This window comes from Ursus arctos, chromosome X (assembly GCF_023065955.2).
Source record: "Ursus arctos isolate Adak ecotype North America chromosome X, UrsArc2.0, whole genome shotgun sequence".
In the NCBI taxonomy this organism is placed as follows: Eukaryota; Metazoa; Chordata; class Mammalia; order Carnivora; family Ursidae; genus Ursus; species Ursus arctos.
Window position 1 is genome coordinate 52398628 of NC_079873.1, and position 144179 is coordinate 52542806.

The window sequence follows — 144179 nt, forward strand, 5'->3', positions numbered from 1 at the left end:
GGCAAAGAAGAAGTCAAAATGTCTCTCTTTGCAGATGACATGATACTCTATATGGAAAACCCAAAAGAAGCCACTCCCAAACTATTAGAAGTTATACAGCAATTCAGTAACGTGGCGGGATACAAAATAAATGCTCAGAAATCAGTTGCATTTCTATACACGAATAACGAGACCGAAGAAAGAGAAATTAGGGAATCCATCCCATTTACAATAGCACCAAAAACCATACGTTACCTTGGAATTAACTTAACCAGAGACGTAAAGGACCTATATTCTAGAAACTATAAATCACTCTTAAAAGACATTGAGGAAGACATAAAAAGATGGAAAGATATTCCATGCTCATGGATCGGAAGAATTAACATAGTTAAAATGTCCATGCTACCCAGAGCAATCTACACTTTCAATGCTATCCCGATCAAAATACCAAGGACATTTTTCAAAGAACTGGAACAAACAGTCCTTAAATTTGTATGGAAACAGAAAAGGCCCCGAATCTCCAAGGAACTATTGAAAAGGAAAAACAAAGCTGGGGGCATCACAATGCCGGATTTCGAGCTGTACTACAAAGCTGTGATCACAAAGACAGCATGGTACTGGCACAAAAACAGACACATAGACCAATGGAACAGAATAGAGAGCCCAGAAATGGACCCTTGGCTCTTTGGGCAACTAATATTTGATAAAGCAGGAAAAAACATCCGGTGGGAAAAAGACAGTCTCTTCAATAAATGGTGCTGGGAAAATTGGACAGCTACATGCAAGAGAATGAAACTTGACCACTATCTCACACCATACACAAAAATAAACTCCAAATGGATGAAAGACCTCGATGTGAGACAGGAATCCATCAAAATTCTAGAGGAGAACATAGGCAACAACCTCTACGGCATCGGCCAAAGCAACCTTTTTCATGACACATCCCCAAAGGCAAGAGAAACAAAAGATAAAATGAATTTATGGGACTTCATCAAGATTAAAAGTTTCTGCACAGCCAAGGAAACAGTCAGAAAAACTAAGAGGCAGCCCACGGAATGGGAGAATATATTTGCAAATGACACTACAGATAAAGGACTGGTATCCAAGATCTACAAAGAACTTCTCAAACTCAATACACGAGAAACAAATAAACAAATCAAAAAATGGGCAGAAGATATGAACAGACACTTTTCCAATGAAGACATACAAATGGCTAACAGACACATGAAAAAATGTTCAAAATCATTAGCCATCAAGGAAATTCAAATCAAAACCACACTGAGATACCACCTTACGCCAGTTAGAATGGCAAAAATAGACAAGGCAAGAAACAACAATTGTTGGAGAGGATGTGGAGAAACGGGATCCCTCCTACATTGTTGGTGGGAATGCAAGTTGGTACAGCCACTCTGGAAAACAGTGTGGAGGTCCCTTAAAAAGTTAAAAATTGAGCTACCCTATGATCCAGCCATTGCACTACTGGGTATTTACCCCAAAGATACAGACGTAGTGAAGAGAAGGGCCATATGCACCCCAATGTTCATAGCAGCAATGTCCACAATAGCTAAATCGTGGAAGGAGCCGAGATGCCCTTCAACAGATGACTGGATTAAGAAGTTGTGGTCCATATATACAATGGAATATTACTCAGCTATCAGAAAGAACGAGTTCTCAACATTTGCTACAACATGGACAGCACTGGAGGAGATAATGCTAAGTGAAATAAGTCAAGCAGAGAAAGACAACTATCATATGATTTCTCTCATCTATGGAACATAAGAACTAGGATGATCGGTAGGGGAAGAAAGGGATAAAGAAAGGGGGGGTAATCAGAAGGGGGAATGAAACATGAGAGACTATGGACTATGAGAAACAAACTGAGGACTTCAGAGGGGAGGAGGGTGGGGGAATGGGATAGACCGGTGATGGGTAGTAAGGAGGGCACGTATTGCATGGTGCACTGGGTGTTATACACAACTAATGAATCATCGAGCCTTACATCGGAAACCGGGGATGTACTGTATGGTGACTAACATAATATAATAAAAATCATTTAGAAATCAAAAAAAAAAATGTCTCTCTTCGCAGATGACATGATACTCTATATGGAAAACCCAAAAGAAGCCACTCCCAAACTATTAGAAGTTATAGAGCAATTCAGTAACGTGGCGGGATACAAAATCAATGCTCAGAAATCAGGTGCATTTCTGTACACGAATAACGAGAACAAAGAAAGAGAAATTAGGGAATCCATCCCATTTACAATAGCACCAAAAACCATATGTTACCTTGGAATTAACTTAACCAGAGATGTAAAGGACCTATATTCTAGAAACTATAAATCACTCTTGAAACACATTGAGGAAGACACAAGAAGATGGAAAGATATTCCATGCTCATGGATTGGAAGAATTAACATAGTTAAAATGTCCATGCTACCCAGAGAAATCTACACTTTCAATGCTATCCCTATCAAAATACCAATGACATTTTTCAAAGAACTGGAACAAATAGTCCTTAAATTTGTATGGAACCAGAAAAGGCCCCGAATCTCCAAGGAACTGTTGAAAAGGGAAAACAAAGCTGGGGGCATCACAATGCCGGATTTCGAGCTGTACTACAAAGCTGTGATCACAAAGACAGCGTGGTACTGGCACAAAAACAGACACATAGACCAATGGAACAGAATAGAGAGCCCAGAAATGGACCCTCAGCTCTTTGGGCAACTAATATTTGATAAAGCAGGAAAAAACATCCGGTGGGAAAAAGACAGTCTCTTCAATAAATGGTGCTGGGAAAATTGGACAGCTACATGCAAAAGAATGAAACTTGACCACTATCTCACACCATACACAAAAATAAACTCCAAATGGATGAAAGACCTCGATGTGAGACAGGAATCCATCAAAATTCTAGAGGAGAACATAGGCAGCAACCTCTACGGCATCGGCCAAAGCAACCTTTTTCATGATACATCCCCAAAGGCAAGAGAAACAAAAGATAAAATGAATTTATGGGACTTCATCAAAATTAAAAGTTTCTGCACAGCCAAGGAAACAGTCAGAAAAACTAAGAGGCAGCCCACGGAATGGGAGAATATATTTGCAAATGACACTACAGATAAAGGACTGGTATCCAAGATCTACAAAGAACTTCTCAAACTCAATACACGAGAAACAAATAAACAAATCAAAAAATGGGCAGAAGATTTGAACAGACACTTCTCCAATGAAGACATACAAATGGCTAACAGTCACATGAAAAAATGTTCAAAATCATTAGCCATCAAGGAAATTCAAATCAAAACCACACTGAGATACCACCTTATGCCAGTTAGAATGGCAAAAATAGACAAGGAAAGAAGCAACAATTGTTGGAGAGGATGTGGAGAAAGGGGATCCCTCCTACATTGTTGGTGGGAATGCAAGTTGGTACAGCCACTCTGGAAAACTGTGGAGGTCCCTTAAAAAGTTAAAAATTGAGCTACCCTATGATCCAGCCATTGCACTACTGGGTGTTTACCCCAAAGATACAGACGTAGTAAAGAGAAGGGCCATATGCACACCAATGTTCATAGCAGCAATGTCCACAATAGCTAAATCGTGGAAGGAGCCGAGATGCCCTTCAACAGATGACTGGATTAAGACGTTGTGGTCCATATATACAATGGAATATTACTCAGCTATCAGAAAGAACGAGTTCTCAACATTTGCTACAACATGGACGGCACTGGAGGAGATAATGCTAAGTGAAATAAGTCAAGCAGAGAAAGACAACTATCATATGATTTCTCTCATCTATGGAACATAAGAACTAGAATGATCAGTAGGGGAAGAAAGGGATAAAGAAGGGGGGGTAATCAGAAGGGGGAATGAAACATGAGAGACTATGGACTATGAGAAAAAACTGAGGGCTACAGAGGGGAGGGGGTGGGGGAATGGGATAGGCCGGTGATGGGTAGTAAGGAGGGCACGTATTGCATGGTGCACTGGGTGTTATACACAACTAATGAATCATCGAGCCTTACATAGGAAACCGGGGATGTACTGTATGGTGACTAACATAATATAATAAAAAATCATTATAAAAAAAAGAAAGAATGAATGAGTGTCTACATGGTTGCTTAACCCAGAATATAAAACAGGTAAATGCAGCTCTTTAAAGAGCACTGTGAGGCAACTTAATTTAGAAGCAAACACCCTCCATCTCTTCTGAGGCCTCTTTTTGATAACTATTCTAACCCAAGATACCCTGGGAGAATGGGGTCAGATACTTAGAAGAACAAAGTTGGAACAGTTACAGTGGATAAATTAGAATAGCAGAGGGACTGGCAGTGACATGCAACAGGTATCTTGGGAACAGACTTGTTGATTAAACAATGAAACATCAGGTATGTCTAGGTCAACCTCAAAGCTGGAAAAGCCCCAACTGGGTCATCTTCCTAAACATGAGGCTTACAAATGCACCTATTTTCTAGAAGAGTTTTGCTGACTATGAAGCCCAGCTCAAAGGTTATCTTATTTTTTTTTATTCATCATACATTCATTCCTCTAGCATATTGAGCAGCAGTCTGTATCAAGTGCTGTACTAGGCTCTGAGGCTACAGTGGGATGCATGAAAAAAGTCCCTGACCTTGCAGAGCTTCCAATATAAGCTTTAAAGACAGGCAGTTAAAGAAGAAATTTGAATAAACTGTGGTTAAATATACAGGGTGCATTATGTGTATGTGACAGGAGCATCTAACAGAGAAACACAGGAAGTCAAGGAACACCTTTTGGAAGAAGGAAATTCTAAACTGAGACCCAAAAGATAAGTGGGGGAGTTAATAAGGCAAAGTACGATTGAGCCAAATAAAACAACACATAGGATCTGGAAGTAAGAGAAAGAACATAATACCCTGGAAAAATGGGAAACTGACAGAACTTTGGCATGGGTGAAACAGCATATGAGGTGAGGAACGCCAAAATGGTGATCTAGAAAGATTAGGAAGGGATGGATCACAAAGGGCCATATAAACCATGCAAAGAATTTGACCTTAATCCTAATGAAAATGAAGTCATTAGTTTTCTTAATATACAGTTATGTTTCTTTCTCATGCATAGAAATACAAAGAAAGAAAGAAAAGTGAGTTTATTTTCACTTTCCAAAAAACTTTTTTTTAAAGATTTTATTTATTTATTTGACAGAGAGAGACAGCCCGTGAGAGAGGGAACACAAGCAGGGGGAGTGGGAGAGGAAGAAGCAGGCTCCCAGCCGAAGGCAGACACTTAATGACTGCACCACCCAGGCGCCCCTCCAGAAAACTTTTTAAAAATTAATATATGAAGTTTTAAAATTTAAGCAGTTCAACATGAAAAATGCAAATCACCCTCCTCCCCAACCAGGTCACTCTCCCTAGAGGACACCACCATTTTAAAAATGTATATTTTTGTGATGACTTCCAGAAGAAAAATTTGTTGTCTTACTATATGAGTACGTACATGTACATAGATGTGTGTGGATGCATGTGTGTGCATGTGTGTATCTATAAAGCTAACTCAAGGGGCACCGGGGGGCTCAACTGGTTAAGTGTCTGACTCTTGACTTTGGCTCAGGTCATGATCTCAGGGTTGTGAAATAGTGGGTGTGGAGCCTGCTTAAGATTGTCTCTCCCTCTCCCTCCCCCCCCACCAAGATGTTCCTCTTTTGTACCTTACGTTGCACTCAATGGTATATCTTGGAGATATTTCCATATGTGCATTCACATATACATATACACACACATTTTACTAGTTTGAATGTCATCCTTCCCTAGGGGCCCTGCTAAACTCTGTATTACTCCAATTTCAGTCAATACAGCACACACTGCTGGAGGGTGTTAAGTAAGGAGGAAATATAATCACCTTTGTGGTTTGGGAAAAGTAGTGTTGGCTTTTATTTGAAGAGCAGAATGTGCAGGATAAGAATTAAGGCAGAAAGAACAATGAGGAGGTTATTATGAGGAGGCTATTACAGTGACCAATTAAGAGATGAGCATGGCTCAAACCAAGGTTATGGAAGTGGAGAAGCAGAGAAGGAGGTAGATTCAAAATATATTTAAGTGGCGCCTGGGTGGCTCAGTCAGTTAAGTGTCCAACTCTTGATTTTGGCTCAGGTCATGATCTCAGGGGCATGAGATAGAGCCCTGTGTCAGGTTCCATGCTGGGCGTGGAGCCTGCTTAAGATTCTATCTCTCTGGGGCGCCTGGGTGGCTCAGTTGTTAAGCGTCTGCCTTCAGCTCAGGTCATGATCCCCGAGTCCTGGGATTGAGCCCCGCATTGGGCTACCTGCTCAGCGGGAAGCCTGCTTCTCCCTCTCCCACTCCCCTTGCTTGTGTTCCTTCTCTCGCTGTGTCTCTGTCAAATAAATAAAATCTTTTTAAAAATTTTTTTAAAAAGATTCTATCTCTCCTTCTCCGTCTACCTCTTATCCCCTGTGCTCTCTCTGTCTCTCCTCTCTTTAATTAAAAAAAGATATTTAGGGGTGCCTGGGGGGCTCAGTCAGTTAAGCATCTGCTTTTGGCTCAGGTCATGATCCCGAAGTCCTGGAATTGAGCCCTACATTGGGCTCCCTGCTCAGCAGGGAGTCTGCTTCTCCCTCTGCCCCTCACTCCACTCATGGGCTCTCTCTCCCTCTCTGTCTCTCTCTCAAATACATAAATAAAATATTTTAAAAAGATATTTAGAATATAAATATGGCAGGATTTGTCAATGGAATGGGTGTGGGAGCGGGAGAGAAACCAGGAATCTTGGATGACATTCAGGTTTCTACCTGGAGAAATGGAAGTGGGAGGGAAGATGCTATCACCTTCCTGAAGCTTATCCTGATTCCCACCCTTGAAAATGACCTCTCCCTTCTCTTAAATGATATATCACTTTCTATGGGCCTCCCTTCTCTTACTTACCATGTTCTTCCATATTAGTGAAAGACTTTATTCCTGCATTGTTCAATCCTTATTTACTACCAGCTTCTCAGTAGTGGGGGATAGAAAGGCAGATGTAAGGAAAGTAGAGGGAGTAAAGAAAAAGAGACTAGTATTAACTGATCACTTACTTTGTGATAGGTGCTGTAATAGGCCCTTTTATAGACATCCTTCCATTTTATTTTCACAACCTGATTTTACAGATGACAAATTGAGGCTCAGAGAATTCAAGTGACTTTCCCAAAATCACACACTTCAGGAAGAAGCAGAGCCTAGATTCAAACCAGAATAGTCCACGGCCAAAACCCACAATCAGGAAGCCATATGATAATGTAAAGAAAAGTAAAGTAGGAGCTGATGCCATTCATATAGCTGTTCAAGGAAGGAAGCCAGAAAATAAGACATGTTAACTGAGCATGAAGGGGAAAGAGAGGTTCACCAAGGCAGGCAGGAAGGGTCTGGGGCAAAGGGAATGGGCAGAAAGTGTTGAGAGGATGCTCAGGGAGACTTTACAGAGTAAGGTATGAGGAAGCTGAAGGAAATATACCTTTGGTCTGGGGATATAGATGGATACCTGAAGACCAGGAGTGTCAAGAGCCCAAGGATCAGTGTGCATATTCAAGTTGGGTGAGGGGGTGAGTTTCAAAGCAAGAGTCCCTTAGATTTGAGCAGTGGTTCTCAAAGTGTGGTCCTCAGTCCAGCAGCATCAGCACCACCTGGCAACTTGTGGAAAATGTGGATTATCAGGCCTCACCCCAGATTTACTGAAATAAACACTCAGAGCCTTAACAAACCCTCCAAAGGAAGTATGGTATATACTCAAGTGTGAGACCCATTGCTTTGGAGGACTGAAAAAAGCAGCACATAGAATTCAAGAACCAGAGTTCAAGAACCAGACAGTGGGAAAAAAAAAGAACCAGATAGTGCTCCCTGAGAGAGCCCAGGACAGTTACAAATTGCAGCAGTGTAGATGAATCCTTTCAAAGCATGATGGAGCGTGCTGGTCAGAAGAGGCGGTAGGGATATAAAGGAATGACAGTTATTTCAGAGGTGTGGTCTCTAGGGGACAAGCCCTTTCTCCTTGCACCTCTCTACTTTTTCCCCATAGGTTTTTTTTTATTATTATGTTAGTCACCATACAGTACATCCCTGGTTTCCAATGTAAAGTTCGATGATTCATTAGCTGCGTATAACACCCAGTGCACCATGTAATACGTGCCGTCCTTACTACCCATCACCAGTCTATCCCATTCCCCCACCCCCCCCGAAGCCCTCAGTTTGTTTCTCATAGTCCATAGTCTCTCATGCTTCATTCCCCCCTCTGATTACCCCCCCTTTCTTTATCCCTTTCTTCCCCTACCGATCTTCCTAGTTCTTATGTTCCATAGATGAGAGAAATCATATGATAATTGTCTTTCTCTGCTTGACTTATTTCACTTAGCATTATCTCCTCCAGTGCCGTCCATGTCCCCATAGGTTTTTTTTGTTTTGTTTTGTTTTTGTTTCGTTTTGTTTTTTTAAGAACTGTTAAGAGCAAGCTCATCAAATGACCCTGAGATAAAGCAGGGAAACTGGCTATGCCAGGACACTGCCCATGGCTTTTTATTTTCACTAATACCTTATGTTACACTAAATTTCACTGTAGGAAAGATGGGAAAGAAAAATAAAACATTTGTTGAAGGTCCCTAAGGTATTGAGCACTGTGCTCAAGGTTCATGCAAATGCAAGCTTATTTAATCCTCACAGTGTTTCAACCATGGAAGTTTTATTGTTCCTATTTTATAGATGAGAAACCAGTGTCTCAGAAAGGTTAAGTAAATAGTTCATAAGAAGCCAGACAGGATACAAACTCTAGTCTTTCTGACTTCAAACTTTATGGCTCCCACACTAGATAGTGAGGGACCCTGTGAGCCTCTCATCTAGCCATCCCAAGGCCATGCCCTTGTGATCGTCCATAGAGAAATTATTGATTAGGTGAATAAATAAAGGTATGAGTTAGTGACAGAATTTGAAACTAGAAGGACTCTTTATTTTTTTCTTTTTTTGTTTTTGAAGTGTAATTAACATACACTGTTATATTAGTTTCAGGTATGTACTGTAATGATTCAACAATTCTATACATTGCTCAGTGCTCCTCAAGATAAGTGTACTCTTGATCCCCTTTATTTATTTCACCCCTCCCCTCACCCACCTCCCCTCTGGAAGCCACCAGTTTGTTTTCTGTATTTAAGAGTCTATTTTTTATCTTTTTGTTTTGTTTTATTTCTTAAATTCCACATATGAAAGAAATGTGGTATTTATCTTTCTCTGACTGACTTACTCCCCTTAGCATTATAGTCTTTAGGTCCATCCTTGTCACTGTGAATGGCAAGATTTCATTCTCTGTTATGGCTGAGTAATATTCTATTGTATATACATACCACATCTTTCTAATCTGTTCATCTATCGATGGATACTTAGGTTGCTTTCATATCTTGGCTATTGTAAATAATGCTGCAATAAACATAGGGGTGAATATATCTTTTCAAATTAGTGTTTTTATTTTCTTTGGGTAAATACCCAGTAGTGAAATTGCTGGATTATATAGCAATTTTATTCTTATTTTTTTGAGGAACTTCCATACTGTTTTCCACAGTGGCTGCACCAATTTTCATTCCCACCAACAGTACATGAGGCTTCTTTTTTCTACACATCCTCTCAAACACTTGTTATTTCTTCTGTTATTTTAGCTATTTTGACAGGTGTGAGGTGATATCTCATTGTGGTTTTGATTTACACTTCCCTGATCATTAGTGATGTTGAGCATATTTCCATGTGTCTTTGGCCATCTGTATGTCCTTGGAAAGATGTCTATTCAGGCGCTCTGACCATTTTTAAATTAGATTATTTGATTTTGGGCTTTGGTTTTGAGTTGTATATGTTTTTAAAAGATTCACCTATTTATTTTACAGAGAGAGAGAGAAAAAGAGAAAGAGGGAGAGAGAGCACAAGCAGGGGGAGGGGCAGAGGGAGAGGGAGAAGGAGAGAATCTCCAGTAGACTCCCTCCTGAGCACAGAGCCCAACACAGGGGTTGATCTCAGAACCCTGAGATCATGACCTGAGCCGAAATCAAGAGTTGGACACTTAACTGAGCCACCCAGGTGCCCTGTGAGTTGTATAAATTCTTATCTATTTTGGATATTAACCCCTTATTGTATATATCATTTGTAAATATCTTCTCCCACTCAACAGGTTGCCTTTTTGTTTTGATACTTAAAGAACTTTTAAGTACATTCTGGTCTTGTGTTTCTCAAATATATTTTTAGAGCCATCAAGATTCCTTGTGGGTGCTCCACGGTTAACAACATTGCTTGAGTGGGCAGCCATACAAATGGGCATGTCCCTGGATCCCCTTATGCCTGCCCATTTTCTTTCTCTCTCCTAGCCCCACCAGGAAAGTTCCACTTTCATCTTCCATAAATAGTGAGGATTTACTATAAGATTCTGTTTGGGGAAATAGTTTTGCTGCCAAAAATAATTTTGAAAAATGATAAACCTAGATCATTTTACAGGTGAAGTAATTGAGTCCCATAAGGGTAAAATGACTTGTCCAAGATTATCTATGTTTTCTTTAGTAATATAACTAGAACTTAAAGCCAAGATTCTTGAAACATTCTTTTTTTTTTTTTACCATGAATTAGTACAACTTGTTTTCTAAGAATGAGGAAGGAGAATTTAGATTAATTTCTTTATTGAAAAATTTGAAATGATAACTTACTTTCTGGAATTTATTTTTTTCCGAACACTGTGCTACATAGTTCATATATATAATTTTCAGTTTCCATAAAAACCCTATTAACAGGTACTATAATCATTCTCAATTTTACAGAAGTAAAACTGAGGTTCAGAAGGATTTAATAACTTTTGCAAGGTCACAATTTCAGGAAGTTGTAGAGTTGGGATTTATATCCAGGCTGTCTGATTCTAGTTTCTGTGCTCTTAATAAGTTGCCATGTTGCAAGTGTTTATATTGCAAAATAGTCTATAGCAGGGGCATTCAAACTATAGCTTGTGGGGCAAATCTATCCTGCTTCTTGTTTTTTAAATTAACTTTTATTGGTTCATAAATATATCTAATGTGCTGCAATGGCTTATTTTAGTAGTTATGACAGAGAGGTTATATGTTCTCCAAATAAAATATTTACTAGCTGGCCCTTTACTGAAGTAGTTTACCAACTGTTGTTCTATAGGTATTGACTTAAAACTTTTCTGGGTGACCCCTGAGGATAGGTGCCAGAAATGTGCCCAGGATTTGTAGAAGAGGTAGGCATTGTGTGCCCTCTCAGTGAATTGCTGAATGAATAATACAGGCTAAGAAACCTAGTCTGCCTGGCCTCCTGCAGCCTTCACTGTGTTGACTTAAGTGTGTCTATATAACCTGTTTCTTGTTGTCTTTTATGAGTCAGAACAGAGGCCTTATCCCCTCCACTCCCTGTCATAAATGCCTTAGAGCCTGGACTTGGATCTCAGCTTAATGGGTTTGATCCCCACCTTTCCCCTGTAAATTCAAGGTCTACATCTGTGCCAAGTAGGGGAAGAAGCAGATAACCCCATAGGCTGCTATGGCCTGATCCAGCTTCCTTTGATCACTAAGCATTTCTGAGGGAACTGTAGCTTGTGACTCCTCCCTTCTCCCTGCTGGTTGCTTCTACTTGGGTAAGCCTGGCTGCAGTCTGTGAGGGCAGCTCCTAAGTGTCTAGGCACCCTTAAGTACCTCCACTAGTTTACGACCCAGACTTTGCCCCACCAGTCAGTCTTCGAAAGTTCTCCTCCCTGGACCCTGTTCCAGACACTTTAAATCCAAGAGAGAAAAATGTGTCGAGCCTGCCTAGAGAACGACATTTGCTTCTAGCCAAGATCTCATCACAAAGTAAGGATATTAGGCGGTGGAACTGCCATCATACTTGTCTCCTTCCTATACCTGGGTCTGGTGGGTAGCTGCAGTCCTTTCTAAAGAGGTATGGAGTTCTCTACCTTTTCTCCATAAATTACTCTGTACCCATTCTTTCCATATACTTTGCTTTTTCAAAACCTCTTTCTCTTCTACTCTTAGTATAAAGAATATGTTGTCTTCATGGAATCCCAGATATGTAAATTTACAGAGCTGGGAGGGTCCATATGTAGTTCAAGGTCCTCATTGTACAAATGGAGAAACTGAGGCCAGGAGAAAAGAAGAGTCTGGGCCAAGGCCACATGGTTGATTACTGCCAGAAAAAAAACAGTGCTGGAACCTAGGTCATTTGACTCGGGCTAGTCATTTTTCACTACCCTCTCTTTCTGGCAGTAACAAGGATGACTTTTGGTTTAAAAAAAAATCCAGACTCCAGTTTTACTCAAGAATTTTAGGGCCAATTTGCTTTTTTTTTTAAGTTTATTTTTTTATTTTTTATTTTTTTATTTTAATGTTTTTTTATTATATTATGTTAGTCACCATACAGTACATCCCTGGTTTCTGATGTAAAGTTCGGTGATTCATTAGTTGCCTATAACACCCAGTGCACCATGCAATACGTGCCCTCCTTACTGCCCATCACCAGTCTATTCTATTCCCCCACGCCCTCCCCTCTGAAGCCCTCAGTTTGCTTCTCAGAGTCCATAGTCTCTCATGCTTCATTCCCCCTTCTGATTACCTCCCTTTCTTTATCCCTTTCTTCCCCTACCGATCTTCCTAGTTCTTATGTTCCATATATGAGAGAAGTCATATGATAATTGTCTTTCTCTGCTTGACTTATTTCACTTAGCATTATTTCCAATTCTTCTGGGTCTTCTTAAGTTTTAGGATATTGACCTATGTTAATCCAGACTATCATTTAGCTACATTTTGTCTCCTTGATGGAAAATGTTGGTAACAGAGTCCTGGGTTTTCACTCTAAGGTTGTTAGAAATGGCAGAGTTAGAGTTAATGTACATTAAAAAAAATCTAGCTGTGACTGGTGCACAGCAGGCACATAATTTTGAAATAACTTTCCTCATCTCAAAAAGGTTCTCTATTCCTCCCCTTAACAGCACAGTATGGTAATGTGGTGGCTAAAAGTCTAAAAGGACACAATAAAATTCCCCCTCCCCTTTTACTTCCTAATGGTGTGAAAGTTATCTTTTCTCTCAGAGCCTGGTTTTCTTCAGTTGTAAAATAAGAAGAATTAGAGTAACTATTTTACAAGATGATTATGAGACTTAAATTAAAGAATGGATGTAAAGTGGTTAGCATAGGGCCTGGCATGTAAAAAGCTCTTCATTTTATTACCAGTTTCATTTTTCTCTATTACCAAGCAACCATGGCCTTAGAAAAACAGGCAGGGCTGATAACTGTGCTTCACAACAAGAACGAAAAAGTTGGTGGGGGTGGAGGCCCTTCCCACATCTAATAACTCTTGTAAAGGGCCCCATTCCTTTTTTTTTTTTTATGTTTTTTTATATTATGTTAGTCACCATACAGTACATCCCCAGTTTCCGATGTAAAGTTCGATGATTCATTAGTTGTGTATAACACCCAGTGCACCATGCAATACGTGCCCTCCTTACTACGCATCACCAGTCTATCCCATTCCCCCACCCCCTCCCCTCTGAGGCCCCCAGTTTGTAGGGCTGCTGGAATCTGTCTGTGAGCTTTGACTGGCCACACTGACAGTGCATTCTCCTCCCCCTTTCAGCAAAGACAAAGTATTAAGCTTCAATAAAGAATGCAGTCCACCCCCTTGTAATCCTCCTGAGATCCTAACCGGGATTTGAAAAACACTGGGATATGGTCAAAGAATCATCCCAGGTTTTGTACCAAACTGGGCCAAACAAGACATTCCGAAAGTTTGGTTTTGGGAAAACAGGCATCCAGCATTGCCCTCTCTTCTATTCACTCCACTCCAGTAACACCAGCCAAATTGGAACCTTGGGCTTATTTATGAGAAAGGCCCTGTAACTCAGGATACTGACTGAGCAGGGCTAGTCAACTCACGCTGGGGTCTGCAGTCCAGCATCACTGGGCCACTGACATAAATATGGAAGGGTTTACTCTAGCAAAGGTAAGCTTTGTTTCCTGTCTTTCCAAACCCTACCTCACCTTCCTTTCTTTGCAAAAAGTTTATTTGGCTGTGTTTAGGGGAGTCCTAGGCCACTGGGAATGTCAGTGTCAGAGAGGTTGGAGGAAGCTTGGCTCGGTGGGCAGGGAAGTTAAAGTGAACATTAGGCTCCTTTCATTCTTCTCACCAAAATGACCAGGACCACACTGTCTTGAGTGCTTCAGGGATAGTCATGGAGTTGTAGAGAGTAGCTAATTTTCTTATTGAAATAATGTGCTCATTTTCTGCCTCATGAATTGAGGAGTTTATTGAGGTGATGGATCTGAGAACTACATAAGTGAGAACCTCCAATACTTAAAAGCAACCACTTGGTTTCATGTTTTGAGATCCAAATTGGCATAGAATAAGCCATAAATGATAGCTAAACCAAACTATCAGCTTAAAATCTAAATTATTTCTCATGCTTCGTGTCTAAATAGCAGAAATACTTTAGAAAAATTGGGTTCATATTCTGGCTTTGCCAGTAACTGGCTGTTTGACTTTGAGAAAATCCCTTTACCTCTCTGGCCTCAGTTTTCTATATGTCATATCAAGGGGTTGAAAAAAGTTGGTTTCTAAAAGTCCTTATGGATGTATGACTCTATAACACATTTGATCTTTTTACTAAGCATCTATTGTATTCCAAGCTCTTTGCTAGGGGCTCAAATCCATCATTTTGTTTGAACTTCAAAACAATCCTGTGAGATAAATATTCCCATTTTTGGATGAGAAAACTGAGGCTCAGGTAAATAAAAGTGATTTGTAAAAAGGTCACATAGCTATTACAGGCAAGAAGAGGGATTTGAATCCAGTTCGTCTAATTTAAAATCAGTTTTCTTTCTATGATACCACAACTGGGGTATAAGGAAATAAAGCAGTCTTATTACTACAAATGCCAATATGTAGTGGAATCTTATTGTCCCAGGAATGGTACGGTGGTGATATACTGGACATTATTGTCAGGCTATTAAATCAGGAATCTTAGGGTCTAATACTGGCTCTTAGGACTTCAGATGAGTCCCTTCCTCTCTGGGCCTCAATTTTCCCACCTCTGACATGCTAGGATACAGTAATAATTATTAAATAATGATATAAATTGTACTTGTACTATCTGGAACCCTTTGGGGCTTTTACCACTCTCTCCATTTTCCCTCCCAGAAGAGAAAGGCCTATACCTACGAAGGTGAAAAACTCCATATATGGAATCTATTTTTTTAAGTTTTTATTCAAATCCAGTTAGTTAACATACAGTGTAATATTAGTTTCAGGTGTACAATATAGTGATTCAACACCTCCATACAACACCCAGTGCTCATCACAAGTGCACTCCTTAATCCCCATCACCTATTTAACCCATCCCCCACCCACCTCCCCTTTGGTAACCATTAGTTTGTTCTCTATAGTTAAGAGTCTATTTCTTGGTTTGCTCCCCCCACATTTCCCCTTTGCTTGTTTGTTTTGTTTTGAGTCACAGAGTGAAGAAAGAGCATTAAAGCATTAAGAAAACAGAGAACCAAAAAGTCAATCTTGATGGGGGTTCTATTAGAAAGGCTTCCGGGATTACAGACAGGCACCCAAGATTAGCTCAGCATCCCTGTGTTCAGTTGAGTGACCTTTTGTCTAGAATAAGCTTATCCAGCCCAGTGTAGCCCAACACAGAAAGAGAGATGGAGGGAGAGAAGGGAGCATTTTCGCATTGAAGGAACAACTTGCAAATTCTAGGGAAAACAGTAATGCAAATTGTTATGAGTAATGGAGACCAGGCCCATGTGGCATTTTGATGACAGGACAATGAGGTAAAGGAAGGAAAGGCTTGACTTGCTGCTGAATTTCTCGCTAAGGTTATTTTCAAGTGTATATTAAACTATGTCTAATTCCAAGCAGCCCAGACATTCATTCACCCTTTCTCTCTCCCCCTCTCTCTCTCCCTCTCTCTCTCTTTCTCCATCTCCATCTTTCTCTCTCTCTGTTTCCCCCTCTCCTCCTTGGAGCACCTCTTCATTCAGCCTTTCTTTTCTTTTCTTTTTTCTTTTCTTTTTTCTTTTCTTTTCTTTTCTTTTCTTTTCTCTTTTCTTTTTCTTTTCCTTTTCTTTTTCTTTTCTTTTCCTTTTTTCTTTTCTTTTCTTTCTTTCTCTTTCTTTTCTTTCTTTTCTTTCTTTCTTTCTTTCTTTCTTTCTTTCTTTCTTTCTTTCTTTCTTTCTTTCTTTTCTTTCTTTCTTTCTTTCTCCTTCCTTTTTCTTTTGACTTTCTTAGGACTCTTGCTTACCTTACCTACTTCATTTCTTTTTTTTACCTGTCCCTTGTATTTTTCCTCCTCAGTCTGGCCTTTCTTAAGACTTCCTGCTATGAACTCAGCTGAGAGAAAATAGCCCTGCCCAAGTGAAAAGTTTTTATAAAGATTTACATCCTTTATCTCATCAAATTTTCATAGAAAACTACTGAGGAACCCAAAGCAGAGATTATCTTCATTTAAGAGATCATCACCATGTATGGCTCAGGATATTAGGTGACTTGCTCAGTGTCATACAACTAACATACGATGATTCCAGAACTAGAACCTATTTTTTTCCTAGGGTCTGAAGATTTTTAGTTTTACCCATTAAATACCCAGGTGATCCTTAAGGAATTTTTATGGGTTTTTCCCTTTCTTCTGTTTTTATAGTGTATTGTAAAACCAAATTAAAAAATGACAATAACAACAATAATAGCAACAACAAATGCAGCTTTGGGAAGAAAAAAGAGGAAGTCAGTAATTAGAGACAAAGAAAACTACTATTTTTCAGGTGACTATTAAATCCTCAATGCTATCTCATTCAAATACAACTGAAAACAGTATTCAAACCTAAGTTTATCTGATTCAAAAGTTCTGATATTTTCTATTCTATCATGTTGCTTCCAAAGAGACAAATCTCAGCCAAATACTTGTACCCGTATGCTTAGCATGTGTTACTGTATATAGGAACTTATGAGTGTGTACATGTTGTGGCTCTCTATAAAATGTTAAAGCTTTATGATCTTGGCAAGTTTAATTTCTAAACCTATTTCCCATCTGTAATAATAGCCACTAATACTTTTTGATCACTTACTTGAGCACTTGATTACTTATTTGTGTCCTGTGCGCTTATAGATTTATATTCATTTAATCCTCAAAACTACTCTGAAATATAACTAATAGTATTAATTCAATTTCAAAGATGAAAACACTATGTCTAGAGAAATGAAGTGGTTTATTGAGTCATACAGGAAAAGTGGAGCCAGGATTAGTTTAAGTAGTCTGATTTCAAACATTGTGCCCTGGATGCAAAACAGAGAAGACAATCCCTATCTCACCAAAGTTTGAGAATTAAAAGGATGGCAGATATAAAAATCATACTATGTAGTGGGAAGTGTTAAGCAAATGCTAGGTAGTATTTGCTCCCAGGTTTTATTGTCTGGCTCTTTTGGTCATTAGTCACCACTTTGAATGCTTGTTCATTGTATGCTTAAGGTCTGTACTAGTTTATTTATAGTGTATTTTCACATCTATTATGTGCTTCTCTAATTGTAAAACACTTACCTGGGGCAGTTTTCTCTCTAGTTAAGTTAATTTAAGGCACAACAGCTTTGCTGGCATCTTCCTGAAAAGGAAGTTTAAATGAGGCCCATGTAATATCCAGACTTTTATCAAACCAAAGACACCCCCTTTCAGTCAAGTGTTCCAAGGCATTTATGTTACCTTATGTGGAACTATATTTGGACACATGTAAATGCACCTGTGTTTTATCAGTGAATGTATTGGCAGAGTGTAAGAGTTTAAAAGGATTCATTGAAAGCTTTTTATGTAAAATACTTTTTGTGGTTCTGCATTTTTGCATTTCATTATATTCTCAAAAATTCATGACCCCAAAAAGGTAAGAACTATATACGGCAGCTCCATTATATTATAGGTAGGGAAACTCTGCCTCACTAAGGTGAATTGCCGAAAGTCACTCTTTGAAATCAGTGGCAAACTTGAACCAGAGTCAACTGGTGGGAAAATGTATGTTTTTTTTTAATAATAGTATTTTTTATTATATTATGTTAGCCACCATACAGTACATCCCTAGTTTTTGATGTAAAGTTCCATGATTCATTAGTTGCATATAACACCCAGTGCACCATGCCATATGTGCCCTCCTTAATACCCATCACCAGCCTATCCCATTCCCCCACCCCCTCCCCTCTGAAGCCCTGTTTGTTTCCCAGAGTCCATAGTCTCACATGGTTCATTCCCCCTTCTGTTTACCCCGCTTCTTCTTCCCTTTCTTCTCCTACCGATCTTCCTACCTCTTATGTTCCATAAATGAGTGAAACCATATGACAATTGTCTTTCTCTGCTTGACTTATTTTGCTTAGCATTATCTCCTCCAGTGCCGCCCATGTTGCAGCAAATGTTGAGAATTCCTTCTTTTCGATGGCTGAGTAATATTCCATTGTATATATGGACCACATATTCTTAATCCAGTCATCTGTTGAAGGGCATCTCGGCTCCTTCCACGATTTAGCTATTGTGGAAAATGCTGCTATGAACATTGGGATGCATATGGCCCTTCTCTTCACTACGTCTGTATCTTTGGGGTAAATACCCAGTAGTGCAATTGCTGGATCATAGGGTAGCTCAATTTTCAACTTTTGAAGGGACCTCCACACTGTTTTCCAGAGTGGCTCTACCAACTTGCATTCCCACCAACAATGTAGGAGGGATCCCCTTTCTCCACATCCTCTCCAACATTTTTTGTTTTCTGCCTTGTCCATTTTTGCCATTCTGACTGGTGTAAGGTGGTATCTCAATGTGGTTTTGATTTGAATTTCCCTGATGGCCAATGATTTTGAACATTTTTTCATGTGTCTGTTAGCCATTTGTATGTCATCATTGGAAAAGTGTCTGCTCATATCTTCTGCCCATTTTTTTAAATGATTTTTTTATTATATTATGTTAGTCACCATACAGTACATCCCCGGTTTCCAATGTAAAGTTTGATGATTCATTAGTTGCGTATAACACCCAGTGCACCATGCAATATGTGCCCTCCTTACTACCCATCACCAGTCTATCCCATTCCCCCCCCAAGGCCCTCAGTTTGTTTCTCATAGTCCATAGTCTCTCATGTTTCATTCCTCCTTCTGATTACCCCCCCCCTTTCTTTATCCCTTTCTTCTCCTACCGATCATCCTAGTTCCTATGTTCCATAGATGACAGAAATCATATGATAATTGTCTTTCTCTGCTTGACTTATTTCACTTAGCATTATCTCCTCCAGTGCCATTCATGTTGCAGCAAATGTTGAGAATTCGTTCTTTCTGATAGCTGAGTAATATTCCATTGTATATATGGACCACAACTTCTTAATCCAGTCTTCTGTTGAAGGGCATCTCGGCTCCTTCCACGATTTGGCTATTGTTCTTCTGCCCATTTTTTGATTTATTTGTTTCTTGTGTATTGAGTTTGAGAAGTTCTTTGTAGATCTTGGATAGCACTCTTTTATCTGTAGTGTCATTTGCAAATATATTCTCCCATTCCGTGGGCTGCCTCTTAGTTTTTTTTGGCTGTTTCCTTGGCTGTGCAGAAGCTTTTGATCTTGATGAAGTCCCACAAGTTCATTTTTTCTTTTGTTTCTCTTGCCTTTGGAGATGTGTCATGAAAAAAGTTGCTGTGTCAAAGAGGTTGCTGCCTATGTTGTCCTCTAGGATTTTGATGGATTCCTGTCTCACATTGAGGTCTTTCATCCATTTGGAGTTTATCATTGTGTATGGTGTGAGAGAGTGGTCAAGTTTCATTCTTTTGCATGTAGCTGTCCAATTTTTGAAGAGACTGGTTTTTTTCCACTGGATGTTTTTTCCTGCTTTGTCAAAGATTAGTTGCCCAAAGAGCCGAGGGTCCATTTCTGGGTTCTCTATTCTGCTCCATTGGTCTATGTGTCTGTTTTTGTGCCAGTTTCTTGTTGTCTTTGTGATCACAGCTTCGTAGTACAGCTTGAAATCTGGCAATGTGATGTCCCCAGCTTTGTTTTTCTTTTTCAACAATCCCTTGGCGATTCGGGGCCTTTTCTGGTTCCACACAAATTTAAGGGCTGCTTGTTCCAGTTCTTTGAAAAATGTCATTGGTATTTTGATTGGGAAAATGTATGTTTGTGTCTCTTTGTGGCACTCTAGCTGTAGCTGTTTATGGTATACCTACAGAGCCCCCGTCATCACTTTTGGCAGTAGACACACAAAGATATGACATCCACCTTCAAAGAGTTTATAGTCCAATCTGGGAAATAAAGACAGTTCATAAGCCAGCTCACAGAAAGGTAACAAAAATACAAAGCCTAACTTAATGCAATTGTGTATTATAGAGAGTAAGTAGTCTTTCAGAGGACACTGGTATGGAGAGCCTACAAGAGGCCTTCTGGGGCAATTAGGATTTAAGTTAACCCTTAGAGTAAAAATATAGAACATATGGTGTGTCAGAAGACATTAAAGATAAATAAACAAGCTGTATCCAGGTGGGAGAAGGGGAAGGAAACCAGCAGTTACTTTCTGTTATGTTCTAAACACTAATAGTACAGGGGCCCTTTCACGTAAGTTTTCTAATTTACTTCTCCAAGGTTGACATTATTATACATATTTTATGGGTAAGAAAACAAGTTTAGAGTGGTTAAGTATTACCCAGGTCTACACAACTGGTGAGTGGGAGACCCAGGTTTTGGAAAGAAAAACCAAGGAACAGGTCTTCCTCTATATCAAGGGCTTTCTGCCAAATGTCATATGGAGACTGGGAATTAACACTTGGGCCACTGCTGTGGTCGAAGGACCTGAGATTTTGTAGGGAAGTCTATTGTTCTGTTTATTAACCAAGGTCAATATCTAGTCCTAGCCAGGGTAAATATCTGGGAATTTCCTATCCATATGTGAGTCTGTGCATATATTTGATTTTCTATTTTTGATTCATAGTCCCTATTTCATGTGTTTAGGACTAAAATTTAGTGAAATAGTTTATAAAAACCACTGAACATGGTGTTTAGCATATAGTAATTTCTCAGTGAATGGTAGCTTCCATAATTATTATCCTCATCATGAATGATATCAATTAGGTGTATCTTTTTCTATATGAATATGTATGTCTGTTTTTAGAAGTGATTATAACTACATGTGATTGCGTGTATGGAGCTTTCCCAGATATAGGTATGGCTATATGCATGTTTTCTGTGTATATATGTATGTGAGTGTGCAAGTATATTTTGTGGAAGATGGTAACGTATAGTGATCAAGAACATAGGCATTGAAGTCATATATTCTGGGCTCACAACCCAATTCCACTGATTGTTAATGAGATGACCTTGGGCAAATTACTTTACACTTCTGTTCTGCAGTTTCTTCTTCTGTTATATATGGATAATAATGGCATATGCTTCATAGTGTTGTTGTGAGAATTAAATTATTTAATCTACATAAAACACATAGAATAGTGTCTGGCTTGCCATATACATACAATAATATTGATTTATTATTATTATTATTATTATTATTAAAGTAATAAGTCTCTGTGTGACAGTGTGGTTTTAGTTGTGGATGCAAGTGTGTGTATTCCTAGTTTTAAATAAGACAACATGCACTTATGTCTGCTTTTAGGTAAGATTGCATACACTTATGTATATGTGTATTTATATTATTGTCTGTGTTTCTGGGTTTGACTGTAGCTATATGTGTATTTATATTATTGTCTGTGTTTCTGGGTTTGGCTGTGGCTGTGTATTATTTGACTGAATGGTTCATCCCACCCCCAAGAAGTCTAGCCTTTTGGTTGATGTACTGGAATGAGTGGCTGGAGACAGTTCTGATTCTGATTCAGGGTTGGTCTAATAAAATGGGTTGTGCGTAGCAGAGGACATTTCTTCTGAGAAGTGAATATTTCCCTCACATATTTTCACTTGTTTTGTTTCATTATTCACTTTTTTGAAGTATAACACACATGCAGAAAAGCGCACAAATGCTAAATTCATAGTTCAATATATTTTCACAAACTGAATACACATGTAGATCAAGAAAGATAACATTACCTAGAAGCCTTTATCCTCTTCTTTTCTCAGTCACTTATCCCTTCCTAAAGAGCAAACACTATCCTGGCTTCTAACAGCATAGATTAGTTTTGCCTGATTTTATTCTTTACATAAATGAAATTATACAGTATGTATTCTTTTGTCTGGTTTCTGGTGCCTTGTTTTTTTCTGCAACATTACATTTGTGAGAGACATCTATATTTTTATTTGTAGTTGAAGTTTGTTCATCATCATTGCTATATAGAATTCCATTGTATGAATAAAATACAATTTAGTCATTCATCCTACCGTTCATGGACATTTTGTCTACTTCCATTTTTAGTCTATGAACATTCTAGTAAATGTTTTTTGGTGAATTCTTATTTGTTTTTAAACAATTCACAGAGGATGGAAAGTGGTAACAAAGGAAAAAGAAGCATAGGGAGAAATTGGGGACTTGATTTAGGTACCAAGTGAGTCAGTGACCCAATCAGGTTACTGATGCCTATTTCCTGATTTTTGGGCCAGAGTACATTCTTCCTTTTACACTGCTGAAGGAAGTGTATCCAGACTTCTAATCTGAAAGAAGCGATGCGTAATTATCACTGTAAGTGTCTTTTCAACTTTGCTCTCCAAAGTCCAATGTACACAGATCATAGAATGTTTCTTGAACTGAAAGGGATCAGGTAAGGGAGAGATTCTGGGCTAATTGGTTTTTGCTTTTTCAGGCACTTGGTTTGGCTCTTGCCTCTTTAGTTTTCCAGAAACATGCAAAGCCTTTTTTTCTTTCTTTCATACCAGCAGCTATTCATTTGCCAGTTTCCCAGACTAATGTGGGCCATGGAACCAGGCCATCTCATCTGGGCTCTGTTGTTGACACAAACTTCGTGGCCCTCTCTGACTGATGGGGCCACTCGGGTCTACTACTTGGGCATCCAGGACGTGCAGTGGAACTATGCTCCCAAGGGAAGGAACGTCATCATGAACCAGACTCTGGACAATGACACGTATGTTTACTCATTTGTGTAATTATACCCAGAGTCAGGGTGGGGGACACACTTGAGGTCAGGAGGCCTTTTGAAGATCTTTCTCAGGGTGTGCCAGCAGCCAGCTCCTGATCTCCATGGCCATATACCCAGTGTAATGTTTGCTGGTAAGAGGGCTGGTTGACTCAGGAGACAGCGACCTACATGGAGTCTGCTTTTCCACACTGAGATGCCTCAGCATTTTTAGGGTCCTAAAGGTAATTCCATATTCTCTTGATCTGAAAATATTTTCAAAAAGAAAGAAACATGAAATATATACAGTATTTATAAGATGTGTGTGATGAAACTATGCTCCCATAGTTGAGTGGAACTACCTTGATTTTGGATATGTTAAAATGTGAAAAAATATAGTAAGCCTCAGAATCGAGGAAATAATAGTAATACTTATCACTTATTTAACAATCTCTCTGCAACAGCCTCCATACTAGAAATTTACATACTTTCTCTCACCTTATTCTCACAAAAGCTCTAGGAGGTGAGTATGAATATCCTCATCTTACACTGGAATTTAAGCCTAGGTAATGTGGACACAAAGCTAATACTCTTCTCACCATTCTGCCTTCCACAGATTCCATAAGATTAACCTTTCTTAATCTTAGAACCTTGCTGATGTTCCACAAATATCTGTTGAAAAAAAAAGAGTGAATCGTGGAACATTACATCAAAAACTAAGGATATACTGTATGGTGACTAACATAACATAATAAAAATTATTATAAAAAAAAGAAAAGAAAAAGTGTATTAAAGAATCTTTTGTGATCTTGAATCACTTTGCCTCCCTAAGCCCTCAGAATTTTCCAAAGTTGACTGTAATATCTCAGAACTTTCTAGTAAGTATTAGAGTAAGAAAAGCAGCTATGTTTTTTGGACAAACTGCCTTCCTATCCATCTAGTTTTGGAGTAACAGAGTCTTTTTATTAGAGGTGTCCTTGAAGGATAACTTCATTATCTTCCACCCCCAATACTTTGAAATAATAGTTAGCATTTATTAATCTTTCACTGTTTTCCAGGCATTGTCCTAAGCTCTTTATGTATTTTAATTTTTGTAGTCACTGGTATCATCTGTCTGAACTTGGTACCATGATTATGTCCATTTTACAGATGGGGAAATTGTGCATAAACAAGTTAACTAACTTGCTCAAAATCCCACAGATTTGGAAGTGGCTGCATGGGCATTTAGTCAAGTCATCCTGGTTCCAGAACTTACGATCTCAACCACTATGCTATAAGATCTCTCATATATAGCTAGATGATGCAAGGTCAGGCCATTTGGACTGGGAGTTGATCACTTAAAAAGAGTCAGTCCATAGTTGATTGTCTCCCCATTACTATATATTAGGTTGAACCGTGTGAAATCGCCTTTTTTGGAGGTGAAAAGTGGTCAAACATCAGCAATTTTATATGCTTTATTTTTTTAAAGATTTCGTTGTTGTTGTTTGTGTGAGAGAGAGAGAGCGCAACCACAAGTGGGGGGAGGGGCAGAGGGAGAGGGAGAAGCAGACTCTCCCCTGAGCAAGGAGTCCCAATGCGGGGCTCAATCCCAGGACCCTGGGATCACGACCTAAGCTGAAGGCAGGCAGGTGCTTAACCGACTGAGCCACCTAGCACCCCAATTTTATATGCTTTAATTTAATGCTTCCTATCGTCTAACAGACTCTAACCTTCTGTCTTTTGATCAGTACAATCTCATTTTCCCTTGTTTTGCCCTAAACAAAAATAAACATTTTTTTTGGTCAGCTTCTTCTGGAAAAGAGCTTTCCGGAGGTTTGAAGACTATGGCAAAATTCTGAGTTTTTCTCTTCTTCCTTCCCAGAGTAGCTTCCAGCTTCTTAAAATCTGACAAGAACCGGATAGGGAGCAGCTACAAGAAAACCATTTACAAGGAATACAGAGATGGTTCATACATGGATGAAATGGTCCAGCCTGCTTGGCTGGGCTTCTTGGGGCCAGTGTTGCAGGCTGAGGTGGGAGATGTCATCCTTATCCACCTGAAGAATTTTGCCACTCGTCCCTACACCATCCACCCCCATGGTGTTTTCTATGAAAAGGACTCAGAAGGTAAATCAGACCACCCTTTCTTTCTCCTGTCCACAACAAATATTCCATTTATTTTACTAACATTTGAGAGAGAGGAGCTAGGGATGAGAATAGACTTTTTTCTCCTTATTAATCTGAGGTAGCAGGGGTACTACCAGAAGAAGTGATAACTAATGTTATCACTTCTGCTATTCATATGCTGTGACTTTGGGCAAGCCACTTCCCCTCTCTGTGCCTCATATTCTTCATTAGGCATATGGAGATTCAATCTGGTTTGTATCATGAAGAATTACTTGAATGACATTTCCATAAAATATTTGGCTGTGCTTTGGAAGGAGAAGAGTGTGCTGTGAATGTAAGGGAATGCTATTCTCGTGTCATGGTGTCCTGAAAGGTCCATTTTTTTTCCTCAAGAGGAAGTTCAGTTTACTAATCTGCATTCCCCATCCAATGGCCTATAATAATGACACAACAGGGGGTGAGGGGAGTAGAAATGGAATCCAGGTTTTGGCTAGGACGTTAATTCCTGTATGTCCTCGGACAAGTTATTTTTCTTCAGTTGTCTCCTCCATAGAAAAGGTAAGTGGGCCAACTGATCATTAAGTTGGCTGCATTTTTAAAAATTTAATTCTAATATAGTTAGCATACAGTGTTATATTAGTTTCAGATGTACAATATAGTGATTCAACAATTCCATACCTCAACCAGTGCTCATCGCAAGTGCCCTCCTTAATCTTCATCACCTATTTCACCCACCTCCCCACCCACCTCCCTCTGGTAGCCATCAATTTGTTCTCTATAGCTAACAGTCTGTTTCTTGGTTTGCCTCTCTCTCTCTCTCTCTCCCTTTTTCCCCTATGCTTGTTTGTTTTATTTCTTAAATTCCACATATGAGTGAAATCATATGGTATTTGTATTTCTCTGACTGACTTATCTTCCTTAGCATAATACTCTCTAGCTCACACATGTCATTGCAAATGGCAATATTTCATTCTTTTTTATGGCTGAATAACATTCCATTGTATATATATACACGTCTTCTTTAACCACTCATTAATGGATGGACACTTGGGTTGCTTCCATAATTTGGCTATTGTTAATAATGTTGCTATAAACATAGGGCTGTATGTACCCCTTTGAATTAGTATGTTTGTATTCTTTGGGGTAGATACCCAGTGGTGTGATTACTGGATCATAGAGTAGTTCTGTTTTTAATGTTCAGAGGAACTTAAGTTGGCTTTAGATTGAAATTCCATAATTGTCTGCTTTCTGTTTTCTAAAGTGAGTGCTTGGAGGGGGGAATTCTGTCTTCTTTCTTACTTTTAGGTCACTGGCTTTGTACTAGGATACTCTTAGATCAGGCTGTGAAGCACTTTCCATGGCCACAGCTCCCTCTCCAATGGCTGTCACTTCTCCACCCATTGTTGATGTGAGGTCTGGGAATCTTTGGCTGGATATTACCTGAATATGTGCCCTCCTCAGGTCATGAGGAGCACTTTCCCATATGTCAGCCCTCTCTTGGCTTCTATAACTGCCAGGCTCCCTCTCACTCACCTTGAGACTGGGCATGTGCAATTTCATTTTCTAGGCTCCTTATACCCAGATGGTTCCTCTGGTCAGCTAAAAGCTGATGACTCTGTTCCCCCGGGAGGCAGCCACATTTACAACTGGACCATTCCAGAAGGCCATGCACCCACTGATGCTGACCCAGCATGCCTCACCTGGATCTACCATTCTCATGTAGATGCTCCACGAGACATTGCAACTGGCCTCATTGGACCCCTTATCACGTGTAAAAGAGGTACAGGCCCCAAGGGTGAGCTATTAAGATGCAGTGTTAGATATCTACAGGAAGAACTGATGTAGCTGAATCACCTACATATTAAACAGCAACCTAAAAGGGAAATTCAGTGCCCTTGTTTATTAGCAGGAATAAATCCTGCTAAACTTTTTTCCCCACTATTTTCCCTATTTTATTACTTTTTAAAAACCTTAATATTTTCTTATTTAATTGTAAAACCTTGAATTAGTAATGATGGGAGTCAAATCACATAAAAAAAGGTGTGTGACAACAGTTTAAATGTGGTTAGGATCAAAAGTGTAGCTATCAGGGTTTGGGGAGAATTGGGGACTTCATTGGAAATATGGTATATTTATGTATTTTCAGACCTGGAAGACTTGGGTATTGCAGGAGTATGGTCAGATTAAGGCCCTGGGTTGAAGATACAAGCAGGAATGGTGGGAGGGAATTATTCTCAATCTTATATGTCCAACCTTCAAGTCCTAGGCTCAACTGAATTGAGTTTAACTGGGAAAATAGAAATTTGGAAACAGAAATTAGGAGCAGAGGTCTTATCTGCTTTTCTGTTGCCAAAAGACTCTTACTATTTATTTTTATTAGTACCCCTTGCAGGTTACCGTTGCTAAAGAGAGAAGGTTCTCAAGGGCACATTTCTTACTTACTCTAGGAACCCTGGATGCGAATTCCCCTCCTCAGCGGAAGGATGTGGATAATGATTTCTTCCTGCTCTTCAGTGTGGTAGATGAGAACCTTAGCTGGCATATCGATGAGAACATTGTCACTTACTGCTCAGATCCTACCTCAGTAGACAAAGAAGATGAAGCCTTTCAGGAAAGCAATAGGATGCATGGTAAGCTGGGAGAGGGTGGCCACACCATGACACTAAAGACTGATAGGTCTCCACTGGGCCTAGCATTTGGTGGATACTTCCATATATTTCACAAGAATGAAAAGTAGTAGTTATCTTTTCCCTGTTTTTACTCCTCAAAAGAAGTAAGAGTAGTAGGTACCTTTTCCCTGTTTTACCTATGAGGAAATTGGGGCTTCAGGATTACACAACAGATAAACTGCACAGCTAAAATTCCAACACTGATCTGTCTGACTGCACAGGCTGTGTTCTTGCCATTAGGTACCTTGCCTCCTAATGTGTAATAGCTTAGGTTATTTATCCAAAGTCATGTACTTTATTCTCAGTGTCTCAGGGTGAGGGTTGCCCACTGATATAATTAAACAACATTTCTTTGTCCCAAAAAGTTTGGGAAAATTACTCACTATGTGGGGAAAAATAAAAATTATTTTTAAAAAATGGTCGGCTATAAAGAAGTTGATCACCTTAATTAAATTCAAAACAAACTAAAGACACAAAAGCCCTGAGGCATGGGTAGATAGCTGATTTTAGTAATAAAAACAAGTTGATTTTATTTTTGTTTAATTAAGAAAGAGATTTATGTCCCTTTTGTGCCAGAGATGGTCTCAAAGCCAGACAGTTCCAAGGGAAGGAGAAAACTCAGAGGGAAAATGTAAGGGATGGCTTGGACAGCTCAAATTTCTCTTCAGTTTTATACAAATTACTTTTGATAACCATGGTAATTAGCTAACTTGAAAATTCTCCTGTGGAAATTTCAGAAGGAAATTGGCCTGGAAGGAAAAAATAGTTTGTAAAATAAACCCCATTTATTAGAAAGTTTCCTCAGATTGCTGGGTTGGAATCTTGGTTCTACTGCTTAATTGTGGCCTTGGGAGAGAAGTAACTTCATTTCTCTGAACCTTGGTTATCTCATTGTTTGTTTGAGATCAATGATATCTCCTTATTTTCCCAGGCTGTTTATGAGATTTTAAATTAACGTATATGGTCTCATCAGGCTGTACTTTCCTAACTCTGATATTTTCTTTGGATTTTCCTTTGCAGCAATCAATGGCTTTGTCTTTGGGAACTTACCAGATCTAAGCATGTGTACACAGAAGCGTGTGGCCTGGCACTTATTTGGCATGGGTAATGAAGTAGATGTCCACACAGCTTACTTCCATGGACAGATACTGACCATCCGGGGCCACCGCACTGATGTGGCTCATATCTTTCCAGCCACCTTTGTGACTGCTGAGATGGTGCCTCAGGAACCTGGCACCTGGTTGATTAGCTGTCAAGTGAATAGTCACTTGCGAGGTGAGATCCAACATCTTTCACCCTTGAGGTATAGAAGGAAGATGACATTAATGGTCATCAGGAGCCAGGAGCCATAAGATAGTCTTTCAGATGAGACAGCTAGGTATAAAGGATGAAATACTAGATTGGAATTTTGGGACTTAGCCAGGTTTTTCCGTGAATCAGCCATTAACTTGCAGGGTGACCTCAGGGACATCTCTCTGGGTTTTATCTTCCCCACCTCTAACATAAGATGGTATAGAGATGGATAAACAAACTTTTAAGCTGTTCTTCTTTGCTCAGAATTCTAAGGAGTTAAGACCTGGAGGTATTTGCAGTTTATTGAACAGACAGTGAAGGAGAGATTAAAGAAGATGAAGGCTTCTCTGAGAGAGCTTAGAGTATTGTGGACAAGTAGTGACACTCTAGTTGGGATGCAACAGTAATAGGGGTAGAAGGTTTAGTTTTTAGAGTGAAATTTGTTGAAGAAATGGCATAGTGCATCAAGGAGCATCAGAGGAGAGGAGGGATATATGAGACAATGAAAAGAGCACTAGACAAGGGATTAGAAGGTTTGAGTTATTGTCTCAGCTCTGTGAAAAACTCACTGTATGACTTTGGAAAAGTCCCTTCCCATGTATAGGCCTCATTTGCCACATCTATAAAATGAGGGATTTGGTCTAAATAGTCTCTAAGATCCTTGCCAGCTCTTACTTTCTAGAATTATTTGATATATGATAAATTAGGTAGGCTTCAGGAAAGTAATATGAGTATGTGAAAGTAGATTTGAGTAGGCGAGGAGTTATAGACTGGTAGGATAATGAGTCTGTGGTGGTAGGTTTGACCAACAGAGGTCATTTACCCATGCTCCATCATCAAGGGCCTGCTTTTGGTCCCAAAGGTACCTGGGTAAGAGAGTATGAATGAATATGGATGGAGGTTAGGGATGCAGCACAATAGTGAAACAAGTATGGGCCTTAGGGCCAGCTAGATAAGCCTGAATTCAAATCTTTGTTCTACAAATTGTTTAATTAACTTTGGTAATTCATATAACTTCTCTGAAAGAAAAAAATGAACATAAAAATTTGCAGTTAAAAGATAGGAGATTAAGTCTCAGCTTCACCATGACTAGCTGTTTAATCTTGGGCAAGTTAATTAACCTTTCTGATCCTTGGTTTCCTTCATCTGCAAAATGGGACATTAGAAGCCTGTTTCACATGATGGTTATGAGGATTGAAGGAATGTACATAGGAAAGCACCTGCCACAATGCTTGGCATGTAATACATATTCAACAAAAATTAATATTATATTTCCCTCCTTTTTCTTACCTCAAATTTCTAATTTATGAATTTCAGATTTCCTTGGGATGATGTGAGTTTCAAATGTGATAGTATACTTGAATGACCGCTAAAAGTTGCCAAGCAAATATAAGGCAGTATCATCCATTATCACTATGCCTCAATGTAAATTTTTCCACATTTGGAGATACTATTTGGAATTCAAATTTTCCTGACATTCTCAAGTCTGCAGCTTCTTCTCCATGTAGAGAAGATGTTCCATTCTTTGGGGAACTTCTCACTTTACATGTAATTTACTCCTCTCTCTTTTTTTTTTTCCTTACTCGCTCTTTTTAGAACGCAATGCTTCCACCAGCCCAGTGTGATAGACATCCCTATTCCCTTCATTTACAAAACATGGGTTAAAGTTCAACTCTAGAAAGTGAGTGGCAGAAAGTCCTACAGAGAGTGGTAAGAATTAGACTGGAACTCAAGTATTCTGACTTCAAACTCTGTGATGTTGCTACAGTGTAAGCCTTTTGCAGAAGCAGAAATGAGGATCTGGTAAATGAGTCAATTGTGGTTAGCAGGTGAAGGTATTTGAATTCCCACATAGGCTCCTTTTCTTCCAGCCAGGTTCTTGAGGAATGAGAGAAAGTGGCCTAGTGAAAGGTGGGAGGGAAAAACATTGGAAGGAGGAAAGTGGGTCATCTGGCTATAAGACCTGTTGGGTGGAATGGAGCTAGCCATGATGTTCTTCCTCCAGATGGCATGCAAGCAGTCTACAAGGTCAACTCTTGCTCCATGACCCCTCCTATGAACCAACTCACAGGCAAAGTTCGGCAGTACTTCATTGAAGCCCATGAGATTCTATGGGACTACGGCCCGATGGGGCATGATGGGAGTACTGGGAAGAATTTGAGGGAACCAGGCAGGTAAGAGGCGGTGAGCCTCCTCCCCCAGCTTCTCCTCCCTTAGCTTCTTCTCCCCCAGATTGTGGGCCCAGCTCAACACCTATTACTCCCTCTCAGAAATCTCTCACTTCTCTTGGAGGTTACAATCATTGGCTGGAATTACATGACACAACTGTTAGCCAAATTCTTATGGTCCCCTGGAGAGCTTGCTCTTGGGAATCTACAAAGCTTTTTGTAGGGTTTTGTCACATTCTCAGCAAAGGATTCAAGCAGAGTTTGAGATTGTTTCTGCTATGATCCCAGGCTGCATTAAGAAAATAAGACCCAAAAGAAACCAGAACAGTTGAAATGACAGTTATCCAACTCTTCTTTATTTTACTCATTGTTTACCTCATTGTCCCTTTCTTTCTTTTCTATAATCTGAGGCATTTGAGCAGGAGTGTAAAAGCACTCTGAGAAATATAGAAAAGCAGGAGCAACCTGCCTTATAGCCATTCTATTCTCATCCTTTTGGAGGAATTTCTCCAAATTCTCCTGCCTCATCCATTACTCAGATGTAGGCAAAACAGGGCAGAAGGTTAGTTCCCTGTTCAGATGCTAGGCTTTAAGTTATACTGACTCACTGGGCTATCAGTGATTCCAGGTCTTTTACAGAAGAGATACTTAGTGAATGACTAGGGGAGTTTTGGGAGAAATATTCTAGGGCACACATCATGTTTATCCTTCCAGTAAGAAATAATGGAATGAATCTGCAGAAACCATAAGAAAATGGGAACTTGGGTCTCAGCATAGCTTCTAGAATCTCCAACTGTGCTTGCTAAGTTAGTGGGCCTTCATTTTGAAATGAAGAATATTTTTTAAAGATTTTATTTATTTGAGAGAGATAGAGAGCACAAGCAGGAGGAGGGACAGAGGGAGAGGGAGAAGCAGACTCCCTGCTGAGTGCGGAGCCCAACATGGGGCTCAGTCCCAGGACCCTGAGATCATGACCTGAGCCAAAGTCAGTCACTTAATTGACTGAGCCACCCAGGTGACCCAAAATGCAGAATATTTTTTATTAAGGTAGGAAAGGATCTTGAGTATCTGAGGATGATTAGGACAGATGTAAGGCTATTTAACTTCAGAGGGCAGAACTGGTCCCATTATCTGAAACTTACAAGAGAAGAGTTTAGCCTACTATAAAAAAAGAACTTCAACCATTAAAACTATCCAACAGTAAGAGGGATTGCTTTCTCTGAAACTAAGTCCCCTGACTTTTGAAAGACTCAAGTGGGCAGAAGTAGTGTATTACTTATTAGTGGTGTTATCAAAGGAGACACCTTCACTGGGTGGAATTGAACTGGGATGATCTCTGAGGTTCTTCCTAAATATAAGTATTCATAACTTGATGAGACCAAGGGTGAGATGGGGATATATTTGATACATAATTAAGTCATGTGACATTTGTCTTTTCGATATGTCAGTGGCTCAGATAAATTCTTCCAGAAGAGTTCCAGTAGGATTGGGGGCACTTACTGGAAAGTCCGATTTGAAGCCTTCCAAGATGAGACATTCCAGGAAAAGGTGCAGCTGGAAGAAAATAAGCATCTTGGAATCCTGGGTGAGGAATCCTTAACTTATGAAATGCATTGACTGGAACCTGAGAACTGGGGAAGACTTAGAAACTAGAGCCTGGAGGTACCTCAGAGGTACACTTGAAACAAGCATCTCTCAAACTGAGTTCCAAGGGATAAGTGTTTGGTGAAAAAAGCTATGAGTCTGAACGTGTTTGCTAAACACTAGGTTAAATGTGGTCAAATAGTATTCTTTGCTGCAGGGCTTCTCAGTGCTTTGTATTTATTTTTGTCCATCAAAAATATCCAAGATGGGACTAGAGTATGTAGAATTTATCATACTTAATTACTGAGCCTTTTATTAATGAACATCTTTTGGTAGCACTGTTATATAGGTCACACTTTTAGAAGTGCTTCTGTAAGTGTATTTCTGAAGAGCTATTTAAAGCAGTAAAACTGTCCAGGTTCTTGGCAATATGAGGCCAGGAACAAATTGACATTACATGCAGGCATGCTTGCTATGTTGAGGGATGCAGTACAAGGTTTAAAGCCTGGTCTTGGATAAGGTATTCAGCTGCACAGATTTGGGTAAAGCACAGTGTTGAAATGATATAGCAAATTTCGGTGTGGTTTAGCCACTTGGTAGAGCTAGGAAGTAAAATAGATTAGATGGAAGAAAACTTTGGTAATGAAAGCAATGTAATTGACCATGTTCTGGGGATAAGTGTGTGACAGTTGATTCTAGGAGATCTGAACGTGGACAATAAGACTTACATTTGCTGGACATGAATATATGAAGAGCAGAAAACCACTTTGGGAAAGAGGGTGGGCAGTGATTAAGAAGCTATCGTTAGCTGGTGTCCAGGATTAGTCTCAGTCTTTTATTCTTCAATAATTTTATTGGGGTAAAATACACATAACATAAAATTTACCATCTCAACCATTTTAAGTGTACATTCTAGTGGTATTAAATACATTTGTAATGTTGTGTAACTATCACCAACATCCATCTTCACAATGGATTCCATCTTCACAACTCTTTCCATCTTATAAAACTGAAACTCTATACCCATTAAACAATAACTTTTCATTCTTCCCTCCCCCTAACTCCTGGCAATAACCATTCAACTTTCTGTCTCTATGATTTTGACTACTCTATGTATCTCATATAAGAGGAATCATACAATATTTTTCTTTCTGTGACCAGCTGATTTCACTTAGCATAATGTCTTCAAGATTCATCTATACTGCGGCATGTACATAGTTTCCTTCTTTCTTTACTTGACATCTATCATTCCCATGCCTTTATTTTTTATTAAGCTTTTAAATTTTAATTCCGATAACATACAGTGTTATATTCCAATAACATACAGCATTATATTAGTCTCAGGTGTACAATAGTGATTAAACAATTCTATACTTCACCTGGTGCTTATCAAGACAAGTGCCCTCCTTAATCCCCATCACTTATGTACTCCAACCACCCATCCACTCCCCTCTGGTAACCATCAGTTTGTTCTCTGTAGTTAAGAGTCTATTTCTTGGTTTGTCTCTCTCTCTCTTTCTTTTGCTCCTTTGTTTTGTTTCTTACATTCCACATATGAGGGAAATCATATGGTATTTGTCTTTGTCTGATAGACTTATTTCATTTTGCATTATACTCTTCAGCTCCATCCATGTTAGTGCAAATCACAAGATTTCAGTCTTGTTCATGGCTAAATAATATTCCATTGCATGTATATAATATTTTGCTTATCCACTCATCCATCAGTGGACACTTGGGTTGCTTCCACATTTTAGCTTTGGGGAATAATGCTGCTATGAATATGGGTGTATAATATGTCTTTGACACATGCTTTGGATACTTTTCAGTATATGCACAGAAGTGGAAATTCTGGGTCATATGGTAATTCTATTTTAATTTTCTAAGGAACCACCATACTGTTTTTCATGGTGCAGGCACCATTTTATATTTTCACCAACAGTGCAGAAGAGTGACAATTTCTCCACATCTTTGCCAATGCTTGTTTTCTGTTTTGTTTTGTATTGTTTTGTTTTTGTTTGATAATAGCCATCCTAATAGGTGTGAAGAGGTATCTCATTGTACTTTTGATTTGCATTTCTGTAATAATTACTGATGTTGAACATTCTTCGAAGTACCAATTGGTCATCTGTGTATTCTTTGGAGAAATGTCTATTTAAGTCATTTGCCCATCTTTAATTGAGTTGTATAATTTTTGTTGCTGAGTTTTAGGAGTTCCCTATATATTCAGGATATTGATCCCCTATCAGAGTTATGAATTACAAATATTTTCTCTCATTTTGTGGGTGGCCTTTTAACTTTCTTTATAGTGTATTTTGATGCACAATTTAAAAATAATGAAGTCCATTATGTCTACATTTTTCTCTTATTACCTGTGTGTCTGCTGTCATATCCAAGAAATCACTGCCAAAGCAAATGTTGGGAAGATTTTGCCATATGTATTCTTATCAGAGTTGTATAGTTTAGATCTTAAATTTAGGTCTTTAATCTATTTTTAATTTTTTATTTAAATTCAGTTTAATATATATTCTGTTTTATTAATTTCAGAGGTAGAATTTAGTGATTCATCAATTGCATATAACATAGAATGCTCATTACTTCAAGTGCTCGCCCTAATGCCCATCACTCAATCATCCCATTCCCCCATCCACCTCCCCTCCAGCAAACCTCAATTTCTTTCCTAAAGTTGAGTCTCTTATGGTATGCCTCCCTCACTGTTCTTGTCTTAGTTTAATTTCCTTCCCTTCCACTATGTTCATCTGTTTTGTTTCTTAAATTCCACATATGACTGAAATCATATGGTGTTTGTCTTTCTCTGACTGGCTTATTTCGTTTAGTATAATACCCTGTAGTCCAACCCACATTGTTGCAAATGACAAGATTTCATTCTTTTTGATAGCTGAGTAGTATTCCATTATATATATCACTTCTTCTTTATCCATTCATCTGTTGATGGACATCTGGGCTCTTTCCATATTTTGGCTATTGTGGACTTGCTGCTATGAACGTTAGGATGCACATGCCCCTTTGAATCACTATGTCTGTGTCTTTTGGATAAATACCTAGAAGTGCAAATACTGGGTTGTAGGGCAGCTCTATTTTTAACTTCTTGAGGAACTGCCATACTGTTTTCCAGAGGGGCTGTACCCATTTGCATTCCCACCAAAAGTGTAAGAGGGTTTCCCTTTCTCCACATCCTCACCAAAATCTGTTGTTTCCTGAGTTGCTCATTTTAACCATTCTGACTGGTGTGACATGGTATCTCATTGTAGTTCTGATTTGCATTTCCCTGATGCCAAGTGTTATTGAGAAATTTTTCATGTGTCTGTTGTCCATTTGTATGTCTTCTTTGGAGAAACGTCTGTTCATGTCTTCTACCCATTTCTTAACTGGATCTTTTGGTTTTAGGGTGTTGAGTTTGATAAGTTCTTTATAGACTTTGGGTACTAGCCCTTTATTTGATAAAACATTTGTAAATATCCTCCTCCATTCAGTAGGTTGCCTTTTAGTTTTGTTGACTGCTTCCTTTGCTGTGCAAAAGCTGTTTATTTTGATGAGGTCTCAGTAGTTCATTTTTGCTTTTGTTTCTCTTGTCTTTGGAAACATGTCTTTGAAAGAAGTTGCTATGGCCAAAGTTAAAGAGGTTGCTTGTGTTCTCCTCTAGAATTTTGATACATTCCTATATCTCACATTTAGATCTTTCATCCATTTTGAGTTTATTTTTGTGTATGGTGTAAGAAAGTGGTCCAGTTTCGTTCTTCTGCATGTGGCTGTCCAATTTTCCCAACACCATTTGTTGAAGAGACTGTCTTTTCCCTATTGCATATTCCTTCCTACTTTGTTGAAGATAAGTTGACCATAGAGTTGAGGGTCCTTCTCTGGCTCTATTTTGTTCCATTGATCTATATGTCTGTTGTTATGCCAGTACCATACTGCCTTAATGATAACAGCTTTGTTATACAGCTTGAAGTCAGGAATTGCGATGCTACCAGCTTTGGTTTTCTTTTTCAACATTCCTTTGGCTCTTCACGGTCTTTCCTGGTTCCATACAAATTTTAGGATTGTTTGTTCCAGCTTTATGAAAAATGCTGATGGTATTTTCATGGGGATTGCATTGAATGTGTAGATTCCTTTGGGCAGCATAGACATTTTAATAATATTTGGTCTTCCAGTCCATGAGCATGGAATGTTTTTCCATTTCTTTGTGTCTTTCTCAATTTCTTTCATAAGTGTTCTATAGTTTTCAGAGCACAGATCCTTTACCTCTTTGGTTAGGTTTATTTCTAGGTATCTTAGGGGTTTTGGTGTAATTTGAAATTGGATCAATTCCTTCATTTTTCTTTCTTCTGTCTCATTGATAGTGTATAGAAATGCAACTGACTTCTGTCCACTGATTTTATATCCTGTAACCTTACTGAATTTCTGTATCAGTTCTAACAATTTGGGGTGGAGTTTTTTTTGGGTTTTCTACGTAGAGTATCTTGTTGTCTGTGAAGGGTGAAAGTTTGACTTCTTCTTTGTCAATTCAGATGCCTTTTATTTCTTTTTGTTGTCTAATTGCTGAGGCTAGGACTTCCAGTATCATGTTGAACAAAAGTGGTAAGAGTGGACATCCCTGTCATGTTCCTGACCTCAGGGGAAAAGTTCTCAGTTTTTCCCTGTTGGGGATGATATTTGCTGTGGGTTTTTCATAGATGGCTTTTATGATATTGAGGTATGTTCCTTCTATCCCTACACTGTGGAGAGTTTTTATCAAGAAAGGATGTTGTATTTTGTCAAATGGTCTTTCTGAATCTATTGAGAGGATCATATTGTTCCTCTCCTTTCTTCTGTTAATGTGGTGTATCACATTGATTCGTGGATGATGAACCACCATTGCAGCCAAGCAATAAATCCCACTTATTCCTGGTGAATAATCCTTTTAATATAGTGTTGGATCCTATTATCTAGTATCTTAGTGAGAATTTTTCCATCCATGTTTATTGGGAATATTGGTCTATAATTCTCCTTTTTGGTGGGAGTCTTTGTCTGGTTTTTGGATCAAGTAGAATGAGTTCAAGTTTTCCTTCCATTTCTATTTTTTTAAAAATCAGTTTCAAAAGAATAGGCATTAGGGGCACCTGGGTGGCACAGCGGTTAAAGCGTCTGCCTTCGGCTCAGGGCGTGATCCCAGAGTTCTGGGATCGAGCCCCACATCAGGCTCCTCCACTATGGGCCTGCTTCTTCCTCTCCCACTCCCCCTGCTTGTGTTCCCTCTCTCGCTGGCTGTCTCTATCTCTGTCAAATAAATAAATAAACTCTTAAAAAAAAAAAAGAATAGGCATTGATTCTTTATGTGTTTGGTAAAATTCCACTGGGAGATCATCCAGCTCTGGACTCTTGTTTGTTGGGAGATTTTTGATTACTTATTCAATTTTTATAAAGATTTTTATTTATTTATTTGACAGAGAGAGAGAGAGAGAGAGAGAGAAGGTACAAGTAGGCAGAGCAGCCGGCTGAGGAAGAGGGAGAAGCAGGCTCCTCACCAAGCAGAGAGCCCAGTATGGGGCTTGATCACAGGAGCTGAATGCAGACGCTTAACTGACTGAGCCATACAGGCACCCCTGATTACCAATTCAATTTCTTTGCTGGTTCTGGGTCTGTTCAGATTTTCTATTTCTTCCTGTTTCAATTTGGTAGTTTATATGTTTCTATGAATGTATCCATTTATTCAGATTGCCTAATTTGTTGGCATATAATTGCTCATAATATTCTCTTATAATTGTATTTCTTCAGTGTTGGTTGTGATCTCTCCTCTTTCAATCATGATTTTTTTTATTTGGATCTTTTTTCTTTTCTTTTTGATATGACTGGTTAGGGATTTATCAATCTTATTAATTCTTTCAGAGAACCATCTCCTAGTCTCATTGAATTGTTCTGTTATTTTTATTTCTATATCATTGATTCCTGCTCTAATCTTTATTATTTCCCTTCTCCTGCTGGATTTAGGCTTTATTTGCTGTTCTCTTTCCAGATCCTTTAGGTGTAAGTTTAGGTTGTGTATTTGAGAATTTTCTTGTTTCTTGAGAAAGGCCTGTATTGCTACATACTTGCCTCTTAGGACCACCTTTGCTGCAGCCTAATGTTTCTGAACTATCACATTTTCATTTTCATTTGCTTCTATGTGTTTTTTAAATTCTTTTTAAATTTCCTAGTTGACCCATTCATTCTTTAGTAAGATGCTCTTTAACCTTCATGTATTTGTGTTCCTTCTAAATTTTTTCTTGTGGTTAACTTCAAGTTTTAAAGCATTGTGGTCTGAAAGTATGCACCGTATAATCTCAATTTTTTTGTACTGGTTGAAACCTGATTTGTGACTCAGTATATGATGTTCTCTGGAAAATTTTCTGTGTGACGTAGAGAAGAATGTGTATTCTGCTTATTTAGAATGAAATGCTTTGAATATATTTGTTAAGCCCATCTGGTCCAGTGTGTCATTCAAAGCCTTTGTTTCCTTGTTGATTTTCTGCTTACATGATCTATCCATTTATGTAAGTAGGGTGTTCAAGTCCCCTACAATTATTGTACTACAATCAATGAGTTCCTTTATGTATCTCATTGTTTTATATATTTGGGTGTTCCCAATTTGGGGGCATCAATATTTACAATTGTTGAGTAGACCCTTTTATTATGATATAATGTCCTCCTTCATCTCTTATTATAGTCTAGCTTGAAATCTAGTTTGTCTGATATAGGGATTGTTACTCCAGCTTTCTTTTGATGTCTATTAGTATGATAAGTGTTTCTCCACCCTCTCACTTTCAATCTGGAGATGTCTTTGGGTCTAAAATGAGTCTCTTATAGCCAGTATATTGATGGGTCTTCTCCTTAGTCTTCTTTTTTTAATCCAGTCAGATACCCTCTTTTTTTAAGATTATTTATTTATTTGAGAGAGAGAGAAAGAGAGAGAAAACGTGCATGAGCAGGGGGAGGGGCAGAAGGAAAGGGAGAAGCAGACTCCCCACTGAGTAGGGAACCCAACATGGGGCTCAATCCCGGGACCCTGAGATCATGACATGAGCTGAAGGTAGATGCTTAACTGACTGAGCCACCCAGGCACCCCTCCCTATGTCTTTTGATTGGAGCATTCAGTCCATTTACATTCAGAGTAATTATTGAAAGATATGAATGTAGTACTATTGTATTACATGTAAAGTTGCTGTTTCTGTAGATTGTCTCTGTTCCTTTCTGGTCTTTGTTACTTTTGAGCTGTCTCTTCACTCAAAGGATCCCAGTTAATATTTCTTGCAGGGCTGGTTTAGTGTTCACAAATTCCTTTACTTATTTATTTTTTCCTGGCAACTCTTTATATCTCCTTCTATTCTGAATGACAGTCTTCCTGGATAAAGTATTCTTGGCTGCATATTTTTTCCCATTTAGCATGCTGAATATATCATGCTAGTCTTTCTGGCCTGGCAGGTCTCTCTGGACAGGTCTACTGCCAGCCTTATGCGTTTACCCTTGTAGATTAAGAATCTCTTGTCCTGAGCTACTTTCCAGATTTTCTCTTTATCTCTGACATTTGCAAGTTTCACTATTATATATCGAGGTGTTTATGCTTAACCAACTAAACCACCCAGATGCCCCTATAATCATTGTTTTAAATTCTAGTTCAGACATCTTACTTATATCTGTATTGATTAAATCCCTTTAGTGAGTACTACCTCTTGTTCTTCCTTTTGGGGTGAATTTCTTCATTTCATCATTATGTCCAAAAAAGAATAAGAAGACAGAGAGAAAAGACAGCAGTAGCAACAACAACCGAGAGAAAAAAAAACATGGAAAAAAACAAAAACAAAACAAAGTAAGAGAAAATCAAACAAGAAACAGAATAGAACAAAACAAAACAAAAAAAAAATAGATCTTGGGTGTATTTTGGTCTGCTTGTTAAAAGGAACTAGATTTCAAAATAAGAAAGAAAGAAAAACATATATATACAAAAATAAAATAAAATACAATGAACAAAAACCAAAAACCATGTATCTATCTATCTCTCTATATAATAATAAAAAAGGATTGAAAATTAGGTAATAGTTAAAAAAACCTGAAAAAATTAAGAATTTTTTAAAAAACCACAAATGCTTTATACTGTTTTCCATGAGAGCTAAAGTTCTTAGTTCTCTGTGATCTGTAAAGTTGGTGCTAGGCAGTTGTTCCTGCTGGTCTTCTGGGGGAAGTGCCTGTTGAGCTGATTCTCAGGTGTCCTTGCAGTTGTGGAAATGTGCCTCCTTTGCCAGGGGGCCTGGCTCGGTGTAAGAGGCTCCAGATTCCACTGTGTGGTGCTGTTTTGTTCCCTGAAGGCTTACAGCACAGATGGGTGGAATGAAAATGCTGGTGCCCCACTCTCTAGCCCCAGAGCTGAAAGTCTGTGCCCCGTGAGCACTCACAAAGAAACAATCACTCTTGTCTCCCTGGTTTCTGTCTGAACTCTGTGTTCACCCAGCCTGTGACTGAGTGTTCTTATCTGAGGCATGCAACTGAGTTTCAACTATCCAAATTTTATGGGCTTTTTCTGTGCAGATCCACGTGTTCCTCCCAGGGGAGGGAGGGGCTCTCTCTGCACTTCTGCCTTTTCCTGGGCCCCTGCCAGGAGAACAATTGCACCACCATGCGGCAGTTCACAGTTTACGGCAACACCAAGCCGAAAGCTGGAGCCAAGACTCCTCGTTTTCAGCCAGCTTCCCCACCCTGATACCTGGGAATTCTGCCACACTCACATTCTTCTTGTGACCCTGAGGATCCAGAGACGGCACTGTCCCACCTAGGATTCCACCCCACTTTGCCACTTGAGCACCTTTAAGCCAGGGATGTCGCCCACTACAGCAGACTTTCAAAGTTCCAATTTTGCACTCTTCTGCTTATAATACTTTGGTTTAGCCTCCTTAAGCTGGCTCCTGCCCTGCTGCCATCTCCTCCAAAATATCACCCCAGATTCATGTCTCCACGCCTCCTATTTTACCAAAAGTGGTTGCTTTTATATTAGCAGAATTGCAGTATTTCTTTTCTCAGATCTCTGATTGATTTTGCAGGTGTTCAGAATGATTTGATAACTATGTAGCTAAATTCCAGGGGCTAGACAACCTTAGGGTCCCCTACTCTTCTGCCATCTGAACTCCTCCTCTCTCCAGGTCTTTAACCTATTTTGAGTTAATTTTTGTATATGGTATTAAGTAGGAGCCCCGCTTCATTCTTTTGCATGTAGAAATCCAGTTTTCACAGCACCATTTGTTTAAAAGACTGTCCTCATTGAAAAAGAGAGTCTCTTCAACAAATGGTGTTAGCAAAACATCAGCTACATGCAAAAGAGGAACCAGACCACTTTCTTACACCATACACAAAAATAAATTCGAACTGGATTAAAGACTTAAATGTGAGGCCTAAAACCATAAAAATCCTAGAGGAGAATATGGGAAGTAACCTCTTTGACATTGCCTGTAGCAACTTCTTTCTAGATATGTCTCCTCAGACAGGAGAGATAAAAGCAAAATAAACTATTGGGAATACATCAGAATAAAAAGCTTCTTCATCACAATGAAGCAAACAGTCAACAAAACTAAAAGGCAACCTACAGAATGGGAGAAGAAATTTGGAAATAACTTATCCAATAAAGAGTTAGTATCCAAAATATATAAAAAACTTATACAACTCAGGGCACCTGGGTGGCTCAGCCATTAAGTGTCTGCCTTCGGCTCAGGTCATGATCCCAGGGTCCTGGGATCAAGCCCCACATTGGGCTCCCTGCTCAGCGGGAAGGCTTCTTCTCCCTCTCATACTCCTCTTGATTGTGTTCCCTCTCTCACTGTCTCTCTCTGTCAAATAAATAAATAAAATCTTTAAAAAGAAAAAAAAGAACTTATACAAGTCAACACTCAAAAAAAAAAAACCCTAAATAATTCAATAAAAAATGGGCAGAAGAAATGAATAGACATTTCTCCAAAGAAGAAATCCAGATGACAAACAGACACATGAAAAGATGCTCAACATCTCTCATCATCAGGCAAAAGAAATCAAAACTACATGAGGTAACACTTCACGCCTGTCAGAATGGCTGAAATCAACAACACAAGAAGCAACAAGTGTTGATGAGGATTTCAAGAAAAGGGACCCCTTTTGCACCATTGGTGGGAATTCAAAGTGATGCAGCCACTGTGAAAGATAATATTGATTTTCCTCAAAAAGTTATAAATAGAACTACCCAACAATCCAGTAATCCCACTACTGGATATCTACCCAAAAATACAACACCACTAATTCAAAGGGATACACAGACCTGTAAGTTTATAGCAGCAAACTATATACAGAAGCAGCCCAAGTGTCCATCAGTTGAAGAGATGGTACACACACACACACACACACGACATATTATTCAGCGAGAAAAAAAGAATGAAATCTTGCCATTTGCGCCAACATGGTTGGAGCTAGAGAGAATAATTCTAAATGAAAAAAGCCAGTCAAAGAAAGAGAAATACCATGTGATTTCACTCATATGTGGAATTAAATAAAACAAATGAGCAAAAGAAAAGGAAAAGAGAGAGAGAGAGGCAAACCACAAGACAGACTCTTAACTATAAGAATACCAACTGACAGTTACCAGAGGGGAGGTTGATGGGGGTGGGTGGGTGAAATAAGTGATGGGGATTAAGGATGGGGTTCCTTGTGATGAGCTCCAGATGTTGTATGGAAATGTTGAATCACTATATTGTACACCTGAAACTAACATAACACTGTAAGTTAACTACACTGTAATAAAGTAAAAATAAAAAAAAATTTTAAAAACCTCCTTGCCAGTTACAATAAGATTCAGATTTTCTATTTCTTTATGCTTTAGTCTTGGTAGGTTTTCTATTCTAGGACTGTCCATTTAATCTAGGTTATCCAATTTGTTGATTTACAATTTTTCATAATACTGTATATATATACATATATATGTATATATATAACCATATATATATCTACATCTGAAAAATACATATATTTATATATAATATATAATATATATATTTCTGAATATATATATTTCTGTAGAATTGGTAGTAATATCCTCCCTTTTCATTTCTGTTTTTAGTAATTTGAGTCTTCTCTCTTTTCTCTTAGTCCATCTCACTGAGAGTTCATCAATTTTGTTGTTCTTTTCAGAGAACAAACTTTTAGTTTCATTGATTTTCTTTATTGTTTCTCTATTCTATATTTTATTTATCTCTGCTCTAGTCTTTATTATTTCCTTCCTTCTTCTACCTTTGGGTTTAGTTTGTATATCTTTTCCTAATTCCTTAGGTCCTAAAGTTACGTTGTTGATTTGAGATCTTTTTTAAATGTGAATATTCATAGCTATAAATTTCTCCCTTAGCACATTTTCCATGGCATCTCATGTTTTGCTATGCTATGTTTTCATTTTCATTTGCTTCTTGGACCAGAGGTGTAGCATTAGGTGTAGAAATTGAGTAGAAAACAAACCAGAAGCACTGAACTAGGGCTTGAGCCAACATAAATATTCAGGGTATAGTCTTGGTATTTCTGGTTAATTTCAAAGGTGACCCAAGCTAGGTCAGAGGTTGTGGGTCATGGAACAAAGAAGACTCCAGGAATCATGCCTCAAATACCTAGTTCAGGACCTGTGCATAGATATAATATTTTTTATATGCTCAGAAATGGTTTAGGATAGAGGCAAGATCAGATATTGAAATGGATCCTACCAGGAAATGCAGCTATGGGAGGAGGGGCAATAAAAGTAAGGGAAATGGGATTGAACCTGACAGTGGGGTGGGAGAAAGCCCTGGTTTTAACTCCTGATTCTGTTCCTAATCAGTTATTCAAATTTGGGAAGATCAATTCCACCTCTTTGAGCTGTAATTTCCTTATTTGTAAAATGAAAATATCCCCTTCCTGTATTTGATGTTTGAAGATCAAAATGAGATAATGGATTTTAAAATGCTTTTTATAACTGTAAATTACAATACACTTGGAAGGGACTGTTCTTATTATTGCAAAGAGAGGATTTTTAAAAAAATCTTTTTCACCTCCCCTTTCTTTCCCTCCTTCTTATTTTGTTTCCATCCTCCCTGGTCATCTCTGTTTTTATTCCCATTGTCTCTCCTTCCCATCTTCCAGGGCCAGTGATTCGGGCTGAGGTGGGTGACACCATCCAGGTGGTCTTTTACAACCGTGCTTCCCAGCCGTTCAGTATACAGCCTCATGGAGTCTTCTATGAGAAAGACTACGAGGGAACTGTGTACAATGATGGTGAGCAAGCAGGGTTTCCAACTAATGCAAGCTGCTGGTAATAGGTAGCTCTAGAGGAAAAATAAATAGAAGAGGAAATGAGGGAGGAGACAGAATTGATTGTCCTGCATGGATGTTGTTAAATGAATCCATGATATTATAGTAAAGCAGAACTGGGTTCAATAAGAGACACATTCTTTTAAATATATTTAAATATAATCTGATTGATATTTTTTTAAGTTGTACCATTTTTTAAAGATTTTATTTATTTATTTGAGAGAGAGGGGGAAGCGCATGAGTGGAGGAGTGGCAGAGGGACAAGGAGACTCCCCACTGAGCACGGAGCCTGACATGGGGCTCAATCCCAGGACCCTGAGGTCATGACCTGAGCCAAAGTCAGATGCTTTACTGACTGAGCCACCCAAGCACCCCTAATTGACATTTTAATGATATTTGTTCTTCCAATCCATGAGTATGGAATGTCTTTCCATTTCTTTGTGTCATCTTCAATTTCTTTCATTTGTGTTTTATAGTATTCAGAGTACAGTTCTTTCACCTCTTTGGTTAGGTTTATTTCTAGGTTCTTATTTTTGGTGCAATTGTAAATGGGGTTATTTTCTTAATTTCTGTTTCGGCTGTTTCATTATTAGTGTATAGAAATGCACCAGATTTCTACACATTGATTGTGTCTCCTACAACTTTACTGAATTCATTTATCAGTTCTAGTAGCTTTTTGGTGTAGTCTTTAGAGTTTTCTTTATATAGTATCCTCTGCAAATAATGAAAGTTTTACTTTGTCCTTAAAAATTTGCATGCCTTTTATTTCTTTTTGTAGTCTAATTGCTGTGGCTAGGATTTCTAGTACTATGTTGAATAAAAGTACTGAGAGCGGACATGCTTGTCTTCTTTCTGACCTTAGGTGTAAAGCTTTCAGTTTTTCCCCAGAGTGTGATGTTTGCTGTGGGTTTTTTCATATATGGCTTTTAGGGTTAGTATCCTGAATATATAAAGAATTTACACGACTCAACACCCAAAAAATAAATAATCCAATTAAAAAATGAGCAGAAGGCATGAACAGACATTTCTCCAAGTAAGACATCTGGATGGCCAACAGACATATGAAAAGATGCTCAACATCACTCTCCATCAGTGAAATGCAAATCAAACTGCAATGAGATATCACCTCATAACTGTCAGAATGGCTAACATTAACAACAGAAGAAACAACAGGTGTTGGCAAGGATGTGGAGAAAGCGGAACCCTCTTTCCCTCTGGCGGGAGTGCAAACTGGTGCAGGCACTATGGAAAACAGTGTGGAGGTTCCTCAAAACGTTAGAAGTAGAACTACCCTACAATTTAGTAATTTCATTACTGGGTATCTACCCCTCAAATACAAAAACACTATATAGAGAATCATGTCATCCGCAAATAGTGAAAGTTTTTTCTTCTTCATTGCTGATTTGGATGCTTTTTATTTCTTTTTGTTGTCTGATTGCTGTGGCTAGGATTTCCAGTACTATGTCAAATAATAGTGGTAAGAGTGAACATCCCTGTCTTGTTCCTGACCGTAGAGGGAAAGTCCAAATTGTTGGTTGCCAGAGGGAAGGTACACAGCAGGATGGGGGGAATAGGTGATGGGGACTAAGGGTTGCAATTGTTGTGATGAGCACTGGGTACGGTATGTAAGTGTTGAATCACTAAATTGTACAACTAAAACTAATATTATATGTTGACTAACTAGAATTTAAATAAAAGTTTTTTAAAAATCCCAAAAGCACTAATTCAAAGGGATACACACACCCCTATGTTTATTTACAATAGCCAAATTATGGAAGAAGCCCAAGTGCCCATTGATAGATGAATGGATAAAGAAGAAGTGGGGTGTGTGTGTGTGTGTGTGTGTGTGTGTGTGATAGAATATTATTCAGCCAGGAAAATTATGAAATCTCGTGATTTGCACCAACATGGATGGAGCCAGAGAGTGTAATGCTAAGTGAAGTAAGTCAGTCGGAGACAGACAAATACCACATGATTTCATCCATTTGTGTAATTTAGGAAATAAAGCAAAGAAGCAAAGAGAAAAAAGAAAAACTATGAAATGGATTCTTAACTACTGAAAACAAAATGATTATTACCAGAGGGGAGGTGGGTGGGGGATGGGTGAAATAGGTGATAGAAATCACTTGTCATGTTGAGCACCAGGTGATATATGAAATTGTCAAATTACTATATTGGACCCGTGAGTCTAATATGACACTGTATGTTAACTATACTGGCATTAAAACAAAATTAAAAATTAAAAACAGACCTGATTATAAAAGTAAAATATATGTTTTATGGAAGTTGGATAAAACATGGAAAATTATAAAATAAGTATCATTCTTTTGATATACCTTCTAATGTTTTCCTGTGCTTATAAAAAACATATATATTTATATATGTGTGATCATGTGGTTTGTGCAGGTTTGATCATACTGTTTTTACCTACCATTATATCAATTTTCTCATGCCATTGTAATATTATAAACTTGCTACTGACTATAAAATACTCTATTACATGGATTTGCTATTCTTTATTTACCTTATCTTCTGTTGTGTGAACATTTAGTTTGTTTTCATTATTTTTGAATGCTGTAAATCATGTTGCAATGAATGGACACTTATGTTTTATTTTTTATTATGTTATGTTAGTCACCATACAGTACATCTTTAGTTTTTGATGTAGTGTTCCATGATTCATTAAATGCTTATGTTTTATTTGGATTGCCATCTCAGGAGAGAATCCTAGAAATCAGATTATTGCATATTAATTTCTTGTTTTCTCTGAGAATATTAATACATGCTAATCCCAAGCCAAAAATATTTTAAAAAATACTAAAATCATTAAGGGCAAAGTTGCAGACAAATCTAGAACAAAAGAACATTTTACAAGGCAACTGGTCTAGTCTCTTCAAGAAGTCAATGCTACAGGGAAAAAAATGGGACAACACAAAAAAACAAACCTTATCTGATCGTGGTTATTAAAAAAATTAGCTGTAAGAGACATTTTGGGGCCCCTGAGTGGCTAAGTCTGCTTGTCCCTCTCCCTACCCTCTGCCCCTCCTCTATCTATCTATCTATCTATCTATCTATCTATCTATCTATCTTTCTATCTATCATCTATCTATCTCACTATCAAAATGAATATGTAAAATCTTTTTTTAAAAGAGACATTCTGGAGATGATTGCAAAATTTCTGATATAGACTACACGTTAGATATTAGGATATTTTCTTAGGTGTAGTAATGTTCTTGTGGCAATATAGGACAAAGTTACTGATGTATTTAGAAGTAAGATGTCATCATGCTTCCAAATGGTTTAGCAAAAGCAAATAATCAGAAACTGTGTGTGTGTGTGTGTGTGTGTGTGTGTGTGTAGATATACACAGACATAGATGTAGATAAATTAAAGATGGAAACATGTTAACAGTCAACCCCAGTTGGTAGGATGATTATTGTACTACCTTTTAACATTTTCTCTGTTTTTGAAAATTGTAAAAGTTGGGAATAATAAATGAATAAGAAAGGATGTTAAAACTATCTTAAATTATACCACCTGTTATAAGTTCTTACTACAACTATCCTTTTGTGTGCTTCTTTTCACCCTTTAATGAATATTTCCTCAGGATATATTTTTAACATGTGGAATTGTTGTGTCGGAGGGTACACACATTAAATATTTTGATACCTATATCCAAGTTGCTATCTGGAAAAATTTGCAGTCCCATAAACTTGGACTTGCATCAACAGTAACAGCACAGGGCAGCCATTTTCATCTTTGTCAAATGTCAGTCTTGCAGGAAGACAACACAATAACCAAAATCACCATTGTTTTGATTTGTATTAGGTTGGACATCCTTTTCAGTATTTACTGTATATCTTACTTTTTTGTGGGCCTGAACCTTCTTAAGGCTTTTGATACATTTTGTCAACATTTTGTCCTAAAAGGCTATTCTCATTTACATTTACCCTTTCTATAGTTGAGTGAGAGGGGTAGGTGTCATTTGAGCCACTTCTCAACAGCATGGGTTATAATATGTAAAATCTTGCTAAACAGACAGGCAAAAAAAGTTATGTAGCTATTTTCATTTGTACTTTTTTGATTACTAATAAGTTTAAAATGTTATTTTATTTTTTTAAGTTTTTATTTAAATTCCAGTTAACATACTGTGTAATATTAGTTTCAGGTGTGCAATATAGTGATTCAATAATTCCATACAACACCTGGTGCTCATCACAACAGGTGCACTCCTTGATCCCCATCACTTATTTCACCCATCCCCCCACCCCCTCTTGTAGCTATCAGTTTGTTCTCTACAGTTAAGAGTTTTTTTTCTTGGTTTGCCTCTCTCAGGATAGCTAAAAATCAACAACACAAGAAACAACAGGTGTTGGTGATGATGAGGAGAAAGGGGAACCTTGCAGTATTGGTGGGAAGGCAAAATGGTGCAGCAACTCTGAAAAACAGTATGGAGGTTCCTTGAAAAGTGAAAAAAATAGAACTACCATATGACCCAGCAATTGAACTAACTACTAGGTTAAAAATTTTAAAATAAAAATTTCTATGCATCACTTGACCATAACTTGTGTCCATTTGAGGAATTACAGCCTTAGTGCTTGTGTTTTTCATATATATACACATTGATACGTGTTTGCATCCACTCATATATAGGTACATATAGAAAGGAGAATGTGTTCATTAATCACAACCATTCAAAGATGATACAAACTGTGAAGGTAGGTAGTGACTTGCGTGTCTGGAGATCTTTAAAAAGTGGTAGGCTGGTGATGGGTAGTAAGGAGTGCACGTATTGCATGGTGCACTGGGTGTTATACACAACTAATGAATCATCGAACTTTACATAAAAAACCAGGGATGTATTGTATGGTGACTAACATAATATAATAAAAAAATTTTTTAAAAACAAAAAAATAGAAAGTGGTAAGTATACAAGAGCAGATGAATGTATGTTTTCAAGTGAAGAGTATTCCAAATAAGTTTTAAAGGCCCTTTTAATCTGTAGGTCCTTTGAGCTTAGAAAACTGAAACCCGGGAAGTTTAAATTTCCCAGTTGATATACAATTTTTTTCTTTATGTTATGTTAGTCACCATAACAGTACATCATTGGTTTTTGATGTAGTGTTCCATGATTCATTGTTTGCATATAACAACTATTGTCAGAACCAGAAAATAACTACAGTCTGTTCACTCTTATCCAGGATCCTTTTTACTATTCTATATTGCATATTGATGCTGCTCCAAAATGCCTTGTAGCTTATAATATTTACCCCACTGTTTGGAGCCGATGATTCTCACTCTAGCTAATGTGATAATTAGTCCTATTTTTCCCCCCTGCAGGCTCATCCTACACTGGCTTGGTAGCCAAGCCTTTTGAAAAAGTAACATACCGCTGGACAGTCCCCTCCCATGCTGGCCCTACTGCTCAGGATCCTGCCTGTCTCACCTGGATGTACTTCTCTGCTGCAGATCCCATAAGAGATACAAATTCTGGTCTGGTGGGCCCCTTGTTGGTGTGCAAGACTGGTGCCTTGGGTGCAGATGGCAAACAGGTATTACCAAGGTTTTTGGCTGGAAAACCTGCTGGGAGGAAGATAAGGCTGTGTTGCTAACTCGGAGTTGAAAGTGGAACTGGGTTCTAGAGATATGGGAATAGAAAACAAAAATAACCAAGCTATCCAATGAGAAATTAATAGTTGGTGACCCCACACTATTTTGCATGCTATTCTTTCACTCATAAACAGTCTCTATTCCTATTCTAGTCTCTATTCCTTTTGTATCCTCTCATCATCTCTTCAGTTTTTTTAAACCTTGGTGTTCCCTAACACTTGATCCTAATTCTTAAATCTCTTTTAATATTTGTTTGTGTTCTTTCATGCCCAGCTCACCATTGTAGCTGTATATTACTTAACCTCTCTTTGCCTCAGTTTCTTCATCTGTAGTAAGGGGTTAAAAATGAAAGAAGGTATCTTGGGTTTCTATGAGGATTAATTAAAATAATCCATATGAAATGCTTATCACAGTGTCTGGATTACATAGTAAACACTCAGTAAATGTTAGAAGTAATAGTAATAATAGTGATAATTAATGATAATAAAAATAACAATACATTAATAACAATTAAATATCATTTTCTCTTATTTTCTAATCCCCTCTGACTAGAGTCCTTTCCTGATCTGTTAACCACCTTTCTCCACTCCTTTACCCAGGTGACTCCAAGCTCTCTTCTATCACTCTCTGTCTTCTCCATAATCTCCATCTTGTGCTTCTTCCCTGTCCCCTTTCATACATTCCTCCCCTCCCGTCTTTTCATTTTGTTCTAACTTCTTTCAACCACCTTCAATTTGAAATTACCTGAGGAAAAACTTTCTAGCAACAACTACAGTTCTAGGCAGGAGGTATGGGCTTGTCTCTGTCTGGAAAAAGAAATGAGAAAGAATCAGGGCTCATTGGGTCTGGAGTTGTACACCCCACAACTGCTAAAACCATTATCATTCTTTCTTATGCTCTTCCACTGACCTACAGAAAGGGGTGGATAAGGAGTTTTTTCTCCTTTTTACTGTGTTGGATGAAAACAAGAGCTGGTACAGCAATGCCAATCAAGCAGCTGCTATGTTGGATTCCCGACTGCTCTCAGAGGATGTCAAGGGTTTCCAAGACTCCAATCGGATGCATGGTATGGGGAGTGCTTTTTTCCTGAGCTACAATTGAGAGGTTACAAGTAAAAATCTAACCTAAACTTAATCACGTTCCCATTCTTGAAAGCACTGATCCCATTGGTCAGCTCTACCCAAGACATGAACTAGATCGAAGAATTAAATCTAAGGCAATAGATCTTATATTTAGCACTTGATTGTGCTGTGTCCTGTGTTACACAGTATGGGGGACACTGGAAAAATGTGCTGTGAAATGAGGACTGCAAACAAGGAATCCACTAGGGAGTGAGGAGAGAAAGCTGGAATGATACATTTCCAGTCTTATCTTCTTCTCCTTTATTGACTACCCATGTTCCTCAACTCCATACTCCAGCCAAACAGGGCTATTTTTCACTATATAGACATACCTTGTGCTTTTCTGATTTCATGGCTTTACAATGCTTTGCCTTCCAGTTGAAATGATTCTCCTTACATTTTTGCCCTTGGCCTGTGGAATTTTTTTCCATTCTCTAAGGTCCTACTCAAAAGCTACTTCATCCATGTAACCATTTTTTTTTATCATCCAATCCCAGGATGATGACACTCTCTTATGAACCACTATTGCATTTTATCAGACTACTTTAATAGCATGTTCTATATAGTTATTTGTTACATGGCTTTTGACCTGCTAAAGTGTAGCCTCCTTAAAGGTGAGTTTTGTTTGTTGCTTATCTCAGTATTATTTACACTTTCTAATAAATAGTAAATGTTTATTGAACAAGTGAACTACCAATTAATGAGTAGGTACGTAAGTGGATGAGTGAGTGAATGGGAAGACTGTCCCAGTTTGCAAAGAGTTCCCAGCATTTGCAATGAAATGAGACTAATAACACACATGAAATAATTATAGAACAATCCAAGATCAAGTATAATTAAATGCCAAATTGTGTGAAACAGCCTTCAAGTAACATGGAGGTCATAGGAGGAGAGCATTAATGAGGGACAATCCAATTAAAGGATTTCTGGAAGAAGGGAATGCTTGAGCTGGGGTTTGAATGCTAAGTAGTTTTGCAATTAGACGTTACAGGAAAAGGAAGCAGAGTCAGGAGATTAGCAATGTTATCATCAGCATCTAGGGGAATTACCAAGTAGGGTTGCTTATTAAAGGTGGTTCCAGTGGATGTGGGAACATTGAAAAGGGGTCAGTTTTTAGCAGGCCTCCCTGTATTTTCAAGAGGAGTACAAAAGATGGGAGGGAGTCATGAATGAGTGTTTGTCTTATGACTCCATCTCTTGGTTCTCATCACCAGTCAGTTATATCAGCTGGAAAAAGTAAACCAATCCTGTGAACCAAGTTCATTTCAATTTGAACTTATGGAGCACCTGAGTAGTACCAGGCAACATGCCAGGTGATTGGGCAGCCACACTGATACAGAAAAAATAATGTGATTCCTGCTAGGTCAATCTAGTGTAGGAGATAGACTTGTAAGTAAATCACTGGACTCTGTGGTAAGTGATATGGAAGAATTTTGTGTGTGGGACAGAAGTTTCACATAAATGAGAGAGAGAGAGAGAGAGAGAGAGAGAGAGAGAGAGAGAGAGAGAACTCTGCTTCACAGGGGAGGTGATATTTGAACTGGGGCATGATGGATGAGTAATACTTTTCTGTAGAGAGACCAGAGGGAAAATTTATTCCAGGCAGAGGAAACAACATGTGAAGACTCAATATGTGTTTTGTAAACACCTAGCATGTTTAAGGCCTTGGGAATGCAAACACAAATAGAACTCACAGCAGTGGCATCTACCTGTGTGTGAAGGGAGTGGGAGGATAGACTGCAGGCAGGGGTGCCAGGGAGAGGGCTTTTGCAGAAGTTCAAGCCAGAAATGATGAGGGACAGAACCTGGGCAGTAACAGTGAAGAAAAGAAAGATGAATATGGAAACTTGGGGGAACCCCAGTACTTTATGGAAGGATGAAGAACAAGAACAAGATGAAGGAGGAACAATCAGAAAGGATGTAAGAGAACCAGGAAAGTGTGGTGTTATAGAAGCCAAAGGAGGAGAATTTCAAGGGTGTCGGAATAATAGAGGCTGGTACACTTGTGTATGCATATGTGTAAAGAGTCTGGTAGTGGAAAGAAGTTCAGTTTCATAAGAATTTGAAGTGTGGTAGAGGAGGGGCAGGAGATGAGGTCAGAAAGGCGAGTTGGACCCTCATCCCAAAGAGGCAGATTTTGTAAGTACAACTAAAGTGGCTTAGGGACGAAGGCAGAAGTGTTCAGGATGACTCAGAAATTTCAAGTTGTGTGAAACCATAGTACAGAGCTGATGCTATGCTGCTGGCCAGTGCTTGAGTAGTCTGGTCTCATCTTCCTGTCCTGTCTTGTGTGTGTTTTTTTTCCAGCCATTAATGGGTTTCTGTTCTCTAACCTGCCTAGCCTGGACATGTGCAAGGGTGACACAGTGGCCTGGCACCTGCTTGGCCTGGGCACAGAGACTGACGTGCATGGGGTCATGTTCCAAGGCAATACTGTGAAGCTTCAGGGCATGAGGAAGAGTGCAGCCATGCTTTTTCCTCATACCTTTGTCATGGCCATCATGCAGCCTGACAACCCTGGTAAGTGCCTTAACAGCTGGCCCCAAGCTGAGAGACTCTGTTGGGCATGGTGCTGGATGAGGGGGGCTGGTGAAAAGAAAAGAAGAAATGCTGAGGGCACACAGGAAGTTTTCAAAACACTCTTGTCTTCTCTCTCCTCAATGTGCACTCCGTGTTCTGGTTATTTGGATTTTTCTCTTAGCTTCAGACAGAAAGTAAAGAGCTGAGGGAGATCCTTTCTGGAAAAACAGGAAAGAAATAGGGATGTTGCCCAGCAGCAGGGCAATTCTCATATAGATAGAGGGTGGACTTGCCTGTGTAGTCCCATGGCTATATAGAGATTTTATAGATTCAGTCCTTGCATTGGGAAGGAGGTCCAGGAGATATACCTATAAGAGCTTTCAACTCTGATATTCTTTGATAATTTCTCCAAACTTCTGTTGGGAGTGGGGTGGGGTGTGCTGTGACAGTTTCAGCCCAGGAATCAGAGCATAAAAACTTTTAGTCCAAGCTCTTTCATTAATTTGCCATTTAATTTTGGTCTAACCAACCCCCACTCTGTGACTGTATTTCTTCCTTCTTTTCTTTCTCCATCCCATCCCCTACCTCCCTCTCTCTCCTTCCTTTCCTATCTTTCCCCTTTCTTCCCTACTTTCTTTCATTTCTTTCCCTGCCTCTCTCTCTCCCAACCTCACTCCCCCTCCCATTCCCCCTCTTTCTCTCTCCCTTCCCCTCATTTCCCTTTCTTTCATGAAAAAAAATTGAGGAGAACATTTCTTTAGATTCTATCTAGTCTGACATTTTATCATGTAACAGTATTTTTTCTTTGCAGTTTCTAGGGTGCATTATTTTTTCAGGCAGTAGGTGGCAATAGTGTTTATCAGAAAAATCTGTCAGTTCCATGCAGTCTCCACTAAACTTTTATTTTAGTTCTTTAAATTCCATTCATATTTGGAAAAAAAATCCCTAAACCAAACAAGTCTCTTTGACAATTTAATAATTACATCCTGGACTAGGTTTGAAAAACATTTGACATAAAGTTGATCTTCACAGACTTCTTGGGACTTCATTTCTGTCCATCTGCTTGGGATACTTCCTTGGTTAGGGAGAGTTCTTAGCAAATTAGAAACAACCGTTTATGGAGATTTAAAAAACAACAGGCACAAGTGAGGCTTAGGGTGGGGAACTTCTAAATAAGAAAGATGAGGAGAGAGAGAGAGAGAGAGAGAGAAAGGGAGGGTGGGAAGAAGGAAGGAAGGAAGGAAGGAAGGAAGGAAGGAAGGAAGGAAGGAAGGAGGAGAGGAGGGGGAGGAAGAAGGAGAGGTGAAGAGGGAAGAAGAGGAGGAGGGGGAGGAAGAGGAAGAAAAAAAGACCCTCCTCTCTAGCCTTGGTCCCAAAATAAAACCCTAGGTTGACACTCCCTTCTGCGAAGTTAGCCAGGCTCTCCTGTCAAGTCTCTATACCTCCCCATGCTCACTCTTACTTTAGATAAATGAAATTATTTTTGTGCCATACAAAAGGAGGCCTAAGGAGGGCTGCTGTAGATGGCTTAACAACATTCTGATTGGTGATCTGGGGGGAGAGGGAGTGAATGGGTTTATTAGAGAAAAGACTTGCAAGGTCACTCTTGGTCAAGATTCCTTAATTTTCTTATTAGCAAAAGCCCAGACTTTTTACCTTTGCATTTTTCTCACCTTTCAAATTCTTTTCTCTTTATGAAGAGTTCATGAGTAATAGAATGTTGGAAATGGTAGAGCCCCTTGAGATAATCTCAATTTACTTTACTAATGGGAGGAAAAGACAGAGACCTGGATGGATGTGTGTGTGATTTGCTCATTTTAAATATCTTGGTTCTATTTTTTCTTACTGTCTTAACCCTTCCCCATCAAGTCCTATTGATTCTTACTCCTTTGGTGATCTCTTGAATTTGAAGTCACCTTCATTCTTTCCTTGGGGGCTTGATCTCCAATTAAGATTGAGAGAGACCTTTAGGAGTAGCTCTTCAAACACAGGACAAATGGAAAAGCCAGGACCAGAATTTGGCTTTGGAATTCTAAAAGGAAGCAGTAGCCAGTGATGAGGATTGGTAAATACACATATGTAATTAGGCAGCTTTTCAGATGACTTAAAAACATCACCATGAATATTCAACATTTTATGTACTGGATGCTTACAGTTATGTTTAACAAACTAGAAAAACAAATATCCAGAAAAAAATGTAGCAAAGTGTTAAGAATGTTTGATTCCTGGGGGTTTACTGGTGATTTTTTTAATCCTCTTTTTGCTTTGCTTTAAATTTTAACAAGTTTATATGACATTTAATAGAAATGAACAATTGTATATAAAAACATTATCTTACATACCTCAGCTCTTCCAATAGAAGTAATGATACTAGAGCTTTAATAGATAGGAAAATTGACAGATATAAAGCTAGGGCTTGTAATGTGTTATTTTCCACCAAATTCATGTTAGAGTTCTCAACAGCAAGGAGAAGAATTTATTATTTATAATTGCCCTAGTCCTTTAGGGTGTTTTTCCTTTCTTTCACCATTGGAGCTTGCTTTATTCATTATTCCCCTCTTCCCCAACCCCTTTTTAATCTTCTTTTCTTTCCACTGCTCCTTTTTCCTGCCCTCTCTCATATTTCCTCTTCCTCTTTCATCATCTTTTTCTTATCTCTTTTTATCTCTCGTTTCTTATTCCTCTTCATTCATTCACTCTTTCTTTCTTTTACTTCCGTCTATTTTTTTCCATCTTACTTTTTGTCTTTTCTTCTTTTTCATTTTCTTCTTCCATTCTTTTATCTTCTTTCTTCTCTTCCTTCTTTTCTCTTTCTCCTTTTCCTTCCCTCCCCTCTCTTTTTTCCTTTTCCCCCATTTCTTTCTTCCTTTGATTTTTCCCTCTTTTTTGGATTCTCTTCTCTCCATTTCCCACCTTTTTTTATTTCTCTTTTTTGTCTTCCTTTCTTTCTTTTTTAAAATTCTTTTCCTTTTCCCTTCCTTCTGTTTTCTTTTTTCCTTTTCCTCCAATTAGTATCTTTTCTTTCCTCCTCTGTCTTTCTCTGTTTTTCCTTCTTTTTTATTCCTCACTTCTTTTTATCTTCCTTTTATTTTACAATAACAATCTCACAAAACATAATAGCTGTTTTCTTCCACTTACTGTCTATATACTAGTGATGTGAGGATGAATTAGGCAGCTCACAGTGTGAAAGGGAGATGATGATACAGTCTTGGCAAGAGCTATAGTAACACACAGGAAACTATAACAAATTCTGCCTGACTTGTGTAATAAAGCTTTTCTAGGGAAGCAAGCATCCAAACTGAGCATTTGAGGAAGAGTAAACTGTCACCAGGAACAGAACGCGGATGGGTGGTGAAGAGGGTGTTATTATAGGCAGTAGGAAGCTTATGGGCAATGACTTGGAAGCAATATCTGCCTGAAGAATTACACAAACTGATTTCATTCAGTGACCCTCAACTCAAGGTGGTATGCCAAAAGGTGTTTGGAAATGTGTGGAGGTACTTTTAGTTGTCACAATGACTGGGGATATGGAGGGGGTGATATTTAGATATTTAGATAGTAGGAGTCAGAAATGATAAAAGTTTCAGCAATATGTAGGGCAGTCTTAAACAATGAAGAATAATCCCATGCAAAATGCTAATAGCAGCCCTGTGACGGAATAATGAGAAATAAGGTTTAAGAAGAGACAAAGTAGGAAGCTATTGCAAGAGGTGATGAGAGCCTGCCAATGGGTGGAAGCAATAAGGATGGACAGAAGGGTTAGAGTTAAAGATATTTGAGAAAGAAATTACAGAACTTTGCTGAGGGGTTGAGCAAAAAGAAAAGATGCCTGAAGTTTCCAACTTGTGTACCATATATATGGTGATAACCATTAACCAAAAGAGCAAGTACAAAAACAAGGGCAGGATAGTAAGGTTTGGGTAGAAAGTATTCATTTTAAGGCATGTCAAGTTTTAAGTTCCTGGTGAAATCCAGGTGGTGTGGATTTCAAAGTAGGTAGTTATGGGTAGAAATGTAAAGTTTGGAGAGGAAGTCCAGGCTAGCGAGTTTGAGTGTTCTCATACTTCAGGTCCATAAGCTGCGAAGTGATAGGAAATAAAACTTAAAGCAGAAATCAGCATTTAAGAGGTACAAGGGAAAAGAAACCAAAATAAGAAAACAGAAAATAATTTGTCAATGAATTAGGAGGAAACTCAGAGTCCAAAAACAGAAGAGTATTGAAAGAGTGGCCTGGACAATAATGTCCATATGAGAAAATTTAGATGATATACTAACTAGTCCAAAGGCACATGACTTCCCAGAATGTCTTCTTTTTGTTCTCATCCCCTTCAGTGATCATCAAACTTTCTTCTCCACACCAATCCCTGAGCTGTGAGTTTTGGGCAGCATATGCAACCACTCATTTACATACATATTCATTCACTCAAAACATATTTATTGCACACCTTCAATGTGCTAAGACTGGGGAAGAACAGTGAAAAATAGAATTATTCTTACTCTCTGGGAAGATCCACAATAAGCACATCAAAACACATACATAAAATAATAAGATAATTTTAGATTGTGAAATATATCATGAAGGAAATAAAATACAGTGGTGTGATAAAATGATAGGGGCATTACTTTAGTAAGGGTGTTCAGGGAAGGCCTCTCAAGAATGTGATATTTACACTGAGACCTAAATAATGAGGAGGAAGGAGTGATATAAAGATTTCTGAGCAGAACATTTCAGAGGGACCAACAAGTGCAAATGTCCAAAGGTGGGAACAAGCATGGCTTCTCAAGGGTCAGAGTGAAAGTTCAGTAGGGTTGGATTTTAGTAAGCTAGAAAAAAGATCGACATGAAATGAGCATGGCAAGATTCATATTAAGTGGGGTCTTATAGACCATAGTTAGGAGCTTGGATTGCATTCTGTGTATGAATGAATCATTTGAAGCAAGGGGGCAATGTGCTCTGGACCATATTTGTTAAAGAGGGCCTTGACTCCTGTGTGAGGAATGGTTGAAGAGGGAAGGGGAAGAAGCAGAGAAGACAGTTGGGAGACTGTTGAAGTTTTCCATGTGAGAGATGATGGTGGTTTTGACTAGGGGAGGGGGAGTGAAAATGGAAGGGTAATTTGGAAGGAAAAGCTGATAGGATTGACAGATGGAATAGATGTGGAAGTGTGGGAGAGAAATGGAAGTGTTGGGAAGTAGTTGTGGGAAGAAAAGAGTAGATTTTTTTTTTGAAAAACTCTATTAACTAGTGGAAAATACTGTTTTGTAAAGAGAGGAGCACTTAGTACTTAACGTGTGGTTTAAAGTGTGTTAAGAGTAGAGAGGTCAAAAATGTAGAGGTCAGTGGGAGCCAGAATAGTTATGGAGAGGTTTCTGGAAGCAATGAAACATGAATTTGGTCTTGGAGAATGAGTGAGCTCTTATAGATATTTGTGGAAGGTATGAACAGGTATATTCCAGGAAGGGAGCAATAACATGAGTGAAAATTCAAGATAGAAAGGAGATACGTGATAAGGGAAGTCAGGGACAAATTTAGTTGGATCACTGGTTGAATCTGGGACTGAGTCATAGTTTGGAGCTAGCTCATAGATGCCTTTAAAAACCAGGGGAAAAAAAGCCAGGAAAAAGTTTGTAGTGATGGGATAGGCAGTGGGCAACAAGTGAAGCAATGATGAAAATAAACGTTCTAAGAAACTCAACTTCTCCTGATCAACATTCTATGAGCCTTAATGTCCTTGACATAGAAACTGGAGATTGATATCAGTTCCAGGTAGGTTCACAATCCTGATTTAAGACTGATATCCAACCATTTTTATTGAGAAAACTGAGGGAAAGCTATTCCAAAGCACTCTGATACAAGCATCCCAGTAGTCAAGAAGGGGGTTTCTTTGGAGAGGAGGTTAAGATGGCGGAAGAGTAGGGGACCCCTTTTTCGGCGACTCCCCTGAGTCGAGTTGGATAGGTACCAGACCAGCCTGAACATCCACAGAATCAGCCTGAGACGCAGGAAGATATATCTGGATCTCTACAAATGAACATCTCCAGCAATGAGTACTGAGGTATGAAGCGGGAAGCCGTGAGACCTCGCACAGATATCAGAAGATAAACGGAAGGGGGAGGGAGCCGCCACGTTCGGGCGCCGGGAGGCGGTAGCCACCTACACGGAGGAGTTGGTGGACTCGCGGACCGGCACCTGTGAGAGAGCAGACTGAGACCATGAGCTGGGAAACGCACGCCACCAGACTGAAACGGAGCTCCGGTGTGCTCACTGGAAACAGACTGAGACTGGGAGCTCCGGGAGCACGTGGGAGTGGCTGGCGGCTGGCGGCTGACAGTGTTAGAAACACAAAGGAAAGAGACATGCCGGTCCTAGAGGTGAGGGCTGGGACGCCGGGTGTGGGGCGCACATCCCGGGACGCTGCAGGGTTGAGCAGCACCAACAGAAACAGAGTTAAAGTGGCCAGAATATCAGGGGAGAATGGTCCAATATCCCTCTGTTCTGAGACAGAGGCTGAGATTCCACCACTGCTGCTCTGACTCTCAGAAGAGGCAGAGCAAACCAACAGGGAGAGACGGGAGAGAACAAAAGCCTGGAAATACCGGCTCACAGTGTGCCCATCCCCATCCCCCCAAGCAGGGGACATGGAGACTCTACCCAAAGAGGGTTGCGTGAGTATCAGCGCAGCAGGCCCCTCCCCCAGAAGGCAGGCTGAAACTTCAAGAAGCCCACATACCTAAGATCCGTATAAAACAAGGGCACATGGCCCGGGTCCCGGTCAATAATTTGGGCTCTGGACAACCCCGCAACCTCTCCTCATCAGAATGACAAGAAGGAGAAATCCCCCCCAGCAAAGAAAAGACAATGAGTCTGTGGCCTCTGCCACAGAACTAATGGATATGGATGTAAACAAATTATCAGAAATGGATTTCAGAGTAACAATGGTCAAGATGATGTGTAGACTCGAAAAAAGTATTAATGAAAATGTTAATGAGAATATAGAATCTCTAAGGGTGGGAATGAGAGTGAATCTGGCAGAAATTAAAAATTCTATGAGCCAAATGCAGTCAAAACTAGACGCTCTGACGGCCAGGTTGAATGAGGCAGAAGAATGTATCAGCGAATTGGATGATGGGTTAGTAGAACAGGAAGCTAAAATAGAACCCGGACTCAAAAACATCCACCCTCAAAAATGTAGGTTAAGGGAGATTACTGACACAATGAAACGTTCAAATGTCAGAATCATCGGCATCCCCAAGGGGGTAGAGAAAAACAGGGGTCTAGAAGAGATATTTGAACAATTTGTAGCTGAAAATTTCCCTAATCTAGCAAAGGAAACAAAAATTCGTGTCCAAGAGGCAGAGAGGACCCTTCCCAACCTCAACCATGACAAACCTATGCCACGACATGTCATAGTGCATTTCGCAAATATTAGATTCAAGGATACAGTATTGAAAACGGCCAGGGCAAAGAAATTACTCACATACCAAGGCAAAGGTATCAGAATTATGTCAGACCTGTCTACACAGACCTGGAATGAGAGAAAGGGTGGGGGGGGCATTTTTAAAGCTCTTTCAGAGAAAAACATGCAGCCAAGGATCCTTTATCCAGCAAGGCTGTCATTCAAAATTGATGGAGAAATAAAGACCTTCCAGAATAGTCAGTCATTGACCAATTTCATAACCATGAAACCAGCCCTACAGGAGATATTAAGGGGGGTTCTATAAAGGTAAAAAGACCCCAAGAATGATACAGAACAGAAAGTCACAATCTATAGAAACAAAGACTTTACTGGCAACATGGCATCATTACAATCATACCTCTCAATATTCAGTCTCAATGAAAATGGCCTAAATGTCCCATAAATGCACAGGGTTGGAGATTGGATAAAAAGACAGGACCCATCCATTTGCTGTCTACAAGAGACTCATTTTGAACCTAAAGATACATCCAGACTGAAAGTAAAGGGATGGAATACAATCTTTCACGCCAATGGACCTCAAAAGAAAGCTGGGGTGGCAATTCTCTTATCAGACAGATTGGATTTTAAACTAAAGACTACAGTTAGAGACACAAAAGGGCACTATATTATTCTTAAAGGATGTATCCAACAAGTGGATATGACAATTATAAATATATATGCCCCCAACAGGGGACCAGAAAGATACACAAGCCAACTCTTAACCACAATAAAGAGACATATAGATGAAAATATGTTAATAGTAGGGGACCTCAGCACTCCACTCTCAGAAATAGACAGAACACCCTGGCAAAAACTAAGCAAAGAATCAAAGGCTTTGAATGCCATACTCGACGAGTTGGACCTCATAGATATATATAGAACACTACACCCCAGAACCAAAGAATACTCATTCTATTCTAATTCCCATGGAACATTTTCAAGAATAGACCATGTTCTGGGACACAAAACAGGTCTCAGCCGATACCAAAAGATTGAAATTATCCCCTGCATATTCTCAGACCACAACGCTCTGAAATTGGAACTCAACCACAAGGAAAAATTTGGAAGAAACTCAAACACTTGGAGACTAAGAACCATCCTGCTCAGGAATGACTCGATAAACCAGGAAATTAAAAATCAAATTAAACAATTTATGGAGACCAATGAGAATGAAATACAACAGTCCAAAACCTATGGGATACAGCAAAGGCAGTCCTAAGGGGGAAATACATAGCCATCCAAGCCTCACTCAAAAGAATAGAAAAATCTAAAATGCAGTTTTTATATTCTCACCTCAAGAAGCTGGAGCAGCAACAGAGGGACAGGCCTACTCTACGCACAAGGAAGCAGTTGACCAAGATTAGAGCAGAAATCAATGAATTAGATACCAGGATTACAATAGAGCAGATCGACAAAACTAGAAGCTGGTTCATTGAGAGAATTAATAAAATTTAGAGACCACTGGGAAGACTTATCCAAAAGAATAGAGAAAGGCCCCAAATTAATAAAATTATGAATGAAAAAGGAGAGGTCACAACCAACACCAATGAAATTGGAAGGATTATTAGAAACTTTTATCAACAGCTTTATGCCAATAAATTAAGTAATCTGGAAGAGATGGAGGCCTTCCTGGAAACCTATAAACTACCAAGACTGAAACAGGAAGAAATTGATTTTTTTAACAGGACAAATAATTATGAAGCGATTGAGTCAGTGATAAACAGCCTTCTAAAAAACAAAAGTCCAGGCCCAGACGGTTATCCTGGGGAATTCTCCCGAACATTCAAAGAGGAAATAATACCTATTCTCCTAAAGATATTTCAAAAAATAGAAACAGAAGGAAAGCTACCAAACTCATTCTATGAGGCCAATATTACCTTGATCCCCAAACCAGACAAAGACGCCATCAAAAAGGAGAATTACAGACCAATTTCCCTGATGAATATGGACACCAAAATTCTCAACAAGATCCTGGCTAATAGAATCCAACAGTACATTAAAAGGATTATCCATCATGACCAAGTGGGATTCATCCCTGGGATGCAAGGGTGGTTCAACATTCGCAAATCTATCAGTGTCTTAGATTTTATCCCGAATGAAAATTTCAAAAATCATATAATTCTCTCAATGGATGCAGAATAAGCATTTGACAAAATACAGCATCTTTTCCGGATTAAATCCCTTCAGAGTGTAGGGATAGAGGGTACATTCCTCAATCTCATAAAAACCATCTATGAAAAGCCTACAGCAAATATCATTCTCAATGGGGAAAAGCTGGAAGCCTTTCCCTTAAGATCAGGAACACGACAAGGATGCCCACTCTCACCACTATTATTCAACATAGTACTAGAAGTCCTTGCAACAGCAATCAGACAACAAAAAGGGATAAAAGGTATCCAAATCAGCAAAGAAGAAGTCAAAATGTCTCTCTTCACAGATGACATGATACTCTATATGGAAAACCCAAAAGAATCCACTCCCAAACTATTAGAAGTGATAGAGCAATTCAGTAATGTGGCAGGATACAAAATCAATGATCAGATATCAGCTGTATTTCGCAACTAATGAATCATCGAACTTTACATCAGAAACCGGGGACGTACTGTATGATGACTAACATAATATAATAAAAAAACATTAAAAAAATCAGTTGCATTTCTATACACGAATAATGAGACTGAAGAAAGAGACATGAGGGAATCCATCCCATTTACAATAGCACCAAAAATCGTACGTTACCTTGGAATTAACTTAACCAGAGATGTAAAGGATCTATATTCTACAAACTAGATATCACTCTTGAAAGACATTGAGGAAGACACAAAAAGATGGAAAAATATTCCATGCTCATGGATCAGAAGAATTAACATAGTTAAAATGTCCATGCTACCCAGAGCAATCTACACTTTCAATGCTATCCTGATCAAAATACCTATGACCTTTTTCAAAGAACTGGAACAAACAGTCCTTAAATTTGTATGGAACCAGAAAAGGCCCCGAATTGCCAAGGAACTGTTGAAAAGGAAAAACAAAGCTGGGGGCAGCACAATGCCGGATTTCGAGCTCTACTACAAAGTTGTGATCACAAAGACAGCATGGCACTGGCACAAAAACAGACACATAGACCAATGGAACAGAATAGAGAACCCAGAAGTGGACCCTTGGCTCTTTGGGCAACTAATCCTTGATAAAGCAGGAAAAAACATCCAGTGGAAAAAAGACAGTCTCTTCAATAAATGGTGCTGGGAAAATTGGACAGCTACATGCAAAAGAATGAAACTTGACCACTTTCTCAACCATACACAAAGAAAAACTCCAAATGGATGAAAGACCTCGATGTGAGACAGGAATCGATCAAAATCCTAGAGGACAACATAGGCAGCAACCTCTATGACATCGGCCAAAGCAACCTTTTCATGACACATCTCCAAAGGCAAGAGAAACAAAAGAGAAAATGAACTTGTGGGACTTCAAGATAAAAACCTTCTGCACAGCCAAGGAAACAGTCAAAAAAAAAAACTAAGAGGCAGCCCATGGAATGGGAGAATATATTTGCAAATGATGCTACAAATAAAAGACTGGTATCCAAGATCTACAAAGAACTTCTCAAACTCAATACGTGAGAAACAAAGAAACAAATCACAAAATGGGCAGAAGATATGAACAGACACTTTTCCAATGAGGACATACAAATGGCTAACAGACACATGAAAAAATGTTCAAAATCATTAGCCATCAGGGAAATTCAAATCAAAACCACACTAAGATACCACCTTATGCCAGTTAGAATGGCAAAAATGGACAAGGCAAGAAACAACAATTGTTGGAGAAGATGTGGAGAAAGGGGATCTCTCCTACATTGTTGGTTGGAATGCAAGTTGGTACAGCCACTCTGGAAAACAGTGTGGAGGTCCCTTAAAAAGGTAAAAATTGAGCTACCCTATGATCCAGCTATTGCACTACTAGGTATTTACCCCAATGATACAGACGTAGTGAAGAGAAGGGCCATATGCACCCCAATGTTCATAGCAGCATTGTCCACAATAGCTAAATCGTGGAAGCAGCTGAGATGCCGTTCAACAGATGACTGGATAAAGAAGATATGGTCCATTTATACAATGGAATATTACTCAGCTATCAAAAAGAACGATTTCTCAACATTTGCTGCAACATGGACGGCACTGTAGGAGATAATGCTAAGTGAAATAAGTCAAGCAGAGAAAGACAATTATCATATGATTTCTCTCATCTATGGAACATAAGAACTAGGAAGATTGGTAGGGGAAGAAAGGGATAAAGAAAGGGGGGTAATCAGAAGGGGGAATGAAGCATGAGAGAATATGGACTCTGAGAAACAAACTGAGGGCTTCAGAGGGGAGGGGGTGGGGGAATGGGATAGACTGGTGATGGGTAGTAAGGAGGGTACGTATTGCCTGGTGCACTGGGTGTTATACGCAACTAATGAATCATCGAATTTTACATCAGAAACCAGTGATGTACTGTATGGTGACTAACATAATATAATAAAAAAAAGAAAAAAGAAAAAAAGAAAGGTTTTTGTTTTTGTTTTTTTTTTGTTTTTCTTTTTTTTTTAATTTATTTAACCACACCCTTATTTCTTTGTTACTTGGTAAAAAAGAGGGAAAACTGGTCAATGCATTTTTTTGGAATAATAATTATTACAACTTTATTTACTTATTTATAACTTTATTAAAATTTACTATGCTAAGCAATGTGTACATATTATTGTGTCTAATTCTAAAACAATCCAGTGAAGTAAGTAAAATGATTCATTGTACCATAAAGGAACTGAAACATACAGAGGCTTAAAAATTACTTCAAGGTCATATAGTTAACAAGTGTCAGGTAGGGTGATCAACTATCCCAGTTTGCTCAGACCTGAGCAGTTTCATGAGGGATATGGGACTTCCAGTGATAAAACTGGGAAAGCCCTGGGTTAACAGGGAGGAGTTGACCATCTTGGTGGCAGAGTGTAGTTTTAAACCTAAACAAGGTAGCTTTGGAGCCAGAGCTATTAACCACTGTGCTCACTGCTCTCAATAAACTTATAATAATCTTTTATCCAATGCATAGAAGAACCTTTTCTGAAACTACCCACTCTCTACAGTATGCCTAGAAAGAGACATGAAATCCCCTAGGTGCTACACAGGGATATTCAGATTCAGGTTTTGCTCTTTGTTCCTTCCTTAGGGATGTTTGAGATTTACTGCCAGGCAGGCAGCCACAGAGAATCAGGGATGAAAGCAGTCTATAATGTCTCCCAGTGTCCTGGCCGCCAAGCTAATGACCACCAACGATACCAAGCTTCAAGAATCTACTACATCATGGCAGAAGAGGTGGAGTGGGACTATTGCCCTGACAGGAGCTGGGAACTGGAATGGCACAACCAGTCTGAGAAGGACAGGTAAGTCTTCAGAAAATAAGAGATCACACTTTCAGAAACTCCGTACCATTTTACAGATGAGGAAGATACTGAAATACTGAGAAAAGGAGACACTTATCCAAAGTAACCTAATAAGATACCAGCACATCTGGAACAGGTGCTAGAATGCAGATAAGCTGGAACTCACTGATTCTTCTATATTGCTATACTGTGGGTCTGAAGTAAAAGACCTTACCCACACCTTCGTGCTCTTAATCTTTGCCTCTTTTCTTCTGGTTGCCGGTAGCACCTACAGGAGAATTTAAATTTTATAGAGGGCTTACTCAAAGGACTGAACACCCCAAGCTTACCTGTCACTTGGTAAAATGTCACTAAGGTACAGGCTAAGCTGTATAGCAGGAAAAATCCAACATAGAGTAGTTTGAGTGAATTAGAATTTTTATTTCTTGCTCAAATAATAGTATAAATATGAGCAGCCCAGGGCCAATAGGTAAACTAATCACCCGTAATACTTTCTTTCATCTCTGAAACTAAGACGCGTATGCTAGTTGTAGTCATTCCCAGCAATCACAAAAGGGGAAAGCAGCCCAGGGCAAGCAGCAGTATCTGTAAGGTAATGACCTAAAAGTTGTATACATCACTTTCTTTCATAACCCATTATCCTGAACTTATTAATGTGGCCATACCTAGCTGCAAGAAAGTCTGGGACTTGGAGAGGTTGGAGGGTTGGATAAAATGAATGAAGTGAAGCGGAGTATACAAGCTTCCAGTTATGCAATAAATAAGTCATGGAATAAAAGGCACAGCATAAGGAATGTAGTCAATGATTTTATAATAGAGATATATTGGGGCAGATGGTAGCTACACTTGTGGTGAACATAGCACAAATGTATACATTTATCAAATCATTGAGTTGTATACATGAAGCTAATGTAACTTTGTATGTCAACTATACTAAAAAATAAAGCCTGGAAAATACAATCTATAATCCATGGTTAAGTGGTCATGTACTCAGCTAATACCTAGGTGATTCTATTACTACAAAGAAAGGGGAGGAGAATGAAAACTGAAGTACAGTTTAGCAATTTCCACTACAATTTATTTTTGGTGGTCTCACAACTCTTTAGCAATTCTTGTCTTTCATGTTGGTTGTTGAATGTTGAAGTCTTCTTGCTAACTTTTTCCGAAACCTAGAGAAAGTGAGTTTTCTGCCCTGGGACTTAGTTTGTTTATCTTTAAAGTGATGTGGAATTTGATGAATTATTGAACTCTATATCTGAAACTAAGGATGTACTATATGTTGGCTAATTGAATTTAAATATAAACAAACAAACAAATAAATAAAGTGATGTGGTATAGTTGAAAGAACTTGACTAGAAGGAAATAAGGAAGAAGCAACAGAGTTGTATCCAAGTGCTAGCTCCTTTCTGGCTCACAGTATCGATGAAGATAAGTTCTGTCACTTCTGGACCACTGATTCTACTTCCACCTACCTCATCACCCTATTGGAAATGTTAAATGATAAAACAAATAATAAGGTTCTTTGTAAACAGGAAAGCATCCCATAAGGGGGAATTTGTAAAATTCCATTTCTTCCTTACCTCTTCCCATTTCTTACTCTCCATCAGCAGCAGCAGTTTGTGCTCTCCTTCCACCCTGTACCTTGTCCTTTTGTCAACCTAATTCCATCTGAGACATCACTAAGACTAGAGCTAAAGCCCAGGGTTTTTTATTCTTTTCCCCATGTTCTTGTCACAATAATTATATTACAAATTATAATCTGGATCATGATAAACAAGGAAATATAAATGGATATTTAAATCTGGCATCTTTATTACAGTTATGCAGCCAATGTGGTGGGAAATCTGACATTAGAAGGAATACGTCTTCTCTTTCTTCTGTCTGTGATATGATGTTAGGTCTGAGTTAGCTTTCTCATACTTGAAAATGAGAGGTCAAGACCAGGTGCTGATACCACTCTTTGGATTCTTCTAGTTATGGTCACATCTTCCTGAGCAACCAGAATGGGCTCCTGGGTTCCAGATACAAGAAAGCTGTATTCAGAGAATACACTGATGGTACATTCAAGATCCCTCAGCCAAGGACTGGACCAGAGGAACACTTGGGAATATTAGGTAAGTGAGTTCCTCCTGGGGTCTAGAGGTTTATGCTGCTCCTAGGAAGGCAATGTCATATCAAGAAGGCCTCTTTATTTCTTTCTATTAGTTTTTCCTTATGATATAATGGAACTATAGTCATAATTTAAAAATCAGCCATAAAAATAAGCAATCAAAGTGGGGGGATTCATGAATTATGCTGCAACATGAGCTATATTTTTCGAGGAATCTCTCTAGGGGTCTCTGACAGTGACAGATTTTTTAATTTTTTAATTTTTTTAAAACATGAAATTTTATCCTTTATTCTAGATGCTTTATCATCATCATCATCATCATCGTTGTCATCCTTATCATCAACACAGTTGGAGATTGCATTCATCTTTCCCATCTCATAACCCAAACTATTCATACAAATTTAATATGTGGTTCTCCAAATCCCATAAGTTTTTTTTCATGAGTTCTGCAACATTTTATTTATTTATTTTTAATTTTTTATTATTATGTTTTTTTATTTTTTTATTATTATGTTCAACTAGCCAGCATATCATTAGTTGCATACACCCAATGCTCATCACCAGGAGGGCATGAGTGATAGATTTTTTAAAAATGCTAATGGCAGGGGAACTTAAGAACATCAAAGAGTAAGAAAAACACTGTACAGGGGATCAGTATTACCCTTGTACCCCAGTCTAATTATCGATGCAGTTTCTTCACTTTTGTAGGGACCAATGAGTTTCCTCATTCTTGTCCTCACAAAGAAGAAACTTATTGGCCCTTGCAGGGAGCCCTTTTTTTTTTTTTTTTTTTTACTCTGTGCCAAACTCTCATTCCTTACTGACAGTGATTCCACAGAGCCCTAATTATCCAGGTCCTTGTAATATTAGATAAATAAATGAATTATAGATAGATAGATGACTGATAGATGATGACAGATAGATGATGATAGATAGATAGATAGATAGATAGATAGAGACGTGGTGTGGGAAAATAGGGATAATTGGTTGCACAATCTGCTTGAAGTACCCTCATCTTGTAGATGCCAGTATCAGTTTAAGGGCTCTTGAATTTAAAAAAAAAATAAAACCATTCATGATTTTAATTCTAATGATTGAAACCCTTAATTCTAGGAAGTTCCTATGTATGTCCTTTTCTTCAATGCCTTTAGTATCCTTGTTCCACTACTCCACTAATGAGACTTTCCCTTCTTTTGCATATATTAGGTCCACTTCTCAGAGGAGAGGTTGGTGATATCATAACTGTGGTGTTCAAGAATAATGCCAGCCGCCCCTACTCTGTGCATGCCCATGGAGTGCTAGAATCTAGCACTGGTTGGCCACTGGCCGCTGCACCTGGTGAGTAGGAACACATAGTTGAAGAGACAAAGGTTGTGTAGCACCTCTGCTTCAGCACCTTGGCTTGCTCCTTTTCTTTTTCTTTTTTTTTAATTGTTCTTTGAGAACTTAAATAAGAATATTAACCAGGATAAAGTCACAGCCTGAATTTGTCTCTATGAAATACTCATTTTCAATCTCAGAACAGGGTACATATCTTAGGTCTTTAGTTTGACCAGACATAGTTCATACTGGTCACATATGGAGCCTTGTACTGGACTTAACCCCGGATACAGATTGAGCTTCTAACCCATTCTAGATCTGAAGTTAACCTTGGCTGTAGTCTGAGTTTCTAATCATGGCTAGAGAGTGACCTGTCCCGACCACAAACTGATCCTTAACCTCGGTCATTGATAAGGTTATTGTCTTCTTATTATAGACTAAACTTTAACCCTGGTCATATACTAAGTTTTTAATACTAAAATGTAGGATGGACATGATCTTGACCACATTGTCTCCCATCCATTTATTCATTGAATAAATGCTTACTGGCAGCCTAGCTGGTGAAGAGACAATTTTAGAAGTTATGGATGTAGTGGGAAATAATACATATTCTTACTTTTAAAAAACAGGCTATTATGACAGAGAGACAAGTAAAACCATAATTGTAATGCAGTGTCTAGTGTGTTAATAAGGAGTTCTTAAATTGTGTTGGAAAAATATAGCAAAGGGTACGTAGTGAGGACCACTAAGATGGTAGCATGGTAGGAGGACCCAAGTCTCCTCTTGTCCCTTGAACAAAACTAGATAGCTATTGGATCACTCTGAACACCTAACAGATCAGCCTGAGGATAGACAGAACAAATTCCACAAATAGAGGGAGAGAAGAGGCCACATTGAGGAAGGCAAGAAGTACAGAAACAGAATTTGGGGGAGATAGGAATCATGCATTCTGCAGAGGGGAGGGAGCCCTGGTCACAGAGAAAGGCACATGAGAGTGGAGCACACAGGGTCATGAAAAGGAGAACACATCCCCAAAGCTGTTGGATGGAAAAATGAAAGGGGACGATTTTTATGAGTTTTTGCAACAAGCAGGGCTTGGAGACTGGAGTTTCGAAGGTCAGCAGACACCTAAAGCAGGCAATGGGAGAGTGTTTGCTCTTCTTGGAGCATATCTGTGATAGGTGGCATTCACAAAGATGCCTTTTCAGGGACAAAAGAGCCAGCAGGCACCATATCCTTCTCTTGCCCCTTCACATGGGCACAGAGCCACCTGCTAAGGGCAGCTTGGTCCAACACACACTGCTTAGCTTGCTTGCTCCAAGTCCCATGCTCCTGTTTTCCAATGCAACTGCCTGTCTTGAATAAACCTGCATCAGTCCCAGCGCAGCAAGACCCTCCCAAGAAGACCAGTGCAGACCCTCACCCACACACCACATTCCTAAAGTTTGGAATTTTAAAAGTCACCAGGCTTGGCAGGAATAGAGCCTGAAAGGCACCGAGCTCCTCCTAGAGAGACGGCAGGAAAACAACTCAGAGACAGACAGCATGAAAGTGGCGATCTGAAAAATACCTGGGATGCACGGGGGAGATTATTTGCTCTTCTGGAAGTGATTTCCGGAAAGCAGCAAGCAAGGAAACCCCCTGCTGGGACAAAGGAACTGGCTGTTGCCATTGCCCTACCCTACCTCTCAGCATAAGCACAGAACCACCTGCACTAGGGTCTGCACCATGCACAGCATTGATGCTGGCTGCCTAAAGCTGCTTACACCAAGTCCCACAACTATACATTCTACCAGTACTGCCCTTCTTGGTCAAACTTGACTAACTCCCAGTGGAGTGGGCCCCTTTCCCAGACCAACAGAAGCCCCCACCCACACCACATCTCCCAAACAGAGATTTTTGCAAGTCTTCAGTTCTAGTGGAAGAAGCATCAGGTATCATTTAGCAAGCAGACCAGTGCACACATAAAACTCACTACATTCTGGCCAAGGTCCAAATGCTGCCATACGAAGGCAAGGAAAGCCTCTGTAGAGGACTGGTCTGAAGAATAGAGCAGCCAAAACACAGCAGCAAAGTGTACACAGCACACACCAGAGACATTCCCTGAAGTGCCAGACCCTGGACATTCTATGACCTCGTCTTTATAAAGCCATTAGTCTTGGGAATAGGGAACATAACAGGATTTTCTAACACACAGAAGAAGATAGTGACTTAGGCAAAATGCCAAGATGGGGGAATTCATCCTAAATGAAACAAGATAGGGTCATGGCCAGAGATCTAATCAAACCAGATATGAGTAACATGTCTGATGGAGAATTTAAAGCAACAATTGCAAGGATACTCACCGGACTTGAGAAAAGAATAGAAGACTTCAGGGAGGCCCTCAATGCAGAGATAAAAGAGTTAACAAAGAATTAGTCAGGAATGAAAAACACAATAACTGAGATTTGAAACAGACTGTATGTAATGAACATAAGGATAGAAGAAGCAGAGGAACAAATGAGTGATATTGAAGATAAAATAATGGAAAATGATGAAGCTGAACAAAAGAGAGAAAAAATAATTGTGGAACATGAGAATAGATTTACAATCTGTGACACTATCAACCATAATAACAATTATAACATAAGAGCCCCAGAAGAAGAAGAAGAGAGAGAAAAGAGGGCAGAAAATTTATTTGAGGAAATTATAGCTGAAAACTTCCCTAGTCTGAGGAAGGAGACAGACAGCCAAATCCAAGAAGCACAGAGAACTTTCATTAAAATCAACATGAGCACTTGAGTGTTATACTCAAACATTGAATCATGGATCACTACATCAAAAACTAATGAAGTACTGTATGGTGACTGACATAACATAATAAAAATTAAAAAAAAATAAAATCAACAAAAGTAGGCCAATACCAAAACACATTGTAATTAAATTTGAAAAGTATAGTGATACAGAAAAAGTCCAAAAAAGCAGAAAGACAAAGGAAGTCCCTAACTCAAAAAGGAAGACCCACCTAAGCTGCAGATCTCTCCACAGAAACTTGGCAAGCCGGTGCTGAGTGGGAAAAAAAAATCAGCAACCAAGAATACTCTATACAGCAATGTTATCATTCAGAATAGAAGGAGAGATGAAGAGTTTTCCAGACAAATAAAAACTAAAGGAAACTGTGACCACTAAACCAGCCCTGCAAGAAATATTAAAGGGGACCCTTTGGGTGGGAAGAAAAGACCAAAAGTGACAAGAAAAAAAATGATCAGAGAAAATATACAGAAAAATTGACAAAAGAAGTAATAAAATGGCAATAAAAACATATCTATCAATAATTATTCTGAATGTGAATGGACTAATCACTCCATCAAAAGATATAGGGTGTCAGAATGTATAAAAAATAAGACCCATATATATGCTGCCTATACTCATTTTAGACCTAAAGACACCAGCAGATTGCAAGGGAGGGGATGGAGAAACATTTACCATGCAAATGGACATCAAAAGAAAACTGGAGGAGCAATACTTAGACATCTAGACTTTCAAACAAAGACTGTAACAAGAGATGAAGAAGGGCACTGTATCATAATAAAGGGAACTATCCAACAAGAAGAACTAACGATTGTAAATATTTATACTTCCAACTTGGGTGCACCCAAATATATTAAACAACAACAAACATAAAGGAACTCATTGATAATAATACAGTAATAGTAGGGGACTTTAACACCTCACTTACAGCAATGGACAGGTCATATAAGCAGAAAATCAACAGGGAAACAATGACTTTGAATGACCCCCTGGATCAGATGGACTTAACAGACATATTCAGAGCATTTCATCCTAAAACAGCAGAATACACATTATTTTCAAGTGCACATGGGACATTCTCCAGAACAGACCACATACTAGATCACAAATCAGGCCTCGAACTGTAGAAACAGACTGAGACAATACCATACATTTTTTTTTATCGCAGTTCTATGAAACTTGAAGTCAACCACAAGAAAAAATTTGGAAAGGCCACAAACACATGGAGATTAAATAACATGCTACTAAAGAATGAATAGGTCACCAGGATATCAAAGAAGAAATTTAAAAAAAAGACTATGGGCTCTGAAACAAACTGAGGGCTTTAGAGGGGAGAGAGGTGGGGGATTGGGATAGGCCGGTGATGGGTATTAAGGAGGGCACGTATTGCATGGTGCACTGGGTGTTATACACAAGTAATAAATCATGGAACGTTACATCAAAAACTAGGGATGTACTGTATGGTGACTAACAGAACATAATAAAAATTATTATAAAATGAATTAATTAATTAATTAATTTTAAAAATACATGGAAACAAATGAAAATGAAACCACAGTGTTCCAAAAACTTTGTGATTCAACAAAAGTGGTCCTAAAGGGAAAGTATATAGCAGTAGAGGCCTGTCTCAAAAAGCAAGAAAAATTTAAAATAAACAGCCTTAACGTTACATCTAAAGGAGCTACAGAAAGGACAAGAAATGAAACCTAAAACCAGCAGAAGGGAAATAATAAATATTGGAGCAGAAAGAAATGAAAGAAATGATATAAAAACAAAACAACAACAACAACAACAAAACAATAGGACAGATCAATGAAACCAGGAACTGGTTCTTTGAAAAAAATTAATAAAATTGATAAAATTCTATCCAGACTTGTCAAAAAGAAAAGAGAATGGAGCCAAATAAACAAAATCACAAAAATAACAACCAAGACAACAGAAATACAAACAATTATAAGAGAATATGATGAAAAACTATATGTGAACAAATTGAACAACCTGTAAGAAATAGGTAAATTTCTAGAAACATATAAACTGCTGAAACTGAAACAGGAAGAAATAGAAAATTCAAACAATAGAATAATCAGCAAAGAAATTTAATCAGTAATCAAAAATCTCCCAACAAACAGCACATGGGTGGCACAGTCAGTTCAATATCCGACTCTTGTCTTCAGCTCAGGTCATGATATCTCAGCTGTGAGATTGAGCCCCATGTCAGGCTCCATGCTCAGTGAGAAGTCTGCCTCAAATTCTTTCTCCCTCCCTGCCCCCATTCCTCCCCACTCACGTACTCTCTCTCTCTCTTTCTCTTTCAAATGAATAAATTTTTTTTAAATTTCCCAACAAACAGAAGTCCAGGGCCAGATAGCTTCACAGGTGAATTCTACCAAACATTTAAAGAAAAGTTAATACCTATTCTTCTCAAACTATTTCAAAAAATAGAAATGAAGGGGAAACTTCCAAATTCTTTCTATGAGGCCAGCATTAACCTAATACCAAAAGTAGAAAAAGACTTAAAAAAAAAGTGAATTAAAAGCCAATATCCCTGATGAACACAAATGCAAAAGTCCTCCATAAAATACTAGAAGAACAAATCCAACAGTAAATTAAATAAATCATTTACCATGATCAAGTGGGATTTATTCCTGGGCTGCAAGTGTGGTTCAATTTTCACAAATCAATTAACATGATACACCATATTAATAAAAGAAAAGATAAGATACAAATGATTCTCTCAATAGGTACAGAAAATGCATTTGACAAAGTAAAATACCCATTCATGATAAAAACCCTCAACAAAGTAGGTTTACAGGGAACATACCTCAACATAATAAAGGACATGTACAAACAACAACAGCAACAACAACAAAAACACAGTTAATATGCTCAATGGGAAAAAACTTAGAACTTTCCCTCTATGGTCAGGAACAAGATAGGGATGTCCATTCTCATCACTGTTATTTAACATAGTACTGGAAGTCTTACCCTCAGTAATCAGACAACAAAAAGAAATAAAAGGCATCCAAATCAGCAAGGAAGAAGTCAAACTTTCACTATTTTGCAGATGACATGATACTCTATAGAAAACCCAGAGACTCCACCAAAAATTTGCTATAACTCTTATATAAATTCAGAAAAGTCACAGAAAACAAAATCAATGGACAGAAATCTGTTGCATTTCTATATACCAATAATGAAGCAGTCAAAAGAGAAATCAAGGAAATCAATCCCATTTACTATTGCACCCAAAACAATAAGATACCTAGGAATAAACTTAACCAAAAAGATAAAAGAACTGTACTTTGAAAACTATAAAACACTGATGAAAGAAATTGAAGCTGACACAAAGAAATGGAAAAACATTCCATGCTCACGGATTGGAAGAACATAGTGATCAAGTTGGTATGGTACTGGCATATAACAGACCCATACATCAATGGAACAGAACAGAAAACCCAGAAATAAATCCCTAACTATATGGTTAAGTACTCTTTGACAAGGCAGGAAAGAATATCCAATGGAAAAAAAGACAGTCTCCTCCATAAATGGTGTTGGTAAAACTGGTCAGCAACATTCAAAACTTTGACATCACCCTTAGCAACTTTTTACTAGATACATTTCCTGAGGCAAGGGAAACAAAAGCAAAAATGAACTATTGAGACTTCATCAAGATAAAAGTCTTCTGCACAGTGAAAGAAACAATCCATAAACTAAAAGCCAACCTACAGAATGGGAGAAGATATTTACAAATGATCTATTTGATAAATGGTTTGTGTGCAAAATATATAAAGAACTTATCAATCTCAACACCCTAAAACAATCCAGTTAATAAATAGGCAAAAGGCATGAATAGACATTTTCCCAAATAAGACATACAGATGGCTAACAGACACATGGAAAGATGATCAACATCTCTCATCATCAGGGAAATACAAATCACGACTCCATTGAGATATCAACTCGCACCAGTCAGAATGGCTAGAATTAACAGCAGAAGAAACAACAGGTATTGGCAAGGATGCAAAGAATGGGGCGCACTCTTAGACTGTTGGTGGGAATGCAAAGTGATGCAGCTATTCTGGAAAACATGATGGTGGTTCCTCAAAAAGTGAAAAAATGGAACCACCCTATAATCCAGCAATTGCACTACTAGCTATTTACCAAATGGTTACAAAAATACTAATTCAAAAGGATACATTCACCGTGATGTTTATAGTAGCATTATCAACAATAACCAAATTATGGAAAGAGCCCAAAAGTCCATCAGCCGATGAGTGGATAAAGAAGATGTGGTATACACACAATGAATATTACTCAGCCATAAAAAATGGTGGCTTGTCATTTACAATGATGTAGATGAAGGTAGAGGGTACTAGGCTAAGCAAAATAAGTCAGTCAGAGAAAGACAAACACCATATGATTCCACTCACATGTGGAATTAAGAAACAAAACAAATGAACATAGGGGAAAAAAGAGAGGCAAACCAAGAAACAGACTCTCAATTATAGAGAACAAACTGATTACCAGAGGGGAGGTGGGCAGAAAGATGGGTTAAATAGGTGATGGGTATTAAGGGGGCACTTGTTGTGATGACCACTGGGTGTTGTATGTAAGCGATGAATTACTAAATTCTGCACCTGAAACTAATAGTACACTGTATGTCAACTAACTGGGATTTAAATAATAACTTAGAAAAAAAACATGAAAAAAAGAAAAGAGTACCTAATTTAATGCTTGAATGGTCAAGGACCATTTTCTAGAATAGGTATTATTTCAAATGAGATTTGAATCAGTTGTTTTCACAATTTAGCCAGCGTCAGAATCACCTATAAGTTTTGTTAAACCATAAATTGCTGGGATAAATCCCCAGAATCTTTGATTCAGTAGATCTGGGATGGGGTTGAAGAATTTGTTATTTCAAACAAGTTCCCAGGTAATCCTTGTGTTGCTGGATCAGGAAATCCCAATGCACGGATCTAAAGGATAAGAAAAAGCACACGGGTAAAGGGGTAGTGTGGAAGAAAAGCAGGAAAAAAAGTTCAGTTGTAGGGAATTCAATGTGTAAAGACCTAGTAGTAAGAGTGATGAAAAGTTGGGGTAGAGATAGGCTATAAAAAAGATCGGTGAAGTAAAATCAACAGGATTCAGTGACTAATTGGATACTGAAGGTGATAAAGAAAAGGATTCTTGAAAGACACCCACTTTTTTTAAGGAAGATTGTGGAATGGTCCCCAGGTTTGGGGCTTAAGCAAGTCCAAATAGTGATGTCATTAACCAAGATAGGAAACATGGGAGGAATCTGACTTGGAATGGGAGAGATTGCATAATGATGTGTTCACTTTTGACTGTTAATTTAAAAAGTCTGTAAGACAACCAAATAGAGGCATCTAATAGACATTGAGGTCTGAAGCTCAAGAGAAAGGTATGATCTCAGCATAGATTTGAAAGGCATCAATATTTAAGTAGTAATTGAAGGCAAAGTAATGAACACAGTTGCCACAGAAGAGTACATTAAATGAGATCATAAGAATCCTAAGATAAGATCCCAAGGAAGAACAATTTTTAAGGGAGGTGGTGATTGAAAAATAAGCCTGAGAAAAAGTGAGCAGGACATTAGAAAGAAAACCAGGAGAAGATGGAATGAAAGATGTTAAGAAGATCATTTTAAGTATGAAAAGATCAACAGTTTCAGCTGCATCAGAGAGGTTAAATAAGAATGGAAAATTTTCCATTGAACATAGCAATAGGGGAGAGGCTGGTGGTTTTAATAAATTATTGGAAAAGAAGCCAGGTTAGAATGGATTAAAATGTAATTGGAAGATGTGGGAGTGGAAACAGAGTGTGGTTTAATTTTAAGACAAGTAGAGCAATTTCAGGTGATGAAAAGTTCTGGGGTTTGGCTAAGGGCTAAAATAAAATGGAGATGAAAGACACTGGAATTGAAAATATCAAGGAACTGGTAAACTAGAGTGTTGATGAGTCATCCACATAGACTTTGAAGTCACTCAGAAGAATAGTGAAGATTGGGGTGAAAAAAAAGATCTAACAATAAAATCATCAATGAATGACTAAAAGAAAAGTAAGGATGCATTGGAAGCAGGAAAACCAGTTAGAAATTGTTGTAATAGTCTATACAAGTGATGATAATGACTTAAGCAAAGGTGGTAGAAAATTGAGGGAATTAGTTGGGTTCGAGAGTCATTAGGAAGAATCGATAACATATGGTGCTTGATAGTTGAGGGGATGAGGGAATTGGTTGGGTTATGGTTAACAAGCAGATTCTGGGATTAAGCACCTGGATAGTGGTACCACACACAAAGAAAGTAAATACAGAAAACAAGGGGTGTTTTTGTTTGTTTAGTAGGGGAAGATAATAAAATTATTTTTTAACATCTTGAATGTGAGGTATCTGTAAGGCATCCAGGTGGAAACTAGAGTGCTTATAGGAATATGAGGTTATACTTAATTTGAGGATTGTCTTGCAATTTGGAAGAAACACTTATGTATCAATGTAAAATATGTAATTTTAAAATGTTGACACCACAAAATATAAGAGTTTTTATAAATGCACATAATATATTCTATACATGCCAGATTTACATTTTTAAATATTTTATTTATTTTATTTGACAGAGAGAGAGAGAACAAGCAGGGGGAGCAGCAAGCAGAGGCAGAGGGAGAAGCAGACTGCCCACTGAGCAGAGAGTCTGACGTGGGGCTTGATCCCAGAACTTTGGGATCTTGTCCTGAGCCAAAGGCAGGAGCTTAACTGACTGAGCCACCCTGGTGCCCCAGACTTACTTTTTTAAAGTTTTTATTTAAATTCCAGTTAGTTAACATATAGTGTAATATTAGTTTCAGGTGCATTACAGTGATTCAACACTTCCATACCTCACCCCCTGCTCATCATGAGAAGTACACTAATAAACTCCATCACCTTTTTAACCCATCCCCCCACACACCTCCCCTCTGGTAGCCATCAGTTTGTTCTCCATAGCTAAGAGTTTGTTTCATAGTTTGCCTCTCTTTTTGTCCCCTTGTTCATTTGTTTCTTAAATTCCACAATGAGTGAAATCATATGGTATTTTTCTTTCTCTGCCTGACTTATTTCATGTATCTTAATGCTTTCTATCTCCATTCATGACCTTGGAAATGACAACATTTCACTCTTTTTTTTACGGCAGAGTAATAGTCCATTGTGCACGCACGTGTGTGTGTGTGTGTGTGTGTGTACACATCTTCTTTATCCATTCATTAGGTGATAGACATTTGGGCTATTTCCATAATATGGCTGTTGTAGATAATACTGCTATAAACACCAGAGTGCATGTATCCCTTTGAATTAGTGTTTTTGTATTCTTTGGGTAAATACCTAACAGTGCAATTGCAGGATCATAGGGTGGTTCAATTTTCAACTTTTTTGTTTGGTTTGGTTGGGTTTTAGAGAGGGAGGGAGGGACCAACAGAGGGAGAGTGAGAGGGGATCTCAAGCAGACTCCACGCCCAATGCAGAGCCCAACATGGGGCTTGATCTCACAACCCTGAGGTCATGACCTGAGCCAAAATCAAGAGTCAGATGCTTAACGAACTGAGCCACCTAGGCGCCCCCTATTTTTAACTTTTTGAGGAACCTCCATACTGTTTTCCAGAATTGCTGCACCGGTTTGCATTCCCACCAACAGTGTAAGAGAGTTTCTCATTCTTTATGTCCTTGCCAACACCTGTTGTTTCTTGTGTTGTTGAATTTAGCCATTCCGAGTGGTGTGAAGTGATATCTCATTGTAGTCTTGATTTGCATTTTCCTGATAAGTGACAATGAGGGTCTCTTCATATGTCTGTTGGCCATCTGGATGTCTTCTTTGGAAAAATGCCTATTCATGTCTTCTGCCCATTTTTAATTGGATTATTTTTGGGGGGAGTGTTGAGTTTTATAAGTTCTCTATATATTTTGGAAACTAGCCCTTAATCAGTGTCCTTTGCAAATATCTTATCCCATTCAGTAAGTTGCCTTTTAGTTTTGATGATTATTTTCTTTGCTGTGCAGAAGCATTTTATTTTGAGGAAGTCCTGATAGTTTATTTTTCCTTTTGCTTTCCTTGTCTAAAGAGATATATCTGGAAAAAGGTTGCTACAGCCAATGTTGAAGAAGTTACTTGCTCTGTTCTTTTCTAGGACTTTTATGATTTTAGGTTACACATTTAGGTCTTTAATCCATTTTGAATTTATTTTTGTGTATGGTATAAGAAAGTGGTCCAGTTTCATTCTTTCACATGTTACTGTCCAGTTTTTCCAACACCATTTGTGGAAGAGACATTCTTTATGCCATTGTATATTCTTTCCTGCTTTGTCAAAGATTAATTGCCCATATAGTTGTAGGTTCATTTCTGGGTTTTCTAGTTTGTTCTATTCAGCAAGGTGTCTATTTTTGTACCCATACTGTTTGAATTACTACAGCTTTGTAATTTAACTTGAAGTCTGGAATTGTGATGTCTCCAGCCTTGCTTTTCTTTTTCAATGTTTCTTTGGCTATTTGGGGTCTGTTGTGGTTCCATACAAATTTCAGGATTGGTTGTCCTAGCTCTGTAAAAAAAAGCTGGTGGTATTTTGATAGGGATTGCATAAAACATGTAGATTACTTTAGGTAGTGTCATTTTAACAATATTTATTCATCCAATGCATGAGCATATAATGTCTTCCCATTTCTTTGTGTCATCTTCAATTTATCTCATCAGTGTTCTATGGTTTTCAGAGTAAAGGACTTTCACCTCTTTGGTTAGATTTATCCCTAGGTATCTTATGATTTTTGGTGCAATTGTGAATGGGATTGATTCTGTAATTTCTCTTCCTGCTGTTTCATTGTGCAACAGATTTCTGTACCTTGATTTTGAATCCTGTGAGTTTACCAAGTTTGTTTATGAGTTCCAGAAGGTTTTTGGTGGAGTCTTTTGGGTTTTCTATATATAGTTAGCATTCAATCTGCAACTAGTGGAAGTTTATTTCTTCATTACTGATTTGAATGCCTTTTATTACTCTTTGTTGTCTTCTTGCTGAGGCTAGGACTTCTAGTACTATGTTAAATAATAGTGGTGAGAGTGGACATCCCTGTCTTGTTCCTAACTATAGAGGAAAAATTTTCAGTTTTTCCACGAGGATGATATTAGCTGTGGGTTTTTCAAATATGGCCTTTATTATGTTGAGATATGGTCCCTCTAACCCTACTTTGCTGGGGGTCTTTATCATGAATGGATGCTGTACTTTGTCAAATGCTTTTTCATTTAGTGAAATGATCATATGGCTCTTATCATTTCTTTTATTAATGTGATATATCACATTGATTGATTTGCAAATATTGAACCACCCTTGCAACCCAGGAGTAAATTCCAATTGATTGTGTTGAATGATTTTTTAAATGTATTATTGGATTTGGTTTGCTAGTATTTTCTTGAGGATTTTTGTGTTTGTGTTCATCAGAGATATTGGCCTGTAGTTCTTCTTTAGTTGTGTCTTTATCTGGTTTGGTTTCAGAGTAATGCTGGCATTATAGAATGAATTTGGACGTTTTCCTTCCTTCCCCAGTTTTTGGAATAGTTTCAGAAGTGTAGGTATTAACTTTTCTTTACATGTTTGGTAGAACTCACCTATGAAACCATCTGGTCCTTGACTTCTGTTAGAAGTTGTTTTTTTTTTTTTCTTTTAAGATTTTGTTTTTCAGTGATCTCTACACTCACCGTGGTGCTCTAACTTACAACCCTGAGACCAACAGTTGCATGCTCTACCAACTGAGCCAGCCAGGAGCCTGTTGTTAGTTTTTTTTTTTTTTTCATTATGGATTCCATTTTTGTTGGTTATCAGTCTGTTCAAGTTTTCTATTTCTTCCTGTTTCAGTTTCTGTAATTTATATGTTTCTAGGAATTTATCTAATTCTTCAGGTTGTCAAATTTGTTGGCATATAAATTTTCATAATATTTTCCTATATTTATTTGTACTTCGGTGGTGTTGGTTGTTATTTTTTCTCTGTCCTTTGTGATTTAAAATATTTGGTTCTTTTGTCTTTATTTTTGGTAAGTCTGGATAGAGGTTTATAATTTTGTTAATTTTTTTGAAGAACCACCTCCTGGTTTCATTCGTTTGTTCTATTGTTTTTTGTTTTTAGCTTCTGTATCATTTATTTATGCTCTAATATTTATTATATCCTTCCTTCTACTGGCTTTAGGCTTTGTTTGTTTGTTTGTTTCTAGTTCTTTTAGGTGCAAACTTAGGTTGTTTATTTGAGATTTTTTCTTGCTTTTTGAGGTAGGCCTGTATTTTTACAGGACCTCTTAGGTCCCTCTTAGGACCACTTCTGCTGCATCCCAAAGTTTTTGGACTGTGATGTTTTCATTTTCATTTATTACCATGTATTCTTTTTTATTTATTCTTTGATATCCTGGATTACCCATTCATTGTTTAGTAGCATGTTGTTTAGCCTCCATGTATTTGTGGTCTTTCCAGATTTTTTCTTGTGGTTGACTTTTAGTTTCATAGCTTTATGGTCAGAAAAGTTGCATGGTATGACTTCAATCTTTTTGCATTTATTCAGGCCTTATTTGTGATCTAATATGTGATCTTTCCTGGAGAATGTTCCATGTGTACTTGAAAAGAAAGTTTATTCTGCTGTTTTAGGATGGAATGTTTTGAATATATCTGTTATGTCCATCTGATCCAGAGTGTCCATCAGATCCATTGTTTCCTTGTTCATTTTCTGTTTAGATGATCTCTCCATTGGTGTAAGTGCAGTGTTAAAATCCCCTACTCTTACTGGATTATTATCAATTAGTTCCTTTATTTTTGTTATTGTTTTATATATTTGGATGCTCTCATGTTGGGTGCCTACATATATACAATTGTTATATATTCTTATCAGATTTTCCCCTTTATTATGATATACTGCCCTTCTTCATCTCTTGTTGCAGTCTTTCTTTTCAAGTCTAGTTTCTTCAATAGAATATTGTTACCCCTGGTTTCTTTTTACTATTCATTTGTATGATAAGTGTTTCTCCATCCCCTCCCTTTCAATCTCTAGGTGTCTTTATATCTAAAATGAATCTCTTGTAGGCAGCATATAGATGGGTCTTGTTTCTTATCCATTCTGACACCCTATAAGTTTAGACTGAAGTTTTTAAGGCATTTACATTCAAAGTAATTATTGATAGATATGTATTTATTGTCATTTTATCACTTCTTTTATTTTTGGAGATGTTCTCTGATCCTTTTTTGTCTTTATCTTCTTCGTGTTTTGCTGTTTTTATTTAGTGATATTTTTAGATTTTTTTTCTCTTCATTCTTTGCATGTTTATTAGTGGGTTTTGATATATGGTTACCATTATGTTGTATGTAACCTCTTCTGGAAATAGCAGTCTATATTAAGTTGATGGTTATTCAAGTTTGAACCCATTTTTTACTCCTCTCCTCCACACATTTCAGGTATATGTTATTATATTTTATATTCTCTTTGTGTGTGTCAGTTTCTTCACTGATTTTTTTTACAGAAATATTCATTTTTACTGCTTTTGTGTTTCCTGCCTTTATGCTGTCATTTTTAGTTTCCCCTTTGCATTCAAATTGTCCCCTTTAATATTTCTTGCAGGGGTGGTTTGGTGGTCATGAAGTCCTTTAGTTTTTGTTTGTCTGGCAAAATCTTTATCTCCCCTTCAATGTTTTATTTTTTAATTTTTTTGCATTTAAATTAATTTTATTTTTAAAATTTTTGATTTTAATTTAATTTAATTAACATAAACTATATTATTATTTTCAGAGGTAGAATTTAGTGATGTATCAGTAGCGTATAACACCCAGTACTGATTACTTCGTGTCCTCTTTAATGCTCATTACCCAGTTACCCCAACCCCCAGCCACCTCTCTTCCAGCAATCTTCCATTTGTTTCCTATAGTTGAGTCTCTCATTGTTTGCCTCCCTCTCTGTTTTCATCTATTTTATTTTTCCTTCCCTTCCCCTATGTTCATCTGTTTTGTTTCTTAAATCCACATACGAGTGAAATCATATGGTATTTTTCTTTCTCTGACTGACTTATTTCACTTAGCATAATACTCTCTAGTTCCATCCACATCACTGCAAATGGCAAGATTTCATTCCTTTTGATGACTGATATATATATATATATATATATATATATATATATATATATATGGCATCTTCTTTATCCATTCATCTGCAAGATTTCATTCTTTTTGATGACATATATATATATATGACATATATATATATATTTTGATGACATATATATATATGACATATATATATATATATTGATGACATATATATATATACAAATGGCAAGATTTCATTCTTTTTGATGACTGATATATATATATATATATGGCATCTTCTTTATCCATTCATCTGCAAGATTTCATTCTTTTTGATGACTATATATATATATATATATATATATATATATATATATATGGCATCTTCTTTATCCATTCATCTGTCAATAGACATTTGGGTTCTTTCCATAATTTAGGTGTTATAGATTATGCTGCTACAAACATCGGGTGCATGTTTCCCTTCAAATTAGTATTTTTGTATCCTTTAGGTAAATACCTAGTAGTGCAATTGTGGCATCATAGGGTAGTTCTACTTTTAACTTTTTGAGGAACCTCCATACTGTTTTCCAGAATGGCTGCACCAGTTGACATTCCCACCAACAGTGTAAGAGGTTTCCCCTTTCTCTGCATCCTAGCCAACATCTGTTGTTTCCTGAGTTGTAGATTTTAGACATTCTGACTGATATAAAGTGGTATCTCATTGTAGTTTTGATTTGTATTTCTCTGATGCTGAGTGATGTTGAGTATTTCATGAAAAGACATTTCTCCAAGGTAGACATACAAATCTCCTTCTGTTCTGAATGATAGCCTTGCTGGATAAAAAATTCTTGGCTGCAGATTTTCCCCGTTCATCACTTTGAATATATCATTCTACTTCCTCTGGCTTACCAGGATTCTGTTGAAAAATCTCTATCTTCCCTTATGTGTTTTCCTTTGTAAGTTAAGGACTTCTTTTATTTCTTTTAAAATTTTTATTTCTCATTGTATTTTGCCAATTTAATTACAGTATGTCTTGGTGTTGTCCTGTTTCAGTTGATTTTGATGGGAGTTCTCTGTGCCTCTTGGATTTAGATGTTTGTTTCCTTGCCCTGGATAAGGGAAGTTTTCAGCTATTATTTCTTCAAATAAATTTTTTGGTCCCTTTTCTCTCTTCTTCTTCTTGTGGGACTCCTATAATACGAATATTATTGCATTTGATGGAGTCATTGAGTTCCCTAAGTTTGTTTTCATGTTGCATAATTCTTATTTCTCTCTTTTGTTCAGCTCCATTACTTTCTATTACTTTATCTCCTAGGTCACAAATTCATTCCTCTGCTTCTTCTAGCCTGCTGTTCATTGCATCAAATGTGTTTCTAATCTTACTTAATGCACTCTTCTTCTCTGATTGATTTTTTTGACTTGTATCTCTGTGGTAAGGGTCTCACTGATGTCTTCTATTCTTTTCTCAAGCCCAGTGAGTACCCTTATAATCATTGCTTTAAATTCTTCATCAGGTATGTTACTTATATCGTTTTGCTTAGATATCTGGCTATGGCTTATCTTTTTCTTTCATTTGGAATAAATTCCTCTTTTTTTCATGTCTAAGTGTCTGTCTTCTTCTGCTTTGGAAAAGCCTGTTATGTCTCCTGCCTCTGAAAGTAATATAATGTAATGAAGAAGATGTTATGTATTGCCCAGGGCCTGGTGCTTCAGGGAGTATCTCTGGTGTGCGCTGCATGCACTCTGCTTTTGTGTTTTGGCTGTTCTTTCCTCTAGGCCAGTCTGTAGAGGTTCTCCTTGCCTGCTGTGGTCAGTGTTTGGTTCTGGCTGAATGTGGTGAGTTTTAATTAGGTGTGTTCTGATCTGCTTGTGAAATGAGTCCTGTCACCACTTTCACAGGAAGTGAGGCCCTGCAAACTCTCTGGTCAGGAGACATGGTGTGGGCAGGTGTTTGTGCTGGCCTTCTTGGGGAAGGGATCACCACACTGGGCCTGAGGCAAGATGACTGAGAAGGGCAGTTCCACCAGAGCACAGGTGGTGGGCCTTGGTGTAAGTTAAGTTAGACAGCTAGTGTTGGTGCTATGTTGCTTCCCACAGGTGGTTCTGTGTTTATACTGAGGGGTAGGGGAGGAAGATGGCACTGGCCAGCTCCTTTGTTCCTGGAGAGTTGTCTCCCTGAACATTGCCTCTCAGGGACACAATCTGAGAGACCAAATTATCTCCCAACTCTTTGCCCAAGGCATTTTTCAGATCGCTGTTTCCATGCTATCTGCCCCAGAATTGTTTGCCTGCTTTCTCTCCAGGAACAATGCAGTGCCCTCCAGGCTCTATCCCAGCCAATCCCACTAACTTTTAAAGCTCCAGGTTTTAAGCCCAGGTGATTGTTAGAACTCACAAAATTCAGCCCCCCTCATTTTCTAAGTCAATGATTTTGGGGAAACAAATTTGTGAATTCCCTATGTGCTTCTCTCTCTCTCACCCTTCCCCCTCCCCTCCACAGCAGTTGTGGTCCAATTTTTCCCTTAACTATGTTTCCACACTTCCTACCTCCTTTGATGTGGCCTCTTCTCTCCTTTTAGTTGTGAATTCTGTTCCATCAGACTTTAGGTCAATGTCTGTGGTATTTAAGTTGATTTGATAGTTATCTCATTGTGTTCATGGGATGAAGCGAGCCTAGGATTCTCTACTCTGCCACATCTTCCTGATCCTTAGAGTTCAAAATAGTGAAATGTCTTTTCAAAAATGTACCTATTTTTAATGGGGTTGTTTGTTTTCATATTGTTGACTCACGAATTCTTTATTTATCTGGATACAGAGGTGAAAGCTTGTCTACTATGGTCAGAACAGGCCCCTCTGAGTGTGGAGGTCCCTCAAAAAGTTAAAAATAGAGCTACCTTATGGTCCAGCAATTGCACTACTGGGTATTTACCCCGAAGATACAGACGTAGTGAAGAGAAGGGCCACATGCACTCTAATGTTCATAGCAGCATTGTCCATAATAGCTAAATTATGGAAGGAGCTGAGATGCCCTTCAACTGACAAATGGATTAAGAAGATGTGGTTCATATATACAATGGAATATTACTCAGCCATCAGAAGGAACAATTACCCAACATTTGCAGCAACATGGACGGGGCTGGAGGAGATTATGCTAAGTGAAATAAGTCAAGCAGAGAAAGACAATTATCATATGGTTTCACTCATTTATGGAACATAAGAAATAGCAGGGAGATTGGTAGGAGAAGGAAGTAAAGAATGAAGGGGGGTAAACAGAAGGGGGAATGAACCACAAGAGACTATGGACTCTGGGAAACAACCTGAGGGTTTCAGAAGGGAGGGGGTGGGGGATTGGGAAGGCTGGTGATGGCTATGAAGGAGGGCACATATTGCATGGAGCTCTGGGTGTTTTATGCAAGCAATGAATCATGGAACACTACATCAAAAACTAATTATGTATTGTATGGTGACTAACATAATGTAATAAAAAATTTAAAAAAGATAAGAAAGAGAAAGCAAGATAATTTTATTCTTTCATTCGTGAGGTTTCATTCATTCAATTACCACTTTTTAATGGCTTTACAATAAAATGATTTCGTGTTATAATTAAAAAAAAAACACAGACCCCTCTGAGGAAATGATATTTGGACTGATATTTGAATGATACATAGGAATAATCCAATTAAGAAAATTTCAGAACAGCTTGACCCATCAGTATAAATAGCTTGAAACAGGAATAATCTCAGTGTGTTTGAGGAGTAAGAAGGAGGCAGTGTAGCTATAGCATACTGAGCAATACAGGTAAGAGTAGGAAATGGATTTGGAGAGATAAACAAAAATCAGAGATATTATGTTAAGTCTTGCAATTCATAGTAAGGAGCTTTTATTTCATTGTAATAGTAATGGAAAGCTGTTGCAGGGAGGTAGCATTGTCTACTTTATATTTTAAAAGGTTACATTTGTTTTTATGTGGGGCATGTGTTATGGGAGGGACCATTTAGATATCTATTATGGTTGTTCAGGTGACAGAAGATGATAGCATAGACTAGGGTAGTAGCTGTGGAAACAAATAGAAATGGATGGATGGGGATATATTTCTTAGGTAGATCCCTCAGAAAGTGTCAATGGATATGAGATATGGGGGAAAAGAACCAAAAAAAAGCTCCTGATTTTTGTCTTGAACAATTGGTTTCACTACTGAGACAGGAGGAGTAGATTTGAGAGAGAAGTCAAAGATATATTTTTGATATGTTGAGTTTGAGATGAAAATTAAACAACTTTAAGTGTCAAGTAGGCAGTTGAATAAAGGAATCTAAAACTCAGTGGAAAGGTTGGAGGATGGTTTAGGTAAAGAGAACATGATCAAAACATGGAGCTGTGAAAGTATGGGATATGCTCAGAGGTAAATAATTAGTTAAGTTTGGCCAGTGTCTATTTTGCAGAAGTAGGAAGAGTAAGAAATAAGGCTAAAAGAAAAGTCAGGGCTGAGTTAGAAAGCACTTAGATGCTTGGATAAAGTGTTTAGACTTCATTCTTTGGGTGTAAGGGAGCCATTAAAATTTTGAACAGAAGAATGACTTGAACAAAAAATTGATATCACATAGCAAAAACAATCTTCAAAAAGAATAACAAAACTGGAGAACTTAACTTACCCATTTCAAAACTTACTATAAAGTTAACAATAATCAAGACTTGTTGTAATGGCATAAAGATACATAGACTAAAGGAATAGAATTGAGAGTACAGAAATAAACCCTTATATTTATGGTCAATTAATTTTTATCAAGGGTGCCAAGACTATTTAATGGAGAAATTATAGTCTTTTCAACAAATGGTGCTGAGATATAGTAGATATTGGCATGCAAAACAATGGAATTGGACCCTCTACCTCTCACCATATAGAAAAACTAACTCAAGATGGGTCAAACACCTTAATGTAAGAGCTAAAGTTACAAAAAATTTAAAAGAAAACATAAAAATTTGTGACCTTGAGTTAGAAAATGGTTCTTAGATACAACACTAAAAGCATAAGTGACTAAAAAATAAATAAATTGGACTTCCTCAAAGTTAAAAAAAAAAAGTGTGCTTCACAATATACCATCAAGAAAGTGAAAAGTGGCAGCTGCTTCTGGGGGAGTGGAGCAGCAATGGTTCCTTCTGAGTAAGGAAGCCATAGCAGAGCTGGCTACTTTTGGGGGCTTAGCAACAGCAGCTCCTTGTATTGAGGATCAGTGCAGTAGTGGTTTCTACCCTGGGGGAACACAGAGGTGGTGGCTCCTTGTGGGGGGACAGGACATAAGTGGCTCTTTCTTGGGGGGTTTGGGTCTGTTGATGTCTCCTTCTGGGGGAACAGAATGTCTGTGGGTCTTTGGGTGGAGAGTTAAAGCAGCTTCTTCTTGGTGGGGTATGTGGAGTGCAACAGTGCCTTCTGGGGTAGGGCAGAAAACAATGGCTCCTTCTCCTGAAAAATCCAATATTGGTGATTCTTTCCTCAGAGGGAATGAGCAGAAGAGCAGCAGTTTTTTCTGGGTGTGGGACATGAAATGGTAGCAGCTTCTTGGGAGGATGTCATGGTGGTGTCTCCTAAGGGAGTATAGCAGTAGTAGCTCCTTCTCTGAGGAAACACAGTGGCAATGACTCCTTGTGGAGCTGGGAGCAAATAACCTGTGACTCCGTGGGGAGAGGGAAGGTTGGCAGTGGCTCCTTGGGGCTTCTCCTTAGGGGAAAAGATAAGCTTTGAGGGGGCATATAAGCTACAACTTTTTCTTGGGTTGGGGCAGGGTGGTAATGATCCTTGCTTGTAGAAGTGGCAGAAGGGCATGGACTCAAGGCAGCTCAGTCAGCTGGGGTCAGTGCCAAGAAAGACTCCCTGGTGGTGGTGGTGGTGAGGGTTGCTAGGGTCCACCTTCTTTTCTCTTCCCCCATGACTGTTCCCCTTGGTACCAGCTGCATCAGACAGGGATGATGTAGGTAATATACTTCCTACACTCTTTTTATATAGCAATGTTCAGGTTTTTACCTGAACATGTTGCTACAATTTCTTCATTATATTCTGAAGCTCTCTTAGAGCTATTTGTGTGGGTATATAGTTGTTTATTCCTTATTTTCCATTGTTATGGTGGGAAGAAATGAGCATTGAGACCTCCTTAGTTTACCAATTTGCTGACATCCATCCTGTATAATTGAATTTGTATAAAATACTCAAAATGGGCATATCTATAGAGACATAAAGTAGATTAGTGGTTGTTCAGGGCTTGGGTGAGCAGGTGATCAGGGAATGATGGCTAAAGAGTGAAGAGATTTTTTTTTTTAGTGGTAATGATCTTTTAAAAATTGTGGTGATGTTACAAAATCCTGTGAATATACTAAAAACTATTGAATTGTACACTTTAAATGGGTGAGTTGTATGATATGAAAATTACAACTCAGTAAAACTGTTATAAAATTAATATGACATCAATTAGAAGATGGATTGGAGAGGACAAAACTTGGAGGCAGGGAAACATGTTAGGGGGTTTTGTAATAGTTCATTTGAGAAAATAAGGATCTATCCTAAGGCAGTAGTATTGGGAATTGGAAGGAGGATAGAATGGCAATACAATGAATTATAGAGGTATAATCAAAAGAACTTACTATTTGGTTGCATGCAGACTGTGTAAAGGTGGGAAGACAAAGAAGACTAAAGTTTTGAGTCTGGGTAAATAGAAGGGTTTTGATATCATTACTAGATGCTGGGATCACACATTAAGTTAAAAGTTCTTTTTTCAAAGGAGGGAGGTGAATTCAGAACAATTTTGGTTTTTGATGTGTTGTCAGGATAATCTTCAAAAGATGTCCAGTATCTAATTAAAAATTTCAGATTGGAGCTTAATGGCAAGGGAGATCTGGTTAAGTGTTTATGAATTACCAATACATAGATCATAACTGACACCAGAAGGTAGCTAAAAGCTTCCATAGAGAGAGTATGGAGAAAGGAAGGAGGGGACTAAGGACAGAGCCTTGGGGAAACAACTGAATATAAGAAGCAGCAGCAGGAAAAGGAGAACCAAAAAAGGAAGGAGGGAGGACATTGTAAGCAGAGAGAACAATATCAGAACTGCTTTACCAGAGGATTGGACCTGGGCTCTTAAAGATAGGGACAGTAGAAGAGAGGCTGAGGGTGTCTCAGGAGGGAGAAAAACAAAGTCACAAAAATAGAATGGAGACTGGCATGGAAATAATAGAAAAAGATATTAAAGGTCCTGAGACTCACTCACCACAGCCTCTTGGGGGACCTGAGATTTGGGGGGAAAATTTGACATGGCCCAACTGGCAATCCTTATTATCCTTCCTAGGCGAGGTTCTCACTTACCAATGGAACATCCCAGAAAGGTCTGGCCCAGGGCCCAATGATTCTGCTTGTGTTTCCTGGATCTATTATTCTGCAGTGGATCCCATGAAGGTAAAGACAATATTGGTTTCCTGGAGGTGAGTTTCATAAATGGGCAGAGCCCAGCCCTGAAATACTGGAGCCCATAGTTTGGAGAAAATTTCTCAAATATGGGGCTTATTTTAATAGACAGAAGGAAGGATGAGGGGAATAAGTAGCACCACATATTTGTCCTAAGGGTTTTCTTCTTTGTTTTCTTTTTCATGGATCCTATAAGTCAATATGCTCTCATTTAAAAAGCCTAGGTTTGATTGTCAAGAGATTTTAGTTTTAGCCCCAAATTTGGTTCACTCTTGCCTTTGGAGTGACTTTAGATGACTAATTATCTCCCTGTTTCCTCATCTGGAAAATGAGTTTATCTATCTAGCCAACCATTCAGTCTGCTGTCAGCAATCATTTATTGAGAGACTATTTTAGGCATTTTACTTGGTGCTTTGGATGATAAAAATCTTAAGATACAGATATATGTATATCTATCTATCTATCTATCTATCTATCTATCTGTCATCTATCTATCAGCTCCGTAAAAACCATATAATGGAAAGTGCTATAGAGGGTCCATGAGAGAGTAATTACTTCTGCTTGGAGGAGGAGATAATGAAAGGGAACCTGGAGAAGGCACCGCAATGGAAGGTGCATGTACTTTAAACCTTGAAATCTAAACAGCAGTATACCATAAGATAAGGTATATGGCAGAGGGGAAGCCATAATAGGAAGAAAAAAAAAAAGCATGAGGAAAAGCACTAGGTAGTGAAAGTGCTTGTGGGTTTGGTGATCGATTGATAGACCAGCTTAGTTATAGTATAGGTTGGATAGTACAGCTAACCTGTGTCCCAAGATGGTTCCGAGGATGAATCCAGATAACAAGTGGAGGTGCTTATGAATGTAAGACATTATGATACAATGCTGAGCACAGTAGACTTGGATGTCAGCCTTTCACCCTTTAGAGAACTGCTACCCAGGAACAACTCAATTTTGTTTACTGTGTCTTCCTTTTTCCCATTCTCAGGACATGTATAGTGGTCTGATTGGACCCTTGACCATCTGCCGAAAGGGCACCCTGGAGCCCTATGGAGGACGGAATGACATGGACCGAGAATTTGCTTTGTTATTCTTGATCTTTGATGAGAACCAGTCTTGGTATCTGGAAGAGAATGTGGCAACCTATGGGCCCCAAGAGTCAGGCCGTGTTAACCTACAGGATGAGGCTTTTCTGGAGAGCAATAAAATGCATGGTCTGTAGAAAAGAACCTATCCCTCTTCCAAAGAACTCCCCACTGGTTGCATGGGGGTATATGATAGGCCCATCACTACCTAAGGGAGCATAATTCTTGAAAGGATGGGAAGGAAGGTAGGAAGGTGGTAAGTGGACAACTTAGAAGAACTGTCTCTTAACTATTGTACATTTATATACACAAAGCAGATAAGCAGTCCACATGAGATCAGGTATTCATAAAGCAAGAGGCTGACTCTCTAAAGTTGTTGTAGTGACACCAGCATACTTTAACACACTAAAAAATAAGATGGACGTTTATGACCCTCAGTATACCTGGCGAGTTGGCTGCTTATGGGCCCTCTGCTTCAAAATCCTGAGTTTAGTCTCTCAATATCATCTTATTTCTTTACCATTCTGAATCTGGGATCTGCTTTCTCAATAGATTCCAATATAGATGGATGAAGTCAGCTTGTCTTTTAGTCTATTTTCAAAACAAAGTTTCAATTTACAGAGAATAGAATGTTGGATTTTTATTACATACAATGAAGAGCTTTTTGATGCTTGGATGTATTTTGGAAATAAATTGTACATCCAAGTCTTCCTTTATTTCAGAGATCTGTGTATCATTTCACAAATGAGAAAATCTGAGTGATAACTTAAATACATTGAAACGTATGAAGTGATTTCTCACCATCCTTTCTAGTGCAATATTTCTTTGACCTGACCTGCGAAGAAGGTGCAGCTTTGATAGTGACTCCAATGGAACTCAAAATTAGTATCTCATTGTCACATAGATTTTAGCAATTTCCCCTTGATGGAAATAAAAGTGATTCACATTGGACTAGAAGATTCACAAAATGAATGATGTGAACTTTCTAGTTCCTGTCAAATCAGAGAAATAATTTGCCCAAGAGAAAAAGGGAATTAGGGCATAGTTAGGCCTTATTAGTGCCCATTTGTTTAGTTAATGCCCATTTCTATCTGTTAATGTGTTAATTCATCTAAACTCTTCAGGTATCAGTCCATCTACTTATTTATCAGGTATCTGTTGAGCTCTTTCTGAATGCTGGTACTGGAGATAGAAAGATAATGTTGGGGCGCCTGGGTGGCTCAGTCGTTAAGCGTCTGCCTTCAGCCCAGGGCGTGATCCCGCCGTTCTGGGATCGTGCCCCACATCGGGCTCCTCTGCTGGGAGCCTGCTTCTTTCTCTGCCACTCCCCCTGCTTGTGTTCCCTCTTTCACTGGCTGTCTCTCTCTCTGCCAAATGAATAAATAAAATCTAAAAAAAAAAGATAATGTTGGTAGCTGAGTAATATTCCATTGCATATTACTCAGCTACCAGAAAGAACGAGTTCTCAACATTTGCTGCAACATGGACGGCACTGGAGGAGATAATGCTAAATGAAAAAAGTCAAGCAGAGAAAGACAATTATCATATGATTTCTCTCATCTACAGAACATAAGAACTAGGAAGATCGGTAGGGGAAGAAAGGGATAAAGAAAGGGGGTAATCAGAAGGGGGAATGAAGCATGAGAGACTATGGACTATGAGAAACAAACTGAGGGCTTCAGAGGGGAGAGGGTGGGGTAATGGGATAGACTGGTGATGGGTAGTAAGGAGGGCATGTATTGCATGGTGCACTGGGTGTTATACGCAACTAATGAATCATCGAACTTTACATCAGAAACCAGGGATGTACTGTATGGTGACTAACATAATAAAAAAAATTTTAAAAAAAAAGAAAGATAATGTTGGGGTCTGAGGGAAAATAAATAATATATTCTTCCCTTCTCTTCCAGATTCCTGAACCAATTAAAATTTAAAAAAAAGATAGAGAATCTTAAGATCAAGTGTGAGCTTACTAAGAAGGCTAATTGGAAACAATTTATTTCTGAAACTAAATGGACTTGCTAATACTACCCCTGTAGTGGATAGGTTTTCTACCCTGACATTGACATAAATAAACAACAATAGCCCTCCCCTTTGCAGGGGTAGAATCTTCTCTATAGTGGCATAGTAAATCTATTTGCATTATTTTCTGTGGTCAGATTGATTCAAGAGATAGAAGATTCAGAGGAGGTGGAGTTGAGCATTTTTTAGTTCTTTTTTTCAAATTCACAATTTAGTTGGGATAAGTAGAAACAGACTATAAATTTTCCTCCCATTATTTCCCCTCTTGGAGTGTAAAGTAAAAAATTACTTCCCCTCCATAAGAACATGAAGGGAACAGGAATGTGTCCCGGACATAGTCCTGACAATGTGAATTAACATGGCTATGGGTAGTTTGTTGTCTTCAGAGCATAGGATATGGCCTGGGACGAAACAGATAATGAGGCCCATGCATTAATATCATTATAAAGCTCAAGGACATGACAAATTCTTTTTATTTAGCATATGTTGTAGGCTCAGGTGTCTGCTTGGTGCTCTGAAGAATACAAGGAAACTATATTAGTATAGTACATACATTCATTTCCTGCTTACTAGGAACCCATAGTCTAGTTGGGGATATGAGCTTCCACAAATTAAAAGATAAGTGTACAAGGGAGTTTCTGGTGAGTTCCAAATAGTGGTACAAACAATATTGGTGGGGTTCAGAGGTAGATGGATGTTCAGGGAATGAGAGGTACTAAGAGGAGCTAGATGAAGCAAGTGTTCTTGGATAAGGTGAAGTTCTGACTGGGTTTTGAAAAGATGAATAAAAGAAGGCAGGATTTCTAGGGGGAAAAGATCAGAAGCATGAGCAAGTACACAAAGAACATGCATATGGTGACATATGGGGGATGGTGAATAAAATGCGCTAATTGGAATAAATGTGTTAGATAATGAGACATGAGTATGGGAATGTGGTTTGGGCTTATATTTTGAAGGACCGTGCTGGCTGAACTAAGGAGCCATGGTCTTGATCTTTTAGACAGGAGAGAGCTATTATAGTGTTTTTTTTTAAATTATTATTCACATATGATGTATTATTTGTTTCAGGAGTACAGGTCTGTGATACATCAGTTTTACATAATACACAGAGCTCATCACAAAACATACCCTCCTCAGTGTCCGTCACCCAGCCACCCCATCCCCACCCATCCCCTCTGCTCCAGCAACCCTCAGTTTGTTTCCTGAGATTAAGAGTCTCTTACGGTTTGTCTCCCTCTCTGCTTTTGTCTCATTTCATTTTTTCCCTCTCTTCTGCTATGATCCTCTGCCTTGTTTCTCAAATTCCACATTATCAGTGAGATCATATGATAATTGTCTTTCTCTGATTGGCTTATTTCGCTTAGTATAATACCCTCTAGTTCCATCCACATCATTGGAAATGACAAGATTTTTTTGATGGCTGCGTAATATTCCATTGTATATATATACCACATCTTCTTTATCCATTCATCTGTCAATGGACATCTGGGCTCTTTCCATTGTTTGGTTATTATGGACATTGTTGCTATAAACATTGGGGTTCAGGTGCCCCTTTGGAGTACCACATTTGTATCTTTGGAGTAAACACTCAGTAGTGCAATTGCTGGGTCATAGGGTAGCTTTATTTTCAACTTTTTGAGGAACCTCCATACTGAGGTTTTCCAGACAGTTGCACCAGCTTGCATTCCCACCAAGAGTGTAAGAGGGTTCCCCTTTCTCCATATCCTAGCCAACATTTCTCATTTTATGACTTGTTAATTTTAGCCATTCTGACTGATGTGAGGTGGTATCTCATTGTGGTTTTGATTTGTATTTCCTTGATGCCAAGTGATATTGAGCACTCTTTCATGTGTCTGTTGGCCATTTTGATGTCTTCTTTGAAGAAATGTCTGTTCATGTCTTCTGCCCATTTCTTGATTGGATTATTTGTTCTTCAGGTGTTCAGTTTGATAAGTTGTTTATAGATTTTGGATACTAGCCCTTTATCTGACATGTCATTTGCAAATTTCTTCTCCCATTCTGTGGGTTGCCTTACTTTTGTTGATTGTTTCCTTTGCTGTGCAAAAGCTTTTTATCTTGAGGAAGTCCCAATTGTTCATTTTTGCCTTTGTTTCCCTTGCCTTTGGAGATGTATCTAGGAAGAAGTTACTGTGGCCAAGGTCAAAGAGGCCTGTGTTCTCCTCAAGGATTTTGATGGATTCCTGTCTCACATTTAGGTCTTTCATCCATTTTGAGTCTATTTTTGTGTATGGTGTAAGAAAATGGTCCAGTTTCATTCTTCTGCATGTGGCTGTCCAATTTTCCCAACACCATTTGCTGAAGAGACTGTCTTTTTTCCATTGGATATTCTTTCCTGCTTTGTCAAAGATTAGTTGACCATAGAGTTGAGGGTCCATTTCTGAGTTCTCTGTTCTGTTCCATTGATCTATGTGTCTATTTTTGTGTCAGTACAATACTGTCTTGATGATTACAGCTTTGTAATAGAGCTTGAAATCAAGAATTTTGATGTCATCAGCTTCGGTTTTCTTTTTCAACATTCCTCTGGCTATTTGGGGTCTTTTCTGGTTCCTTACAAATTTTGGGATTATTTATTCCATTTCTGTGAAAAAAGTTGGTTGTATTTTGATAGAGAATGCATTGAATGTGTAGATTGCTCTAGGTAGCATAGACATTTTAATAATATTTGTTCTTCCAATCCATGAGCATGGAACGTTTTTCCATTTATTTGTGTCTTCCTCAATTTCTTTCATGAGTATTCTATAGCTTTCAGAGTACAGATCCTTTGCCTCTTTGGTTAGATTTATTCCTAGGTATCTTATGGCTTTGGGTGCATTGTAAATGGGATCAATCTCTTAATTTCTCTTTCTTCTGACTCATTTTTGGTGTATAGAAATGCAACTGGTTTCCGTGCATTGATTTTATATACTGCTACTTTACTGAATTCCTGTATGAGTTCTAGCAGTTTTGGGGTGGAGTCTTTTGGGTTTTCCACATAAAGTATCATATCATCTGTGAAGAGTGAGAGTTTTACTACTTCTTTGCCATTTCAGATGCCCTTTATTTCTTTTTGCTGTCTGATTGCTGAGGCTAGGACTTCTAGTACTATGTTGAACAACAGTGGTGATAGTGGACATCCCTGCCATGTTCCTGATCTTAGGCAAAAATCTCAGTTTTTTCCCATTGAGAATGAGAGCTATTATAGTATTTTAAGCAGTAGAATGACATGGTCAGATTAGTTATTTAGAAAGACCACTCTGATAACACCAATGTGTAAGACAGACTGAAGGGAGGCAAATGGCTAGAGATTAGAGATGTTAACAAGTTATTGCTATCATCAGACATGATAGGGATTAGCTCTAAAGCAGTGGCAATGGGAAGTTGAAATGAGAGAAATGAAACTTTTTTTTTACAGCCATTAATGGAAAGCTCTACAGCAACCTCAGGGGTCTTACCATGTACCAAGGAGAACGAGTGGCCTGGTACATGCTGGCCATGGGACAAGATATTGACCTACACACTGTCCACTTCCATGCAGAGAGCTTCCTTTATCGGGTGAGTAAGAAAAGGGCTGAGTACCTCAAGAATGATTAGAGGAATGCTTTGATAGTCATTAAGGAGGCAGGGAACAACTTCTTAAGGAACAAGGTATTAGTTAAAAGAGAAGAGATCTTGTACATGGAGAATTGAGCTGGGAATTCTAGTTTGGCCGTGTATTCCAGGGTCAGTCACTTCCCTCTAGTCCTTAGCTTTTCCTTCTAGTATAGAAGAAATGAGTAACTCATTTATGGTGTAAGTAGGTTAAAGAAATCAATGTAATTGGATATCAGACAAGGACTGGAGAGATGGTGAACAGTGATCTTCAGAGCAAGAAACTTCAGAGTGATAGCTCAGAATCTATGGAAGTTCTCAATCCATTATCAGAAGAACTTCAATTCAGGAGCTACATGAACAACATACAGGTTTAAAAAAAAAGATTTAGTCTTAGGGAAAGGGAGCAGAGTTGAAGTCATTGATACAGAATTAAAGATATAGAAGTGTGATAAAGGTGATAGCATGGAAGGGAAACTAAATTGAGTTCAATTTCTAAAGGAAATATGTGTTTCCTTCCTAGGAGTCAAGTCTTAAGCTAAATTCCCCAGATGTCAGCCTGCTGAAAAGTATGGAGATATTAGTTTTAGCCCCCAGAGGAAGCTGGAATGTCTTTTACTTTGGGGCACTTTAAGAAAAAGTAGGAAGAGAGGGTCTCTGTTGATTTGGTTGTGTGGATGGGTTTATAGGGAAGATGGATAGGTGAACACTTTAAGCTGCTCTCTGATCTATGAATCTTGGAGTCCCGTGTCCTGATTGGGACATCTAAGCTTTTTTAGCTCCTACAAGCTCTGAGATTATCTCTTTACCCTTCATTTCCTCTCCCCCACTCCCAATCTTTTTTTCAGAATGGAGAGAGCTACCGGGCAGATGTGGTAGATCTGTTTCCGGGGACCTTTGAGGTTGTGGAGATGGTAGCCAGTAACCCTGGTACATGGCTGATGCACTGCCATGTTTCTGATCATGTCCATGCTGGTATGGAGACCCTCTTTACTGTCTTGTCCCAAAGAGGTAAGGTCTTACTTTCCAAGACTGGAAATTTTCAAGTGCTTTATGTAGCCTACCGGAACCAGTTAATCCCAGAAATCCTTGCACCTGTTTTTCTGATCCCAGAAGAACCACTACTTAAGACAGAGCATGCCCACCCAGGTGTTCTCCCAACTAACATTTCTCATTCTCCTTTGCCCCCTTGTTCTTGCCACCTCCTAATTACTTTGACACCTATTGATTTCACATTGGTTGACCCAACCTGAAACTCGTTAGGCTCTATGCATTGATGCTTAGCATAGATATGCTTCCTTTGAAATATATGTCATTTGAATATGAATTTATTATTTTAAGAATCATTAGAAATGCTATCTCAAGAAATCTTGCAAATGAGTCCTTTCTTTAAAAAAATATAATTCTGATAGTCACTTCTTAATTGATCTGTTTTTTGGGGCTTGTGAAAAAGTTCTTTCTGTCTTGGAACAATTTGATCTAAAGCTAGGTGGAGATATTGGCCTTCAATTACAGCTTATCCCAGAAAAAGTTGCTACCAAAGGTAAAAAAAAAAAATGTTTTGTCTTATATAATTATATGGAGAGTGAATTGCTGGGGTAATTTCTTTACCAATCAATAATTGTTTGTCACGAAGAACATAGAAGTTTAGGCTACCATGGACTTTGTGTCTTTGGGTCCTTAATTGTTTAAGAGCCTCTTGACCTGAGTCTAGGATTTCCAGTCATTGGCATGTTATCAGTGGAAATAGAAAGTTTAAAAATGTCTTTGGGCATTCAAACAAACTTATCAAACCAGGGTAGAGAACACAATTCTGCTATGTACCCCTGAAGAAAGAGAAATTGTCCATTATGATAGCCTGTATCTTTGAAAAACTTTCTTCTCTAGTAACCCATAGTGCTAAAATGTGGCTTCAACTCACTACTCCTAGTACTATTCCTTACTACCCAGATAGGTCCACAGAATTCTTTGTTGTGTTTTGTCAGTCCTTAGAACCAAAGTTAAGTGATGAATTGATGTGTCATCAAGATGCTATAGATTCAGGGTGCCTGGGTGGCTCAGTCGGCTAAGCATCTCCTTCTGCTCAGGTCGTGATCCCAAAGACCTGGGATCGAGTTCCATGTCGGGGTCCCTGCTCAGTGGGGAGTCTGCTTCTCCCTATCCCTCTGCCTCTCCCCCCTCACTCATCCTCTCTCTCTCTCTCAAATGAATAAATAAAATCTTTAAAAAGTATATGCTATAGATTCAAGATAACAGGTTCTATCTGTCTCTAATAATGAGTTATCCAAAATCTGGACCATTTAATAGACAACATACTACCACAATACATATCATCAGAGAACTTCCATGAATAAAGATAGCTCATACCTCTGACAATGAGCCCGCCCATAAAGCTCACCTATTTGCTTTTTTGTTTGTTTATATTCACGATAGTCTAAGTCAATATTGTTCCAACTACATATGTGCTAACTGGCCAACCAAAGGAAATAGTTGAAGATAGATAGGGAAGAAAGGACTAATTGTTGAAACCGGGTTCCTGGTGAGGAAACAGGGGATGAAAACTGGAGCTAAAATGAAAAATTAGACTGGAGTAAGTTTTTGTTTGTTTGTTTGTTTACTAAAAGGGGAGAAAGGACAGAAAAGAAAATGATCAATGTGTACGTTTGGGTGAGGGGCTTGTCAGAAAAAATATTTCCATTTTATGGTCTCTGCTTCATTTGTGAGAGAGAAAACAGAGTCATTTGCTGAAAGTGAAGGATAGTTGGTAGGATAAGGAACTTGAAGAGATTGGGCTAAGGTTTGAAATAACACTCCAGGAGATGGGAAAACAAAGTTTACTCTTAGTGATGGAAAATCAATTAATTATTGGCAGGCAGCATTGAGGACCTGAAGTTGGACACAAAGAATACTGATATTTACAATTACATGAATTTTCTCCACCAATATTCAGCAAATCAGACAAAACACAGGGAAAGCACAGTTACTGTTGTTTTCGGTAAATGATTTTTAACACTCCTAGTAAGTTAGTAGTTGAGGTGATATACCATAGAGTCTAGCCAGACTAGGAATGGGGGGGGGGAGACAGGATGAAGCTGATAGTTTAGGGGAAAAAATGGAAGGATCCAGGAGCTAGAGATCTTTATGAAGTGAGGATAACAGGTTAAATGGAATAAATAGCATTAAAGCATTGAAGGAATAGAAGAAGGCTGTTGTTAGATTTTATATTTCTGAGATGGAGCAGTTCGGAATAATAAGACCAATGTGACCATGGGAGGTGTTGATAGAATAAGAGTAGATGTACAAGTTGTTGGAGTTAAATGTTCCAGAAACTGTGAAGCTTGAGTGGTGAATGGTGGGAATTGAGAAAGAGGAAGACTGAGCCAGTTACCACTTCATTCCATGAATGAAAATAACTACTATGTAACAGTGATAAAAAATGGTTGTGGGTTTTCTTACCAAATAATATAAACCTTAAATGAGACAGATATTTACCACAAAAAGGGGGGGGGAGGAACAATTATCTCAAAGCAGTATTGAGAGGATATAAAGGAAACATAGTCCTCAGAGAAGAGCTTAGCTTCATTAAAGCCAGAAGAGGAAGAAGTGTTCTGAGAAGAGTTTGAATATTTAGGGATGTAGTTTTGACAAGGAATAGAAATTTCCTAAAGGGAGAGTAGGAAAGGGTGACAAAAAAAAAATGTGGGTAGGAAGTACCAATAAATATGTACATAATGGCAGAGGGGTGACTTACTTTTTGTACTCCTAAGCCTATGTTTTTGCTTATATTTTTGTCACTACTCAAAATCAAATCCATAAACCAATATTTACTTTGACCATAAGGTAGTTAATTCCAGGTACCTTCATTTTGCTTCAGATACCACAGAAAAATTCCTCTAACCAATGCCAATGCCCACAGCAAAACTGTGGATTGGTAGGAATAATAAACAAAGTTAATTATCTTCTTGTTTTCCTTTTTCCAGAACGCGTAAGCACTATCACCATCACCAAAGAGATTGGAAAAGGTAAGGAGAATAACGCACAAACTGGGTAGTTACATGTGGTATGTACTTGGGGAGAAGTGTAGTGCCTCTAAAAGATGAGACTCACTGACCAAAATATGGACTACAATACTAGCAGGAAGCATTCTAAGATTTCTGTAAGACTTTAAAACACAGGAACCCAAGATTCAGCTTCTCTAAGCAGGTTTATTCTCTCTTGCCTCCACTCCTAACTTCCTAAATTGAGGAAAACAACCTCATCCCCAGTTAAAAGTTGCTATCTTAGCTTCCCTCCTAATGTGTGAGGGGGAAGAAAATTAAGGTTTTCGCTGGGTTGGACATGAAGCAGCTGTAACACAGACATAAACTACTCACAGAGATAAAATGAAACTAGTACAAATACCATATATACAGTCTGCATCAGCTATTTTTATTCTTGTATCTATGGAATACCAAATAGCTGATTCTTTGGAACCAGCCATTTCTGCCCTTCAAAAAAAGTAGAAATTCTTGTCCTATCTAAACTAGGTCCAAATAGTGTTTTCATTCTCTCCCACACCATTTGTACCTGGACTGAGAAAAACTCAAAGTTATGAGAGCTAGAAGGGACGTTAGAGATTTAGTCTGGAGTTTAGAGATTAGTTTAGAGATTTAGTCTCCAGTTTAGTCTGGAGAATTTTTTTCAGTTATGTTTGGAAAAGTCCTGATGATCTCCCTAAGTAATTTATAAACTGTCAACCAGGGGACTAGGGTGTGTCCTGGAGGGATTGGGGTAAGGTAAAGTGAGGCTGAGAGAGTAGAATGCCATACATATACGTGTGTGTGTGTGTGTGTGTGTGTGTGTGTATACATATTTTGTATGTATATTTGGATACACATAATACATATTTCTATGTACATACATACTCATAAGCTCTTACTTGTTAGAAAGGTTTCACAATGGGGAAAAAAACCTCAAAAACTGTTGGTCTAATAAAACCGAATATCCACATGAGAAACTGAGAGATGGAAGGTAATTTGTCCAAGGTAATTTGTCCATGGTAGAATGTAATCTCAGAACTAGGATGTTTTCCAGCTTCCATTTGAACTCATTATATTTCATCTCTCCATTCTTTAAGAATGTTCTTTCATCCATTTATATATTTATCAAACATGTGCTGAGTTCCAGGGACACTAAAACAAGTAAGACATACTCACTAGTCTCCAGGAGATTTGTGTTTAGATATGGAAAGAGACACAAAAACAATAATTGCACTGCTGGTATACATTGTTTAAAAAAAGGGCAAAAAATAACAACTATCAGTTATTGTGCATTTGCTATCTTCCAGGTGCTATACTAAATATCTTATAAATATTAACTCACTTAAATCTCACAAGAAACCTCTGAGCTAAGTATGGTTCTTATCACCATTTTATAAAACAGGATACTGAAGTCTAGAAGAGAGGGGGATTAGTTCAGTTGGCCCAGGCAAGTAAATCATGGGAATACAAACTGTACAGATACTTTGGGAACACAGAAGAAAGGACCATTAACTGCCCAGCTAAATTGAAGAAGGCCTTGCAGAGACCTGTAACATTTAAGATGGGTATAGAAAGGTGAAGAGAGAAAGGGATTTCAGAAAGTCTTGGGAGCCTGAAAGAGGGTCACTTACTCTGAGAAACAAATGAGTTATTGTGGCTAAAGAGTAGAAGATAAAACTTCTAAAAAGCAGATTAGAGCCTGATTGTGAGAGTTGGAATGCCTGGCTTGATTCTGAGTTTTACTCTGTGGGTTAATTGGAGATCAGCAAAAGTCTGTATGCCAGGAACTAAGACAACCAGATTATTTCACCTGGAAAGGTCAATGTGACATCAGTATTATCATGACCTGAAAAAGCGAGAGACTGGACAGCACAGTGGCAGGCAGTTGTCATGGTCCAATAGTCAAATTGAGCATTGATAAACTAGACGATTGAGTTATATTGCCTCCCTGAAGATTCTACTCATTGCTCTCCATTCTATCCTCTGGAAACATGCAAACCAAATCCAATTCTTTTTATTAGTATTTTTTTATGTCACAAGCTTTTATATATTTGAAGAAATATATCAAGGCTGTTTCTACTCTGAGTTTTAGTTCTTTCCATGAGGGGATTGGGACCTCAATAATTCATAAGGGCTTTCTCAGCTGTGACATTTTGTTACACAAATTCTTTGTAAGCTCTAAATCTGTCTTCATCAGCTGGTCTTTTTAGGGATAGGAGCAGTTCCTCTGTCCAGTTTCAACAGAGTTATTTCCTCTTTCCCAGGAGTTGACTGCAAATAGTGCCACATTAGAGTACTCTCCAGCCAGGGTTCCCATTTTTCTCTTATTCCATTTCAGCAACAATCCTCAGAAACATTGGAGAAGACAATGTGAGGATGCTGGGCATGCAAATCCCTGTAAAGAATATTGAGATGCTGGCTTCTGTTTTAATTGTTATGAGTGTCATTCTCCTGCTCATTGCTCTGGCTCTTAGTGGTGTGGTCTGGTACCAGCATCGTCAGAGAAAGCTACGACGCAACAGGAGGTCCATCCTGGATGACAGCTTCAAGCTTCTGTCCCTCAAGCAGTAACAGGTGAATCCTGCAACTGCACAACTTGAATGCAGTCCCAGAAGGCCATGCTCTAGTAACTGACCCCGCTGTCAAAGGGACATGGGTGGTAGACAGGCAGAGGAGGGAATCAAACTCATCTGGGCATTTCTTCACCTATTTATTTACATGGAAATTATGTACTTTGTCTTTCTCTTTATTTTTTTTTCTCCACTTGGGCAGCTGGAATGAGGGAGTCCCCTTGTATCCTATATCACAAATTTTAACAGCTGGATTATATCAACGACTGACACTTGGAAGATCTGGAAATTCCTAATAACCGATTCTTCTTACAAAGTAGATACCAAGGGTAAAACTCATTGATTAGGTTTCTGTTGCTTTTCAGGACCTAAGCAAGTTCACTCTGATCAAGGTTCAGTGAGCTGTGAAGATAATCCACATCTAAACTAAGGATTAAGAAAATGGGCATGATGGAGAGTGGGTGGGGTGGGATTTGAGGATCAAACTTTTATTTTGATTCTCCTTAGAATAAACTATTTTGGAGAAGTGGGTAGATGGAATATTGTTGCTATGAGTACCTGCAACCCCCGGAGCCAAAAGCTCCTCGGGAAGTTAGTCCTCCAAGTTTCTGGCACAGTTACACTAAAGGGTATGTTGGGTGTCCTTTTCATATTTTAGGCCACAAATCCTATACATTCAAGTACTTGGTAGAAGACTGTCAGAGTGAACATAGTTATTTTAATGATCCCTGTGGCCTCTGGGAGTTTGTGACAATGATTGAGGCAAGGAGCACTCACTGGGGGAGTATAATATGGGTCTGCTTATCCTGTTGTGGAGCCTGCATGTTTGCGTTTTGGAAACGAAAAAGCTGTCTTAGTCAGAATGGTGGGTACTATATTTTAACCCGTTGGTGCCAATATATTTTTGAATTCTAAGAAAATTTTCCAGAGGGAAATAGAGGGCTGAGACAAGGCTTTAACCTGTCCACTGGGCAAGGAGAGGTGGGCACAGATCTTGTGGACTCTTTGCAATTGGGGGTATAAAAGGTCTATTTGCAATTTGGGGAACTTTTTAATAAGACAGACTCCTTCTCTCTTGTACCTCAAAGCAATATTCCTTTGTCACTGTAAGTTCAAGCCTCTCTGAAATCTTGGTCAGAGACAACAGACAGACAAGATATAAAGCAAGGATGAGATAAGATGACCCACCCTCACTATAATATCCATAATACCATTTTACATGGCAAGTGGAGAATAGAAGACATAGAGGCAGAATGAAGATAATAACTGAAATATGTAATGCTTTACACTTTACAAAGCATCTAATACCTGATTGCATTTGACTTGTTTTAGTTCCATCAGGGTGAAACTCTGTTTTATATTTGAATAAACAAAGGATCAGATAGAATAATTCTACCCAAGGCCATTCACTAGAAGTTGAGCAAGTGTTCGTGTCTTAATCTGTTTGACTCCAAATACCTGTTTTCATCCTGGTATATCATGGGAACTTCATTGACTGCAATTTTCCTGTCTTCTCAGATATGTCTGCCTAGTCAGGTACACTTTGAGATCAAATGTAGAAACCCACAGGGCTGGTATTCAGTTGCCATATAATGTTGAAAGTTGAAGGAGAAAACACAGTCCAAAGCCTATTACTCATCTTGGCTTACAGTGGTCATTGGCTTTCTGGAGACCTTTACTGGAAATCACAGACACGTAACAGGGGAAGGAGATGATGTAAAGTTAAATCACTAGTTGTAAAATCAAATGATAGAGTATTTAAGCATATTTAAGTATTTAAGTAACCAATATACTTAACAGCAAAACTTTTTAGCCTATTGTTAATGTGGAATATTGAAAATCCAGTGTACATTGGGGACTCTATAGTTAATAGCTATGATTTGCATGCAACTGGGAGGTTGTTAGTTTGGTCATGGTCATGAATATGAGACAAGGAGAAGTAGGTAAATGGGGGTACATTTCTTCTGAGTGTGTAACCCTGCTTCAGATCAGGAAATGTAAACCTAAGCCCATGTATTTCAAAAAAGGATGTATTTTTGTGGTAAGTTTACTCCCAGTGGGGATGTAAGAGATGTTTTTGACAATTAAGTGACACTTCCATTCATTCAGTGGATCAAGCCAGAAATCTCCAAAGTCAACATATAGGCGAGTCTTGTCTGTTTTGTCTCCTAAATTGCTGTAACTGGTTCATTTGTTTTTATCTTTACTACTACCACCCCAGTATTTTTAAAAAATGTATCTTACCTGGACTAAAATGGTAGCCTCCTGATCACTCTCCTCTCATCTACTCTATCCCCTTGCATTTGATTCTTCATGCAGAAAAGTGATGTTTTAAAAATACAAATTAAGCTTACAGTTCAGATGCGATGCCACAAACTCATCTATCTTTAGAGATAAACGCTGTAAATAATAGGGGCGCCTGGGTGGCACAGTGGTTAAGCGTCTGCCTTCGGCTCAGGGCGTGATCCCGGTGTTATGGGATCGAGCCCCACATCAGGCTCTTCTGCTGTGAGCTTGCTTCTTCCTCTCCCACTCCCCCTGCTTGTGTTCCCTCTCTCGCTGGCTGTCTCTATCTCTGTAGAATAAATAAATAAAATCTTTAAAAAAAAACACTGTAAATAATAAAAGAGACAATAGAAGGACTTAAAAAATAGAAAGTAGAAGGCAACCTGGAAAAGAACAGCAACAAAGCAACTGGGCATCTTCCCAACACCCAACCTAGCAGAACACAGTCCAAGATCGAAGAGGAATCCTAATGACAACCCCAGATGGGCCTAGAGGCACAAAAAGGACTTAAGGTGGAGCCCTGCTGACATCAAGTAGCCAGGAAAGCTGGTCATCATCTCCTTTTGCCAGAGGCTCCCCTTTCTTAAGCAGACATTGGGAAAGACCTGCAAGGGGAATCTCAGCATAGCAAGCTGCCCAGCCCAGGAAGCTCGCTTCTGCTGCAAGCTGGAGAATCCCTTTCGCTACCCAGAGACAATAAGGGGCTCTGTCAGGGATCAAAAGAAGCACCAGAGAAACCAAGCAAAACAAAATACCACAACAAAGTCTCTGAAAATTACATTATCATTGGAACACAAAATAATGCCAAGACCTGTGTGCTAAATATAAACAGGGTGAGTACCTCCTAAAATAGATTATTTAAATATGCTTTACAATCCGATCATATCAAGAACCATAAAAATCACAACTTGAATGAGAAGGCGATCAAAAGACACAAAAACTGAAATGAATCAGATGTTCAAATTACCTGAAAAGAATTTTAAAACAGCCTCCATACAATTGCTTCAACAAACAATTACAAATGCTTCTGAGACAAATACAAAAAAAGAAAAATTCAGCAAAGCAATAAAAGTTTTTTTTTAAGATTTTATTTATTTATTTGAGAGACTGAGCATGTGAGAGAGCACAAGCAGGGGTAGGAGCAGAGAGAGAGGGAGAAGCAGACTCCCTGCTGAGCTGTGAGCAGGGAACCCAAAGTGGGGCTGGATCCTAGAACTCTGGGATCATGACCTGAGCCAAAGGCAGATGCTTAACCAAATGAACCACCAAGGGGCCCCAGCAAAGCAATAAAAGTTTATATGCACACACACAAAAATGGAAAGTAAAGAACTGTAAAATAAATAAATAAATAAATAAATAAATAAATAAATAAATAATAACTGAAATAAAAACTTAACTGGACGGGCTCAATAGTAGAGTTAGGGATGACAGAAGATAGAATTAGTGTACTTGAGGACAGATCAATATAAGATACTCAATGCAAACAGAGAAAATGGACTGAGTGAAAAGAGCCCCAGGAGCTTATACAACAAAAGCAGCAGATCCAGCATTTATATCATAGGATTTCTAGAGAGACAGAAAGAGGGTAGGATTGAAAGAATATTCAAAGAAGTAATGGTTGAAAATTTTCTAAATTTGGAAAAGATAAGTTTACAGGCTCAAAAAGTTGAGAGAACCCAAAATAAGAAAACACAAAGAAATATATGCCATGGCATAGCGCATCTAAATTTTTAAAAATGAAAAAAAAAAAAACTTAAAATGTCCAAAGGGAGGGCACCTGGGTGCCTCAGTTGGTTGGGTGTCTGCCTTTGGTTTGGGTCGTGATCCTGGAGTCCTGGGATCAAGGCCCGCATCAGGCTCCCTGCTCATTGGGAGTCTGCTGCTCCCTCTCCTTCTCCTTCTGTCCCTTCTCCCCCACTCTCTCTTTCTCTCATTCTCTCTCTCAAATAAATAAATAAATAAAATCTTTAAAAAATAAAAACATTAAGGAGGGCACCTGTCGTGATGAGCACTGGGTGATGTATGGAAGTGCTAAAACACTATATTGTACACCTGAAACTAGTATTACACTGTGTGTTAACTAACTGGAATTAAAATAAACATTTTTTAAACTAAACTAAAATAAAATGTCCAAAGGGAAACAACATATCACTTACAGGGGAACATCAATTTGAATGGCAATGGATTTCTATCTAAAGCTCTGGAGGTCAGAAAGAGATAGCATGATATTTTCAAGTGCTGAAAAAGAGAACTGTAAGTAACAAATTATATAACCAGTGAAACTGCCCTTCAGGACTGAAGGGGAAATAAAGACATCCTCAGACAAAGAAAATTAACATAATTTGTTGCTAGCAGACCCACACTTAAAATATGGCTAAAAGAAAGTTTTTCAAACAAAAAAGACAGCTGATGAAAAAAAGAATCTTAGAACATCAGAAAGGGAGAAAGGAAAATGGAAAATGCAAAAATAAGGGTAAATGAAGATATAAAAGACTTGAATAATACAATAAATCAGAAGAATCTGACATAAAGATAGATGATAGATAGATAGATAGATAGATAGATAGATAGATGATAGATGATAGATAGATAGATAGAAGATAGATAGATGATATAAAACACTTAACCAAGGAAAGCAGAATACACACTTATCCACACCACCGTAGGACATTCATCAAGATAGGTGTTATAGGGGCGCCTGGGTGGCACAGCGGTTAAGCACCTGCCTTCGGCTCAGGGCATGATCCTGGCATTATGGGATCGAGCCCCACATCAGGCTCCTCTGCTATGAGCCTGCTTCTTCCTCTCCCACTCCCCCTGCTTGTGTTCCCTCTCTCGCTGGCTGTCTCTATCTCTGTCAAATAAATAAATAAAATCTTTTTTAAAAAAAAAGATAGGTGTTATATACAACTAATGAATTATTGAACACTACATGAAAAACTAATGATGTACTATATGTTGCCTAACTGAACATAATAAAAAAAAAAAGATAGACCATGTAGTGGACAATTTAACAAACACCAACAAGTCTAAAATGATTGAAATCATACACTGTGTTTGCTCTGACCACAGTGGAACCAAATTAGAAATTAATAACAGAATGACAACAGGACAATCTCTAAACATACAGGAATTAAGCAATACATTTCTAAATACTTAATAAACCCAAGAAGACATCTCAAAGTAAATTTAAAAATATGGACTTGATTAAAGATAAAAACAAAATACATCAAAATGTGTGGGATGCAGTTATAGCAGTGCTGTGAGGGAAACTTATAGAACTAAAATGCATTAGAAAAGATAAAAGGGACACCTGGGTGGCTCAGTCAGTTAAGCATCAGACTCTTAGTTTCAGCTCAGGTCATGATCTCAGGGTCATGAGATCAAGCTCTGGCATTGGGCTCCATGCTTAGTGGGGAGTCAGTGTCTCTCTTTCTCCCTCTCCCTCTGCCCCTCCTGCTCTCACGTTCTCTCTAAATAAATAAATAAATAAATAAATAAATAAATAAATAAAAACAATCTTTTAAAAAATAAAAAAGGTCTTAAGTTGACAAAAATAAGTTCCTACATAAAAAACTATAAATAGAAGAGAAAGGAAATCCAAAGCAAACAAAATGAAATAAAACATAGAGATCAGAGCAGAAATAAATGAAACTAAAAACAGAAAAATAATAGAGAAAATACATCAAACAAAAATTGGTTCTTTAAAAAATGGAATAAAATATAAAATAAAATTGAAAAACTAGCAAGCCTGACAAAGATAAAAATACTAGAAAAGATACAAACAACAATTATTAGAACTGAAATGGGTTATCATTGCAAATCTGGTCTTCATGGTTGGTGACATCAAGATGGTAACAAGGGGCATTCCAAATTAAGTCTTCCAGTAGAAACTATCCATAGAGAAGATGCCATAGGAAAATCCCCATACCCAGAGGTGAGGCAGAAGCACCACACTGGATCAGAGAGATGGGGAGTAACTTTTTAGAAGGGTAAAAGGAAGGGTGCCTGGCTAGCTAAGTCAGAAGAGCATAAGACTCTTGAACTCAGGTTTGTGATTTTGAGCCCCACATTGGCCTAGAGCCTAATTTTTTTTTTTTTAAAAAGGAAGAGTAAAAAGAACTGTTTCATTTTGCCCATATCACAACTACCCCAGTCTGGAACAGTGTCCAATGGAGAGGATCTCTCTGGGTCTATCTTTTTTCCAGTGGAAGAAGAGAGTCCAAAGTGAACAACTAGTTATTCCAGAATTGTGATGTTTCCTGGGAGGCCCAGGGCTCACTGGGAGATCTTCAGGGCTGAAACACTGGAGATCAGATACAGACATAGAATGGGGGTTGGATTTATAGTAACCAGTACTTAGACTCCAGTGGACCAAACTCTTACTTGCAGCAGTACTCAAGCAGAGACTGTATCCAATGGACACATGGCTTACTTCCATAATTTGGCCATTGTAAATAATGCTGGTATAACCATAGTGGTTCTTGTATCCTTTTGAATTATTGCTTTTGTAATTTTGGGGAGTAAATAACCAATATGATTACTGAAGCATAGGGTAGTTCTATTTTTAGCTTTTTGAGGAACCTCCATACTGTTTTGCAGTGCCTGCACCAGTTTGCATTCCCACCACAAGTGCACGAGGTCCATTTTTCTCCACATCCTTACCAACACCTGTTTATTGTGTTGTTGATTTTAGTCATTTTTATAAGTGTGGCAAGGTGATATCAAATTGCAGTTTTGCTTTGTATTTTCCTAATAATTAGTGATGTTGATCATCATTTCATGTGTCTGTTGACCATCTAGATGTTTTCCTTGGAGAAATGTCTGATCATGTCTTCTGCCCCTTTCTAAATTGGATTATTTGTTTTTTGGATGTTGATTTGAATAAGTTCTTTATATATTTTGGATACTAACCTTTTATCAGATATATCATTTGCAAATTTCTTCTTCCATTCAGTAGGTTGCCTTTCAGGTTTTTCTTTTTTATCATTTCCTTCATTGTGCAGAAACTTTTTTATTTTGGTGGGTTCATTTCTGGGTTTTGTATTCTGTTCCATTGATCTATGTGTCTATTTTTGTGTCAGTACCACACTGTTTTGATTACTACAGCATTGTAATATAACTTGGAGTCTGGAATTGTGATGTCTCCAGCTTTGTTTTTCTTTTTCACAACTGCTTTGGCTATTTGGGGTCTTTTCTGGTTCCATACAAATTATAAGGTCGTTTGTTCTAGCTCTGTGAAAAATGCTGGTGGCATTTTGATAGGGATTGCATTAAATGTGTCAACTGTTTTGGGTAGTATAAACATTATAACAATAGTTGTTTTTCCAATCCATGAGAATGGAATGTCTGTCCATATCTTTGTGTGGTCTTCAATTTCTTTCATCAGTGTTTTATAGTTTTCAGAATACAGATCTTTTGCCTCTTGGTTAGGTTTATTTCTAGGTATCTTATTATTTTTGGTGCAATTGTAAGTGGGATCAATTGCTTGATTTCTCTTTCTGCTGTTTCATTATTAGTGTACAGAAATACAACAGATTTCTTTTTTAAAATATTTTATTTATTTGAGGGAGAGAAAGAGAGAGAGAGAGCACAGAGGGAGAGTGAGAGGGAGAAGCAGACTGTGCACTGAACAGAGAGCCAGATGAGGGGCTCAATCCTAGGAAGCTGAGATCATGACCTGAACCAAAGGCAGACTGTTAACTGATTGAGCCATCCTGGCACCACTACAATAGATTGCTGCACATTGATTTTATACCCTGCAACTTTACTGAATTCATTTATCAGTTTAGTAGTGTTTTGCTTTTTTGGGTTTTTTAGGTGTGATTTTTAGGGTTTTCTATATAAAGCATCATGTCACCTGCAAATAGTGAAAGTTTTACTTCCTCCTTACTGATTTGGTTGCTTTTTTTTTTAAATCTAATTGTTGTGGCTAGGACTTCCAGTACTATGTTGAATAAAAATGGTGAGAATGGACATCCTTGTTTTGTTCCTGACCTTAGGGAAAGACCTCTCAATTTTTCTCATTGAGTATGATGTTGGCTGGGGATTTTTCATATATGGCCTTTATTATGTTGAGGTATGTTTCCTCTAAACCTACTTTGTTGAAAGCTTTTATCATGCATGGATATTGTACTTTGTCAAATGCTTTTTCTGCATCTATTGAAATGATCATTTGATTTTTACTGATTCTCTTACTGATATGATGTATCTCATTGAGTGATTTGCAAATATTGAACCACCCTTGCATACCAGCAATAAATCCCACTTGATCATGGTGAATGATTTTTTTAAATGTATTGTTGGATTATCCTGCCCAATTGTTGAGCATAGTCTCTAAACGTGTGGAGTCACAATGACCCTGTGACCACTGTTAATAGCCTTGCCCAGCCATGTAGCCCAACCAACAGCAATGCCTGATTACTGAATACAGCCTTCAACATCACTCACATAAAGGTAACTACAGAGCCCAGCTAGTGTCCCCACTTGACTACAAAGCCAAACAATCCTGCCCAACCAAGAAACCCACCCAGTGCCCACGCTTCAATATTGAGCTCAGCCAGCAGACCCACCCAACTGTAGAGTCCAGCCAGTGGTTATCTGCCTCCACACTTGGCCTTACCCAACTACAGACACTGAAAATAAGCACTTACTGCCCATGGATGCTACCAATGAATCCATTCAGTACCTCAAGCAAAGCTTACTTATGAAGGCTTTTCCTTGCTGAAGTTAACCTGTAAATTCTGGAAGACAAGACTGCCTACTCAAATGAGTGAATATAATGCAAGGATACAGGGATTATGAAGAATCAAGTAAGAATTGAACCACTAAAGGAAATTAATAAAGCTCCTATAACAGAGCCTCAAAAACTGGAGATCTAAAAACTATCTGACAAATAACTGAGAATAATCCTCTTAAGGAAGTCCAAAAAACTGCAAAAGTGAACAACTAAACAATTCTAGAAAAATAATGCATGAACAAAATAATAAGTTAAACAAAGAGATATAAACAAACAGCAAACACAAAGAATTCATAGACCTCAAAAATAAAGTGACTACACTGAAGAATTCTAAAGAGAGATTAAGAACAGACTCAACCAAGCAGAAGTCAGAATCAATTAACTTGAAGATAGGTCATTTGAATTTTTTTAGTAAAAGGAGCACAAAGAAAAAAAATGGAAAAAAATGAGTGAAGAAAGCCTGTGGGGCTTGTGGGACATTATCAAGAAAAACAAAATACACATCACGGCATTCCAAGGAGGAGAGGAAAAAATGAAAGGGCATAGTGCTAATTTAAAGCAGAGAAAGACAATTATCATATGATTTCTCTCATCTATGGAACATAAGAACTAGGAAGATCGGTAGGGGAAGAAAGGGATAAAGAAAGGGGGGGGTAATCAGAAGGGGGAATGAAGCATGAGAGACTATGGACTCTGAGAAACAAACTGAGGGCTTCAGAGGGGAGGGGGGTGAGGGAATGGGATAGACTGGTGATGGATAGTAAGGAGGGCATGTATTGCATGCTGCACTGGGTGTTATAGGCAACTAATGAATCATCGAACTTTACATCAAAAACCAGGGATGTACTGTATGGTGACTAACATAATATAAAAAAAAATTAAAAAAATAAAGCAATAGTGGCTGAAAATTTCCCAAACATGAAGAGACAAATGGGTATCTAAATTCATCAGGTCCAAAAAACTGCAAGTAAGAAGTGGAAAAGGGTTACACTGAGACATATTACAATGAAATTGTCAAATGTCAAAAACAAAGAGATGATTTGAAAGCAGCAAGAGAAAAGTGACTTGTCAATTATCATATACAAGGGAGCCCCATAAGACTATTAGTAAATTTCTCAGCAAAAACTTTGTAGGCCAGGATAGTGTGATGACATATTCAAAATATTAAAAGAAAAAAAAAACCATCAACCAAGAATATTATACATGGCAAAGCTCTCCATGAAGGAAAGATAGACTTTTCCAAACAAACAAATAAAACAACAACTGAGGGAGTACAACACCAGTAAAATTTCCTTATAAGAAATGTTAAAGGCTGTTCTTCAAGTTGAAATGAAATTATGCTAATTCACACATAAAAACATATTAATGTGTAAAACTCATTGGTAAATATAAATATATAGTCAAGATCAGAATATCTAATATTGGTGGTGTGTAAATTACCTACAACCTCAGTTTAAAAGTTTGAAAAAAAGCATATTTAAAGTAACTATAACTACAATAATTTGTATTGGATATGTGTTATTAGAAATGTATGTTGTAACATCAAAAACTTAAATGTAAAAGGAAAGAAGTAAAAATAAAAACTTTCTATAAACTATTGAAGTTAATTTGTAAGCTTAAAAATAGGCTGGTTATTTCATATAAGCCTTATGATAATCACAAAGAAAGCCTATAGTATCCCACAAAAGATTATGTTAAGGATTAAAGTATACCATCACAAAAAAGTCATCAAATTAAAATGGAAGGCAGCATGAGAGGAATCAAGGAACAAAACATCTACAACTATTGAGCAATATAATTAACAATATGGTACTATCCTTTAATAGTTCTTTTAAATGCAAATGGATTAAATTCTCTAGTCCAAAGACAGAATGACTGACTTGATTTTAAAAAAAAAAAAGGTCCAATGATTTGCTGCCTAAAAGAGACTGACTTTACATTTAAGGACACACAAAGGTTGAAAATAAAAGAATGAAAATAGATACTTTGAGTTAATGATTACCACAATAAAAATCAGGGTTTGCTTTACTTAGAAAGGAGTTTAAGTGAAAAAACAGTCACAAAAAACAAGAAGATATATGATATATAAAGTGTATGTGTATATAATGATATAGGGGTCAATTGATCAAGAAAATATAGGGGTTAATTTGTTCCATAACAAATTAGAGGAAGAGTTAAAATGACGGAGGTGTAGGGGGACCCTGAGTTTGTCTCATCCCTCAAATACAGCTAGATAGTTATCAAATCATTCTGAACACCCAAGAAATCAATTGGAAGTTGGAGAGAAGGCTACAAGTAGAAGAGCTAGGAGGTGTGGACACTTGAATTCAGTGTGATATAGCTGTGGATACAGCAGAGGGGAGGGGGCCTGCTTAAAGGGGCTACCACAAAGTATTATAAGGAGTGGAGTGCAAAATTGGAACTTTTAGAAGTCTGCTACCGTGGGGGACGTGTCTAACTTAAAGGTGCTCAGGCACCAAAGCAGGTGGAATCCCAGGTGTGACACAGTGGTCTGAGGATCCCCTGGGTCACAAGAAGAGCAAATGGGGCCTAAGTGCTGCACTGTTCCCAGGCATAGTATTGTGGAAGCCAGCCGAGAACAGGGAGTCTAGGTACCTGCTTTTTGCTCTGTATTGCCATAAACTGCAAACCACTGTGTGGTTGTGCAACCGTTTTCCTGGGATGAGTCAGGCAAAATGCAGAAGCCTGGCAAGACCCCGGGAGGAGCAGTGTGGGTCCATGCCACAGGAGTCCCTAAAAGTTGGAGTTTTTTGAAACTCAGCCACTTGCCTGAGATAAACAAAACAAAACAAAACATCAGACACAGGCAGGATGAACATAGAGTTCTGACAGAAACCAGGGAGACAGAGTTATTGGTTGGTCTTCTGTAAGGGCTCACTAAAGAACAAAGGGTGTGAATTTTCAGCTCCAGGGCTAGAGAGCAGGGCTGCATCATTTTCATCCCACCCATCAGGGCTGAAAGCTTTCAGGGAGCCAAACAGCGCCACCTAGTGGAGTCCAGAGCTGCTTACACAGAGCCTTGCCTCACTGGGCGCTCCAGGCACATTTCCATCAGGGCAAGTCCACCTGACAATCAGTGCAACCAGCCTCTCACCCAGAAGACCAGCATAAACAACTCATTCCCACCAGGTTTACTGATCATAGAGAACTGAGAGGCTTCAGCTCTTGTACTTTTACTCTTCATTTTTTTTTCATTTTTTTCTTATTTCTTTTCTTTTTTTTTTTTAAATGATTTTTTATTATATTGTGTTAGTCACCATACAGTACATCCCCGGATTCCAATGTAAAGTTTGATGCTTCATTAGTTGCGTATAACACCCAGTGCACCATGCAATACGTGCCCTCCTTACTACCCATCACCGGTCTATCCCAATCACCCACCCCCCTCCCCGAGAGACTATGGACTATGAGAAACATTTTTTTCTTATTTCTAATTCATTTTTATTATTTTTAATTTTTATTTTCATATACACTTTATATGTTTTGTCCTGTTCATTGTATTTCATTCTATTTTATATGTGTGTATATATATTTCTTTCTTATCTTCAGATCTAGTTTCTTTTAATAAGCTGACCAAAACACAGACAAGATCTAGTTTTCTTTGTTTTGTTTTATTTTCTTCTTGTGGTTGTTGTCCTTATTGTTGTTTTTATCTTTTTTTAAATTTTTATTTCTAATTTTCCTTTCTGGACAAAATGACAAGACAGAGAAATTCACCCCAAAAGAATGAACAGGGATTTAATCAATACAGATATAAGTAAGATGTCTGAACAAGCATTTAAAACAATGATTATAAAGATACTACCTGGGCTTGAAAAAAGCGTAGATGGCACTAGAGAATCTCTTACTGTAGAGATAAAAAAAAATAATAAAATATAGTCAGGCTGAAATTAAAAATGCTATAACTGAGATGCAGTCCCAAGTGGAGACCATAAAAATGAGGATAGAAAAGCAGAAGAGTGAATCAGTGATACAGAAGATAAAATTATGGAAAATAATAAAGCCAAAAAGAAGAGGGAAAGAAAACTATTAGATCACAAAGGTAGACTTAGGGAACCCAAAGATTCCATAAAGTGAAATAATATCCGTATCATAGGAGTCCCAAAGAAGAACAGGAAAAAGGGGCAGAAGGTTTATTTGAACAAATTATATCTGAGAACTTCCCTAAACTGGGGAAGGAAGCAAGCATTCAGTTAAAAAAGGCACAGAAAACTCCCATCAAGATCGTAAAAAACAGGCCAACTCCATAACATATCATAGTGAAACTTGGAAAATACAAAGATAAAGAGAAAATCCTGAAAGCAGCTTGGGAGAAGAAGTCTTTAAACTATAAGGGTAAACACATAAGGTTGGCAGCAGACCTGTCCACATCAACCTGGCAAGCCAGAAAGAAGTGGCATGCTATAATCAATGTGCTAAATGGGAAAAAATATGCAGTCAACAATATTTTATCCAGCAAGGCTGTCATTCAGAGTAGGAGAGAGAAAGAATTTCCAAGACAAAAATTAAAGGAATTAATGAACACTAAACCAGCTTGAAAAAAATAGTGAATGGGACACTTTGAGTGGAAAGAGAGACCAAAAGTAACAAAGACCATAAAGAAACAGAGAGAACCTACAGGAACAGTGACCTTACAGTAATACAATAGCACTAAATTCATATCTTCCAATAATTACTCTGAATGTAAGTGGACTGAATGCTCCAATCAAAAGACATAGAGCATCAGAATGGGGGGAAAAAAGACTGTTTGATATGCTCCTTATAAGAGACTAATTTTAGACCCCAAGACACCTCTAGATTGAAAGTGAGGGGATGGGGAATAATTTATCATACTAATGGACATAAAAAGTAAGATGGAGTAGCCATACTTTTATCAGACGTACTAGATTTTAAACCAAAGACTGTTAGAAGAAATGAAGGACACTATATCAAAATAAAAGGGTCTATCCAACAAAAAGATCTAATAATAGTAAATGTTTATGCCCCTAATTTGGGAGCAGCAAAGTATATAAATCAATTAATGACAAACTTAAACTCATTGATAATAATACAATAATACTAGGGAACTTTAACATTTAACTCACAGCAATAGACATGTCATCTAAGCAGAAGATCAACAAAGAAACAAGGGATTTGAATGACCAACTGGACTAGATGGACCTAACAGATATACTCAGAGCATTCCATCCTAAAGCAGCAAAAGACACATTCTCTTCAAGTGCACATGGAACATTTTCCAGAATAGATCATATACTGGATCACAAATCAGGCCTCAAATGGTACAAAAAAGATAGAGATCATACCATGCACATTTTCAACCACAATGCTTTGAAACTTGAAGTCAACCACAAGAAGAAATTTGGAAGGACCACAAATACATGGAGGTTAAAGAACACCCTACTGAAGAATTATGGTTCAACCAGGAAATTAAAGAAGAATTTAAAAAATACATGGAAGGAAATTAAAATGAAAGCACAACAGTTCAGAACCTTTGGAATGCAGCAAAGGCAATCCAAAGATGGAAGTATATAGCAATACAGGCCTTCTTCAAGAAGCCAGAAAAGTCTCAAATGCACAACCTAACCTCACACCTAAAGGAGCTGGAAAAAAAAAACAACCACCACCACAACAACAACAGCAAATAAAGCCTATATCTGGAAGGAGAAGAGAAAGAATAAATATTAGAGCAGAAATCAATGCTATAGAAATTTAAAGAAAAAAAAAACAGGGGCTCCTGGGTGGCACAGTGGTTAAGCATCTGCCTTCAGCTCAGGGCGTGATCCCGGCGTTCTGGGATCGAGCCCCACATCAGGCTCCTCCGCTGTGAGCCTGCTTCTTCCTCTCCCACTCCCCCTGCTTCTGTTCCCTCTCTCACTGGCTGTCTCTATCTCTGTCAAATAAATTTAAAAAATCTTAAAAAAAAAAGAAATAAAAAAAATAAAAACAGTAGAATAGACCAATGAAACTAGGACCTGGTTCTTTGAAAGAATTAACAAGATGATAAACCCTAACCAGTCATATCAAAAAGAAAAGAGAAAGGACCCAAATAAATAAAATCATTAATGAAAGAGAAAAGGTCACAAGCAACACTGAAGAAATACAATTATAAGATAATATTATGAGCAATTATATGCCAACAAATTAGGCAATCTGGAAGAAATGGATAAATTCCTAGAAACATAGTAACTACCAAAACTGAAACAGGAAGAAATACAAAATTCGAACAGACCCATAACCAGCAAAGAAATTGAATCAGTACTCAAAATTTCCCCAACAAATAAGAGTCCAGAGCAATGGATTCCCAGGGGAATTCTACCAAACATTTAAAGAAGAATTAATACCTATTCTTCTGAAAAAGCTCCAAAAAATAGAAATGGAAGGAAAACTTCCAAACTCATTCTATGAGGCCAGCATTACCTTGATCCCAAAACCAGATAAGGACCCCACTAAAGGGAGATGAACCATGAGAGACTATGGACTCTGGGAAACAAACTGAGGATTTCAGAGGGGAGGAGAGTGGGGGGATGGGTTAGCCTGGTGATGGGTATTAAGGAGTGCACATATTAAAATGAGAATTGGGTGTTATATGCAAACAATGAATCATGGAACACTACACTGCAATGAGAACTGGGTGTTATACATAAACAATGTATCATAGAATACTACATCAAAAGCTAATGAAGTATTATATGGTGACTAACATAACATTTAAAAAAAGACCCCATTAAAAAGGAAAATCACAGACTCATGTTCGTGATGGATATAGATGCAAAAATTCTCAACAAGATATGAGCTAATCAGATCCAACAGTACATTAAAAGGATTATTCACCAAAACCAAGTGGGATTTATTCCTGGGCTGCAGAGGTCATTCAACATCTGCAAATCAATCAACGTGATAAAACACATTAACAAAAGAAAGGATAAGAACCATATGATCCTCTCAATAGATGCAGAAAAAGCATCTGACAAAATACAGCATCCTTTCTTGATAAAAACATTCCACAAAGTAGGGAAAGAGGCAACATAGTTCAACATCTTTAACAGCCACGTTTAAAAGACCCACAGCTAAAATCATCCTCAACAGGGAAAAACTGAGACCTTTCACCCTAAGGTCAGGAACACAACAGAGACGTCCCCTCTCACCACTGTTGTTCAACATAGAACTGGAAGTCCTAGCCTCAGCAATCAGACAACAAAAAGAAATAAAATTTATCCAAATCAGCAAGGAAGAATTCAAATTTCCACTATTTGCAGACGTCATGGTACTCTATGTAGAAAATTTGAAAGATGCCACCAAAAAATTGCTAGAACTCATACATGAATTCAGCAAAAATGTAGGATATAAAATCACTGTACAGAAATCTGTTGCATTTCTATACATCAATAATGAAGCAGCAGAAAGAGAAATCAAGCAATCGATCCCATTTACAATTGTAACAAAACCCATAAGATACCTAAGAATAAGACTAACAAAAGAGGTAAAAGATCTATACTCTGAAAACTATAGAATACTTATGAAAGAAATTGAGGAAGACTCAAGGAAATGGAATAACATTTCATAGTCATGGATTAGAAGAACAAATATTGTTAAAATATCTATAATACCCAAAGCAATGTGCACATTCAATGCAATCCTTGTCAAAATAGCACCAGCATTTTTCATAGGGCTGGAACAAATAATTCTGAAATTTGTATGGAACCAGAAAATACCCAGAATAGCCAGAGTAATGTTGAAAAAGAAAACCAAAGCTGGAAGCATCACAATTCTGGACTTTAAGCTGTATTACAAAGCTGTAATCATCAAGTCAGTATGGTATTGGCACAAAAACAGACACATAGATCAATGGAACAGAATAAAGAACCTAGAAGTGGACTCTCCACTCTGTGGTCATCTAATCTTTGACAAACAGGAAACAATATCCAATGGGGGAAAAAAAAGATACCTCTTCAGTAAATGGTGTTGGGAAAATTGGACAGCCACATGCAGAAGAATGACACTGGACCACTTTATTACACCATACACAAAAATAAACTCAAAATGAATCAAAGACCTAAATGTGAGATAAGAATCCATCGAAATCCTAGAAGAGAACACAGGCAGCAACCTCTTTGACCTCAACCACAGCCACTTCTTGCTAGTCATGTTTCCAGAGCAAAGGTAAATAAAAGCAAAAATGAGCTATTTGGACTTCATCAGGATAAAAGTATTTTTCATAGCAAAGGAACCAATCAACTGAGATAAAAGGCAACCTACGGAATAGAGAAGATATTTGCAAATGACACACCAAATAAAGGACTAGTATCCAAAGTCTATAAAGAACTTATTAAACTCAACATCCAAAAAACAAACAAACAAAAATGCAGTTAAGAAATGGGCAGAAGGGGGTGCCTGGGTGGCTCAGTCGTTAAGCGTCTGCCTTCGGATCAGGGCATGATCCTGGAGTTCTGGGATCGAGCCCCACGTCAGGCTCCTCCACTGGGAGCCTGCGTCTCCCTCTCCCGCTCCCCCTGCTTGTGTTCCCTCTCTAGCTGGCTGTCTCTCTCTCTGTAAAATAAATAAAATAAATCTTAAAAAAAATGGGCAGAAGATATGAATAGACATTTCTCCAAGAAGTCATACAAATGGCTAATAGACATGAAAATGTGTTCAACATCATTCATTATCAGAGAAATATGAATCAAAACCACAATGAGGGCGCCTGGGTGGTGCAGTCGTTAAGCGTATGCCTATGGCTCAGGGCGTGATCCCAACATTCTGGGTTTGAGCCCCGCATCAGGCTCCTCTGCTGGTAGCCTGCTTCTTTCTCTCCCACTCCCCCTGCTTGTGTTCCCTCTCTCACTGGCTGTCTCTCTCTGTCAAATAAATAAATAAAATCTAAAAAAAAAACACCCCACAATGAGATAACACCTCACACTGGTGAGAATAACTAAAGTTAACAACTTGGGAAAAAAACAAGTGTTGGTGAATATGTTGAGAAAGGGGAACCCTCTCACACTCTTGATGGGAATGCAAACTGGTGCTTCCACTCTGGAAAACAGAATGGAGGTTCCTTGAAATTTAAATTTAGAACAACTCTATGACCCACCTATTGCTCTACTAGGTATTTATCCAAAGGATACAAAAATAGTGATTATTTGGAGCACATGCACCTCAGTGTTTATAGCATCAAAGTCCACAATTGCCAAAATATAGAAAGAGACTAGATGTCCATTGATAGATGAATGGATAAAGAAGTGGTACACACACACACACACACACACACACACACACACACACACACACAGACACACACAGAGGAATATTACTCAGCCATCAAAAACAATGAAACCTTTTTATTTGCAAGGACATAGATGGAACTGGAGTATATTATGCTAGGCAAAATAAGTCATTCAGTGAAAGACAAATACCATATGATTTCACTTATGTGGCATTTAAGAAACAAAACAGATGAATATAGGGGAAGGGAAAGAAAAATAAAATAAGATTAAAACAGAGAGAGGCAGGAGGGAGGAGTTAAGATGGCAGAGGAGTAGGAGATACCGTTTTCAGCTGGTCCCCTGAGTCGAGCTGGATAGGTACCAGACCAGCCTAAACAACCACGGAACCAGCCTGAGACTCAGGAAGATGCATCTGGATCTCTACAAATGAACATCTCCAGCGCTGAGTAATGAGGTACGAAGTGGGGAGCCATGAAACCGTGCACAGATATCGGAAGGTAAACGGAAGGGGGAGGGAGCCGCCGCGTTCGGGTGTCAGGAAGCGGTAAACACTTGCACGGAGGAGCGGGCGTGCTCGTGGTTGCCACCCGCAAAACAGCAGACTGAGACCATGAGCCCAGTGCACACCACCAGGCATCTCGCGGAACACCGGAATCCCAGTGCGCTCACTGGATCCAGACTGAGACCGGGAGCTTCCGGAGCGCGCGCGGGGCAGCTGGCGGCTGGCGGTGTTAGAAACACAAAGGACAGAGACGCGCCGGCCCTGGAAGTGAGGGCTGGGATGCCGGGTGTGGGGCGCACATCCCGGGACGCTGCAGGGTTGAGCAACACCAACAGAAACAGAGTTAAAGTGGCCAGAACATTAGTAGAGAACAGGCCGCAATCCCTCTGTTCTGTGACAGAGGCTGAAATTCGGACCCTGCTGCTCTCTCAGAAGAGACACAGCAGACCACCAGGGAAAGCTGCCAGAGAACAAAAGCCTGGAAATACCAGCTCACAGCGTGCCCATTCCCATCCCCCCTCACAAGGGATGCAGAGACTCTACCCAAACAGGGTTGCCTGAGTATCTGCGTGGCAGGCCCCTCCCCCAGAAGGCAGGCTGAGAAATCAAGAAGCCCACAACACGGGCGCCTGGGTGGCGCAGTCATTGAGCACCTGTCTTCGGCTTAGGGCGTGATCCCAGCGTTCCAGAAAGGAGTCCCTCATCGGGCTCCTCCGCTGGAAGCCTGCTTCTTCCTTTCCCACTCCCCTGCTTCTGTTCCCCCTCTCTCTGGTTGGCTGCCACATAAATAAATAAATAAAATCTTTAAAGAAGAAGCCCACATCCCTAAGATCCCTATAAAACAAGGGGCACGGCCTGGGACCCAGTCAATAATTTGGGCTCTGGACAACCCCGCAACCTCTCCTCATCAGAATGACAAGAAGGAGAAGCCCCCACCCATCAAAGAAAAGACAGTGAGTCTGTGGCCTCTGCCACAGAAATAATGGATATGGATGTAACCAAATTATCAGAAATGGAATTCAGAGTAACGATGGTCAAAATGATGAGTAGAATTGAAAAAACTATTAACGAAAAGGTTACTGAGAATATAGAATCCCTAAGGACAGAAATGAGAATGAATCTGACAGAAATTAAAAATTCTATGAGCCAAATGCAGGCAAAACTAGTGGCTCTGACGGCCAGGGTCGCAGAAGCAGAGGAAGGGGTTAGTGAATTGGAGGATGGGTTAATAGAGGAAAAAATGAAAATAGAAGATGGTCTTAAAAAAATCCACGCCCACGAATGTAGGTTACGGGAGATTACTGACTCAATGAAACGATCCAATGTTAGAATCATCGGCATCCCCGAGGGGTTGGAGAAAAACAGAGGTCTAGAAGAGATATTTGAACAAATTGTAGCTGAAAACTTCCCTAATCTAGTGAGGGAAACAAACATTCATGTCCAAGAGGCAGAGAGGACCCCTCCCAAGCTCAACCACGACAAACCTACGCCACGTCACTTCATAGTGCATTTTGCAAATATTAGATGCAAGGATACAGTATTGAAAGCGGCCAGGGCAAAGACATTTCTCACGTACCAAGGCAAAGGCATCAGAATTACGTCAGACCTCTCTACACAGACCTGGAATGAGAGAAAGGGTTGGGGGAGCATATTTAAAGATCTTTCAGAGAAAAACATGCAGCCAAGGATCCTTTATCCAGCAAGGCTGTCATTCAGAATTGATGGAGAAATAAAGACATTTCAGAATCGCCAGTCACTAACCAATTTTGTAACCATGAAACCAGCCCTACAGGAGATATTACGGGGGGTTCTATAAAAGTAAAAAGGCCCCAAGAGTGATACAGAACAGAAAGTCACAGCCAATACAAACAAAGACTTTACTGGCAACATGGCATTATTAAAATCATATCTCTCAGTAATCAGTCATAATGTAAATGGTTTGAACCATCCCATAACACGCCACAGGGTTGCAGATTGGATAAAAAGAAATGACCCATCCATTCGCTGTCTACAAGAGACACATTTCGAACCCAAAGATGCATTCAGACTGAGAGTAAGGGGATGGAGTACCATCTTTCACGCAAATGGACCTCAAAAGAAAGCTGCGGTAGCAATTCTCATATCAGATAAATTGGATTTTAAACTACAGACTATAGTTAGAGATGCAGAAGGGCACTATATTATTCTTAAGGGAAGTATTCAACAAGTGGATATGACAATTATAAATATATATGCCCCCAACAGGGGAGCAGCAAGATACACAAGCCAACTCTTAACCAGAATAAAGAGACATATAAATAAAAATACATTAATAGTAGGGGACCTCAACACTCCACTCTCAGAAATAGACAGAACACCCTGACAAAAACTAAGCAAAGAATCAAAGGCTTTGAATGCCATACTCGAAGAGTTGGACCTCATAGATATCTATAGAACACTACACCCCAGAACCAAAGAATACTCATTCTATTCTAATGCCCATGGAACATTCTCAAGAATAGACCATGTTCCGGGACACAAAACAGGTCTCAACCGATACCAAAAGATTGAAATTATCCCCTGCATATTCTCAGACCACAACGCTCTGAAATTGGAACTCAACCACAAGGAAAAATTTGGAAGAAACTCAAACACTTGGAGACTAAGAACCATCCTGCTCAGGAATGACTCAATAAACCAGGAAATCAAAAATCAAATTAAACAATTTATGGAGACCAATGAGAATGAAAATACAACAATCCAAAACCTATGGGATACTGCAAAGGCAGTCCTAAGGGGGAAATAAATAGCCATCCAAGCCTCACTCAAAAGAATAGAAAAATCTAAAATGCAGTTTTTATATTCTCACCTCAAGAAGCTGGAACAGCAACAGAGGGACAGGCCTAATCCACGCACGAGGAAGCAGTTGACCAAAATTAGAGCTGAAAACAATCAAGCAGAAACCAGAAGTACAGTAGAGCAGATCAACAGGACTAGAAGCTGGTTCTTTGAGAGAATCAATAAAATTGACAAACCACAGGCAAGACTTATCCAAAAGAAAAGAGAAAGGACCCAGATTATTAAAATTATGAATGAAAAAGGAGAGTTCACGACGAGCACCATTGAAATTGGAAGGATTATTAGAAATTTTTATCAACAGCTATATGCCAATAAACTAAGCAATCTGGAAGACATGGAATCCTTCCTGGAAACCTATAAACTACCAAGATTGAAACAGGAAGAAATTGATTCCTTAAACAGGCCAATTAATTATGAAGAAATTGAGTCAGTGATAAACAACCTTCCAAACAACAAAACTCCAGGCCCGGACGGTTTTCCTGGGGATTTCTACCAAACATTCAAAGAAGAAATAATACCTATTCTCCTAAAGCTGTTTCAAAAAATAGAAACAGAAGGAAAGCTACCAAACTCATTCTATGAGGCCAATATTACCTTGATCCCCAAACCAGGCAAAGACAACCTCAAAAAGGAGAATTACAGACCGATCTCCCTAATGAATATGGATGCCAAAATCCTCAACAAGATACTTGCTAATAGAATCCAACAGTACATTAAAAGGATTATCCATCACGATCAAGTGGGATTCATACCTGGGATGCAAGCGTGGTTCAATATTCGCAGATCAATCAGTGTGATACATCATATCAACAAGAAAAGACTCAGGAACCATATGATCCTCTCAATTGATGCCGAAAAAGCATTTGACAAAATACAGCATCCTTTCCTGATTAAAACCCTTCAGAGTGTAGGAATAGAAGGTACATTTCTCTATCTCATAAAAGCCATCTATGAAAAGCCTACTGCAAATATTATTCTCAATGGGGAAAAGCTGGAAGCCTTTCCCTTAAGATCAGGAACTCGACAAGGATGCCCACTCTCACCACTATTATTCAACATAGTACTAGAAGTCCTTGCAACAGTAATCAGACGACAAAAAGGGATCAAAGGTATTCAAATCGGCAAAGAAGAAGTCAAAATATTTCTCTTTACAGGTGACATGATACTCTATATGGAAAACCCAAAAGAAGCCACTCCCAAACTATTAGAAGTTATACAGCAATTCAGTAACGTGGCGGGATACAAAATCAATGCTCAGAAATCAGTTGCATTTCTATACACGAATAACGAGACCGAAGAAAGAGAAATTAGGGAATCCATCCCATTTACAATAGCACCAAAAACCGTACGTTACCTTGGAATTAACTTAACCAGAGACGTAAAGGACCTTTATTCTAGAAACTATAAATCACTCTTGAAAGACATTGAGGAAGACATAAAAAGATGGAAAGATATTCCATGCTCATGGATCGGAAGAAATAACATAGATAAAATGTCCATGCTACCCAGAGCAATCTACACTTTCAATGCTATCCCGATCAAAATACCAATGACATTTTTCAAAGAACTGGAACAAACAGTCCTTAAATTTGTATGGAAACAGAAAAGGCCCCGAATCTCCAAGGAACTGTTGAAAAGGAAAAACAAAGCTGGGGGCATCACAATGCCGGATTTCGAGCTGTACTACAAAGCTGTGATCACAAAGACAGCATGGTACTGGCACAAAAACAGACGCATAGACCAATGGAACAGAATAGAGAGCCCAGAAATGGACCCTCGGCTCTTTGGGCAACTAATATTTGATAAAGCAGGAAAAAACATCCGGTGGGAAAAAGACAGTCTCTTCAATAAATGGTGCTGGGAAAATTGGACAGCTACATGCAAGAGAATGAAACTTGACCACTATCTCACACCATACACAAAAATAAACTCCAAATGGATGAAAGACCTCGATGTGAGACAGGAATCCATCAAAATTCTAGAGGAGAACATAGGCAACAACCTCTACGACATCGGCCAAAGCAACCTTTTTCATGACACATCCTCAAAGGCAAGAGAAACAAAAGATAAAATGAATTTATGGGACTTCATCAAGATTAAAAGTTTCTGCACAGCCAAGGAAACAGTCAGAAAAACTAAGAGGCAACCCACGGAATGGGATAATATATTTGCAAATGACACTACAGATAAAGGACTGGTATCCAAGATCTACAAAGAACTTCTCAAACTCAATACACGAGAAACAAATAAAAACATCAAAAAATGGGCAGAAAGGGGCGCCTGGGTGGCTCAGTCGTTAAGCGTCTGCCTTTGGCTCAGGGCGTGATCCCTGGGATCGAGCCCCACATCAGGCTCCTCCATTGGGAGCCTGCTTCTTCCTCTCCCACTCCCCCTGCTGTGTTCCCTCTCTCGCTGGCTGTCTCTCTCTCTGTCAAATAAATAAATAAAATCTTTAAAAAAAATTAAAAAAAAAATGGGCAGAAGATATGAACAGACACTTTTCCAATGAAGACATACAAATGGCTAACTGACACATGAAAAAATGTTCAAAATCATTAGCCATCAAGGAAATTCAAATCAAAACACACTGAGATACCACCTTACACCAGTTAGAATGGCAAAAATAGACAAGGTAAGAAACAACAATTGTTGGAGAGGATGTGGAGAAAGGGGATCCCTCCTACATTGTTGGTGGGAATGCAAGTTGGTACAGCCACTCTGGAAAACAGTGTGGAGTTCCCTTAAAAAGTTAAAAATTGAGCTACCCTATGATCCAGCCATTGCACTACTGGGTGTTTACCCCAATGATACAGACGTAGTAAAGAGAAGGGCCATATGCACCCCAATGTTCATAGCAGCATTGTCCACAATAGCTAAATTGTGGAAGGAGCCGAGATGCCCTTCAACAGATGACTGGATTAAGAAGTTGTGGTCCATATATACAATGGAATATTACTCAGCTATCAGAAAGAATGAGTTCTCAACATTTGCTACAACATGGACGGCACTGGAGGAGATAATGCTAAGTGAAATAAGTCAAGCAGAGAAAGACAACTATCATATGATTTCTCTCATCTATGGAACATAAGAACTAGGATGATCGGTAGGGGAAGAAAGGGATAAGGAAGGGGGGGGTAATCAAAAGGGGGAATGAAACATGAGAGACTATGGACTATGAGAAACAAACTGAGGACTTCAGAGGGGAGGGGGGTGGGGGAATGGGATAGACCGGTGATGGGTAGTAAGGAGGGCACGTATTGCATGGTGCACTGGGTGTTATACACAACTAATGAATCATCGAGCCTTACATCGGAAACCGGGGATGTACTGTATGGTGACTAACATAATATAATAAAAAATCATTAAAAAAAAAACAGAGAGAGTCAAACTATAGGAGACTCTTAACTATAGGAAATGAACAGGGTTGCTGCAGGGGAGATAAATGGGGTAACTGGGTGATGGGAATTAAGGAGGGCACTGTAATGAGCTCTGGGTGTTATAAGCAACTGACAAATCTCTAAATTCTACCCTGAACCTAGTAATACACTCTATGTTAGCTACCTTTAATTTAAATAAAAATAGAAGTAATAACAAATGTAAAAAATTATGCAGCCAATATCAGAGCACATAATATATGATGCAAACACAAATAAAACTAAAATGAGAAATAAACAGAAATACAATAATAGGTGGGGACTGTAAAACTTACTCTCAACAAAGGATAGATCATCCAGACAGAAAATCAATGAAAAAAAAATAGTGAACTTCAACATTATAAATCAAATGAATCCACAGTCATATACAGGACATTCCATTAAACAGCACCAGAATACACATTTGTGAATATTTAGACAGGTACGTGTGGGTAGGCACCACAGGGGGCAAAGATGAATAAGACATGATCTTAGAAAGCTGTCATGATAAAAATAATTAATAATAATGATAATAACAGAGGAGGAGTTAAGATGGCAGAGAAGTAGGGGTCCCCTTTTTCAGCTGGTCCCCTGAGTTGAGCTGGATATGTACCAGACCACCCTGAAAACCCACGGAGTCAGCCTGAGACGCAGGAAGATACATCTGGATCTCTACAAATGAACATCTGCAGCACTGAGTATTGAGGTACAAAGTGGGGAGCCATGAATCTGCGCACAAATATCAGAAGATAAACGGAAGGCGGAGGGAGCCTCCGCGCTCCAGCACAGGGAAGCAGTAGCCACCTGCACTGGGGAGCTGGCACCTGCAAGAGAGCAGATTGAGACTGTGAGCCTGGTAACACGTGGGTGACCAGACTGAAAACCGGAGCTCCAGACTGCTCATTGGAACGGAATGATACTGGGAGCTCGGGAGCACGCGCGCAACCAGACAAAAAACCTGCGCTCCGGAGTGTGCGAACCACACTGAAACCGAGAGCTCAGGAGTGCACGTGGGAACTGGGGGCTGCTGGCGGTGTTAGAAACACAAAGGACAGAGACGTTCCAGCCCTCAAAGTGAGGGCGGGGATGCTGGCTATGGGATGCACAACACGGGACACTGCAGGGTTTTTAGCAGCACCAACAGAAACTGAGTTAAAGGGGCCAAGAGAGCTCAGTGGAGAGCAGACTGCAATATCTCTGTTCTGAGACAGAAGCTGGGATTCGACCACTGCTGCTCTGACTCTCAGAAGAGCCACAGAAAACCACCAGAGAAATCCACCAGAGAACAAAAGCCCAAAAATACCAGCTCACATTGTGCCAATCCACATCCCCCCTCACAGGGGAGAGGGAGACTCTACCATAACAGGGATGCCTGGATATCAGTGCGGTAGGCCCCTCCCCCAGAAGGCAGGCTGAAAAATCAAGAAGCCCATATCCCTAAGGTTCCTATAAAACAAGAGGACACTGCCAGGGTCCTGGTCAATAATTTGGGCTTGGGTAACCCCACAACCTCTCCTCATCAGAATGACGAGAAGGAGAAATCCCCCACTAGGAAAGAAAAGATAACGAGTCTGTGGCCTCTGCCACAGAACAGATGGATATGGATATAACCAAATTATCAGAAATGGAGTTCAGAGTAACAAAGGAAAGATTATGTGTCGGCTTGAAAAAAATAATAACAATATATTAACGACAATATAGAAACTCTAAGGGCAGAAATCAGAGCGAATCTGGAAGAAATTAAAAATGCTATGAATCAAATGCACTCAAAACTCCATGCTATGACAGCCAGGGTAAATGAGGCAGAAGAACGAATTAGTGAATTGGAGGATGGGATGGTAGAAGAGAAAGTTAAAACAGAAACTTGGCTCAAAAAAATCCAATCTTAAGAATATAGATTACAGGAGATTACTGACTCAATGAAACGTTCCGAAGTCAGAATCATCAGCATCCCCGAGGGGGTGGAGAAAGAGAGAGGTCTAGAAGAGATATTTGAAAAAATTGTAGCTAAAAACGTCCCTAATCTAGCAAAGGAAACAAGCATTCATGTCCAAGAGGTGGAGAGGACCCCTCCCAACCTCAACCAAGACAAACCTACGCCTCATCACATCAGAGTGCAATTCGCAAATATTAGATCCAAGGATACAGTATTGAAAGTGGCCAGGATGAAAAATTTTCTCATGTACAGAGGCAAAATTATCAGAATTACATCAGACCTGTCTACACAGACCTGGAATGAGAGAAAAGGTTGGCAGGGCATATTTAAAGCTCTTTCAGAGAAAAACATGCAGCCAAGTATCCTTTATCCAGTAAGGCTGTCATTCAGAATTGATGGAGAGATAAGGACCTTCCAGAATCGCCAGACACTGACCAATTTCATAACCATGAAACCAGCCCTAAAGGAGATATTAAGGGGGTCTATAAAAGTAAAAAGGCCCCAAGAGTGATATAGAACAGAAATTTACAGTCTACATAAACAAAGACTTTACTGGCAACATGGCATCATTAAAATCATATCTTTCAATAATCACTCTCAAGGTGAATGGCCTAAATGCTCCCATAAAATGCCACAGGGTTGCAGACTGGATAAAAAGATTTGACCTATCCATATGCTGTCTACAAGAGACTCATTTTGAACCTAAAGATACATCCAGACTGAAAGTAAAGGGATGGAAAACTGTTTTTCATGCCAATGGACCTCAAAAGAAAGCTGGGGTAGTAATTCTAATAGCAGACAGATTGGATTTTAAACTAAAGACTGTAGTTAGAGATACAGAAGGAGACTATGTTATTCTTAAAGGATGTATCCAACAAGTGGATATAAGAATTATAAATATCTATGCGCCCAACAGGGGAGCAGCAAGATACACAAGCCAACTCTTAACCAGAATAAAGAGACATATAGATAAAAATACATTAATAGTAGGGGACCTCAAAACTCCACTGTTAGCAATAGACAGATCACTAAGCAGAAAATCAACAAAGAAACAAGAGCTATGAATGCCATACTAGATGAATTGGACCTCATAGATACATATAGAACACTACACCCCAGAACAAGAGAATACTCATTCTACTCTAATGCACATGGGACATTCTCCAGAATAGATCATGTTCTGGGTCACAAAACGGGTCTCAACAGATACCAAAAGACTGAAACTATTCCCTGCATATTCTCAGACCACAATGCTTTGAAATTGGAACTCAACCACAAGGAAAAATTTGGAAGAAACTCAAACACTTGAAGACTAAGAACCTTCCTGCTCAAGAATGATTCGATAAACCAGGAAATCAAAAATCAATTTAAACAATTTATGGAGACCAAAAAGAATGAAAACACAGTGGTCCAAAACCTATGGGACACTGCAAAGGCACTCCTAAGGGGAAAATACATAGCCATCCAAGCTTCACTTGAAAGAATAGAAAAATCTAAAATGCAGTTTTTATATTCTCACCACAGAAGCTGGAGCAGGAACAAAGAAACAGGCCTAACCCACGCACGAGAAGGTAGGTGATCAAGATCAGAGCAGAAATCAATGAATTAGAAAGCAGGAGCACAATAGAGCAGACTGACAAAACTAGAAGCTGGTTCTTTGAGAGAATATAAGATCGATAAGCCACTGGAAAGACTTATTCAAAAGAATAGACAAAGGACCCAAATTAATAAAATTATGAATGAAAAGGGAGAGGTCACAACCAACACCAATGAAATAGGAAGGATTATTAGAAACTTTTATCAACAGCTTTATGCCAATAAATTAAACAACCTGGAAGAGATGGAGGCCTCCCTGGAAACCTATAAACTACCAAGACTGAAACAGGAAGCAATTGATTTTTTAAACAGACCGATTAATTATGAAGAGATTGAAGCAGTGATCAAAAACCTCCCGAAAAACAAGACTCCAAAGCCTGATGGATTCCCAGGGTAATTCTACCCAACATTCAAAGAAGAAATAATACCTATTCTCCTGAAGCTGTTTCAAAAAATAGAAATAGAAGGAAAACCACCAAACTCATTCTATGAAGACAGTATTACCTTGCTCCCCAAACCAGGCAAAGACCCCATCAAAAAGGAGAATTACAGACCAATATCCCTGATGAATATGGATGCCAAAATTCTCAACAAGATCCTAGCTAACAGGATCCAACAGTACATTAAAAGGGTTATCTATAATGACCAAGTGGGATTCATCCCTGGCATGCAAATGTGGTTCAACATTCGCAAATCAATCAGTGTGATATATCATATCGAAAAGAAAAGGGTCAAGAAAGATATGATCTTCTCAGTAGATGCAGAAAAAGCATTTGACAAAATACAACATCCTTTCCTGATTAAAACACTTCAGAGTGTAGGGATAGAGGGTACATTCCTCAGTTTCATAAAAACCAACTATGAAAAGCCTACAGCAAATATCATTCTCAATGGGGAAAAGCTGGAAGCCTTTCCCTTAAGATCAGGAACACGACAAGGATGCCCACTCTCACCACTATTATTCAACATAGTACTAGAAGTCCTTGCAACAGCAATCAGACAACAAAAAGGGATAAAATGTATCCAAATCGGCAAAGAAGAAGTCAAACTGTTTCTCTTCGCAGATGACATGATACTCTATATGGAAAACCTAAAAGAATCAACTCCCAAACTATTAGAAGGTATAGAGCAATTCAGTAATGTGGTCGGATACAAAATCAATGCTCAGAAATCAGTTGCATTTCTATACAGAAACAATGACACTAAAGAACGAGAAATTAGGGAACCCATTCCATTTACAATAGCACCAAAACCATACACTATCTTGGAATTAACTTAACCACAGACGTAAAGGGTCTATATTCTCAAAACTACAAATCACTCTTGAAAGACATTGAAGAAGACAAAAAGATGGAAAAATATTCCATGCTCATGGATCAGAAGAATTAACAGTTAAAATGTCTATGCTACCCAGAGCAATCTACACTTTTAATGCCATCCTGATCAAAATACCAATGACATTTTTCAAAGAACTGGAACAAACAGCTCTTAAATTTGTGTGGAACCAAAAAAGGCCCTGAATTGACAAGGAATTGTTGAAAAGGAAAAACAAAGCTGGGAGCATCACATTCCCGGATTTCAAGCTGTACTACAAAGCTGTGATCACAAAGACAGCATGGTACTGGCACAAAAACAGACACATAGACCAATTGAACAGAGTAGAGAACCCAGAAATGGACCCTCGCCTTTTTGGGCAACTAATGTTTGATAAAGCAGGAAAAAACATCCAGTGGAAAAAAGACAGTCTCTTCAATAAATGGTGCTGGGAAAATTGGACAGGTACATGCAAGAGAATGAAACTTGACCACTCTCTCACACCATACGCAAAGAAAAACTCCAAATGGATGAAAGACCTCGATGTGAGACAGGAATCCATCAAAATCCTAGAGGATAACATAGGCAGCAACCTCTACGACATTGGCCACAGCAAATTTTTTCATGACACATCTCAAAGGCAAGAGAAACAAAAGCAAAAATGAACTTGTGGGACTTCATCAAGATCAAAAGCTTCTGCACAGCCAAGGAAAGAGTCAAAAAAACTAAGAGGCAGCCCATGGACTGGGAGAATATATTTGCAAATGACACTACAGCAAAAAGACTGGTATCCAAGATCTACAAAGAACTTCTCAATCTCAATACACAAGGAACAAATAAACAAATCATAAAATGGGCAGAAGATATGAATAGACACTTTTCCAATGAAGACATACAAATGGCTAACAGACACATGAAAAAATGTTCAACATCATTAGCCATCAGGGAAATTCAAATCAAAACACACTGAGATACCACCTTACGCCAGTTAAAATGGCAAAAATTGACAAGGCAAGAAACAATTGTTGGAGAGGATGTGGAGAAAGGGGATCCCTCCTACACTGTTGGTGGGAATGCAAGTTGGTACAGCCACTCTGTAAAACAGTGTGGCGGTCCCTTCAAAAGTTAAAAATTGAGCTACCCTATGATCCATCCTTTGCACTACTGGGTATTTATCCCAAAGATACAGATATAGTGAAGAGAAGGGCCATATGCACCCCAACGTTCATAACAGCATTGTTCACAATAGCTAAATCGTGGAAGGAGCTGAGATGCCCTTCAACAGATGACTGGATTAAGAAGATGTGGTCCATATATACAATGGAGTATTACTCAGCTATCAAAAAAAATAATTTCTCAACATTTGCTGCAACATGGACAGGACTGGAGGAGATAATGCTAAGTGAAATAAGTCAAGCAGAGAAAGACAATTATCATATGGTTTCTCTCATCTATGGAAAATAAGAACTATGAAGATCGGTAGGAGAAGAAAGGGATAAAGAAAGGGGGGTAATCAGAAGGGGGAATGAAGCATGAGAGACTATGGATTCTGAGAAACAAACTGAGGGCTTCAGGGGGGTGGGGGAATGGGATAGACTGGTGATAGGTAGTAAGGAGGACACGTATTGCATGGTGCACTGGGTGTTATACGCAACTAATGAATCATCAAACTTTGCATCAGAAACCAGGCATGTACCGTATGGTGACTAACATAATATAATAAAAAATTTTATTATAAAAAAAGGAAAGATAATTGTTATTCCAGTTAATGAAATAGTTGGGTTTAGGACATAGGAGATAGGACAGGGAAGACATTTTTATGCAGTTAAGGTAATTGGACTGGGCATGAGATGGTGAAAAGGGAACAGAATTTCCTAACTAGAGGTAAGGCAACACTCAGGATCCCCTGGCGTCTGCTGTGGGAAACATTAAGAAAAGAAAGGTTAAAGAGGAGAAGATATAAAGTGAACTGATCCCCTACTCTGTGCTTGGAGACAATAAAGAATCAAGCTTAGTTCCTGCCTTCAAAGAACTCCCGGTCTAATAGGATAGGGAAAGTCAAATAATGAATCAGTAAATCTCTCTCTCTCTCTCTCTCTCTCTCTCTCTCTCTCTGTGTGTGTGTGTGTGTGTGTGTGTGTGTGTATCAGCATTGATGAGACGTAATTTGAAAAATAATAGAGGATAAATGGGAATGGATGGGGTGAACTAACAAGGAAAGTGTTCTCAGTGAGAGGTTATATTTGCGTAGAGGCTTGAATTGATGGAGAATGAGCCACGCAGATATCTAGGGTAATTTAGAGCATTCTTGCCATTTTTGAAAAACAGAAATGAAGCTAGTGTGGCTGGAATGGAGTGAGTGAGGAGGATAGTGGTGGAACATGACATGAAAGAAATAGCGAGTTAATTGTATGTCATGGCAAGGGCTTTGGATTTAACCAGGATTGAAATAAAGAGCCACTGTCAGGTTCTGAGCAGGAGTGGCATTAATTCATTCAATGATCTCTGCATACTTAAAAAACACAGGCACTGAGAGAGAGAGAGAAATAAGACCTTGTCTCAATTCTCTTTCCCATATTAATTAGTACATCTATTCATTCTTTTATTACAATAAAAAAAATCCAGACAGTGTATTAGGCACTAAAAGACAGAGATAAATTGCCCAAGCTCATATTCTAGTTACAGAAGACAGACCATTGCAATTAAGTGCCCTGAGAGAAAACGGAAGAACCAGATAACTGGGAAGAATCAGGAGGACATTCAAAGAAAAGGATAACTCAGCTGAATCTTGAAGGATAAGTAAGAACTGGGTAGGTAAAAACCATTCTAGGCCAGGATAACAGCATATATGACAGCAGGAAGTTTGAGAAGGTATTGTATCTTTAAGATGTAGAATAGGAACATAATAATTAAAAAATTGGAAAAAAATCTCATGAGATCTGAAAAAAAGATGTAGAATAGGAAATTCAAATTTTAACATGTCTAAGGAGAAATACTGATTTTTCCACTAAATGTGCTCCTTCATCTGTCCCATTTTAGCAAATGATTCTGCCCTCCGTGAAGTCATTCACAATGGAAACTTCAGTCATCCTTGATACTTGCCCTTCCCTCACCCCTCACATTCAATTTAACCATAATTTTTATCCATAATATATTCAAAATATATCGAAAATCAGTCCTCTTTTTTTCCCACACCTCCATCCAATCTCAGGCCACTTTAATCTTTTCATTGAAAAAAATGCAATAACCTTCTCACTGTTCATCGTTTTACCCTGGCCTTCCCACAATCCATTTTTCCCGTAGCAAAAAGTGAGGTCTTTTAAAAACATTTATCAAACAATATCACTCTCATGCTTAAAACTCCTCATTATATTTATAATAAAATTGAAACTTCCTGCATTGCCCTATAAGGCTCTATAGCATCTAGTCTCTGCCTATCTCATTGACTTACTTTTTCACAGTTCTACAAAAGCGCTACCACACTGGACTTTCCGTTCTTCAAACTTGCTAAGCTTGTTTTCTCCTCAAGACCTTTGTTGGTGTTGTTTTATCTGCCTGGTATACCCTTCTTCCAGATTTCTGCATCACTGGACCCTCCCTGTTAATCAGATACCAGCTAAAATGTAATATTCTCAGAGAAGGCTTGCCTGGAAACCCATCTACAATAGTCACCATTTTTCAATCAAGTCACTCTTCAAACATCTCTTATTTCTTGCATAGCACATAATACTACCTGAAATATTCTTATTTGTCTATCTATCATCTATCTATCTATCTATCTATCTATCTATCTATCTATCTATCTATCTACCATCTATCTTTATCTATCATGTATCTATCATCTATCTCTCTACAGAATAGTCTTTCTCTTCTACATTAAGATGTGTTATTCATGATAACAGAAAGTATACCAACCCCTAGTATTTAGCAGTGTGCCTGGTAGATAGTAGGTACTCAATAAGTATCTCTGAATAAGTAAATAAACACATGGATAATATAAAAAAAACTACAGAGATTTCTAGTTCTTCCAAGATGAAGTAACCCCATTTCTACCCTTCACAACAAACGAGCATAGGAAGTCGCTTCATGATGAAAAGATGAAGGCTGGCTGCTTCAAGAGCTTGCGATTTGACAGACAACATAACACTGACTTCCCTGGATTACCTTGTTGACTCATATATCCCAGGCATGGTTTGTGGAAAAATCTGGCCTAACAACAGAAAGAATTTTTGTTAATACCATTCTTATTCCAGCCAAACACCCATAACAAATTATATACCCTTCACTCCCACAGTTTTCATAGAGACAAGTAGAGAACTGATTTTCCAAACCCCCAATCCATCCTGCAAAAATAAGCAGTACATTGATTCTTTCACTGGGTGGTGTTGGGGAATAGAGCAGGCAATTGATCTTCTAACTCCTGCTTAGCAGTGCTCCAATTCTTGGGCCAGGGCAGTGTCAGGGATGCTGATTGGGGATATGATATTCCACCCTTCCCCAACAAAGACAAGGGCTGATCTCTGACCCTAGTAGGGTAGTGACCATGGGGTCTAGCAAAAAGCTGAGTCTCCAATCCTCACCCAGCAGTGATGGGAATTAATGGGGTGGTATGAAGTGAATTTAGTACCACTAAATTTCTTAACTATCTTCATGTCAGTGGTGCTTGGTGGGAAACTGAACCTCCATGCCCACCTGGAACCAATAAGATTGAACACGGTTAGGAGAGGTATGGAAAATCAGCACTCTACTTTTATCCCAGACCTGATGTCAGCTAGGCCCAGTGGGAAAGTCAGTTTTCATCTCCACCCCGAAGCAATATGATTAAACCTGAAGGTGCAAGGTAAGGCACACCTGCTTAGTTCCCTGTCACCAGGGTCCAGTGAGGAGCTGAGTTGCCATCTCTGACCTGCAGAAACAAAACTGTGATTCAACCTTCCATTTCCCACTTCCCTCCTGACCACACTGCCCAACAAAGAGCTAATCTTATACCCATACCTGAAAGTAATGATAAACTGTGAGTTGGGGTCCCACTTTCACCAAGAAGGTGTCAGCAGGGCTACTGCGGTACATCTACTCTATCCATCTGCAAAGATGTAGTGTAAATCTGTGCTCCACTTCTGCTGGGTTGGTGCCATCAGGGACAATTGGAGAGCTAAACATACAAAATAACTCAGCTCTCATGCTACCTCAACAGGGGGATGTCTTATAAAAGAAAAGACAAACTAGGTTCCCAAGTCTCAGTACAATATCCAAAATTTCCAGGATGCAACATAAAATCACTCATCCTACCAGGAACAAGAAGAATCACAATATGAATGAGAAAATACAACAGAACCTAACACTGAGAAGAATAAAAACTGTGATGACTAGACATGGATTTTACAACAATTATCATAAAAATGCTTCAGCTAGAATTTGCAAAAGCTCTTGAAAAAATAGAAAATCTTGGCAAAGAAATAATTATTAAAAGGACCAAATGGCAAGTATAGAACTAAAAAATAAACTAAACTAAACAGCAACAACCTCACTGGATCAGCTAAATAACAGAGTGAAGATGAAAGAAGATAAAATCAGTGAACTTGAAGAGAAAACAACAACAAAATACACATTCTGGACAACAGAGAAAATAGAGGAGAGACATAAACAGAGACTCAGGGACCTGTAGGACTATAAGAAAAATACCTAATATTTGTGTAATTATAGTCCTGGAAAGAGAAAAGACATTGGTGATTTTGAAAAGGCATTGGGACTAAAAACCTCCCAAATTTGTTGAAATACATGAACCTACAGATTCAAGAAGCCGAGTGATTTCAAGTACAATACATCCAAAGAAAGCCATGCCAAAGGACACAATTATACTTATAAAATTTAAAGACAAAGAAAAAACCTTGAAGGTATCTAGAGATAAATGAGACATTATTTATAGGGGGGCACCAATTTGAATGATAGCAGGGTTAGCATATGGAACTAGATGAAAGCTCCTTTGTTGTGGCAATGTCAGGGATATCAGGTCTTTGAAAACTGGAAATTGGGTTGGATTCAGTGTATACAACAGCAGAATTCACAGTGGATATCTTGGTAGTCTCGTTTGTTATGAATTTAAATATGGTGTAGCTACACCATAGGAACATGAAGCTAGTATAATAAAAACTGTAGGAAGTATTTTTTCTAGCATTATTGAGGTATAATTGACAAAGACAATTATATATATTTAAAGTACACAATGTGATGATTTCTGTTTTTGGCCACTTGGGGAATCTTTGACATTCTTGTTCTGTCAATAGCCCTTTTTTATTAAAAATATATATTGTAGTAAAATACACATACTATAACATTTACCATCCCTTTTTTCATAATGTTTACCATCTTAGCCATTTTTAAGTGTCCACTTCTGTGGCTTTCAGTGAATTCATATAACTGTTCAATCATCACCACAATTAACCTCTAGAATATTTTTTGTCTTGTAAACCTGAAACTGCATACCCATTAACAATAGCTCTTCATTACCCCCTCCTCCTAGTCCCTAGCAACCATGATTCTACTCTCTGTTTCTATGAATTGGAATACTCTAAATAACTTATTTAAGTGAATCATGTATTTATCCTTTTGTGACTGGTTTAATTTACTTACCATAATGACCTCAAAGATCATCCATGTTGTACACCTGTCTGACACTTTATGACTATTATTTTTTAGTAATAATAATTTATTATGTTATGTTAGTCACCATACAGTATATCCTTAGTTATTGATGTAGTGTTCCATGATTCATTATTTGCATATAACACCCAGTGCACCATGCAACATATGCCCTCCTTAATACCCATCACTGACCTATCCCAATCCCCCACCTCCCTTCCCTCTGAAGCCCTCAGTTTGTTTCTCAGAGTTCATAGTATCTCATGGTTCATCCCCCTTCTGTTTGCCCCACTTCATTCTTTCCTACCTTCTCCTACCAATCTTCCTGCTATTTCTTATGTTCCATAAATGAGTGAAACCATATGATAATTGTCTTTCTCTACTTGACTTATTTCACTTAGCATAATCTCCTCCAGTCCCATCCATGTTGCTGCAAATGTTGTATAATCATTCTTTTCAGTGTGTGGGGGGCTCCTGGTTGGTTCCATCAGTTAAAACCAACTCTTGGTTTTGGCTCAGGCCATGATCTCAGGATTGAGGAATCAAGCCCTGTGTTGGTCTCTATGGTCAATGTGGAGTATGCTTGAGATTCTCTCTCTCCTTCTGCCCCCTGCACCACTCGCTCTCTCTCTGAAATAAAAAAGTAAATAAAATCTTAAAAATGTAGATCTGTGTGCATTTGAAACAAATGTGTTTTTTTATAATAATATTTTTTATTATATTATGTTAGTCACCATACAGTACATCCCTGGTTTTTTATGTAAAGTTCAATGATTCATTAGTTGCATATAACACCCAGTGCACCATGCAATACGTGCCCTCCTTACTACCCATCACCAGCCTATCCCATTCCCCCACCCCTCCCCTCTGAAGCCCTCAGTTTGTTTCTCAGAGTCCACAGTCTCTCATGCTTCATTCCCCCTTCTGATTACCCCCCCTTTCTTTACCTCTTTCTTCTCCTACCAATCTTCCTAGTTCTTATGTTCCATAGGTGAGAGAAAGAGAGAGCCCAAAAGTAACAAAGGACATAAATGATCAAAGACAATCTACAGGAACAGCAAATTTACAGATAATAAAATGGCACTAAATTCATATCTTTCAATAATTACTCTGAACATAAATGTATTAAATGTTCCAATCAAAGACATATGGTATCAGAATGGTTAAAAAAACCAAGACCTATAGATATTCTTGTTACAAGGGATACATTTTAGACCCCAAGACACCTCCAGATTGAAAGTAAGGGGGTGGAGAACAATTTATTACACTAATGGACATCAAAAGAAAGCTGGAATAACTATAGTTTTATCAGACAAACTAGAT

The 144179-nt window shown here is 38.5% G+C and overlaps 1 protein-coding gene across 2 annotated transcripts; it reads left to right on the top strand.

Annotated features, from left to right (window-relative positions):
• The first annotated feature begins 11645 nt into the window (after positions 1–11645).
• On the top strand, positions 11646–106791 carry HEPH (hephaestin). 2 transcript variants are annotated; one of them, XM_057312165.1, is made up of 21 exons: positions 11646–11829; positions 22852–23057; positions 24910–25154; positions 26722–26934; positions 27602–27784; positions 28844–29098; positions 31122–31290; positions 32733–32869; positions 45013–45144; positions 50521–50732; positions 51706–51856; positions 54219–54431; positions 67100–67313; positions 69288–69427; positions 70630–70761; positions 92952–93058; positions 94056–94281; positions 99587–99726; positions 100611–100773; positions 103743–103784; positions 106120–106791. In XM_057312165.1, the coding sequence occupies exons 2-21, from the start codon at positions 22882–22884 to the stop codon at positions 106350–106352; spliced, it is 3483 nt and encodes a 1160-aa protein (XP_057168148.1). In that variant the 5' UTR covers positions 11646–11829; positions 22852–22881; the 3' UTR covers positions 106353–106791. The 2 variants fall into 2 exon arrangements, with proteins under 2 accessions (XP_057168148.1, XP_057168151.1); XM_057312168.1 differs by having other exon boundaries at positions 22855–23057.
• The last annotated feature ends 37388 nt before the right edge of the window (positions 106792–144179 follow it).

Bases quoted from the DNA above. Each gene is read 5' to 3' on its own strand.
- HEPH (XM_057312165.1), top strand. From the start codon at position 22,882: ATGTGGGCCATGGAACCAGGCCATCTCATCTGGGCTCTGTTGTTGACA. The intron at 23,058-24,909 runs GTATGTTTACTC...CTTCCTTCCCAG, and splicing joins CAGACTCTGGACAATGACAC to AGTAGCTTCCAGCTTCTTAA. The intron at 69,428-70,629 runs GTAAGTGAGTTC...TGCATATATTAG, and splicing joins GGAACACTTGGGAATATTAG to GTCCACTTCTCAGAGGAGAG.